This window comes from Schistocerca americana, unplaced genomic scaffold, assembly GCF_021461395.2.
Source record: "Schistocerca americana isolate TAMUIC-IGC-003095 unplaced genomic scaffold, iqSchAmer2.1 HiC_scaffold_13, whole genome shotgun sequence".
In the NCBI taxonomy this organism is placed as follows: domain Eukaryota; kingdom Metazoa; phylum Arthropoda; class Insecta; order Orthoptera; family Acrididae; genus Schistocerca; species Schistocerca americana.
Window position 1 is genome coordinate 30,437,195 of NW_025725371.1, and position 144,179 is coordinate 30,581,373.

Below are 144,179 nucleotides of genomic sequence, written 5' to 3' on the forward strand. Positions count from 1 at the left end.
AGAGGGATACAGTAAACCTGAAGTGTATCATCGGAATCTATAACTAGTGTCACAGGAATGGTTCAAAACATAGACAGTATGAAGAGTCAGTCTACTTGTACTTAAGTCGGCATTGTGCCTTTTGTATTTAATTCCGATGCAATTTCTGTGTTTCATCGTCAATAAGAAGGTCCAAGGGATATAGTACACCTGAAGTGAAGCAACGGAATCGATAACTAGTGTCACAGGAATGGTTCAAATCATAGACAGTAAGAAGAGACAGGCTTCTTGTACTTAAGTCAGCATTGTGCCTTTTCTATTTAATGCCGATGCAATTAATGTGTTTCATGGTCAATAAGAAGGACCAAGGGATGCAGTACACCTGAAGTGAAGCATCGGAATCTATAACTAGTGTCACAGGAATGGTTCAAAACATAGACAGTAAGAAGAGTCAGTCTTCTTGTACTTAAGTCGGCATTGTGCCTTTTCTATTTAATTCCGATGCAATTTCCTTGTTTCATCGTCAATAATAAGGTCAGAGGGATAAAGTAAACCTGAAGTGAGGAATCGGAATCTATAACTAGTGTCACAGGAATGGTTCAAACAAAGTCAGTAAGACGAGTCAGTCTTCTTGTACGTAAGTCGGCATTGTGCCTTTTCTATTTACTTGCGATGCAATTTCTGTGTTTCATCGTCAATAAGAAGGTCATAGGGATACAGTAAACCTGAAGTGAAGCATCGGAATCTATAAGTAGTGACACAGGAATGGTTAAAATCATAGACAGAAGGAAGAGTCAGTCTATATGTACTTAAGTCGGCATTGTGCCTTTTGTATTTAATTCCGATGCAATTTCTGTGTTTCATCGTCAATAAGAAGGTCCAAGGGATACAGTAAACCCGAAGTGAGGCATCGGAATCTATAACTAGTGTCACTGGATGTTTTCAAACATAGTCAGTAAGAAGGGTCAGTCTTCTTGTACTTAATTCGTCATTGTGCCTTTCGTATTTAATACCGATGCAATTTCGGTCTTTCATCGTCAATAAGAAGGTCCAAGGGATACAGTAAACCTGAAGTGAAGCATCGAAATCTCTAACTAGTATCACAGGATCGGTTTAAAATATAGACAGTAAGAAGAGTCAGTCTTCTTGTACTTAAGTCGGCATTGTATCTTTTGTATTTAATTCCGATGCAATTTCTGTGTTTCATCATCAATAAGAAGGTCCAAGGGATACCGTAAACCTGAAGTGAGAATTCGGAATCGATAACTAGTGTCACAGGAATGGTTCAAAGCATTGTCAGTAAGAAGACTCAGTCTTCTTGTACTTAAGTCGGCATTGTGCCTTTTGTATTTATTTCCGATGCAATTTCTGTGTTTTATCGTCAATATGAAGGTCAAAGGGATACAGTAAACCTGAAGTGAAGCACGGAATCAATAACTAGTGTAACAGGGATGGTTCAAAACATAGACAGTAGGAAGAGTCATTCATCTTGTACTTAAGTCGGCATTGTGCCTTTTGTATTTAATTCCGAAGCAATTTATGTGTTTCATCGTCAATAAAAAGGTCCAAGGGATGCAGTACACCTGAAGTGAAGCATCGGAATCTATAACTAGTGTCACAGGAATGGTTCAAAACATAGACCGTAAGAAGAGTCAGTCTTCTTGTACGTAAGTCGGCATCGTGCCTTTTCTATTTAATTCCGATGCAATTTCTGTGTTTCATCGTCAATAAGAAGGTCAGAGGGATATTGTAAACCTGAAGTGAAGCATCGGAATCTATAAGTGGTGTCTCAGGAATGGTTCAAAACATAGTCAGTAAGAAGGGTCAGTCTTCTTGTACTTAAATCGGCATTGTGCGTTTCGTATTTAATTCCGATGCAATTTCGGTGTTTCATCATCAATAAGAAGGTCCAACGGATATAGTACACCTGAAGTAAAGCATCGGAATCTATAACTAGTGTCACAGGAATGAATCAAATCATAGACAGTAAGAAGAGTCAGGCTTCTTGTACTTAAGTCAGCATTGTGCCTTTTCTCTTTAATTCTGATGCAATGTATGTGTTTCATCGTCAATAAGAAGGTCCAAGGGATGCAGTACACCTAAAGTGAAGCATCGGAATCTATAACTAGTGTCACAGGAATAGTCCAAAACATAGACAGTAAGAAGAGTCAGTCTTCTTGTACTTAAGTCGGCATTGTGCCTTTTCTATTTAATTCCGATGCAAATTCTGTGTTTCATCGTCAATAAAAAGGTCAGAGGGATACACTAAACCTGAAGTGAAGCATCGGAATCTATAACTAGTGTCACAGGAATGGTTCAAAACATAGACAGTTGGAAGAGTTAGTCTTCTTGTACTTAAGTCGGCATTGTGCCTTTTGTATTTAATTCCGATGCAATTTTTGTGTTTTCATCGTCAATAAGAAGGTCCAAGGGATACAGTAAACCTGAAGTGAGGCATCGGAATCTCTAACTAGTGTCACAGGATGGGTTCAAACATAGTCAGTAAGAAGAGTCAGTCTTCTTGTACTTAGGTCGGCATTGTGCCTTTTCTATTTCATTCCGAAGCAATTTATGTGTTTCATCGTCAATAAGAAGGTCCAAGGGATGCAGTACACCTGAAGAGAAGCGTCGGAATCTATAACTAGTTTCACAGGAATGGTTCAAAACATAGTCCGTAAGAAGAGTCAGTCTTCTTGTACTTAAGTCGACATTGTGCCTTTTCTATTTAATTCCGATGCAATTTCTGTGTTTCATTGTCAATAAGAAGGTCAGAGGGATACTGTAAACCTGAAGTGAAGCATCAGAATCTATAAGTGGTGTCACAGGATTGGTTAAAAACATAGTCAGTAAGAAGGGTCACTCTTCTTGTACTTAAGTCGGCATTGTGCCTTTCGTATTTAATTCCGATGAAATTTCGGTGTTTCATCGTCAATAAGAAGGTCCAAGGGATACAAAAAACCTGAAGTGAAGCATCGGAATCTCTAACTAGTGTCACAGGATCGGTTCAAAACATTGACAGTAAGAAGAGTCAGTCTTCTTGTACTTAAGTCGGCATTGTACCTTTTGTATTTAATTCCGCTGCATTTTCTGTGTTTCATCATCAATAAGAAAGTCTAAGGGATACAGTAAACCTGAAGTGAGTATTCAGAATCGGTAACTAGTGTCCCAGGAATGGTTCAAAGCATAGTCAGTAAGAAGAGTCAGTCTTCTTGTACTTAAGTCGGCATTGTGCCTTTTGTATTTAATTCCGATGCAATTTCTGTGTTTTATCGTCAATATGAAAGTCAGTGGGATACAGTAATCCTGAAGTGAAGCACGGAATCTATAACTAGTGTCACAGGGATGGTTCAAAACATAGACAGTAGGAAGAGTCATTCTTCTTGTACTGAAGTCGGCATTGTGCCTTTTGTATTTAATTCCGATGCAATATCTGTGTTTCATCGTCAATAAGAAGGTCCAAGGGATACAGCAAACCTGAAGTGAGGCATCAGAATCTATAACTAGTGTCACAGGAATGGTTCAAAACAGAGACAGTTAGAAGAGTCAGTCTCCTTGTACTTATGTCGGCATTGTGCCTTTGCTATTTAATTCCGACGCAATTTCTGTGTTTCATCGTCAATAAGAAGGTCAGAGGGATACAGTAAACCTGAAGTGAAGCATCGGAATCTATAACTAGTGTCACAGGAATGGTTCAAATCATAGACAGTAAGAAGGGTCAGTCTTCTTGTACTTAAGTCGGCATTGTGCCTTTTGTATCTCATTCCGATGAAATTTCTGTGTTTCATCGTCAATAAGAAGGTCAGAGGGATACAGTAAACCTGAAGTGAAGCATCAGAATCTATAACTAGTGTCACAGGAATGGTTCAAAACATAGACAGTAAGAAGAGTCAGTCTTCTTGTACTTAAGTCGGCATTGTGCCTTTTCTATTTAATTCCGATGCAATTTCTGTGTTTCATCATCAATAAGAAGGTCAGAGGGATACAGAAAACCTGAAGTGAAGCATCGGAATCAATAACTAGTGTCACAGGAATGGTTCAAATCATAGACAGTAAGAAGGGTCAGTCTTCTTGTACTTAAGTCGGCATTGTGCCTTTTGTATCTAATTCCGATGAAATTTCTGTGTTTCATCGTCAATAAGAAGGTCAGAGGGATACAGTAAACCTGAAGTGAAGCATCAGAATCTATAACTAGTGTCACAGGAATGGTTCAAAACATAGACAGTATGAAGAGTCAGTCTACTTGTACTTAAGTCGGCATTGTGCCTTTTGTATTTAATTCCGATGCAATTTCTATGTTTCATCGTCAATAAGAAGGTCCAAGGGATATAGTACACCTGAAGTGAAGCAACGGAATCGATAACTAGTGTCACAGGAATGGTTCAAATCATAGACAGTAAGAAGAGACAGGCTTCTTGTACTTAAGTCAGCATTGTGCCTTTTCTCTTTAATGCCGATGCAATTTATGTGTTTCATGGTCAATAAGAAGGACCAAGGGATGCAGTACACCTGAAGTGAAGCATCGGAATCTATAACTAGTGTCACAGGAATGGTTCAAAACATAGACAGTAAGAAGAGTCAGTCTTCTTGTACTTAAGTCGGCATTGTGAATTTTCTATTTAATTCCGATGCAATTTCTGTGTTTCATCGTCAATAAGAAGGTCAGAGGGATACAGTAAACCTGAAGTGAAGCATCGCAATCTATAACTAGTGTCACATGAATGGTTCAACGCATAGAGAGTTTAGAAGAGTCAGTTTTCTTGTACTTAAGTCGGCATTGTGCCTTTTGTATTTAATTCCGATTCAATATCTGTGTTTCATCGTCAATAAGAAGCTCAGAGGGATACAGTAAACCTGAAGTGTATCATCGGAATCTATAACTAGTGTCACAGGAATGGTTCAAAACATAGATAGTAAGAAGAATCAGTCTTCTTGTACTTAAGTCGGCATTGTGCCTTTTGTATTTAATTCCGATGCAATTTCTGTGTTTCATCGTCAATAAGAAGGTCCAAGGGATACAGTAAACCTGAAGTGAGGCATCGTAATCTATAACTAGTGTCACAGGAATGGTTCTAAACAGAGACAGTTAGAAGAGTCAGTCTTCTTGTACTTAAGTCGGCATTGTGCCTTTTCTCTTTAATTCCGATGCAATTTCTGTGTTTCATCGTCAATAAGAAGGTCCAAGGGATACAGTAAACCTGAAGTAAAGCACGGAATCTATATCTAGTGTCACAGGGATGGTTCAAAACATAGACAGTAGGAAGAGTCATTCTTCTTGTACTTAAGTCGGCATTGTGCCTTTTGTATTTAATTCCGATGCAATTTATGTGTTTCATCGTCAATAAGAAGGTCAGAGGGATACACTAAACCTGAAGTGAAGCATCGGAATCTATAACTAGTGTCACAGGAATGGTTCAAAACATAGACAGTTGGAAGAGTCAGTCTTCTTGTACTTAAGTCGGCATTGTGCCTTTTGTATTTAATTCCGATGCAATTTCTGTGTTTCATCGTCAATAAGAAGGTCAGAGGGATACTGTAAACCTGAAGTGAAGCATCGGAATCTTTAAGTGGTGTCACAGGAATGGTTCAAAACATAGTCAGTAAGAAGGGTCAGTCTTCTGGTACTTAAGTCGGCATTGTGCCTTTCGTATTTAATTCCGATGCAATTTCGGTGTTTTATCGTCAATAAGGAGGTCCAAGGGATACAGTAAACCTGAAGTGAAGCATCGGAATCTCTAACTAGTGTCACAGGATCGGTTCAAAACAATGACAGTAAGAAGAGTCAGTCTTCTTGTACATATGTCGGCATTGTGCCTTTTGTAGTTAATTCCGATGCAATTTTTGGGTTTCATCATCAATAAGAAGGTCCAAGGGATACAGTAAACCTGAAGTGAGAATTCGGAATCCATAACTAGTGTCACAGGAATGGTTCAAAGCATAGTCAGTAAGAAGAGTCAGTCTTCTTGTACTTAAGTCGGCATTGTGCCTTTTGTATTTAATTCCGATGCAATTTCTGTGTTATATCGTCAATATGAAGGTCAGAGGGATACAGTAAACCTGAAGTGAAGCATCAGAATCTATAACTAGTGTCACAGGAATGGTTCAAAACATAGACTATAAGAAGAGTCAGTCTACTTGTACTTAAGTCGTCATTGTGCCTTTTGTATCTAATTCCGATGCAATTTCTGTGTTTCATCGTCAATAAGACGGTCCAAGGGATACAGTACACCTGAAGTGAAGCATCGGAATCTATAACTAGTGTCACAGGAATGGTTCAAATCATAGACAGTAAGAAGAGTCAGGCTTCTTGTACTCAAGTCAGCATTGTGCCTTTTCCCTTTTAATGCCGATGCAATTTATGTGTTTCATCGTCAATAATAAGGTCCATGGGATGCAGTACACCTGAAGTGAAGCATCGGAATCTGTAACTAGTGTCACAGGAATGGTTCAAAGCATAGTCAGTAAGAAGAGTCAGTCTTCTTGTACTTAAGTCGGCATTGTGCCTTTTGTATTTAATTCCGATACAATTTCTGTGTTCCATCGTCAATAATAAGGTCCAAGGGATACAGTAAACCTGAAGTGAGGCATCGGATTCTATAACTAGTGTCACAGGTATGGTTCTAATCAGAGACAGTTAGAAGAGTCAGTCTTCTTGTACTTAAGTCGGCATTGTGCCTTTTCCATTTAATTCCGATGCAATTTCTGTGTTTCATCATCAATAACAAGGTCAGAGGGATACAGTAAACCTGAAGTGAAGCATCGGAATCTATAACTAGTGACACAGGAAAGGTTCAAATCGTAGACAGTAAGAAGAGTCAGTCTTCTTGTACTTAAGTCGGCATTGTGCCTTTTGTATTTAATTTCGATGAAATTCCTGTGTTTCATCGTCAATAAGAAGGTCAGAGGGATACAGTAAACCTGAAGTGAAGCATCAGAATCTATAACTAGTGTCACAGGAATGGTTCAAAACAAAGACTATAAGAAGAGTCAGTCTACCTGTACTTAAGTCGGCATTGTGCCTTTTGTATTCAATTCCGATGCAATTTCTGTGTTTCATCGTCAATAAGACGGTCCAAGGGATACAGTACACCTGAAGTGAAGCATCGGAATCAATAACTAGTGTCACAGGAATGGTTCAAATCATAGACAGTAAGAAGGGTCAGTCTTCTTGTACTTAAGTCGGCATTGTGCCTTTTCCATTTAATTCCGATGCAATTTCTGTGTTTCATCATCAATAACAAGGTCAGAGGGATACAGTAAACCTGAAGTGAAGCATCGCAATCTATAACTAGTGTCACATGAATGGTTCAACGCATAGACAGTTTAGAAGAGTCAGTTTTCTTGTACTTAAGTCGGCATTGTGCCTTTTGTATTTAATTCCGATTCAATATCTGTGTTTCATCGTCAATAAGAAGCTCAGAGGGATACAGTAAACCTGAAGTGTATCATCGGAATCTATAACTAGTGTCACAGGAATGGTTCAAAACATAGACAGTATGAAGAGTCAGTCTACTTGTACTTAAGTCGGCATTGTGCCTTTTGTATTTAATTCCGATGCAATTTCTATGTTTCATCGTCAATAAGAAGGTCCAAGGGATATAGTACACCTGAAGTGAAGTAACGGAATCGATAACTAGTGTCACAGGAATGGTTCAAATCATAGACAGTAAGAAGAGACAGGTTTCTTGTACTTAAGTCAGCATTGTGCCTTTTCTATTTAATGCCGATGCAATTAATGTGTTTCATGGTCAATAAGAAGGACCAAGGGATGCAGTACACCTGAAGTGAAGCATCGGAATCTATAACTAGTGTCACAGGAATGGTTCAAAACATAGACAGTAAGAAGAGTCAGTCTTCTTGTACTTAAGTCGGCATTGTGAATTTTCTATTTAATTCCGATGCAATTTCTGTGTTTCATCGTCAATAAGAAGGTCCAAGGGATACAGTAAACCTGAAGTGAGGCATCGTAATCTATAACTAGTGTCACAGGAATGGTTCTAAACAGAGACAGTTAGAAGAGTCAGTCTTCTTGTACTTAAGTCGGCATTGTGCCTTTTCTCTTTAATTCCGATGCAATTTCTGTGTTTCATCGTCAATAAGAAGGTCCAAGGGATACAGTAAACCTGAAGTAAAGCACGGAATCTATATCTAGTGTCACAGGGATGGTTCAAAACATAGACAGTAGGAAGAGTCATTCTTCTTGTACTTAAGTCGGCATTGTGCCTTTCGTATTTTTCCGATGCAATTTCTGTGTTTCATCGTCAATAAGAAGGTCCAAGGGATACAGTAAACCTGAAGTGAGGCATGGTAATCTATAACTAGTGTCACAGGAATGGTTCTAAACAGAGACAGTTAGAAGAGTCAGTCTTCTTGTATTTAAGTCGGCATTGTGCTTTTCTATTTAATTCCGATGCAATTTCTGTGTTTCATCGTCAATAAGAAGGTCAGAGGGAAACTGTAAACCTGAAGTGAAGCATCGGAATCTTTAAGTGGTGTCACAGGAATGGTTCAAAACATAGTCAGTAAGAAGGGTCAGTCTTCTGGTACTTAAGTCGGCATTGTGCCTTTCGTATTTAATTCCGATGCAATTTCGGTGTTTTATCGTCAATAAGGAGGTCCAAGGGATACAGTAAACCTGAAGTGAAGCATCGGAATCTCTAACTAGTGTCACAGGATCGGTTCAAAACAATGACAGTAAGAAGAGTCAGTCTTCTTGTACTTATGTCGGCATTGTGCCTTTTGTAGTTAATTCCGATGCAATTTTTGGGTTTCATCATCAATAAGAAGGTCCAAGGGATACAGTAAACCTGAAGTGAGAATTCGGAATCCATAACTAGTGTCACAGGAATGGTTCAAAGCATAGTCAGTAAGAAGAGTCAGTCTTCTTGTACTTAAGACGGCATTGTGCCTTTTGTATTTAATTCCGATGCAATTTCTGTGTTATATCGTCAATATGAAGGTCAGAGGGATACAGTAAACCTGAAGTGAAGCATCAGAATCTATAACTAGTGTCACAGGAATGGTTCAAAACATAGACTATAAGAAGAGTCAGTCTACTTGTACTTAAGTCGTCATTGTGCCTTTTGTATTTAATTCCGATGCAATTTCTGTGTTTCATCGTCAATAAGACGGTCCAAGGGATACAGTACACCTGAAGTGAAGCATCGGAATCTATAACTAGTGTCACAGGAATGGTTCAAATCATAGACAGTAAGAAGAGTCAGGCTTCTTGTACTCAAGTCAGCATTGTGCCTTTTCTCTTTTAATGCCGATGCAATTTATGTGTTTCATCGTCAATAATAAGGTCCATGGGATGCAGTACACCTGAAGTGAAGCATCGGAATCTGTAACTAGTGTCACAGGAATGGTTCAAAGCATAGTCAGTAAGAAGAGTCAGTCTCCTTGTACTTAAGTCGGCATTGTGCCTTTTGTATTTAATTCCGATACAATTTCTGTGTTCCATCGTCAATAATAAGGTCCAAGGGATACAGTAAACCTGAAGTGAGGCATCGGAATCTATAACTAGTGTCACAGGTATGGTTCCAATCAGAGACAGTTAGAAGAGTCAGTCTTCTTGTACTTAAGTCGGCATTGTGCCTTTTCCATTTAATTCCGATGCAATTTCTGTGTTTCATCATCAATAACAAGGTCAGAGGGATACAGTAAACCTGAAGTGAAGCATCGGAATCTATAACTAGTGACACAGGAAAGGTTCAAATCGTAGACGGTAAGAAGTGTCAGTCTTCTTGTACTTAAGTCGGCATTGTGCCGTTTGTATTTAATTTCGATGAAATTCCTGTGTTTCATCGTCAATAAGAAGGTCAGAGGGATACAGTAAACCTGAAGTGAAGCATCAGAATCTATAACTAGTGTCACAGGAAAGGTTCCAAACAAAGACTATAAGAAGAGTCAGTCTACCTGTACTTAAGTCGGCATTGTGCCTTTTGTATTCACTTCCGATGCAATTTCTGTGTTTCATCGTCAATAAGACGGTCCAAGGGATACAGTACACCTGAAGTGAAGCATCGGAATCAATAACTAGTGTCACAGGAATGGTTCAAATCATAGACAGTAAGAAGGGTCAGTCTTCTTGTACTTAAGTCGGCATTGTGCCTTTTCCATTTAATTCCGATGCAATTTCTGTGTTTCATCATCAATAACAAGGTCAGCGGGATACAGTAAACCTGAAGTGAAGCATCGCAATCTATAACTAGTGTCACATGAATGGTTCAACGCATAGACAGTTTAGAAGAGTCAGTTTTCTTGTACTTAAGTCGGCATTGTGCCTTTTGTATTTAATTCCGATTCAATATCTGTGTTTCATCGTCAATAAGAAGCTCAGAGGGATACAGTAAACCTGAAGTGTATCATCGGAATCTATAACTAGTGTCACAGGAATGGTTCAAAACATAGACAGTATGAAGAGTCAGTCTACTTGTACTTAAGTCGGCATTGTGCCTTTTGTATTTAATTCCGATGCAATTTCTATGTTTCATCGTCAATAAGAAGGTCCAAGGGATATAGTACACCTGAAGTGAAGCAACGGAATCGATAACTAGTGTCACAGGAATGGTTCAAATCATAGACAGTAAGAAGAGACAGGCTTCTTGTACTTCAGTCAGCATTGTGCCTTTTCTCTTTAATGCCGATGCAATTAATGTGTTTCATGGTCAATAAGAAGGACCAAGGGATGCAGTGCACCTGAAGTGAAGCATCGGAATCTATAACTAGTGTCACAGGAATGGTTCAAAACATAGACAGTAAGAAGAGTCAGTCTTCTTGTACTTAAGTCGGCATTGTGAATTTTCTATTTAATTCCGAAGCAATTTCTGTGTTTCATCGTCAATAAGAAGGTCAGAGGGATACAGTAAACCTGAAGTGAAGCATCGCAATCTATAACTAGTGTCACATGAATGGTTCAACGCATAGACAGTTTAGAAGAGTCAGTTTTCTTGTACTTAAGTCGGCATTGTGCCTTTTGTATTTAATTCCGATTCAATATCTGTGTTTCATCGTCAATAAGAAGCTCAGAGGGATACAGTAAACCTGAAGTGTATCATCGGAATCTATAACTAGTGTCACAGGAATGGTTCAAAACATAGATAGTAAGAAGAATCAGTCTTCTTGTACTTAAGTCGGCATTGTGCCTTTTGTATTTAATTCCGATGCAATTTCTGTGTTTCATCGTCAATAAGAAGGTCCAAGGGATACAGTAAACCTGAAGTGAGGCATCGTAATCTATAACTAGTGTCACAGGAATGGTTCTAAACAGAGACAGTTAGAAGAGTCAGTCTTCTTGTACTTAAGTCGGCATTGTGCCTTTTCTCTTTAATTCCGATGCAATTTCTGTGTTTCACCGTCAATAAGAAGGTCCAAGGGATACAGTAAACCTGAAGTAAAGCACGGAATCTATATCTAGTGTCACAGGGATGGTTCAAAACATAGACAGTAGGAAGAGTCATTCTTCTTGTACTTAAGTCGGCATTGTGCCTTTCGTATTTTTCCGATGCAATTTCTGTGTTTCATCGTCAATAAGAAGGTCCAAGGGATACAGTAAACCTGAAGTGAGGCATGGGAATCTATAACTAGTGTCACAGGAATGGTTCTAAACAGAGACAGTTAGAAGAGTCAGTCTTCTTGTATTTAAGTCGGCATTGTGCTTTTCTATTTAATTCCGATGCAATTTCTGTGTTTCATCGTCAATAAGAAGGTCAGAGGGATACTGTAAACCTGAAGTGAAGCATCGGAATCTTTAAGTGGTGTCACAGGAATGGTTCAAAACATAGTCAGTAAGAAGGGTCAGTTCTCTGGTACTTAAGTCGGCATTGTGCCTTTCGTATTTAATTCCGATGCAATTTCGGTGTTTTATCGTCAATAAGGAGGTCCAAGGGATACAGTAAACCAGAAGTGAAGCATCGGAATCTCTAACTAGTGTCACAGGATCGGTTCAAAACAATGACAGTAAGAAGAGTCAGTCTTCTTGTACTTATGTCGGCATTGTGCCTTTTGTAGTTAATTCCGATGTAATTTTTGGGTTTCATCATCAATAAGAAGGTCCAAGGGATACAGTAAACCTGAAGTGAGAATTCGGAATCCATAACTAGTGTCACAGGAATGGTTCAAAGCATAGTCAGTAAGAAGAGTCAGTCTTCTTGTACTTAAGTCGGCATTGTGCCTTTTGTATTTAATTCCGATGCAATTTCTGTGTTATATCGTCAATATGAAGGTCAGAGGGATACAGTAAACCTGAAGTGAAGCATCAGAATCTATAACTAGTGTCACAGGAATGGTTCAAAACATAGACTATAAGAAGAGTCAGTCAACTTGTACTTAAGTCGTCATTGTGCCTTTTGTATTTAATTCCGATGCAATTTCTGTGTTTCATCGTCAATAAGACGGTCCAAGGGATACAGTACACCTGAAGTGAAGCATCGGAATCTATAACTAGTGTCACAGGAATGGTTCAAATCATAGACAGTAAGAAGAGTCAGACTTCTTGTACTCAAGTCAGCATTGTGCCTTTTCTCTTTTAATGCCGATGCAATTTATGTGTTTCATCGTCAATAATAAGGTCCATGGGATGCAGTACACCTGAAGTGAAGCATCGGAATCTGTAACTAGTGTCACAGGAATGGTTCAAAGCATAGTCAGTAAGAAGAGTCAGTCTTCTTGTACTTAAGTCGGCATTGTGCCTTTTGTATTTAATTCCGATACAATTTCTGTGTTCCATCGTCAATAATAAGGTCCAAGGGATACAGTAAACCTGAAGTGAGGCATCGGAATCTATAACTAGTGTCACAGGTATGGTTCTAATCAGAGACAGTTAGAAGAGTCTGTCTTCTTGTACTTAAGTCGGCATTGTGCCTTTTCCATTTAATTCCGATGCATTTTCTGTGTTTCATCATCAATAACAAGGTCAGAGGGATACAGTAAACCTGAAGTGAAGCATCGGAATCTATAACTAGTGACACAGGAAAGGTTCAAATCGTAGACAGTAAGAAGAGTCAGTCTTCTTGTACTTAAGTCGGCATTGTGCCTTTTGTATTTAATTTCGATGAAATTCCTGTGTTTCATCGTCAATAAGAAGGTCAGAGGGATACAGTAAACCTGAAGTGAAGCATCAGAATCTATAACTAGTGTCACAGGAATGGTTCAAAACAAAGACTATAAAAAGAGTCAGTCTACCTGTACTTAAGTCGGCATTGTGCCTTTTGTATTCAATTCCGATGCAATTTCTGTGTTTCATCGTCAATAAGACGGTCCAAGGGATACAGTACACCTGAAGTGAAGCATCGGAATCAATAACTAGTGTCACAGGAATGGTTCAAATCATAGACAGTAAGAAGGGTCAGTCTACTTGTACTTAAGTCGGCATTGTGCCTTTTCCATTTAATTCCGATGCAATTTCTGTGTTTCATCATCAATAACAAGGTCAGAGGGATACAGTAATTCTGAAGTGAAGCATCGAAATCTATAACTAGTGACACAGGAAAGGTTCAAATCGTAGACAGTAAGAAGAGTCAGTCTTCTTGTACTTAAGTCAGCATTGTGCCTTTTGTATTTAATTTCGATGAAATTTCTGTGTTTCATCGTCAATAAGAAGGTCAGAGGGATACAGTAAACCTGAAGTGAAGCATCAGAATCTATAACTAGTGTCACAGGAATGGTTCAAAACATAGATTATAAGAAGAGTCAGTCTTCTTGTACTTAAGTCGGCATTGTGCCTTTTCTATTTAATTCCGATGCAATTTCTGTGTTTCATCATCAATAAGAAGGTCAGAGGGATACAGAAAACCTGAAGTGAAGCATCGGAATCAATAACTAGTGTCACAGGAATGGTTCAAATCATAGACAGTAAGAAGGGTCAGTCTTCTTGTACTTAAGTCGGCATTGTGCCATTTGTATCTAATTCCGATGAAATTTCTGTGTTTCATCGTCAATAAGAAGGTCAGAGGGATACAGTAAACCTGAAGTGAAGCATCAGAATCTATAACTAGTGTCACAGGAATGGTTCAAAACATAGACAGTAAGAAGAGTCAGTCTACTTGTACTTAAGTCGGCATTGTGACTTTTGTATTTAATTCCGATGCAATTTCTGTGTTTCATCGTCAATAAGGAGGTCCTAGGGATGCAGTACACCTGAAGTGAAGCATCGGAATCTATAACTAGTGTCACAGGAATTTTTCAAAACATAGACAGTAATTAGAGTCAGTCTTCTTGTACTTAAGTCGGCATTGTGCCTTTTCTATTTAATTCCGATGCAATATCTGTGTTTCATCGTTAATAAGAAGGTCAGAGGGATACAGTAAACCTGAAGTGAATCATCGGAATCTATAACTAGTGTCACAGGAATAGTTCAAAACATAGATAGTAAGAAGAATCAGTATTCATGTACTTAAGTCGGCATTGTGCTTTTCTATTTAATTCCGATGCAATTTCTGTGTTTCATCGTCAATAAGAAGGTCAGAGGGATACACTAAACCTGAAGTGAAGCATCGGAATCTACAACTAGTGTCACAGGAATGGTTCAAAACATAGACAGTAGGAAGAGTCAGACTTCTTGTACTTAAGTCGGCATTGTGCCTTTTGTATTTAATTCCGATGCAATATCTGTGTTTCATCGACAATAAGAAGGTCCAAGGGATACAGTAAACATATAGTGAAGCATCTGAATCAAAAACTTGTCTCACAGGAAATGTTCAAAACATAGTCTTTAAGAAGAGTCAGTCTTCTTGTACTTAAGTTGGCATTGTGCCTTTTCTATTTCATTCCGATGCAATTTCTGTGTATCGTTGTCAATAGGAAGGCACAAGTAATACAGTAAACCTGAAGTAAGAATTCGGAAACGATAACTAGTGTCACAGGAATTGTTCAAAGCATAGTCAGTATGAAGAGTCAGTCTTCTTGTACTTAAGTCGGCATTGTGCCTTTTGTATTTAATTCCAATGCAATTTCTGTGTTATATCGTCAATATGAAGGTCAGAGGGATACAGTAAACCTGAAGTGAAGCACGGAATCTCTATCCAGTGTCACAGGGATGGTTCAAAACATAGACAGTAGGAAGAGTCATTCTTCTTGTACTTAAGTCGGCATTGTGCCTTTCGTATTTTTCCGATGCAATGTGTTTCATCGTCAATAAGAAGGTCCAAGGGATACAGTAAACCTGAAGTGAGGCATGGGAATCTATAACTAGTGTCACGGGAATGGTTCTAAACAGAGACAGTTAGAAGAGTCAGTCTTCTTGTATTTAAGTCGGCATTGTGCTTTTCTATTTAATTCCGATGCAATTACTGTGTTTCATCGTCAATAAGAAGGTCAGAGGGATACTGTAAAGCTGAAGTGAAGCATCGGAATCTATAAGTGGTGTCACAGGAATGGTTCAAAACATAGTCAGTAAGAAGGGTCAGTCTTCTGGTACTTAAGTCGGCATTGTGCCTTTCGTATTTAATTCCGATGCAATTTCGGTGTTTTATCGTCAATAAGGAGGTCCAAGGGATACAGTAAACCTGAAGTGAAGCATCGGAATCTCTAACTAGTGTCACAGGAACGGTTCAAAACAATGACTGTAAGAAGAGTCAGTCTTCTTGTACTTATGTCGGCATTGTGCCTTTTGTAGTTAATTCCGATGCAATTTTTGGGTTTCATCATCAATAAGGAGGTCCAAGGGATACAGTAAACCTGAAGTGAGAATTCGGAATCCATAACTAGTGTCACAGGAATTGTTCAAAGCATAGTCAGTATGAAGAGTCAGTCTTCTTGTACTTAAGTCGGCATTGTGCCTTTTGTATTTAATTCCGATGCAATTTCTGTGTTATATCGTCAATATGAAGGTCAGAGGGATACAGTAAACCTGAAGTGAAGCATCAGAATCTATAACTAGTGTCACAGGAATGGTTCAAAACATAGACTGTAAGAAGAGTCAGTCTACTTGTACTTAAGTCGGCATTGTGCCTTTTGTATTTAATTCCGATGCAATTTCTGTGTTTCATCGTCAATAAGACGGTCCAAGGGATACAGTACACCTGAAGTAAAGCATCGGAATCTATAACTAGTGTCACAGGAATGGTTCAAATCATAGACAGTAAGAAGAGTCAGGCTTCTTGTACTCAAGGCAGCATTGTGCCTTTTCTCTTTTAATGCCGATGCAATTAATGTGTTTCATCGGCAATAATAAGGTCCAAGGGATGCAGTACACCTGAAGTGAAGCATCGGAATCTGTAACTAGTGTCACAGGAATGGTTTCTAAGCATAATCAGTAAGAAGAGTCAGTCTACTTGTACTTAAGTCGGCATTGTGCCTTTTGTATTTAATTCCGATACAATTTCTGTGTTCCATCGTCAATAAGAAGGTCCAAGGGATACAGTAAACCTGAAGTGAGGCATCGGAATCTATAACTAGTGTCACAGGTATGGTTCTAATCAGAGACAGTTAGAAGAGTCAGTCTTCTTGTACTTAAGTCGGCATTGTGCCTTTTCCATTTAATTCCGATGCAATTTCTGTGTTTCATCATCAATAACAAGGTCAGAGGGATACAGTAAACCTGAAGTGAAGCATCGGAATCTATAACTAGTGACACAGGAAAGGTTCAAATCGTAGACAGTAAGAAGAGTCAGTCTTCTTGTACTTAAGTCGGCATTGTGCCTTTTGTATTTAATTTCGATGAAATTTCTGTGTTTCATCGTCAATAAGAAGGTCAGAGGGATACAGTAAACCTGAAGTGAAGCATCAGAATCTATAACTAGTGTCACAGGAATGGTTCAAAACATAGACTATAAGAAGAGTCAGTCTACTTGTACTTAAGTCGGCATTGTGCCTTTTGTATTTAATTCCGATGCAATTTCTGTGTTTCATCGTCAATAAGACGGTCCAAGGGATACAGTACACCTGAAGTGAAGCATCGGAATCTATAACTAGTGTCACAGGAATGGTTCAAATCATAGACAGTAAGAAGAGTCAGGCTTCTTGCACTCAAGTCAGCATTGTGCCTTTTCTCTTTTAATGCCGATGCAATTTATGTGTTTCATCGTCAATAATAAGGTCCAAGGGATGCAGTACACCTGAAGTGAAGCATCGGAATCTGTAACTAGTGTCACAGGAATGGTTCAAAACATAGACAGTAAGATTAGTCACTCTTTTGTACTTAAGTTGGCATTGTGCATTTTCTATTCAATTCCGATTCAATTTCTGTGTTTCATCGTCAATAAGAAAGTCAGAGGTATACAGTAAACCTGAAGTGAAGCATCGGAATCTATAACTAGTGTCACAGGAATGGTTCAAATCATAGATAGTAAGAAGAATCAGTTTTCATGTACTTAAGTCGGCATTGGGCCTTTTATATTTAATTCCGATGCAATTTATGTGTTTCATCGTCAATAAGAAGGTCAGAGGGATACACTAAACCTGAAGTGAAGCATCGGAATCTATAACTAGTGTCACAGGAATGGTTCAAAACATAGACAGTTGGAAGAGTCAGTCTTCTTGTACTTAAGTCGGCATTGTGCCTTTTGTATTTAATTCCGATGCAATTTCTGTGTTTCATCGTCAGTTAGAAGGTTTAAGGGATACAGTAAACCTGATGTGAGGCTTCGGAATCTATAACTAGTGTCACAGGAACGATTCAAAGCATAGTCAGTAAGAGGAGTCAGTCTTCTTGTACTTAAGTCGGCATTGTGCCTTTTCTATTTAATTCCGAAGCAATTTATGTGTTTCATCGTCAATAAGGAGGTCCTAGGGATGCAGTACACCTGAAGTGAAGCATCGGAATCTATAACTAGTGTCACAGGAATTTTTCAAAACATAGACAGTAGTAAGAGTCAGTCTTCTTGTACTTAAGTCGGCATTGTGCCTTTTCTATTTAATTCCGATGCAATATCTGTGTTTCATCGTTAATACGAAGGTCAGAGGGATACAGTAAACCTGAAGTGAATCATCGGAATCTATAACTAGTGTCACAGGAATGGTTCAAAACATAGATAGTAAGAAGAATCAGTATTCATGTACTTAAGTCGGCATTGTGCTTTTCTATTTAATTCCGATGCAATTTCTGTGTTTCATCGTCAATAAGAAGGTCAGAGGGATACACTAAACCCGAAGTGAAGCATCGGAATCTACAACTAGTGTCACAGGAATGGTTCAAAACATAGACAGTAGGAAGAGTCAGACTTCTTGTACTTAAGTCGGCATTGTGCCTTTTGTATTTAATTCCGATGCAAAATCTGTGTTTCATCGACAATAAGAAGGTCCAAGGGATACAGTAAACATATAGTGAAGCATCTGAATCAAGAACTTGTCTCACAGGAAATGTTCAAAACATAGTCTTTAAGAAGATTTAGTCTTCTTGTACTTAAGTTGGCATTGTGCCTTTTCTATTTAATTCCGATGCAATTTCTGTGTTTCGTCGTCAATAGGAAGGCACAAGTAATACAGTAAACCTGAAGTGAGAATTCGGAAACGATAACTAGTGTCACAGGAATTGTTCAAAGCATAGTCAGTAAGAAGAGTCAGTCTTCTTGTACTTAAGTCGGCATTGTGCCTTTTGTATTTAATTCCGATGCAATTTCTGTGTTATATCGTCAATATGAAGGTCGGAGGGATACAGTAAACCTGAAGTGAAGCACGGAATCTCTATCCAGTGTCACAGGGATGGTTCAAAACATAGACAGTAGGAAGAGTCATTCTTCTTGTACTTAAGTTGGCATTGTGCCTTTTCTATTTAATTCCGATGCAATTTCTGTGTTTCATCGTCAATAAGAAGGTCAGAGGGATACAGTAAACCTGAAGTGAAGCATCGGAATCAATAAGTGGTGGCAAAGGAATGGTTCAAAACATAGACAGTAAGAAGAGTCAGTCTTCTTGTACTTAAGTCGGCATTGTGCCTTTTCTATTTAATTCCGATGCAATTTCTGTGTTTCATCGTCAATAAGACGGTCCAAGGGATACAGTACACCTGAACTGAAGCATCGGAATCTATAACTAGTGTCACAGGAATGGTTCAAATCATAGACAGTAAGAAGAGGCAGGCTTCTTGTACTCAAGTCAGCATTGTGCCTTTTCTCTTTAATGCCGATGCAATTTATGTGTTTCATCGTCAATAAGAAGGTCCAAGGATGCAGTACACCTGAAGTGAAGCATCGGAATCTATAACTAGTGTCACAGGAATGATTCAAAACATAGATAGTAAGAAGAATCAGTTTTCATGTACTTAAGTCGGCATTGGGCCTTTTCTATTTAATTCCGATGCAATTTCTGTGTTTCATCGTCAATAAGAAGGTCAGAGGGATACATTAAACCTGAAGTCATGCATCGGAATCTATAACTAGTGTCACAGGAATGGTTCAAAAGCATAGACAGTAGGAAGAGTCAGTCTTCTTGTACTTAAGTCCGCATTGTGCCTTTTGTATTTAATTCCGATGCAATTTCTGTGTTTCATCGTCAATAAGAAGGTCCAAGGGATACAGTAAACCTGAAGAGAGGCTTCGGAATCTAAAACTAGTGTCACAGGAACGGTTCAAAGCATAGTCAGTAAGAGGAGTCAGTCTTCTTGTACTTAAGTCGGCATTGTGCCTTTTCTATTTAATTCCGAAGCAATTTATGTGTTTCATCGTCAATAAGGAGGTCCAAGGGATGCAGTACACCTGAAGTGAAGCATTGGAATCTATAACTAGTGTCACAGGAATTTTTCAAAACATAGACAGTAATAAGTGTCAGTCTTCTTGTACTTAAGTCGGCATTGTGCCTTTTCTATTTAATTCCGATGCAATATCTGTGTTTCATCGTCAATAAGAAGGTCAGAGGGATACAGTAAACCTGAAGTGATTCATCGGAATCTATAACTAGTGTCACAGGAATGGTTCAAAACATAGATAGTAAGAAGAATCAGTTTTCATGTACTTAAGTCGGCATTGTGCCTTTTCTACTAATTCCGATGCAATTTCTGTGTTTCATCGTCAATAAGAAGGTCAGAGGGATACACTAAACCTGAAGTGAAGCATCGGAATCTACAACTAGTGTCACAGGAATGGTTCAAAACATAGACAGTAGGAAGAGTCAGACTTCTTGTACTTAAGTCGGCATTGTGCCTTTTGTATTTAATTCCGATGCAATATCTGTGTTTCATCGACAATAAGAAGGTCCAAGGGATACAGTAAACATATAGTGAAGCATCGAAATCTAAAACTTGTCTCACAGGAAATGTTGAAAACATAGTCTTTAAGAAGAGTCAGTCTTCTTGTACTTAAGTTGGCATTGTGCCTTTTCTATTTAATTCCGATGCAATTTCTGTGTTTCGTCGTCAATAGGAAGGCACAAGTAATACAGTAAACCTGAAGTGAAGCATCGGAATCTAAAACCGGTGTCACAGGATAGGTTCAAAACATAGAGAGTAACAAGAGCCAGTCATCTTGTATTTGAGTCGGCATAGTGCCTTTTGTATTTAATTCCGATGCAATTTATGTGTTTCATCGTCAATAAGAACGTCAGAGGGATACTGTAAACCTGAAGTGAAGCATCGGAATCTATAAGTGGTGTCACAGGAATGGTTCAAAACATAGTCAGTAAGAAGGGTCAGTCTTCTTGTACTTAAGTCGGCATTGTGCCTTTCGTATTTAATTCCGATGCAATTTCGGTGTTTTATCGTCAATAAGGAGGTCCAAGGGATGCACTAAACCTGAAGTGAAGCATTGGAATCTACAACTAGTGTCACAGGAATGGTTCAAAACATAGACAGTAGGAAGAGTCAGACTTCTTGTACTTAAGTCGGCTTTGTGTCTTTTGTATTTAATTCCGATGCAATATCTGTATTTCATCGACAATAAGAAGGTCCAAGGGATACAGTAAACATACAGTGAAGCATCGAAATCTAAAACTTGTCTCACAGGAAATGATCAAAGCATAGACTTTAAGAAGAGTCAGTCTTCTTGTACTTAAGTTGGCATTGTGCCTTTTCTATTTAATTCCGATGCAATTTCTGTGTTTCGTCGTCAATAGGAAGGCACAAGTAATGCAGTAAACCTGAAGTGAAGCATCGGAATCTAAAACCGGTCTCACAGGATAGGTTCAAAACATAGAGAGTAACAAGAGCCAGTCATCTTGTATTTGAGTCGGCATAGTGCCTTTTGTATTTAATTCCGATGCAATTTATGTGTTTCATCGTCAATAAGAAGGTCAGAGGGATACACTAAACCTGAAGTGAAGGATCGGAATCTATAACTAGTGTCACAGGAATGGTTCAAAACATAGACAGTTGGAAGAGTCAGTCTTCTTGTACTTAAGTCGGCATTGTGACTTTTGTATTTAATTCCGATGCAATTTCTGTGTTTCATCGTCAATAAGTAGATTTAAGGGATACAGTAAACCGGAAGTGAGGCTTCGGAATCTATAACTAGTGTCACAGGAACGGTTCAAAGCATAGTCAGTAAGAGGAGTCAGTCTTCTTGTACTTAAGTCGGCATTGTGCCTTTTCTATTTCATTCCGAAGCAATTTATGTGTTTCATCGTCAATAAGGAGGTCCTAGGGATGCAGTACACCTGAAGTGAAGCATCGGAATCTATAACTAGTGTCACAGGAATTTTTCAAAACATAGACAGTAATAAGAGTCAGTCTTTTTGTACTTAAGTCGGCATTGTGCCTTTTTTATTTAATTCCGATGCAATATCTGTGTTTCATCGTTAATAAGAAGGCCAGAGGGATACAGTAAACCTGACGGGAATCATCGGAATCTATAACTAGTGTCACAGGAATGGTTCAAAACATAGATAGTAAGAAGAATCAGTATTCATGTACTAAGTCGGCATTGTGCTTTTCTATTTAATTCCGATGCAATTTCTGTGTTTCATCGTCAATAAGAAGGTCAGAGGGATACAGTAAACCTGAAGTGAAGCATCGGAATCAATAAGTGGTGGCACAGGATTGGTTCAAAACATAGACAGTAAGAAGAGACAGTCTTCTTGTACTTAAGTCTGCATTGTGCCTTTTCTATTTAATTCCGATGCAATTTCTGTGTTTCATCATCAATAAGAAGGTCAGAGGGATACATTAAACTTGAAGTGAAGCATCGGAATCTATCACTAGTGTCACAGGAATGGTTCAAATCATAGACAGTAAGAAGAGTCAGTCTTCTTGTACTTAAGTCGGCATTGTGCCTTTTGTATTTAATTCCGATGAAATTTCGGTGTTTCATCGTCAATAAGAAGGTCAGAGGGATACAGTAAACCTGAAGTGAAGCATCAGAATCTATAACTAGTGTCACAGGAATGGTTCAAAACATAGACAGTAAGAAGAGTCAGTCTACTTGTACGTAAGTCGGCATTGTGCCTTTTGTATTTAATTCCGATACAATTTCTGTGTTTCATCGTCAATAAGACGGTCCAAGGGATACAGTACACCTGAACTGAAGCATCGGAATCTATAACTAGTGTCACAGGAATGGTTCAAATCATAGAGAGTAAGAAGAGTCAGGCTTCTTGTACTCAAGTCAGCATTGTGCCTTTTCTCTTTAATGCCGATGCAATTTATGTGTTTCATCGTCAATAAGAAGGTCCAAGGATGCAGTACACCTGAAGTGAAGCATCGGAATCTATAACTAGTGTCACAGGAATGGTTCAAAACATAGATAGTAAGAAGAATCAGTTTTCATGTACTTAAGTCGGCATTGGGCCTTTTCTATTTAATTCCGATGCAATTTCTGTGTTTCATCGTCAATAAGAAGGTCAGAGGGATACATTAAACCTGAAGTCATGCATCGGAATCTATAACTAGTGTCACAGGAATGGTTCAAAAGCATAGACAGTAGGAAGAGTCAGTCTTCTTGTACTTAAGTCCGCATTGTGCCTTTTGTATTTAATTCCGATGCAATTTCTGTGTTTCATCGTCAATAAGAAGGTCCAAGGGATACAGTAAACCTGAAGTGAGGCTTCGGAATCTAAAACTAGTGTCACAGGAACGGTTCAAAGCATAGTCAGTAAGAGGAGTCAGTCTTCTTGTACTTAAGTCGGCATTGTGCCTTTTCTATTTAATTCCGATGCAATTTATGTGTTTCATCGTCAATAAGGAGGTCCAAGGGATGCAGTACACCTGAAGTGAAGCATCGGAATCTATAACTAGTGTCACAGGAATTTTTCAAAACATAGACAGTAATAAGAGTCAGTCTTCTTGTACTTAAGTCGGCATTGTGCCTTTTCTATTTAATTCCGATGCAATATCTGTGTTTCATCGTCAATAAGAAGGTCAGAGGGATACAGTAAACCTGAAGTGATTCATTGGAATCTATAACTAGTGTCACAGGAATGGTTCAAAACATAGATAGTAAGAAGAATCAGTTTTCATGTACTTAAGTCGGCATTGTGCCTTTTCTATTTAATTCCGATGCAATTTCTGTGTTTCATCGTCAATAAGAAGGTCAGAGGGATACACAAAACCTGAAGTGAAGCATCGGAATCTACAACTAGTGTCACAGGAATGGTTCAAAACATAGACAGTAGGAAGAGTCAGACTTCTTGTACTTAAGTCGGCATTGTGCCTTTTGTATTTAATTCCGATGCAATATCTGTGTTTCATCGACAATAAGAAGGTCCAAGGGATACAGTAAACATATAGTGAAGCATCGAAATCTAAAACTTGTCTCACAGGAAATGTTAAAACATAGTCTTTAAGAAGAGTCAGTCTTCTTGTACTTAAGTTGGCATTGTGCCTTTTCTATTTAATTCCGATGCAATTTCTGTGTTTCGTCGTCAATAGGAAGGCACAAGTAATTCAGTAAACCTGAAGTGAAGCATCGGAATCTAAAACCGGTGTCACAGGATAGGTTCAAAACATAGAGAGTAACAAGAGCCAATCATCTTGTATTTGAGTCGGCATAGTGCCCTTTGTATTTAATTCCGATGCAATTTATGTGTTTCATCGTCAATAAGAAGGTCAGAGGGATACTGTAAACCTGAAGTGAAGCATCGGAATCTATAAGTGGTGTCACAGGAATGATTCAAAACATAGTCAGTAAGAAGGGTCAGTCTTCTTGTACTTAAGTCGGCATTGTGCCTTTCGTATTTAATTCCGATGCAATTTCGGTGTTTTATCGTCAATAAGGAGGTCCAAGGGATACACTAAACCTGAAGTGAAGCATTGGAATCTACAACTAGTGTCACAGGAATGGTTCAAAACATAGACAGTAGGAAGAGTCAGACTTCTTGTACTTAAGTCGGCATTGTGCCTTTTGTATTTAATTCCGATGCAATATCTGTATTTCATCGACAATAAGAAGGTCCAAGGGATACAGTAAACATACAGTGAAGCATCGAAATCTAAAACTTGTCTCACAGGAAATGATCAAAACATAGACTTTAAGAAGAGTCAGTCTTCTTGTACTTAAGTTGGCATTGTGCCTTTTCTATTTAATTCCGATGCAATTTCTGTGTTTCGTCGTCAATAGGAAGGCACAAGTAATACAGTAAACCTGAAGTGAAGCATCGGAATCTAAAACCGGTCTCACAGGATAGGTTCAAAACATAGAGAGTAACAAGAGCCAGTCATCTTGTATTTGAGTCGGCATAGTGCCTTTTGTATTTAATTCCGATGCAATTTATGTGTTTCATCGTCAATAAGAAGGTCAGAGGGATACACTAAACCTGAAGTGAAGCATCGGAATCTATAACTAGTGTCACAGGAATGGTTCAAAACATAGACAGTTGGAAGAGTCAGTCTTCTTGTACTTAAGTCGGCATTGTGCCTTTTGTATTTAATTCCGATGCAATTTCTGTGTTTCATCGTCAATAAGAAGATTTAAGGGATACAGTAAACCTGAAGTGAGGCTTCGGAATCTATAACTAGAGTCACAGGAAAGGTTCAAAGCATAGTCAGTAAGAGGAGTCAGTCTTCTTGTACTTAAGTCGGCATTGTGCCTTTTCTATTTAATTCCGAAGCAATTTATGTGTTTCATTGTCAATAAGGAGGTCCTAGGGATTCAGTACACCTGAAGTGAAGCATCGGAATCTATAACTAGTGTCACAGGAATTTTTCAAAACATAGACAGTAATAAGAGTCAGTCTTCTTGTACTTAAGTCGGCATTGTGCCTTTTCTATTTAATTCCGATGCAATATCTGTGTTTCATCGTTAATAAGAAGGTCAGAGGGATACAGTAAACCTGAAGTGAATCATCGGAATCTATAACTAGTGTCACAGGAATGGTTCAAAACATAGATAGTAAGAAGAATCAGTTTTCATGTACTTAAGTCGGCATTGTGCCTTTTCTATTTAATTCCGATGCAATTTGTGTGTTTCATCGTCAATAAGAATGTCAGAGGGATACACTAAACCTGAAGTGAAGCATCGGAATCAACAACTAGTGTCACAGGAATGGTTCAAAACATAGACAGTAGGAAGAGTCAGACTTCTTGTACTGAAGTCGGCATTGTGCCTTTTGTATTTAATTCCGATGCATTATCTGTGTTTCATCGACAATAAGAAGGTCCAAGGGATACACTAAACATATAGTGAAGCATCGGAATCAAAAACTTGTCTCACAGGAAATGTACAAAACGTAGTCTTCAAGAAGAGTCAGTCTTCTTGTACTTAAGTTGGCATTGTGCCTTTTCTATTCAATTCCGATGCAATTTCTGAGTTTCGTCGTCAATAGGAAGGCACAAGTAATACAGTAAACCTGAAGTAAAGCATCGGAATCTAAAACCGGTCTCACAGGAAAGGTTCAAAACATAGGGAGTAACAAGAGCCAGTCATCTTGTATTTGAGTCGGCATAGTGCCTTTTGTATTTAATTCCGATGCAATTTATGTGTTTCATCGTCAATAAGAAGGTCAGAGGGATACTGTAAACCTGAAGTGAAGCATCGGAATCTATAAGTGGTGTCACAGGAATGTTTCAAACATACTCAGTAAGAAGGGTCACTCTTCTTGTACTTTAGTCGGCATTGTGCCTTTCGCATTTAATTCCGATGCAATTTCAGTGTTTTATCGTCAATAAGGAGGTCCAAGGGATACAGTAAACCTGAAGTGAAGCATCGGAATCTCTAACTAGTGTCACAGGAACGGTTCAAACAATGACAGTAAGAAGAGTCAGCCTTCTTGTACTTATGTCGGCATTGTGCCTTTTGTATTTAATTCCGATGCAATTTCTGTGTTTCATCATCAATAAGAAGGTCCAAGGGATACAGTAAACCTGAAGTGAGAATTCGGTATCGATAACTAGTGTCACAGGAATGGTTCAAAGCATAGTCAGTAAGAAGAGTCAGTCTTCTTGTACTTAAGTCGGCATTGTGCCTTTTGTATTTAATTCCGATGCAATTTCTGTGTTATATTGTCAATATGAAGGTCAGAGGGATACAGTAAACCTGAAGTGAAGCACGGAATCTATATCTAGTGTCACAGGGATGGTTCAAAACATAGACAGTTAGAAGAGTCAGTCTTCTTGTACTTAAGTCGGCATTGTGCTTTTTCTATTTAATTCCGATGCAATTTCTGTGTTTCATCGTCAATAAGAAGGTCAGAGGGATACAGTAAACCTGAAGTGTAGCATCGGAATCAATAAGTGGTGGCACAGGAATGGTTCAAAGCATAGTCAGTAAGAAGAGTCAGTCTTCTTGTACTTAAGTCGGCATTGTGCATTTCGTATTCAATACCGATGCAATTTCTGTGTTATATTGGCAATATGAAGGTCAGAGGGATACAGTAAACCTGAAGTGAAGCACGGAATCTATATCTAGTGTCACAGGGATGGTTCAAATCATAGACAGTAAGAAGAGTCAGTCTTCTTGTACTTAAGTTGGCATTGTGCTTTTTCTATTCAATTCCGATGCAATTTCTGTGTTTCATCGTCAATAAGAAGGTCAGAGGGATACAGTAAACCTGAAGTGAAGCATCGGACACTATAACTAGTGTCACAGGAATGGTTCAAATCGTAGACAGTAAGAAGAGTCAGCCTTCTTGTACTTAAGTCGGCATTGTGCCTTTTGTATTTAATTCCGATGAAATTTCTGTGTTTCATCGTCAATAAGAAGTTCAGAGGGATACAGTAAACCTGAAGTGAAGCATCAGAATCTAAAACTAGTGTCACAGGAATGGTTCAAAACATAGACAGTAAGAAGAGTCAGTCTACTTGTACTTAAGTCGGCATTGTGCCTTTTGTATTTAATTCCGATGCAATTTCTGTGTTTCATCGTCAATAAGACAGTCCAAGGGATACAGTACACCTGAAGTGAAGCATCGGAATCTATAACTAGTGTCACAGGAATGGTTCAAATCATAGACAGTAAGAAGAGTCAGTCTTCTTGTACTTAAGTTGGCATTGTGCTTTTTCTATTCAATTCCGATGCAATTTCTGTGTTTCATCGTCAATAAGAAGGTCAGAGGGATACAGTAAACCTGAAGTGAAGCAATGGAATCTATAACTAGTGTCACAGGAATGGTTCAAAACATAGACAGTAGGAAGAGTCAGTCTTCTTGTACTTAAGTCGGCATTGTGCCTTTTGTATTTAATTCCGTTGCTATTTCTGTTTTTCATCGTCTATAAGAAGGTCCAAGGGATACAGTAAACCTGAAGTGAGGCATCGGAATCTATAACTAGTGTCACAGGAACGGTTCAAAGCATAGTCAGTAAGAAGAGTCAGTCTTCTTGTACTTAAGTCCGCATTGTGCCTTTTCTATTTAATTCCGAAGCAATTTATGTGTTTCGTCGTCAATAAGAAGGTCCTAGGGATGCAGTACACCTGAAGTGAAGCATCGGAATCTATAACTAGTGTCACAGGAATTTTTCTAAACATAGACAGTAACAAGAGTCAGTCTTCTTGTACTTAAGTCGGCATTGTGCCTTTTCTATTTAATTCCGATGCAATTTCTGTGTTTCATCGTCAATAAGAAGGTCAGAGGGATACACTAAACCTAAAGTGAAGCATCGGAATCTACAACTAGTGTCACAGGATTGGTTCAAAACATAGACAGTAGGAAGAGTCAGACTTCCTGTACTTAAGTCGGCATTGTGCCTTTTGTATTTAATTCCGATGCAATATCTGTGTTTCATCTACAATAAGATGGTCCAAGGGATACAGTAAACATATAGTGAAGCATCGGAATCTAAAACTTGTCTCACAGGAAATGTTCAAAACATAGTCTTTAAGAAGTGTCAGTCTTCTTGTACATAAGTTGGCATTGTGCCTTTTCTATTTAATTCCGATGCAATTTCTGTGTTTCGTCGTCAATAGGAAGGCACAAGTAATACAGGAAACCTGAAGTGAAGCATCGGAATCTAAAACCGGTCTCACAGGAAAGGTTCAAAACATAGAGAGTAACAAGAGCCAATCATCTTGTATTTGAGTCGGCATAGTGCCTTTTGTATTTAATTCCGATGCAATTTATGTGTTTCATCGTCAAAAAGAAGGTTAGAGGGATACAGTAAACCTGAAGTGAAGCATCGGAATCAATAACTAGTGTCACAGGAATGTTTCAAATCATAGAGAGTAGGAAGAGTCAGCCTTCTTGTACTTAATTCGGCATTGTGCCTTTTTATTTAATTCCGATGCAATTTCTGTGTTTCATCGTTCATAAGAAGGTCCAAGGGATACAGTAAACCTGAAGTAAAGCATCGGAGTCTATATCTAGTGTCACAGAAATGGTTCAAAACATAGTCAGTAAGAAGAGTCAGTGTTCTCGTACTTGAGTCGGCATTGTGCATTTTCTATTTAATTCCGATGCAATTTCTGTGTTTCATCGTCAATAAGAAAGTCCAAGGGATACATTAAACCTGAAGTGAAGCATCGGAATGTATAACTAGTGTCACAGGTATGGTTCAGATCATAGACAGTAGGAAGAGTCAGTCTCCTTGTAACTTGACTCGGCATTGTACCTTTTGTATTTATTTCCGATTCAATTTCTGCGTTTCATCGTCAATAAGAAGGTCAGAGGGATACAGAAAACCTGAAGTGAAGCATCGGAATCTATTACTAGCGTCACAGGAATGGTTCAAAGCATAGACATCAGGAAGAGTCATTCTTCTTGTACTAAAGTCGGCATTGTGCCTTTTCTATTTAATTCCGATGCAAATTCTGTGTTTCATCGTCAATAAGAAGATCAGAGGGATACAGTATACCTGAAGTGAAGCATCGGAATCTATAACTAGTGTCACAGGAATGGTTCAAAACATAGACAGTAAGGAGAGACAGTCTTCTTGTACTTAAGTCGGCATTGTGCCTTTCCTATTTAATTCCGATGCAGTTTCTGTGTTTCATCGTCAATAAGAAAGTCCGAGGGATACAGTAATTCTGAAGTGAAGCATCGGAATCTATTACTAGTGTCACAGGAATGGTTCAAAACATAGACAATAGGAAGGGTCAGTCTTCTTGAACTTAAGTCGGCATTGTGCCTTATCTATTTAATTCCGATGCGATTTCTGTGTTTCGTCGTCAATAAGAAGGTCCAAGCGATACAGTAAACCTGAAGTGAAGCATCGGAATCTATAGCTAGTGTCACAGGAATGTTTCAAACATAGACAGCAAGAAGAGTCACTCCTCTTGTACTTAAGTCGTCATTGTGCTTTTTGTATCTAATTCCGATGCAATATCTGTGTTCATCGTCAATACGAAGGTCAGAGGGATACAGTAAACCTGAAGTGAAGCAGCGGAATCTATAACTAGTGTAACAGGAATGGTTCAAAACATAGACAGTAGGAAGAGTCAGTCTTCTTGTACTTAAGTCGGCATTGTACCTTATCTATTTAATTCCGATGCAATTTCTATGTTTCGTCGTCAATAAGAAAGTCCAAGGGAGACAGTAAACCTGAAGTGAAGCATCGGAATCTATAACTAGTGTCACAGGAATGGTTCAAAACATAAACTGTAAGACGAGTCAGTCTTCTTGTACATAAGTCGGCATTGTGCCTTTTGTATTTATTTCCGATGCAATTTCTGTGTTTCATCGTCAATAAGAAGGTCCAAGGGATACAGTACACCTGAAGTGAAGCATCGGAATCTATAACAACTGTCACAGGAATGGTTCAAAACATAGACAGTAATAAGAGTCAGTCTTCTTGTACTTAAGTCGGCATTGTGCCTTTTGTATTTAATTCCGATGCAATTTCTGTGTTTCATCGTCAATAAGAATGTTAGGGGGATGCAGTAAACCTGAAGTGATGCATCGGAATCTATAACAAGTGTCACAGGAATGGTTCAAATCATAGAGAGTAGGAAGAGTCAGTCTTCTTGTACTTAAGTCTGCATTGTGCCTTTTGTGTTTAATTCCGATGCAGTTTCTGTGTTTCATAGTCAATAAGAAGGTCAGAGGGATACAGTAAACCTAAAGTGAAGTATCGGAATCTATAACTAGTGTCACAGGAATGGTTCAAAACATTGTCAGTAAGAATAGTCATTCTTCTTGTACTTAATTCGGCATTGTGCCTTTTTATTTAATTCCCATGCAATTACTGTGTTTCATCGTCCATAAGAAGGTCCAAGGGATACAGTAAACCAGAAGTGAAGCATCGGAATCTATATGTAGTGTCACAGAAATGGTTCAAAACATAGTCAGTAAGAAGAGTCAGTCTTCTTGTACTTAAGCCCGCATTGTGCCTTTTCTATTTAATTCCGATGCAATTTCTGTGTTTCATCGTCAATAAGAAGGTCCAAGAGATACAGTAAACCTGAAGTGAAGCATCGGAATGTATAACTAGTGGCACAGGAATGGTTTAAAAGATAGACAGTAGGAAGTGTCAGTCTCCTTGTACTTGAGTCGGCATTGTGCCTTTTGTATTTATTTCCGATGCAATTTCTGTGTCTCATCGTCAATAAGAAGGTCAGAGGGACACAGTAAACCTGAAGTGAAGCGTCGGAATCTATAACTAGTGTCACAGGAATGGTTCAAAACATAGACAGTAGGAAGAGTCAGTCTTCTTGTACTTAAGTCGGCATTGTGCCTTTTGTATTTAATTCCGTTGCTATTTCTGTTTTTCATCGTCTATAAGAAGGTCCAAGGGATACAGTAAACCTGAAGTGAGGCATCGGAATCTATAACTAGTGTCACAGGAACGGTTCAAAGCATAGTCAGTAAGAAGAGTCAGTCTTCTTGTACTTAAGTCCGCATTGTGCCTTTTCTATTTAATTCCGAAGCAATTTATGTGTTTCGTCGTCAATAAGAAGGTCCTAGGGATGCAGTACACCTGAAGTGAAGCATCGGAATCTATAACTAGTGTCACAGGAATTTTTCTAAACATAGACAGTAACAAGAGTCAGTCTTCTTGTACTTAAGTCGGCATTGTGCCTTTTCTATTTAATTCCGATGCAATTTCTGTGTTTCATCGTCAATAAGAAGGTCAGAGGGATACACTAAACCTAAAGTGAAGCATCGGAATCTACAACTAGTGTCACAGGATTGGTTCAAAACATAGACAGTAGGAAGAGTCAGACTTCCTGTACTTAAGTCGGCATTGTGCCTTTTGTATTTAATTCCGATGCAATATCTGTGTTTCATCTACAATAAGATGGTCCAAGGGATACAGTAAACATATAGTGAAGCATCGGAATCTAAAACTTGTCTCACAGGAAATGTTCAAAACATAGTCTTTAAGAAGTGTCAGTCTTCTTGTACATAAGTTGGCATTGTGCCTTTTCTATTTAATTCCGATGCAATTTCTGTGTTTCGTCGTCAATAGGAAGGCACAAGTAATACAGGAAACCTGAAGTGAAGCATCGGAATCTAAAACCGGTCTCACAGGAAAGGTTCAAAACATAGAGAGTAACAAGAGCCAATCATCTTGTATTTGAGTCGGCATAGTGCCTTTTGTATTTAATTCCGATGCAATTTATGTGTTTCATCGTCAAAAAGAAGGTTAGAGGGATACAGTAAACCTGAAGTGAAGCATCGGAATCAATAACTAGTGTCACAGGAATGTTTCAAATCATAGAGAGTAGGAAGAGTCAGCCTTCTTGTACTTAATTCGGCATTGTGCCTTTTTATTTAATTCCGATGCAATTTCTGTGTTTCATCGTTCATAAGAAGGTCCAAGGGATACAGTAAACCTGAAGTAAAGCATCGGAGTCTATATCTAGTGTCACAGAAATGGTTCAAAACATAGTCAGTAAGAAGAGTCAGTGTTCTCGTACTTGAGTCGGCATTGTGCATTTTCTATTTAATTCCGATGCAATTTCTGTGTTTCATCGTCAATAAGAAAGTCCAAGGGATACATTAAACCTGAAGTGAAGCATCGGAATGTATAACTAGTGTCACAGGTATGGTTCAGATCATAGACAGTAGGAAGAGTCAGTCTCCTTGTAACTTGACTCGGCATTGTACCTTTTGTATTTATTTCCGATTCAATTTCTGCGTTTCATCGTCAATAAGAAGGTCAGAGGGATACAGAAAACCTGAAGTGAAGCATCGGAATCTATTACTAGCGTCACAGGAATGGTTCAAAGCATAGACATCAGGAAGAGTCATTCTTCTTGTACTAAAGTCGGCATTGTGCCTTTTCTATTTAATTCCGATGCAAATTCTGTGTTTCATCGTCAATAAGAAGATCAGAGGGATACAGTATACCTGAAGTGAAGCATCGGAATCTATAACTAGTGTCACAGGAATGGTTCAAAACATAGACAGTAAGGAGAGACAGTCTTCTTGTACTTAAGTCGGCATTGTGCCTTTCCTATTTAATTCCGATGCAGTTTCTGTGTTTCATCGTCAATAAGAAAGTCCGAGGGATACAGTAATTCTGAAGTGAAGCATCGGAATCTATTACTAGTGTCACAGGAATGGTTCAAAACATAGACAATAGGAAGGGTCAGTCTTCTTGAACTTAAGTCGGCATTGTGCCTTATCTATTTAATTCCGATGCGATTTCTGTGTTTCGTCGTCAATAAGAAGGTCCAAGCGATACAGTAAACCTGAAGTGAAGCATCGGAATCTATAGCTAGTGTCACAGGAATGTTTCAAACATAGACAGCAAGAAGAGTCACTCCTCTTGTACTTAAGTCGTCATTGTGCTTTTTGTATCTAATTCCGATGCAATATCTGTGTTCATCGTCAATACGAAGGTCAGAGGGATACAGTAAACCTGAAGTGAAGCAGCGGAATCTATAACTAGTGTAACAGGAATGGTTCAAAACATAGACAGTAGGAAGAGTCAGTCTTCTTGTACTTAAGTCGGCATTGTACCTTATCTATTTAATTCCGATGCAATTTCTATGTTTCGTCGTCAATAAGAAAGTCCAAGGGAGACAGTAAACCTGAAGTGAAGCATCGGAATCTATAACTAGTGTCACAGGAATGGTTCAAAACATAAACTGTAAGACGAGTCAGTCTTCTTGTACATAAGTCGGCATTGTGCCTTTTGTATTTATTTCCGATGCAATTTCTGTGTTTCATCGTCAATAAGAAGGTCCAAGGGATACAGTACACCTGAAGTGAAGCATCGGAATCTATAACAACTGTCACAGGAATGGTTCAAAACATAGACAGTAATAAGAGTCAGTCTTCTTGTACTTAAGTCGGCATTGTGCCTTTTGTATTTAATTCCGATGCAATTTCTGTGTTTCATCGTCAATAAGAATGTTAGGGGGATGCAGTAAACCTGAAGTGATGCATCGGAATCTATAACAAGTGTCACAGGAATGGTTCAAATCATAGAGAGTAGGAAGAGTCAGTCTTCTTGTACTTAAGTCTGCATTGTGCCTTTTGTGTTTAATTCCGATGCAGTTTCTGTGTTTCATAGTCAATAAGAAGGTCAGAGGGATACAGTAAACCTAAAGTGAAGTATCGGAATCTATAACTAGTGTCACAGGAATGGTTCAAAACATAGTCAGTAAGAATAGTCATTCTTCTTGTACTTAATTCGGCATTGTGCCTTTTTATTTAATTCCCATGCAATTACTGTGTTTCATCGTCCATAAGAAGGTCCAAGGGATACAGTAAACCAGAAGTGAAGCATCGGAATCTATATGTAGTGTCACAGAAATGGTTCAAAACATAGTCAGTAAGAAGAGTCAGTCTTCTTGTACTTAAGCCCGCATTGTGCCTTTTCTATTTAATTCCGATGCAATTTCTGTGTTTCATCGTCAATAAGAAGGTCCAAGAGATACAGTAAACCTGAAGTGAAGCATCGGAATGTATAACTAGTGGCACAGGAATGGTTTAAAAGATAGACAGTAGGAAGTGTCAGTCTCCTTGTACTTGAGTCGGCATTGTGCCTTTTGTATTTATTTCCGATGCAATTTCTGTGTCTCATCGTCAATAAGAAGGTCAGAGGGACACAGTAAACCTGAAGTGAAGCGTCGGAATTTATAACTAGTGTCACAGGAATGGTTCCATACATAGACATTAGGAAGAGTCATTCATCTTGAACTTAAGTCGGCATTGTGCCTTTTCTATTTAATTTCGATGCAATTTCTGTGTTTCATCGTCAATAAGAAGGTCCAAGGGATACAGTACACCTGAAGTGAAGCATCGGAATCTATAACTAGTGTCACAGGAATGGTTCAAAACATAGACAGTAAGAAGAGTCATTCTTCTTGTACTTAAGTCGGCATTGTGCCTTTTGTATTTAATTCCGATGCAATATCTGTGTTTCATCGACAATAAGAAGGTCCAAGGGATGCAGTAAACATATAGTGAAGCACCGGAATCAAAAACTTGTCGCACAGGAAGTGTTCAAAACATAGTCTTTAAGAAGAGTCAGTCTTCTTGTACTTAAGTTGGCATTGTGCCTTTTCTATTTAATTCCGATGCAATTTCTGTGTTTCGTCGTCAATAGGAAGGCACAAGTAATACAGTAAACCTGAAGTGAAGCATCGGAATCTAAAACCGGTCTCACAGGAAAGGTTCAAAACATAGAGAGTAACAAGAGCCAGTCATCTTGTATTTGAGTCGGCATAGTGCCTTTTGTATTTAATTCCGATGCAATTTATGTGTTTCATCGTCAATAAGAAAGTCAGAGGGATACTGTAAACCTGAAGTGAAGCATCGGAATCTATAAGTGGTGTCACAGGAATGGTTCAAACATAGTCAGTAAGAAGGGTCAGTCTTCTTCTACTTTAGTCGGCATTGTGCCTTTCGTATTTAATTCCGATGCAATTTCGGTGTTTTATCGTCAATTAGGAGGTCCAAGGGATACAGTAAACCTGAAGTGAAGCATCGGAATCTCTAACTAGTGTCACAGGATCGGTTCAAAACAATGACAGTAAGAAGAGTCAGCCTTCTTGTACTTATGTCGGCATTGTGCCTTTTGTATTTAATTCCGATGCAATTTCTGTGTTTCATCATCAATAAGAAGGTCCAAAGGATACAGTAAACCTGAAGTGAGAATTCGGAATCGATAACTAGTGTCACAGGAATGATTCAAAGCATAGTCAGTAAGAAGAGTCAGTCTTCTTGTACTTAAGTCGGCATTGTGCCTTTTGTATTTAATTCCGATGCAATTTCTGTGTTATATCGTCTATATGAAGGTCAGAGGGATACAGTAAACCTGAAGTGAAGCACGGAATCTATATCTAGTGTCACAGTGATGGTTCAAAACATAGACAGTAGGAAGAGTCATTCATCTTGTATTTATGTCGGCATTGTGCCTTTTGTATTTAATTCCGATGCAATTTCTGTGTTCCATCGTCAATAAGAAGGTCCAAGGAATACAGTAAACCTGAAGTGAGGCATCGGAATCTATAACTAGTGTAACAGGAATGGTTCTAAACAGAGACAGTTAGAAGAGTCAGTCTTCTTGTACTTAAGTTGGCATTGTGCCTTTTGTATTTAATTCCGATGCAATTTCTGTGTTTCATCGTCAATAAGAAAGTCCAAGGGATACATTAAACCTGAAGTGAAGCATCGGAATGTATAACTGGTGTCACAGGTATGGTTCAGATCATAGACAGTAGTGTAACAACTGTAACGGCTTCTGACATCAAAATGTAACAGTTGTGATACTAAATGTGACACTTCTGTCACTCAATGTAACTGTGTTTTGTCTTTTGATGCTGTCAATTGTCAGGATGAGCATTCTAAAGCATTCTGTCAGGGTGAAAATATTAAATAAATTAACTTTTCTCTCTTACAACATGTGGGCAGGGTGGGTTCTCCCTTGGCTCGGGTATGAGGTCGAATGAAACATAATTTTTACATAAGATAGCTTTTATTGAAAGTTTCGTACAACTGTATCTTACTGGGACGTTCTGGTTCGGAGAGCGGCAGCCGTGTCGTTTGCGTAGCCTTCTGCTGCGACAGCGGCGGCGGCGGCGGCGGCGTCTGATTACGCGTAGCGGTGTGAATCTCGTGTCGCCGTCTCGCCCAGCTGACAGGAGACGCGCAGCACGAGGTGGCCCGTTTAATTATTGCGAGCGAAATCGTGCATCGGATGATACCTTGGGTGCGGCGTCCCAGTGTTTCTCGTCTCTAAGCGGCCGCGTGTGTTGTGCGTCGACCAGCGGAGCGGCGCGGCGGGGGAAGGCTAGTGTCCCGAACTCGAACCACGGACTCCCGCTTGCCAGTCTTCGGCTGTCAGGTCTTCATCCCAGCTCACAGGTAACTACTGATGTGAGGCCGTCTCCTTCCCGTCCTCACGAGTCACCCGGGTATGTAAAAACCAGACTTCCAATACCTTTTAACTTCTGTCTCCTGGCGCCGCGGCTGCTGCTTGCTATTCCATTACAGCGGCGGACTTGGTGCGTCTGTGCATGATGCAGTCTCTTCTTGCATGACGGTCTTCAGCACCGAAACTGACTGAAAACTACTGCTACTCTTCTTTTCTTCCTTCGTCTCTCGTCTTCGTCTCCGTCCCCGTCTCCGTCTTCGTCTTCGTCCCCGTCTTCATCTGTCTTCCTCTGTCTTCATCCGTCTTCGTCTGTCTTCAACTGTCTTCATCTGTCTTCCTCCGTCTTCAACCGTCGGGCCCACCGCGCCTCGCGTATTTATTCACTTCAGTTCACTGGAGGTGAACGACTTCACGGCCATTGCCTCTTCTGTCACGTTGAAAAGCTTCTCGAAGAATCTTCTTGACCTGGGTCATTGGCTCTTGGAATGTAGGCGGGGCCCTCTGATCGCATGTGACGACTGAGAAACACGTGAGCCGGTCATTGCCTCTTCCGTCACGTTGAAAAGCTTCTCGAAGAATCTTCTTAACGTCGGTCATTGGCTCTTGGAATGTAGGCGAGGGCCTTTGCTCACATGCGACAACTGAGAAACACGTGAGCCGGTCGGGCGATGCCCTGACGTCTGAATCGACAGCGCCCACTTATGTGGAACTCGCTGACTTCATGGTCATTGTTTCTTCTGTTCTGCCCGCTGAATGCCAGTATGTAACTCTCTAAACTAAACCAAGTTTTCCATTTATATTCTAATATCTAGTTCACTTTGATTTCACTAATTTATTTACTTAAGTAACACTCAACATTCCTCCACCCTTCGGAAAAATTCGCCCTCGAATTTACCACTCAACATTCCTCCACTCTTCACACGGAAAAAGCACAAACACTGAAAACTCTCGACTTAGAAGATTACACACGCTTCACATTAAGTATGTGGAAAATACTTTATCACTTTACAAAAGCACTGTACGGTCATGAATCACATAGTTCTTACATAAATGGTTGTAATAAGTATAACAAATCTTGATGACAATGAATAAACAAAAAACAGATTTTGCATTTCTAAAATTACATAGCAACAGCTGTTTAATCTACCCTATACTAATGCAAGAATATCTATTCTACAGTATTGTTTATTTTAACAAGAGACTGTTTAATAAAGAATGAAGTACAATAAACAAAATTAATACACTAATGCTCAAAAGTAACTGCTGAAGTACACCAGTTAAGAGTGTGGTATCCAGTTAACAGGGATTTGATGAAGTGGTATATTATTATTTGGCTTATTTTTTCGTCTTAAATAAAAGAAAACGGTACAAAGCAGAAACACCAACACAAAGGTTCCAGATATACCCGTTCCTAGCATTATAATTTTAGTTTTGTTCACCTTTTAATTGTAAGACATGTTGCATCATAACATTGGCATCAATTTTGCCTTGCTGTGAGTTTATGAACATATCTAATGAATTCAGAAGGGAACTGTCAAGGGAGTCATTGAGGTAGGACAGGTTTTGTGTAGGAAATGCTTGCATGGCGTTTTCTGAAAAAAGGAAACAACATGGTTATGAACCTACCAACCTAGTAAAAACAAAAACAAAGAACAGAAGGAATACATTGTTAACTACAAGATCTACTTGTTTCTACATTCTACTTTTCTTTCTTAAAAAATAAACCATTATAATTTATTAATTATTTACATTTGTATACCGTCCACAGTCTACTAAGATTCAACTAGGACATTCGCACCCTTGAACGAAGATTGTATGGTGCCATGTCTGTATGTTGTGCTGGCGTGGCCACTCTTTTTCTTTTACGGGAACTTCCTCCACCCTTCGGAAAAGCAGACACTATTGTTGAAGGAATTACATCTGGAGCGCCCTTAAAAGGTTTTAAACGACTTGCATGGACAATGGTAGTTCGGGTGGGCAGTTGCAATTTAACGTTGACTGGTGACGTGATCTCAATAATTTGATAAGGACCTCTGTAGTTTGTTACAAATTTCTTCGTTTTTCCTTTCGCTATGTAAGGAGCTGAAAGCATAACCCACTGACCGATTTTGTAATTTGGATATTTAGCTTGGGTATTACCTAATCTTTCCTGTCGTTCCAAAGCCTTTGTATTAGATTTTTGAACCTTTTTCCATACATCCTTCATCATTCGACTGAAATCTCTTACTGTTTCTCCGACTTTTCCGTTTTTCTGCCTGATTACATCAAAAGGGGACGGCATTTTTTTTCCATAGACCACTTCATAAGGTGACATGCCAGTTGCTTCATGCGTTTTGGCGTTGTATACCGACACGATTATTGGTAAATACGTATCCCAATTAGAATGTTGTTCGTTAATATAATAACTAAGCATCTTGCCAATTGTCCGATGAACTCTTTCTGTGCGCCCGTTGCACTGAGGGTGTAACGGAGTTATGCGTAATTTGCGTATTTTTAATAAGTGGCATAGCTGTTTCATTAATTCAGACATAAAATTAGATCCCTGATCTGTGATAATAGCTTCAGGTACTCCAAATTTAAGTATCCAGTTGTTAACTAAAGCTTGGGCAACTGTATTTGCTTGCTGATCTGGGAGACTCACCATAGCTAGATAGCGTGAAAAGTGATCGATAATTGTAAGAACATACTTATTACCAGCAGGTGTTTTATGAAATGGCCCGTAGAGATCCAATCCGCAGATTTGAAATGGACATGAAGCCTCGGGGAGCCTCTGTAAGGGTATTTTTGAACGAGAAAGTTCAGCTCGTTGTGCGCACGCAATGCAATTACGAACGTACTGCGCAACATCCTGCTTTCTGGTTTGCCACCAAAATCGCTCTGCTACTCGTCTTTCGGTTGTCCGCTGTCCACCGTGTCCTGCAAGGATATGATCGTGGGCCTCTGCCATTATTTCTTGTCTAAGGTGTTGGGGAACAACAATTCGCGGGCCAAGTTTTGTTTTACGGCATAATACACCATCTTCAAAGCAAAATTGTTTTTGAGTTGCGTATTTTTTACATTCTGTATCCTCATCTTGTGCCTTTCTCCAGTCCTCAGTATCTCGGCCTGTTGCTTCGAAAAGTGCTATTTTCCGACTTAGGCAATCTGCATTCGTGTGTTTTTTGCCTGGTTTATGGATAACTTCGAAATCCATTTCGGAAAGACATAGGGCCCAACGGGTAAGACGACTAGATGGATCCTTTAATCCAAGCAACCATTTTAAAGCTGCGTGGTCTGTAATGACCTTGAATTTTCTACCATACAGGTAGCATTTAAAGTATTTGATACCATAAATAACACTTAACAATTCTTTCTCCGTTGTGGAATAATTTCTTTCTGCCGTTGTTAGTTGTCTCGAAGCATAGGCTATGGGGTGTTCCGTGCCATTAATATTCTGACTCAAAACAACTCCTACTGAATGACCACTTGCGTCACAGGATAAAATAAATTCTTTATTGTACTCTGGGTAGGCTAATACAGGACTGTGTGTTAACTTATCTTTAAGGGTTTGAAATGCAGATTCACAATCTTCAGACCAATGAAATTTTGCACCCTTTTTCAATAATTGGGTTAAGGGTCGGGCAATTTCAGCAAAATTTTGAACATATTTTCGGTAATACGATGCGAGACCAATGAAACTTTGTACTTCCTTAACGCGTTGTGGTGTTGGGAAGTCCTTAACTGCCGAAATTAATCGAGGATCTGTTTTAATTCCTTTTTCACTAATGACATGCCCTAGGTATGTAACCTCTGTCAATGCAAAACTACATTTTTCCATATTTAATGTTAATTTAGCTTTTCTAAGTCTCTGAAAAACATTACGCAGACGCACAGCATGTTCATTAATGTCTCTGGAGAATACAATAATATCGTCTAGATATACACAACATTGCTGAGTTTTGAGTCCTCGCAATACTCCATCGAGCAGTCTTTGAAAAGTTGCTGGTGCATTTTTCAAACCGAAAGGCATTCTTTTAAATTGCCAGTGGCCTCCAGGGGTAGAAAATGCTGTTTTATGCCTATCTTCAGGTGCAACTTCCAATTGATGATATCCGCTACGTAAATCGATTGTTGAAAAGTATTTACTGTTACCCAAACTGTCAATGATATCTGTAATGTTTGGAAGAGGATAAACATCTGAGATAGTTTGTTTGTTAAGGTGTCTGTAGTCACAACAAAATCTATATCGTTTCGTACCGTCGGGAGACTTCTTTGGAATAATTACAATATTTGAATTATAAGGAGAATCAGAATATTCTATAATTCCATCCTTTAGATGCTGTTCTATAAATTCATCCAGTACTGGCTGTAAGTGATGCGCAGCTCTATAAGGCTTCCTATAAACTGGGGGGCTATTTCCTGTTGGGATCCTATGCTGTGTGATGTCTGTTGCTGGCAATGGACCTTCTGCATTAAATAAATCTTGGAACTCAACTAAAACTGCTTCTATCGTGTCTCTATCCTTTCCTTTCAAATGCTCAATCTTCTGGCGTAATGCGGTTTTATAGGCGTCTGGTTTCTGACCATCATTAATATCTGACCAAATGAAATCTTCTTCTTCAAAAGTACTGACTGTAGCCACTAATATTCCCTTATGCAACTCTTTGTCCTCCACTCCGAAATTGTCAATATGTACCGGTACTTTTCTTTCTCCCTCAACGTCTTGAGCCCGTACAACACTCCTACGTACAAAACAATGTGATACATCTAATTCCTCATTTTCCTCTAATGGCTCTATTAGACACACTGTATCTGTAGGTACTTCGTGGTCAACGGTCATCCAGAGAAGTTTTCCTGAGCCCGATGGTATCTGATCCCGCGAATCAACCTTCAAGGACGTTGCACGCAGTATAGTTGATTTCGCCTTCCGGTTAGGGAAATCTTGCGGCAGAGGGCCCTTTGCAGCGGTGTCACCTAGCTGAAACACTATTCCGCTAAGTTCTACAGTTTGCTGTCTGAGGTCGATTTTAGCGTGATGTTTATTCAGGAAATCCAACCCTAGGATCGCGTCGTACCCGTCAGTTACCTTTGTTACCACTTCTACATCTTCCTGAAATTGTACACCGTGAATATAGAAAATCAATGATGTACATCCTAATGACTTAACTGTACCTCCTCCTACTCCACTCAATCTATACCTTGGAGGGTCATATTTCTTTTCTCCAATACATTCATTACTTACTATTGATACGTTTGCGCCTGTATCCACCAGTATCCTTGCCTCTTTATCCTGTATGGTAGCAGATAACCAGCATTCCGCCTTCACATTCGCCTTAATGGCATGAAATTTTATTGGGAACGCCTGGCGGCGGTTCCGACATTCCCGTTTGAGTTTAACTGATTTCTATTTCCAAAAACTTTCTTAGACCTGCATTCCTTGAATGTGTGACCTATTCTTTGACAATTAGTGCATTGAGGTTGTGTGCAGTTTTTTGCTATATGTCCCTGTCGATCGCACCTAAAACATCGTACTCCTGCTGAAAATATATTTCGCTTCTCCTTGTATCTGGTGGCAATGTCAATTTCTTCAAAAGCTGTCGCCACAGATACAGCTTCTGCTAAATTTTTAGGAAACTCTGCCCTGACACGACGGGACGTTTCAGGAGGTAACCCACGTAAAAATGTATCCAGAGCTCTATCTTCTGCCTCCTGTAAAATAACTTTATTTGCTTCATCACTAGTTGTCAACTGATAGGTGTTAATATTAACTTTTCTAATCCTATCTACAAAGCTTTCTAACGACTCGTTTTTCCTCTGAGTGATAGTGTTTAATTTTTCCCTATAAAATCTACAGCTGTTCTGTTTTTGAAAACGTTTAAGCAATCCTTTCTTCAATTCCTCAAATGTTGGAGCATTCCGTAATTCTTCATGGTATAAGACGTGTGCTTTAGCCTCTCCTGTCAATCTTAACTTTGTCATTTGTAAGAGCTGTTCATCTGACCATGATCCTAACTTTGCAGCTGCTACTAAATCATCAAAAAAGGCTGTTATGTCCTCGCCAGGTTTACCTGAAAAAGGAGTTACTAAGGCTGCTGCTGAGGAATCTAGGGTGGGAGGGATTGAACTGGTTTGCCTAACCTCACTCAACTGTTTAAATAATGCATTGTTATCGTTTTTAAGCTGTGCTATTTGATTAACTAAGCTCTGAATAGCTTCATCAGTAGAAACCGCTTGTGGTGCTGACTCTGACTTTGTACGATTTCGTGTCATCATTTTACAAACTGTTAGTTACACAATCTTACCACACTAAATTTAAAAGATGTTTCAATATTTTCGACAAATCCTTAAAATCATGAGAGAAAATACACTTCTAAATAAAGAAAATATTACGACTGCTATGCAAACCTCTATCCCTTCACACATTAAAAAATACTAACTGTGGACCTTTAGTGACTGTCATTCACACCTCATATTGAGCCAAGAGTTTTTTCTCTGACACCAATTATAACAACTGTAACGGCTTCTGACATCAAAATGTAACAGTTGTGTTACTAAATGTGACACTTCTGTCACTCAACGAAGACGGATGAAGACAGAGGAAGACAGATGAAGACGGGGACGAAGACGAAGACGGAGACGGGGACGGAGACGAAGACGAGAGACGAAGGAAGAAAAGAAGAGTAGCAGTAGTTTTCAGTCAGTTTCGGTGCTGAAGACCGTCATGCAAGAAGAGACTGCATCATGCACAGACGCACCAAGTCCGCCGCTGTAATGGAATAGCAAGCAGCAGCCGCGGCGCCAGAAGACAGAAGTTAAAAGGTATTGGAAGTCTGGTTTTTACATACCCGGGTGACTCGTGAGGACGGGAAGGAGACGGCCTCACATCAGTAGTTACCTGTGAGCTGGGATGAAGACCTGACAGCCGAAGACTGGCAAGCGGGAGTCCGTGGTTCGAGTTCGGGACACTGGCCTTCCCCGCCGCGCCGCTCCGCTGGTCGACGCACAACACACGCGGCCGCTTTGAGACGAGAAACACTGGGACGCCGCACCCAAGGTATCATCCGATGCACGATTTCGCTCGCAATAATTAAACGGGCCACCTCGTGCTGCGCGTCTCCTGTCAGCTGGGCGAGACGGCGACACGAGATTCACACCGCTACGCGTAATCAGACGCCGCCGCCGCCGCCGCCGCCGCCGCTGTCGCAGCAGAAGGCTACGCAAACGACACGGCTGCCGCTCTCCGAACCAGAACGTCCCAGTAAGATACAGTTGTACGAAACTTTCAATAAAAGCTATCTTATGTAAAAATGATGTTTCATTCGACCTCATACCCGAGCCAAGGGAGAACCCACCCTGCCCACATGTTGTAAGAGAGAAAAGTTAATTTATTTAATATTTTCACCCTGACAGAATGCTTTAGAATGCTCATCCTGACAATTGACGGCATCAAAAGAGAAAACACAGTTACATTGAGTGACAGAAGTGTCACATTTAGTAACACAACTGTTACATTTTGATGTCAGAAGCCGTTACAGTTGTTTCTTCTGTAACAACTGTAACGGCTTCTGACATCAAAATGTAACAGTTGTGTTACTAAATGTGACACTTCTGTCACTCAATGTAACTGTGTTTTCTCTTTTGATGCTGTCAATTGTCAGGATGAGCATTCTAAAGCATTCTGTCAGGGTGAAAATATTAAATAAATTAACTTTTCTCTCTTACAACATGTGGGCAGGGTGGGTTCTCCCTTGGCTCGGGTATGAGGTCGAATGAAACATCATTTTTACATAAGATAGCTTTTATTGAAAGTTTCGTACAACTGTATCTTACTGGGACGTTCTGGTTCGGAGAGCGGCAGCCGTGTCGTTTGCGTAGCCTTCTGCTGCGACAGCGGCGGCGGCGGCGGCGGCGTCTGATTACGCGTAGCGGTGTGAATCTCGTGTCGCCGTCTCGCCCAGCTGACAGGAGACGCGCAGCACGAGGTGGCCCGTTTAATTATTGCGAGCGAAATCGTGCATCGGATGATACCTTGGGTGCGGCGTCCCAGTGTTTCTCGTCTCTAAGCGGCCGCGTGTGTTGTGCGTCGACCAGCGGAGCGGCGCGGCGGGGGAAGGCTAGTGTCCCGAACTCGAACCACGGACTCCCGCTTGCCAGTCTTCGGCTGTCAGGTCTTCATCCCAGCTCACAGGTAACTACTGATGTGAGGCCGTCTCCTTCCCGTCCTCACGAGTCACCCGGGTATGTAAAAACCAGACTTCCAATACCTTTTAACTTCTGTCTTCTGGCGCCGCGGCTGCTGCTTGCTATTCCATTACAGCGGCGGACTTGGTGCGTCTGTGCATGATGCAGTCTCTTCTTGCATGACGGTCTTCAGCACCGAAACTGACTGAAAACTACTGCTACTCTTCTTTTCTTCCTTCGTCTCTCGTCTTCGTCTCCGTCCCCGTCTCCGTCTTCGTCTTCGTCCCCGTCTTCATCTGTCTTCCTCTGTCTTCATCCGTCTTCGTCTGTCTTCAACTGTCTTCATCTGTCTTCCTCCGTCTTCAACCGTCGGGCCCACCGCGCCTCGCGTATTTATTCACTTCAGTTCACTGGAGGTGAACGACTTCACGGCCATTGCCTCTTCTGTCACGTTGAAAAGCTTCTCGAAGAATCTTCTTGACCTGGGTCATTGGCTCTTGGAATGTAGGCGGGGCCCTCTGATCGCATGTGACGACTGAGAAACACGTGAGCCGGTCATTGCCTCTTCCGTCACGTTGAAAAGCTTCTCGAAGAATCTTCTTAACGTCGGTCATTGGCTCTTGCAATGTAGGCGAGGGCCTTTGCTCACATGCGACAACTGAGAAACACGTGAGCCGGTCGGGATGTGCCCTGACGGCTGAATCGACAGCGCCCACTTATGTGGAACTCGCTGACTTCATGGTCATTGTTTCTTCTGTTCTGTCCGCTGAATGCCAGTATGTAACTCTCTAAACTAAACCAAGTTTTCCATTTATATTCTAATTTCTAGTTCACTTTGATTTCACTAATTTATTTACTTAAGTAACACTCAACAGTAGGAAGAGTCAGTCTCCTTGTACTTGACTCGGCATTGTACCTTTTGTATTTATTTCCGATTCAATTTCTGTGTTTCATCGTCAATAAGAAGGTCAGAGGGATACAGAAAACCTGAAGTGAAGCATCGGAATCTATTACTAGTGTCACAGGAATGGTTCAAAGCATAGACATCAGGAAGAGTCATTCTTCTTGTACTAAAGTCGGCATTGTGCCTTTTCTATTTAATTCCGATGCAAATTCTGTGTTTCATCGTCAATAAGAAGATCAGAGGGATACAGTATACCTGAAGTGAAGCATAGGAATCTATAACTAGTGTCACAGGAATGGTTCAAAACATAGACAGTAAGGAGAGACAGTCTTCTTGTACTTAAGTCGGCATTGTGCCTTTCCTACTTAATTCCGATGCAATTTCTGTGTTTCATCGTCAATAAGATAGTCCGAGGGATACAGTAAACCTGAAGTGAAGCATCGGAATCTATAACTAGTGTCACAGGAATGGTTCAAAACATAGACAATAGGAAGGGTCAGTCTTCTTGAACTTAAGTCGGCATTGTGCCTTATCTATTTAATTCCGATGCGATTTCTGTGATTCGTCGTCAATAAGAAGGTCCAAGCGATACAGTAAACCTGAAGTGAAGCATCGGAATCTATAGCTAGTGTCACAGGAATGTTTCAAACATAGACAGCAAGAAGAGTCACTCCTCTTGTACTTAAGTCGTCATTGTGCTTTTTGTATCTAATTCCGATGCAATATCTGTGTTTCATCGTCAATACGAATGTCCGAGGGATACAGTAAACCTGAAGTGAAGCAGCGGAATCTATAACTAGTGTAACAGGAATGGTTCAAAACATAGACAGTAGGAAGAGTCAGTCTTCTTGTACTTAAGTCGGCATTGTACCTTATCTATTTAATTCCGATGCAATTTCTATGTTTCGTCGTCAATAAGAAAGTCCAAGGGAGACAGTAAACCTGAAGTGAAGCATCGGAATCTATAACTAGTGTCACAGGAATGGTTCAAAACATAAACTGTAAGATGAGTCAGTCTTCTTGTACATAAGTCGGCATTGTGCCTTTTGTATTTATTTCCGATGCAATTTCTGTGTTTCATCGTCAATAAGAAGGTCCAAGGGATACAGTAAACCTGAAATGAAGCATCGGAATCTGTAACTAGTGTCACAGGAATGGTTCAAAACATAGACAGTAATAAGAGTCAGTCTTCTTGTACTTAAGTCGGCATTGTGCCTTTTGTATTTAATTCCGATGCAATTTCTGTGTTTCATCGTCAATAAGAATGTTAGGGGGATACAGTAAACCTGAAGTGATGCATCGGAATCTATAACTAGTGACACAGGAATGGTTCAAATCATAGAGAGTAGGAAGAGTCAGTTTTCTTGTACTTAAGTCTGCATTGTGCCTTTTGTGTTTAATTCCGATGCAGTTTCTGTGTTTCATCGTCAATAAGAAGGTCAGAGGGATACAGTAAACCTAAAGTGAAGTATCGGAATCTATAACTAGTGTCACAGGAATGGTTCAAAACATAGTCAGTAAGAATAGTCAGTCTTCTTGTACTTAATTCGGCATTGTGCCTTTTTATTTAATTCCCATGCAATTACTGTGTTTCATCGTCCATAAGAAGGTCCAAGGGATACAGTAAACCTGAAGTGAAGCATCGGAATCTATATCTAGTGTCACAGAAATGGTTCAAAACATAGTCAGTAAGAAGAGTCAGTCTTCTTGTACTTAAGCCCGCATTGTGCCTTTTCTATTTAATTCCGATGCAATTTCTGTGTTTCATCGTCAATAAGAAGGTCCAAGAGATACAGTAAACCTGAAGTGAAGCATCGGAATGTATAACTAGTGGCACAGGAATGGTTCAAAAGATAGACAGTAGGAAGTGTCAGTCTCCTTGTACTTGAGTCGGCATTGTGCCTTTTGTATTTATTTCCGATGCAATTTCTGTGTCTCATCGTCAATAAGAAGGTCAGAGGGACACAGTAAACCTGAAGTGAAGCGTCGGAATTTATAACTAGTGTCACAGGAATGGTTCAAAACATAGACATTAGGAAGAGACATTCTTCTTGTACTTAAGTCGGCATTGTGCCTTTTCTATTTAATTCCGATGCAATTTCTGTGTTTCATCGTCAATAAGAAGGTCCAAGGGATACAGTACACCTGAAGTGAAGCATCGGAATCTATAACTAGTGTCACAGGAATGGTTCAAAACATAGACAGTAAGAAGAGTCATTGTTCTTGTACTTAAGTCGGCATTGTGCCTTTTGTATTTAATTCCGATGCAATATCAGTGTTTCATCGACAATGAGAAGGTCCAAGGGATACAGTAAACATATAGTGAAGCATCGGAATCAAAAACTTGTCGCACAGGAAATGTTCAAAACATAGTCTTTAAGAAGAGTCAGTCTTCTTGTACTTAAGTTGGCATTGTGCCTTTTCTATTTAATTCCGATGCAATTTCTGTGTTTCGTCGTCAATAGGAAGGCACAAGTAATACAGTAAACCTGAAGTGAAGCTTCGGAATCTAAAACCAGTCTCACAGGAAAGGTTCAAAACATAGAGAGTAACAAGAGCCAGTCATCTTGTATTTGAGTCGGCATAGTGCCTTTTGTATTTAATTCCGATGCAATTTATGTGTTTCATCGTCAATAAGAATGTCAGAGGGATACTGTAAACCTGAAGTGAAGCATCGGAATCTATAAGTGGTGTCACAGGAATGGTTCAAACATAGTCAGTAAGAAGGGTCAGTCTTCTTGTACTTTAGTCGGCATTGTGCCTTTCGTATTTAATTCCGATGCAATTTCGGTGTTTTATCGTCAATAAGGAGGTCCAAGGGATACAGTAAACCTGAAGTGAAGCATCGGAATCTCTAACTAGTGTCACAGGATCGGTTCAAAACAATGACAGTAAGAAGAGTCAGCCTTCTTGTACTTATGTCGGCATTGTGCCTTTTGTATTTAATTCCGATGCAATTTCTGTGTTTCATCATCAATAAGAAGGTCCAAGGGATACAGTAAACCTGAAGTGAGAATTCGGAATCGATAACTAGTGTCACAGGAATCATTCAAAGCATAGTCAGTGAGAAGAGTCAGTCTTCTTGTACTTAAGTCGGCATTGTGCCTTTTGTATTTAATTCCGATGCAATTTCTCTGTTATATCGTCAATATGAAGGTCAGAGGGATACAGTAAACCTGAAGTGAAGCACGGAATCTATATCTAGTGTCACAGTGATGGTTCAAAACATAGACAGTAGGAAGAGTCATTCTTCTTGTATTTATGTCGGCATTGTGCCTTTTGTATTTAATTCCGATGCAATTTCTGTGTTCCATCGTCAATAAGAAGGTCCAAAGAATACAGTAAACCTGAAGTGAGGCATCAGAATCTATAACTAGTGTAACAGGAATGGTTCTAAACAGAGACAGTTAGAAGAGTCAGTCTTCTTGTACTTAAGTTGGCATTGTGCCTTTTCTATTTAATTCCGATGCAATTTCTGTGTTTCATCGTCAATAAGAAGGTCAGAGGGATACAGTAAACCTGAAGTGAAGCATCGGAATCAATAAGTGGTGGCACAGGAATGGTTCAAAGCATAGTCAGTAAGAAGAGTCAGTCTTCTTGTACTTAAGTCGGCATTGTGCATTTCGTATTCAATTCCGATGCAATTTCTGTGTTATATCGTCAATATGAAGGTCAGAGGGATACAGTAAACCTGAAGTGAAGCACGGAGTCTATATCTACTGTCACAGGGATGGTTCAAAACATAGACAGTTGGAAGAGTCATTCTTCTTGTACTTAAGTCGGCATTGTGCCTATTGTATTTAATTCCGATGCAATTTCTGTGTTTCATCGTCAATAAGAAGGTCCAAGGGATACAGTAAACCTGAAGTGAGGCATCGGAATCTATAACTAGTGTCACAGGAATGGTTCTAAACAGAGACAGTTAGAAGAGTCAGTCTTCTTGTACTTAAGTCGGCGTTGTGCCTTTTCTCTTTAATTCCGATGAAATTTCTGTGTTTCATCGTCAATAAGAAGGTCGAAGGGATACAGTAAAGCTGAAGTAAAGCACGGAATCTATATCTAGTGTCACAGGGATGGTTCAAAACATAGACAGTAGGAAGAGTCATCCTTCTTGTACTTAAGTCGGCATTGTGCCTTTTGTATTTATCCGATGCAATTTCTGTGTTTCATCGTCAATAAGAAGGTCCAAGGGATACAGTAAACCTGAAGTGAGGCATCGGAATCTATAACTAGTGTCACAGGAATGGTTCTAAACAGAGACAGTTAGAAGAGTCAGTCTTCTTGTACTTAAGTCGGCATTGTGCCTTTTCTATTTAATTCCGATGCAATTTCTGTGTTTCATCGTCAATATGAAGGTCAGAGGGATACAGTAAACCTGAAGTAAAGAATCGGAATCAATAAGTGGTGGCACAGGAATGGTTCAAAACATAGTCAGCAAGAAGAGTTAGTCTTCTTGTACTTAAGTCGGCATTGTGCATTTCGTATTCAATTCCGATGCAATTTCTGTGTTTCATCGTCAATAAGAAGGTCCAAGGGATATAGTAAACCTGAAATGAAGTATCGGAATCTATAACTAGTGTCACAGGAATGGTTCAAAACATAGACAGTAAGAAGAGCCAGTCTTCTTGTACTTAAGTCGGCGTTGTGCCTTTTCTATTTAATTCCGATGCAATTTCTGTGTTTCATCATCAATAAGAAGGTCAGAGGGACACAGTAAACCTGAAGTGAAGCATCGGAATCTATAACTAGTGTCACAGGAATGGTTCAAATCATAGACAGTAAGAAGAGTCAGTCTTCTTGTACTTAAGTCGGCATTGTGCCTTTTGTATTTAATTCCGATGAAATTTCTGTGTTTCATCGTCAATAAGATGCTCAGAGGGATACAGTAAACCTGAAGTGAAGCATCTGAATCTAAAACTAGTGTCACAGGAATGGTTCAAAACATAGACAGTAAGAAGAGTCAGTCTACTTGTACTTAAGTCGGCGTTGTGCCTTTTCTATTTAATTCCGATGCAATTTCTGTGTTTCATCGTCAATAAGACGGTCCAAGGGATACAGTAGACCTGAAGTGAAGCATCGGAATCTATAACTAGTGTCACAGGAATGGTTCAAATCATAGACAGTAAGAAGAGTCAGTCTTCTTGTACTTAAGTCGGCATTGTGCCTTTTGTATTTAATTCCGATGAAATTTCTGTGTTTCATCGTCAATAAGAAGGTCAGAGGGATACAGTAAACCTGAAGTGAAGCATCGGAATCTATAACTAGTGTCACAGGAATGGTTCAAAACATAGACAGTAGGAAGAGTCAGACTTCTTGTACTTAAGTCGGCATTGTGCCTTTTGTATTTAATTCCGATGCAATATCTGTGTTTCATCGCCAATAAGATGCTCCAAGGGATACAGTAAACATATAGTGAAACATCGGAATCTAAAACTTGTCTCACAGGAAATGTTCAAAACATAGTCTTTAAGAAGAGTCAGTCTTCTTGTACTTAAGGTGGCATTGTGCCTTTTCTATTTAATTCCGATGCAATATCTGTGTTTCGTCGTCAATAGGAAGGCACAAGTAATACAGGAAACCTGAAGTGAAGCATCGGAATCTAAAACCGGTCTCACAGGAAAGGTTCAAAACATAGAGAGTAACAAGAGCCAGTCATCTTGTATTTGAGTCGGCATAGTGCCTTTTGTGTTTAATTCCGATGCAATTTATGTGTTTCATTGTCAATAAGAAGGTCAGAGGGATACAGTAAACCTCAAGTGAAGCATCGGAATCAATAACTAGTGTCACAGGAATGTTTCAAATCATAGAGAGTAGGAAGAGTCTGTCTTCTTGTACTTAAGTCTGCATTGTGCCTTTTGTGTTCAATTCCGATGCAATTTCTGTGTTTCATCATCAATAAGAAGGTCAGAGGGATACAGTAAACCTGAAGTGAAGCATCGGAATCTATAACTAGTGTCACAGGAATGGTTCAAATCATTGACAGTAATAAGAGTCAGTCTTCTTGTACTTAATTCGGCATTGTACCTTTTGTATTTATTTCCGATTCAATTTCTGTGTTTCATCGTCAATAAGAAGGTCAGAGGGATACAGAAAACCTAAAGTGAAGCATCGGAAACTATTACTAGTGTCACAGGAATGGTTCAAAGCATAGACATCAGGAAGAGTCATTCTTCTTGTACTAAAGTCGGCATTGTGCCTTTTCTATTTAATTCCGATGCAAATTCTGTGTTTCATTGTCAATAAGAAGATCAGAGGGATACAGTATACCTGAAGTGAAGCATCGGAATCTATAACTAGTGTCACAGGAATGGTTCAAAACATAGACAGTAAGGAGAGACAATCTTCTTGTACTTAAGTCGGCATTGTGCCTTTTCTATTTAATTCCGATGCAATTTCTGTGTTCCATCGTCAATAAGAAGGTCCAAGGGATACAGTACACCTGAAGTGAAGCATCGGAATCTATAACTAGTGTCACAGGAATGGTTCAAAACATAGACAGTAAGAAGAGTCATTCTTCTTGTACTTAAGTCGGCATTGTGCCTTTTCTATTTAATTCCGATGCAATTTCTGTGTTTCATCGTCAATTTGAAGGTACGAGGGATACAGTGAACCTGAAGTGAAGCATCGGAATCTATAACTAGTGTCACAGGAATGGTTCAAAACATAGACAGTAAGAAGAGTCAGTCTTCTTGTACTTAAGTCGGCATTGTGCCTTTTCTATTTAATTCCGATGCAATTTCTGTGTTTCATCGTCAATAAGAACGTCAGAGGGATACAGTAAACCTGAAGTGAAGCATCGGAATCTATAACTAGTGTCACAGGAATGGTTCAAAACATAGACAATAGGAAGGGTAAGTCTTCTTGAACTTAAATCGGCATTGTGCCTTTTATATTTAATTCCGATGCAATTTCTGTGTTTCGTCATCAAAAATAATGTCCAAGGGTACAGTAATCCTGAAGTGAAGCATCGGAATCTATAATTAGTGTCACAGGAATGTTTCAAAACATAGACAGCAAGAAGAGTCAGTCGTCTTGTACTCAAGTCGGCATTGTGCTTTTTGTATCTAATTCCGATGCAATTTCTGTGTTTCATCGTCTATAAGAAGGTCCAAGGGATACAGTAAAGATGAAGTGAAGCATCGGAATCTATAACTAGTGTCACAGGAATGGTTCAAAACATAGACAATAGAAAGGGTAAGTCTTCTTGAACTTAAGTCGGCATTGTGCCTTTTATATTTAATTCCGATGCAATTTCTGTGTTTCGTCATCAATAATAAGGTCCAAGGGTACAGTAATCATGAAGTGAAGCATCGGAATCTATAACTAGTGTAACAGGAATGGTTCAAAACATAGACAGTAAGATGAGTCAGTCTTCTTGTACATAAGTCGGCATTGTGCCATTTTGTATTTAATTCCGATGCAATTTCTGTGTTTCATCGGCAATAAGAAGGTCCAAGGGATACAGTAAAGCTGAAGTGAAGCATCGGAATCTATAACTAGTGTCACAGGAATGGATCAAACATAGACAGTAATAAGAGTCAGTCTTCTTGTACTTAAGTCGGCATTGTGCCTTTTGTATTTAATTCCGATGCAATTTCTGTGTTTCATCGTCAATAAGAAGGGTAGAGGGATACAGTAAACCTGAAGTGAAGCATCGGAATCTATAACTAGTGTCACAGGAATGGTTCATATCATAGAGAGAAGGAAGAGTCAGTCTTCTTGTACTTAAGTCTGCATTGTGCCTTTTGTATTTAATTCCGATGCAATTTCTGTGTTTCATCGTCAATAAGAATGTCCAAGGGATACAGTAAACCTGAAGTGAAGCATCGGAATCTATAACTAGCGTCACAGGAATGGTTCAAAACATAGACAATAGGAAGGGTCAGTCTTCTTGAACTTAAGTCGACATTGTGCCCTTTCTATTTAATTCCGATGCAATATCTGTGTTTCGTCGTCAATAAGAAGGGTCAAAGGGATACAGTAAACCTGAAGTGAAGCATCGTAATCTATATCTCGTGTCACAGAAATGGTTCAAATCATAGTCAGTAACAAGAATCAGTCTTCTTGTACATAAGTCGGCATTGTGCCTTTTCTATTTAGTTCCGATGCAATTTCTGTGTTTCCTCGTCAATAAGAAGGTTAGAGGGATACAGTAACCCTGAAGTGAAGCATCGGAATCTATAACTAGTGTCACAGGAATGGTTCAAAACATAGTCAGTAAAAAGAGTCAGTCTTCTTGTACTTAATTCGGCATTGTGCGTTTTTATTTAATTCCGATGCAATTTCTGTGTTTCATCGTCCATACGATGCTCCAAGGTATACAGTAAACCTGAAGTGAAGCATCGGAATCTATATCTAGTGTCACAGAAATGGTTCAAAACATAGTCAGTAAGAATAGTCAGTCTTCTCGTACTTAAGTCGGCATTGTGCATTTTCTATTTAATTCCGATGCAATTTCTGTGTTTCATCGTCATTAAGAAAGTCCAAGGGATACAGTAAACCTGAAGTGAAGCATCGGAATGTATAAATAGTGTCACAGGAATGGTTCAAATCATAGAGAGTAGGAAGAGTCAGTCTCCTTGTACTTGAGTCGGCATTGTGCCTTTTCTATTTCATTCCGATGCAATTTCTGTGTTTCATCGTTAATAAGAAAGTCAGGGGGATACAGTAAACCTGAAATGAAGCAACGGTATCTATAACTAGTGTCACAGGAATGGTTCAAAACATAGACAATAGGAAGGGTCCGTCTTCTTGAACTTAAGTCGGCACTGTGCCTTTTCTATTTAATTCCGATGCAATTTCTGTGTTTCGTCGTCAATAAGAAGGTCCAAGGGATACAGTAAACCTGAAGTGAAGCATCGGAATCTATAACTAGTGTCACAGGAATGTTTCAAAACATAGACTGCAAGAAGAGTCAGTCCTCTTGTACTTAAGTCGGCATTGTGCTTTTTGTATCTAATTCCGATGCAATATCTGTGTTTCATCGTCAATAAGAAGGTCAGAGGGATACAGTAAACCTGAAGTGAAGCATCGGAATCTATAACTAGTGTCACAGGAATGGTTCAAAACATAGACAGTAATAAGTGTCAGTCTTCTTGTACCTAAGTCGGCATTGTGCCTTTCCTATTTAATTTCGATGCAATTTCTGTGTTTCATCGTCAATAAGAAAGTCAGAGGGATACAGTAAACCTGAAGTGAAGCATCGGAATCTATAACTAGTGTCACAGGAATGGTTCAAAGCATAGACAATAGGAATGGTCAGTCTTCTTGAACTTAAGTCGGCATTGTGCCTTATCTATTTAATTCCGATGCGATTTCTGTGTTTCGTCGTCAATAAGAAGGTCCAAGCGATACAGTAAACCTGAAGTGAAGCATCGGAATCTATAACTAGTGTCACAGGAATGTTTCAAACATAGACAGCAAGAAGAGTCAGTCCTCTTGTACTTAAGTTGTCATTGTGCTTTTTGTATCTAATTCCGATGTAATATCTGTGTTTCATCGTCAATAAGAAGGTCAGAGGGATACAGTAAACCTGAAGTGAAGCAGCGGAATCTATAACTAGTGTCACAGGAATGGTTCAAAACATAGACAGTAATAAGAGTCAGTCTTCTTGTACTTAAATCGGCATTGTGCCTTTTGTATTTAATTCCGATGCAATTTCTGTGTTTCATCGTCAATAAGAAGGTTAGGGGGATACAGTAAACCTGAAGTGATGCATCGGAATCTATAACTAGTGTCACAGGAATGGTTCAAATCATAGAGAGTGGGAAGAGTCATTCTTCTTGTACTTAAGTCTGCATTGTGCCTTTTGTGTTTTATTCCGATGCAGTTTCTGTGTTTCATCGTCAATAAGAAGGTCAGAGGGATACAGTAAACCTGAAGTGAAGCATCGGAATGTATAACTAGTGGCACAGGAATGGTTCAAAAGATAGACAGTAGGAAGAGTCAGTCTCCTCGTACTTGAGTCGGCATTGTGCCTTTTGTATTTATTTCCGATGCAATTTCTGTGTTTCGTCATCAACAATAAGGTCCAAGGGTACAGTAAACCTGAAGTGAAGCATCGGAATCTATATCTAGTGTCACAGAAATGTTTCAAAACATAGTCAGTAAGAAGAGTCAGTCTTCTTGTACTTAAGTCCGCATTATGCCTTTTCTATTTAATTCCGATGCAATTTCTGTGTTTCATCGTCAATAAGAAGGTCCAAGGGATACAGTAAACCTGAAGTGAAGCATCGGAATGTATAACTAGTGGCACAGGAATGGTTCAAAAGATAGACAGTAGGAAGAGTCAGTCTCCTTGTACTTGAGTCGGCATTGTGCCTTTTGTATTTATTTCCGATGCAATTTCTGTGTTTCATCGTCAATAAGAAGGTCAGAGGGACACAGTAAACCTGAAGTGAAGCATCGGAATTTATAACTAGTGTCACAGGAATGGTTCAAAACATGGACATTAGGAAGAGTCATTCTTCTTATACTTAAGTCGGCATTGTGCCTTTTCTATTTAATTCCGATGCAATTCTGTGTTTCATCGTCAATAAGAAGGTCCAAGGGATACAGTACACCTGTAGTGAAGCATCGGAATCTATAACTAGTGTCACAGGATGGGTTCAAATCATAGACAGTAAGAAGAGTCATTCTTCTTGTACTTAAGTCGGCATTGTCCCATTTCTATTTAACTCCGATGCAATTTCTGTGTTTCATCGTCACTATGAAGGTAAGAGGGATACAGTAAACCTGAAGTGAAGCATCGGAATCTATAACTAGTGTCATAGGAATGGTTCAAAACATAGACAGTAAGAGGAGTCAGTCTTCTTGTACTTAAGTCGGCATCGTGCCTTTTCTATTTAATTCCGATTCAATTTCTGTGTTTCATCGTCAATAAGAACGTCAGAGGGATACAGTAAGCCTGAAGTGAAGCATCGGAATCTATAACTAGTGTCACAGGAATGGTTCAAAACATAGACAATAGGAAGGGTAAGTCTTCTTGAACTTAAGTCTGCATTGTGCCTTTTCTATTTAATTCCGATGCAATTTCTGTGTTTCGTCATCAATAATAAGATCCAAGGGTACAGTAAACCTGAAGTGAAGCATCGGAATCTATAATTAGTGTCACAGGAATGTTTCATAACATAGACAGCAAGAAGAGTCAGTCCTCTTGTACTTAAGTCGGCATTGTGCTTTTTGTATCTAATTCCGATGCAATATCTGTGTATCATCGTCAATAAGAAGGGTAGAGGGATATAGTAAACCTGAAGTAAAGCATCGGACTCTATAACTAGTGTCACAGGAATGTTTCAAAGCATAGACAGCAAGAAGAGTCAGTCCTCTTGTACTTAAGTCGGCATTGTGCTTTTGTATTTAATTCCGATGCAATTTCGGTCTTTCATCGTCAATAAGAAAGTCAGTGGAATACAGTAAATCTGAAGTGAAGCAGCGGAATGTATAACTAGTGTCACAGGAATGGTTCAAAACATAGACAGTAGGAAGAGTCAGACTTCTTGTACTTAAGTAGGCATTGTGCCTTTTCTATTTAATTCCGATGCAATTTCTGTGTTTCTTCGTCAATAAGAAGGTCAGAGGGATACAGTAAACCTGAAGTGAAGCATCGAAATCTATAACTAGTGTCGCAGGAATGGTTCAAAACATAGACAGTAATAAGAGTCAGTGTTCTTGTACCTAAGTCGGCATTGTGCTTTTTGTATTTAATTCCGATGCAATTTCTGTGTTTCATCGTCAACAAGAAGGTCCAAGGGATACAGTAAACCTGAAGTGAAGCATCGGAATCTATAACTAGTGTCACAGGAATGGTTCAAATCATAGAGAGTAGGAAGAGTCTGTCTTCTTGTACTTAAGTCTGCATGTGCCTTTTGTGTTTAATTCCGATGCAATTTCTGTGTTTCATCGTCAATAAGAAGGTCAGAGGGATACAGTAAACCTGAAGTGAAGCATCGGAATCTATAACCAGTGTCACAGGAATGGTTCAAAACATAGTCAGTAAGAAGAGTCAGTCATCTTGTACTTAATTCGGCATTGTGCCTTTTTATTTAATTCCGATGCAATTTCTGTGTTTCATCGTCCATACGAAAGTCCAAGGGATACAGTAAACCTGAAGTGAAGCATCGGAATCTATATCTAGTGTCACAGAAATGGTTTAAAACATAGTCAGTAAGAATAGTCAGTCTTCTCGTACTTAAGTCGGCATTGTGCATTTTCTATTTAATTCCGATGCCATTTCTGTGTTTCATCGTCAATAAGAGAGTCCAAGGGATACAGTAAACCTGAAGTGAAGCATCGGAATGTATAACTAGTGTCACAGGAATGGTTCAAAACATAGACAATTGGAAGGGTCAGTCTTCTTGAACTTAAGTCGGCACTGTGCCTTTTCTATTTAATTCCGATGCAATTTCTGTGTTTCGTAGTCAAAAAGAAGGTCCAAGGGATACAGTAAACCAGACGTGAAGCATCGGAATCTATAACTAGTGTCACAGGAATGTTTCAAAACATAGACAGCAAGAAGAGTCAGTCCTCTTGTACTTAAGTCGGCATTGTGCTTTTTGTATCTAATTCCGATGCAATATCTGTGTTTCATCGTCAATAAGAAGGTCAGAGGGATACAGTAAACCTGAAGTGAAGCATCGGAATCAATAACTAGTGTCACAGGAATGGTTCAAAACATAGACAGTAGGAAGTGTCAGTCTACTTGTACTTAAGTCGGCATTGTGCCTTTTCTATTTAATTCCGATGCAATTTTTGTGTTTCGTCGTCAATAAGAGAGTCCAAGGGATACAGTAAACCTGAAGTGAAGCATTGGAATCTATAACTAGTGTCACAGGAATGGTTCAAAACATAGACAGTAATATGAGTCAGTCTTCTTGTACATAAGTCGGCATTGTGCCTTTTGTATTTAATTCCGATGCAAATTCTGTGTTTCATCGTCAATAAGAAGGTCCAAGGGATACAGTAAAGCTGAAGTGAAGCATCGGAATCTATAACTAGTGTCACAGGAATGGTTCAAAACATAGACAGTAATAAGTGTCAGTCTTCTTGTACTTAAGTCGGCATTGTGCCTTTTCCATTTAATTCCGATGCAATTTCTGTGTTTCATTGTCAATAAGATGGTTAGAGGGATACAGTAAACCTCAAGTGAAGCATCGGAATCTATAACTAGTGTCACAGGAATGGTTCAAATCATAGAGAGTAGGAACAGTCAGTCTTCTTGTACTTAAGTCCGCATTGTGCCTTTTGTATATAATTCAGATGCAATTTCTGTGTTTCATCGTCAATAAGAAGGTCCAAGGGATACAGTAAAGCTGAAGTGAAGCATCGTTATCTATATCTAGTGTCACGGAAATGGTTCAAAACATAGTCAGTAAGAAGAGTCAGTCTTGTTGTACGGAAGTCGGCATTCTGCCTTTTCTATTTAATTCCGATGCAATATCTGTGTTTCATCGTCAATTAGAAGGTCCAAGGGATACAGTAAACCTTAAGTGAAGCATCGGAATGTATAACTAGTGTCACAGGAATGGTTCAAAACATAGACAGTAGGAAGAGTCAGTCTTCTTGTACTTGAATCGGCATTGTGCCTTTTGTATTTATTTCCGATGCAATTTCAGAGTTTCATCGTCAATAAGAAGGTCAGAGGGATACAGTAAACCTGAAGTGTAGCATCGGAATGTATAACTAGTGTCACAGGAATGGTTCAAAACATAGACATTAGGAAGAGTCATTCTTATTGTACTTAAGTCGGCATTGTGCCTTTTGTATTTAATTCCGATGCAATTACTGTATTTCACCGTCATTGTGAATGTCAGAGGGATACAGTACCGGAAGTGAAGCATCAGAATCTATAACTAGTGTCACAGGAATGGTTCAAAACATAGACAGTAAGAAGAGTCAGTCTACTTGTACTTAAGTTGGCATTGTGCCTTTTGTATTTAATTCCGATGCAATTTCTGTGTTTCATCGTCAATAAAAAATTCCAAGGGATACAGCACACCTGAAGTAAAGCATCGGAATGAATAACTAGTGTCACAGGAATGGTTCAAATCATAGACAGTAAGAAGAGTCAGTCTTCTTGTACTTAAGTCAGCATTGTGCCTTTTCTATTTAATTCCGATGCAATTTCTGTGTTTTATCGTCAATAAGAAGGTCAGAGGGATACAGTAAACCTGAAGTGAAGCATCGGAATCTATAACCAGTGTCACAGGACTGGTTAAAAAATGGACAGTAAGAATTGTCAGTCTTCTTGTACTGAAGTCGGCATTGTGCCTTTTGTATTCAATTCCGATGCAATTTCTGTGTTACTTCGTCAATAAGGAGGTCCAAGGGATACAGGTAACATATAGTGAAGCATCGGAATCTAAAAATGGTCTCACAGGAAATGTTCACATTATAATCGTCAATAAGGAGGTACAAGGGATACAGGTAACATATAGTGAAGCATCGGAATCTAAAACTGGCCTCACAGGAAATGTTCACAACATAGGTCCTGTAACAAGAGTCAGTCTTCTTGTACTTATGTCGGCATTGTGCCTTTTTCTATTTAATTCTGATGCAATTTCTGTGTATCATCCTCAATAAGAAGGTCAGACGGATATAGTAAACCGGAAGTGAAGGATCGGAATCTATAACTAGTGTCACAGGAATGGTTCAAAGCATAGACAATACGAAGGGTCAGTCCTCTTGTACTTAAGTCGGCATTGTGCCTCTTGTATTTAATTCCGATGCAATTTCTTTGTTTCGTCGTCAATAAGAAGGTCCAAGGGATACAGTAAATCTGAAGTGAAGCATCGGAATCTATAACTAGTGTCACAGGAATGGTTCAAAGCATAGACAGTAAGAAGAGTCAATCTTCTTGTACTTAAGTCGGCATTATGCATTTTTTATTTAATTCTGATGCAATTTCTGTGTTTCATCGTCGATAAGAAGGTCCAAGGGATACAGTACAACTGAAGTGAAGCATCGGAATCAATAACTAGTGTCACAGGAATGGTTCAAATCATAGAGAGTAGGAAGAGTCTGTCTTCTTGTACTTAAGTCTGCATGTGCCTTTTGTGTTTAATTCCGATGCAATTTCTGTGTTTCATCGTCAATAAGAAGGTCAGAGGGATACAGTAAACCTGAAGTGAAGCATCGGAGTCTATAACTAGTGTCACAGGAATGGTTCAAAACATAGTCAGTAAGAAGAGTCAGTCATCTTGTACTTAATTCGGCATTGTGCCTTTTTATTTAATTCCGATGCAATTTCTGTGTTTCATCGTCCATACGAAGGTCCAAGGGATACAGTAAACCTGAAGTGAAGCATCGGAATCTATATCTAGTGTCACAGGAATGGTTCAAAACATAGACAATTGGAAGGGTCAGTCTTCTTGAACTTAAGGCGGCACTGTGCCTTTTCTATTTAATTCCGATGCAATTTCTGTGTTTCGTCGTCAAAAAGAAGGTCCAAGGGATACAGTAAACCAGAAGTGAAGCATCGGAATCTATAACTAGTGTCACAGGAATGTTTCAAAACATAGACAGCAAGAAGAGTCAGTCCTCTTGTACTTAAGTCGGCATTGTGCTTTTTGTATCTAATTCCGATGCGATATCTGTGTTTCATCGTCAATAAGAAGGTCAGAGGTATACAGTAAACCTGAAGTGAAGCATCGGAATCAATAACTAGTGTCACAGGAATGGTTCAAAACATAGACAGTAGGAAGTGTCAGTCTACTTGTACTTAAGTCAGCATTGTGCCTTTTCTCTTTAATTCCGATGCAATTTTTGTGTTTCGTCGTCAATAAGAAAGTCCAAGGGATACAGTAAACCTGAAGTGAAGCATTGGAATCTATAACTAGTGTCACAGGAATGGTTCAAAACATAGACAGTAATATGAGTCAGTCTTCTTGTACATAAGTCGGCATTGTGCCTTTTGTATTTAATTCCGATGCAAATTCTGTGTTTCATCGTCAATAAGAAGGTCCAAGGGATACAGTAAAGCTGAAGTGAAACATCGGAATCTATAACTAGTGTAACAGGAATGGTTCAAAACATAGACAGTAATAAGTGTCAGTCTTCTTGTACTTAAGTCGGCATTGTGCCTTTTCCATTTAATTCCGATGCAATTTCTGTGTTTCATTGTGAATAAGATGGTTAGAGGGATACAGTAAACCTCAAGTGAAGCATCGGAATCTATAACTAGTGTCACAGGAATGGTTCATATCATAGAGAGTAGGAACAGTCAGTCCTCTTGTACTTAAGTCCGCATTGTGCCTTTTGTATATAATTCCGATGCAATTTCTGTGTTTCATCGTCAATAACAAGGTCCAAGGGATACAGTAAAGCTGAAGTGAAGCATCGTTATCTATATCTAGTGTCACGGAAATGGTTCAAAACATAGTCAGTAAGAAGAGTCAGTCTTTTTGTACGGAAGTCGGCATTCTGCCTTTTCTATTTAATTCCGATGCAATATCTGTGTTTCATCGTCAATAAGAAGGTCCAAGGGATACAGTAAACCTTAAGTGAAGCATCGGAATGTATAACTAGTGTCACAGGAATGGTTCAAAACATAGACAGTAGGAAGAGTCAGTCTTCTTGTACTTGAATCGGCATTGTGCCTTTTGTATTTATTTCCGATGCAATTTCAGAGTTTCATCGTCAATAAGAAGGTCAGAGGGATACAGTAAACCTGAAGTGTAGCATCGGAATGTATAACTAGTGTCACAGGAATGGTTCAAAACATAGACATTAGGAAGAGTCATTCTTCTTGTACTTAAGTCGGCATTGTGCCTTTTCTATTTAATTCCGATGCAATTTCTGTGTTTCATCGTCAATAAGAAGGTCAGAGGGATACAGTAAACCTGAAGTGAAGCATCGGAATCTATAACCAGTGTCACAGGACTGGTTAAAAAATGGACAGTAAGAATAGTCAGACTTCTTGTACTGAAGTCGGCATTGTGCATTTTGTATTTAATTCCGATGCAATTTCTGTGTTTCATCGTCAATAAGAAGGTCAGAGGGATACAGTAAACCTGAAGTGAAGTATCGGAATCTGTAACTAGTGTCACAGGAATGTTTCAAAACATAGACAGCAAGAAGATTCAGTCCTCTTGTACTTAAGTCGGCATTGTGCTTTTTGTATCTAATTCCGATGCAATATCTGTGTTTCATCGTCAATAAGAAGGTCAGAGGGATACAGTAAACCTGAAGTGAAGCATCGGAATATATAACTAGAGTCACAGGAATGGTTTAAAACACAGACAGTAGGAAGTGTCAGTCTTCTTGTACTTAAGTCGGCATTGTGCATTTTCTATTTAATTCCGATGCAATTTTTGTGTTTCGTCGTCAATAAGGAAATCCAAGGGATTCAGTAAACCTGAAGTGAAGCATCGGAATATATAACTAGAGTCACAGGAATGGTTCAAAACATAGAAAGTAATAAGAGTCAGTCTACTTGTACTTAAGTCGGCATTGTGCCTTTTGTTTTTAATTCCGATGCAATTTCTGTGTTTCATCGTCAATAAGAAGGTTAGAGGGATACAGTAAACCTGAGGTGAAGCATCGTTATCTATATCTAGTGTCACAGAAATGATTCAAAACATAGTCAGTAAGAAGAGTCAGTCTTTTTGTACGTAAGTCGGCATTCTGCCTTTTCTATTTGATTCCGATGCAATATCTGTGTTTCATCGTCAATAAGAAGGTCCAAAGGATAAAGTAAACCTGAAGTGAAGCATCGGAATGTATAACTAGTGTCACAGGAATGGTTCAAAACATAGACAGTAGGAAGAATCAGTCTTCTTGTACTTGAGTAGGCATTGTGCCTTTTGTATTTATTTCCGATGCAATTTCTGTGTTTCATCGTCAATAAGAAGGTCAGAGTGATACAGTAAACCTGAAGTGAAGCATCGGGATCTATAACTAGTGTCACAGGAATAATTCAAAACATAGACATTAGAAAGTGTCATTCGTCTTGTACTGAAATCGGCATTGTGCCTTTTGTATTTAATTCCGATGGAATTTCTGTGTTTCATCGTCAATAAGAAGGTTAGAGGGATACAGTAAACCTGAAGTGAAGCATCGGAATCTATAACTAGTGTCACAGGAATGGTTCAAATCATAGAGAGTAGGAAGAGTCAGTCCTCTTGTACTTAAATCGGCATTGTGCTTTTTGTATCTAATTCCGATGCGATATCTGTGTTTCATCGTCAATAAGAAGGTCAGAGGTATACAGTAAACCTGAAGTGAAGCATCAGAATCAATAACTAGTGTTACAGGAATGGTTCAAAACATAGACAGTAGGAAGTGTCAGTCTACTTGTACTTAAGTCGGCATTGTGCCTTTTCTCTTTAATTCCGATGCAATTTCTGTGTTTCATCGTCAATAAGAAGGTCAGAGGGATACAGTAATCCTAAAGTGAAGCATCGGAATCTGTAACTAGTGTCACAGGAATGGTTCAAATCATAGAGAGTAGGAAGAGTCTGTCTTCTTGTACTTAAGTCTGCATGTGCCTTCTGTGTTTAATTCCGATGCAATTTCTGTGTTTCATCGTCCATACGAAGGTCCAAGGGATACAGTAAACCTGAAGTGAAGCATCGGAATCTATATCTAGTGTCACAGGAATGGTTCAAAACATAGACAATTGGAAGGGTCAGTCTTCTTGAACTTAAGGCGGCACTGTGCCTTTTCTATTTAATTCCGATGCAATTTCTGTGTTTCGTCGTCAAAAAGAAGGTCCAAGGGATACAGTAAACCAGAAGTGAAGCATCGGAATCTATAACTAGTGTCACAGGAATGTTTCAAAACATAGACAGCAAGAAGAGTCAGTCCTCTTGTACTTAAATCGGCATTGTGCTTTTTGTATCTAATTCCGATGCGATATCTGTGTTTCATCGTCAATAAGAAGGTCAGAGGTATACAGTAAACCTGAAGTGAAGCATCAGAATCAATAACTAGTGTTACAGGAATGGTTCAAAACATAGACAGTAGGAAGTGTCAGTCTACTTGTACTTAAGTCGGCATTGTGCCTTTTCTCTTTAATTCCGATGCAATTTTTGTGTTTCGTCGTCAATAAGAAAGTCCAAGGGATACAGTAAACCTGAAGTGAAGCATTGGAATCTATAACTAGTGTCACAGGAATGGTTCAAAACATAGACAGTAATATGAGTCAGTCTTCTTGTACATAAGTCGGCATTGTGCCTTTTGTATTTAATTCCGATGCAAATTCTGTGTTTCATCGTCAATAAGAAGGTCCAAGGGATACAGTAAAGCTGAAGTGAAACATCGGAATCTATAACTAGTGTAACAGGAATGGTTCAAAACATAGACAGTAATAAGTGTCAGTCTTCTTGTACTTAAGTCGGCATTGTGCCTTTTCCATTTAATTCCGATGCAATTTCTGTGTTTCATTGTGAATAAGATGGTTAGAGGGATACAGTAAACCTCAAGTGAAGCATCGGAATCTATAACTAGTGTCACAGGAATGGTTCATATCATAGAGAGTAGGAACAGTCAGTCTTCTTGTACTTAAGTCCGCATTGTGCCTTTTGTATATAATTCCGATGCAATTTCTGTGTTTCATCGTCAATAACAAGGTCCAAGGGATACAGTAAAGCTGAAGTGAAGCATCGTTATCTATATCTAGTGTCACGGAAATGGTTCAAAACATAGTCAGTAAGAAGAGTCAGTCTTTTTGTACGGAAGTCGGCATTCTGCCTTTTCTATTTAATTCCGATGCAATATCTGTGTTTCATCGTCAATAAGAAGGTCCAAGGGATACAGTAAACCTTAAGTGAAGCATCGGAATGTATAACTAGTGTCACAGGAATGGTTCAAAACATAGACAGTAGGAAGAGTCAGTCTTCTTGTACTTGAATCGGCATTGCGCCTTTTGTATTTATTTCCGATGCAATTTCAGAGTTTCATCGTCAATATGATGGTCAGAGGGATACAGTAAACCTGAAGTGTAGCATCGGAATGTATAACTAGTGTCACAGGAATGGTTCAAAACATAGACATTAGGAAGAGTCATTCTTCTTGTACTTAAGTCGGCATTGTGCCTTTTCTATTTAATTCCGATGCAATTTCTGTGTTTCATCGTCAATAAGAAGGTCAGAGGGATACAGTAAACCTGAAGTGAATCATCGGAATCTATAACTAGTGTCACAGGAATGGTTCAAAACATAGACAGTAGGAAGAGTCAGTCTACATGTACTTAAGTCGGCATTGTGCCTTTTGTATTTAATTCCGATGCAATTGCTGTATTTCACCGTCATTATGAATGTCAGAGGGATACAGTACCTGAAGTGAAGCATCAGAATCTATAACTAGTGTCACAGGAATGGTTCAAAACATAGACAGTAAGAAGAGCAGTCTACTTGTACTTAAGTTGGCATTGTGCCTTTTGTATTTAATTCCGATGCAATTTCTGTGTTTCATCGTCAATAAAAAGGTCCAAGGGATACAGTACACCTGAAGTAAAGCATCGGAATGAATAACTAGTGTCACAGGAATGGTTCAAATCATAGACAGTAAGAAGAGTCAGTCTTCTTGTACTTAAGTCAGCATTGTGCCTTTTCTATTTAATTCCGATGCAATTTCTGTGTGTTATCGTCAATAAGAAGGTCAGAGGGATACAGTAAACCTGAAGTGAAGCATCGGAATCTATAACCAGTGTCACAGGACTGGTAAAAAAATGGACAGTAAGAATAGTCAGACTTCTTGTACTGAAGTCGGCATTGTGCATTTTGTATTTAATTCCGATGCAATTTCTGTGTTTCATCGTCAATAAGAAGGTCAGAGGGATACATTAAACCTGAAGTGAAGTATCGGAATCTGTAACTAGTGTCACAGGAATGTTTCAAAACATAGACAGCAAGAAGAGTCAGTCCTCTTGTACTTAAGTCGGCATTGTGCTTTTTGTATCTAATTCCGATGCAATATCTGTGTTTCATCGTCAATAAGGTCAGAGGGATACAGTAAACCTGAAGTGAAGCATCGGAATATATAACTAGAGTCACAGGAATGGTTCAAAACACAGACAGTAGGAAGTGTCAGTCTTCTTGTACTTAAGTCGGCATTGTGCATTTTCTATTTAATTCCGATGCAATTTTTGTGTTTCGTCGTCAATAAGGAAATCCAAGGGATTCAGTAAACCTGAAGTGAAGCATCGGAATATATAACTAGAGTCACAGGAATGGTTCAAAACATAGAAAGTAATAAGAGTCAGTCTACTTGTACTTAAGTCGGCATTGTGCCTTTTGTTTTTAATTCCGATGCAATTTCTGTGTTTCATCGTCAATAAGAAGGTTAGAGGGATACAGTAAACCTGAGGTGAAGCATCGTTATCTATATCTAGTGTCACAGAAATGATTCAAAACATAGTCAGTAAGAAGAGTCAGTCTTTTTGTACGTAAGTCGGCATTCTGCCTTTTCTATTTGATTCCGATGCAATATCTGTGTTTCATCGTCAATAAGAAGGTCCAAAGGATAAAGTAAACCTGAAGTGAAGCATCGGAATGTATAACTAGTGTCACAGGAATGGTTCAAAACATAGACAGTAGGAAGAATCAGTCTTCTTGTACTTGAGTAGGCATTGTGCCTTTTGTATTTATTTCCGATGCAATTTCTGTGTTTCATCGTCAATAAGAAGGTCAGAGGGATACAGTAAACCTGAAGTGAAGCATCGGGATCTACAACTAGTGTCACAGGAATAATTCAAAACATAGACATTAGAAAGAGTCATTCGTCTTGTACTGAAATCGGCATTGTGCCTTTTGTATTTAATTCCGATGGAATTTCTGTGTTTCATCGTCAATAAGAAGGTTAGAGGGATACAGTAAACCTGAAGTGAAGCATCGGAATCTATAACTAGTGTCACAGGAATGGTTCAAATCATAGAGAGTAGGAAGAGTCTGTCTTCTTGTACTTAAGTCTGCATGTGCCATTTGTGTTTAATTCCGATGCAATTTCTGTGTTTCATCGTCAAAAGAAGGTCAGAGGGATACAGTAATCCTAAAGTGAAGCATCGGAATCTATAACTAGTGTCACAGGAATGGTTCAAATCATAGAGAGTAGGAAGAGTCTGTCTTCTTGTACTTAAGTCTGCATGTGCCTTCTGTGTTTAATTCCGATGCAATTTCTGTGTTTCATCGTCCATACGAAGGTCCAAGGGATACAGTAAACCTAAAGTGAAGCATCGGAATCTATATCTAGTGTCACAGATATGGTTCAAAATATAGTCAATCTTCTCGTACTTAAGTCGGCATTGTGCATTTTCTTTTTAATTCCGAAGCAACTTCTGTGTTTGATCGTCAATAAGAAAGTCCAAGGGATACAGTAAACCAGAAGTGAAGCATCGGTATGTATAACTAGTGTCACAGGAATGGTACAAATCATAGAGAGTAGGAAGAGTCAGTCTCCTTGTACTTGAGTCGGCATTGTGCCTTTTGTATTTATTTCTGATTCAATTTCTGTGTTTCTTCGTCAATAAGAAGGTCAGAGGGATACAGAAAACCTGAAATGAAGCATCGGAATCTATTGCTAGTGTCACAGGAATGGTTCAAAACATTGACATTAGGAAGAGTCATTCTTCTTGTACTAAATTCGGCATTGTGCCTTTTCTATTTCATTCCGATGCAATTTCTGTGTTTCATAGTCAATAAGAAAGTCAGAGGGATACAGTAAAACCTGATGTGAAGCATCGGTATCTATAACTAGTGTCACAGGAATGGTTCAAAACATAGACAATAGGAAGGGTCAGTCTTCTTGAACTTAAGTCGGCACTGTGCCTTTTCTATTTAATTCCGATGCAATTTTTGTGTTTCATCGTCAATAAGAAGGTCCAAGGGATACAGTAAACCTGAAGTGAAGCATCGGAATCTATAACTAGTGTCACAGGAATGGTTCAAAACATAGACAGTAAGATGAGTCAGTCTTGTTAAACTTAAGTCGCCATTGTGCCTAATCCATTTAATTCCGATGCCATTTCTGTGTTTCATCGTCAATAAGATGGTTAGAGGGATACAGTAAACCTCAAGTGAAGCATCGGAATCTATAAGTAGTGTCACAGGAATGGTTCAAATCGTAGAGAGTAGGAAGAGTCAGAATTCTTGTACTTAAGTCCGCATTGTGCCTTTTGTATTTAATTCCGATGCAATTTCTGTGTTTCTTCATCAATAAGAAGGTCCAAGGGATACAGTAAACCTGAAGTGAAGCATCGTTATCTATATCTAGTGTCACAGAAATGGTTCAAAACATAGTCAGAAAGAAGAGTCAGTCTTTTTGTACAGAAGTCGGCATTCTGCCTTTTCTATTTAATTCCGATTCAATATCTGTGTTTCATCGTCAATAAGAAGGTCCAAGGGATACAGTAAACCTGAAGTGAAGCATCGGAATGTATAACTAGTGTCACAGGAATGGTTCAAAACATAGACAGTAGGAAGAGTCAGTCTTCTTGTACTTGAGGCGGCATTGTGCCTTTTGTATTTATTTCCGATGCAATTTCTGTGTTTCATCGTCAATAAGAAGGTCAGAGGGATACAGTAAACCTGAAGTGTAGCATCGGAATGTATAACAAGAATCACAGGAATGGTTCAAAACATAGACATTAGGAAGAGTCATTCTTCTTGTACTTAAGTCGGCATTGTGCCTTTTCTACTTAATTCCGATGCAATTTCTGTGTTTCATCGTCAATAAGAAGGTCAGAGGTATACAGTAAACCTGAAGTGAAATATCGGAATGTATAACTAGTGTCACAGGTATGTTTCAAAACATAGGCAGTAAGAAGAGTAAGTCTTCTTGTACTTAAGTCGGCATTGTGCCTTTTGTATTTGATTCCGATGCAATTTCTGTGTTTCATCGTCAATAAGAAGGTCCAAGGGATACAGTAAACCCGAAGTGAAGCATCGGAATCTATAACTAGTGTCACAGGAATGGTTCAAACATAGACAGTAAGATGAGTCAGTCTTCTTGTACATAAGTCGGCATTGTGCCCTTTGTATTTAATTCCGATGCAAATTCTGTGTTTCATCGTCAATAAGAAGGTCCAAGGGATACAGTAAAGCTGAAGTGAAGCATCCGAATCTATAACTAGTGTCACACGAATGGTTCAAATCATAGAAAGTAACAAGAGTCAGTCTTCTTGTACTTCAGTCGGCATTGTGCCTTTTCTATTTAATTCTGATGCAATTTCTGTGTTTCATGGTCAGTAAGAAGGTTAGAGGGATATAGTGAACCTGAAGTGAAGCATCGGAATCTATAACTAGTTTCACAGGAATGGTTCAAAACATAGACAGTAAGAAAAGTCAGTATACTTGTACCTAAGTCGGCATTGTGCCTTTTGTATTTAATTCCGATGCAATTTCTGTGTTTCATCGTCAATAAAAAGGTCCAAGGGATACAGTACACCTGAAGTGAAGCATCGGAATGAATAACTAGTGTCACAGGAATGGTTCAAATCATAGTCAGTAAGAAGAGTCAGTCTTCTTGTACTTAAGTCAGCATTGTGCCTTTTCTATTTAATTCCGATGCAATTTCTGTGTTTTAGCGTCAATAAGAAAGTCAGAGGGATACAGTAAACCTGAAGTGAAGCATCGGAATCTATAACTAGTGTCACAGGAATGGTTCAAATCATAGAGAGTAGGAAGTGTCAGTCTTCTTGTACTTAAGTCCGCATTGTGCCTTTTGTATTTAATTCCGATGCAATTTCTGTGTTTCATCGTCAATAAGAAGGTCCAAGGGATACAGTAAACCTGAGGTGAAGCATCGTTATCTATATCTAGTTTCACAGAAATGGTTCAAAACATAGTCAGTAAGAAGAGTCAGTCTTTTGTACGTAAGTCGGCATTCTGCCTTTTCTATTTGATTCGGATGCAATATCTGTGTTTCATCGTCAATAAGAAGGTCTAAGGGATACAGTAAACCTGAAGTGAAGCATCGGAATGTATAACTAGTGTCACAAGAATGGTTCAAAACATAGACAGTAGGAAGAATCAGTCTTCTTGTACTTGAGTAGGAATTGTGCCTTTTGTATTTATTTCCGATGCAATTTCTGTGTTTCATCGTCAATAAGAAGGTCAGAGGGATACAGTAAACCTGAAGTGAAGCATCGGAATCTATAACTAGTGTCACAGGAATAATTCAAAACATAGACATTAGGAAGAGTCATTCGTCTTGTACTTAAATCGGCATTGTGCCTTTTGTATTTAATTCCGATGCAATTTCTGAATTTCATCGTCAATAAGAAGGTTACAGGGATACAGTAAACCTGAAGTGAAGCATCGGAATCTATAACTAGTGTCACAGGAATGGTTCAAATCATAGAGAGTAGGAAGAGTCTGTCTTCTTGTACTTAAGTCTGCATGTGCCTTTTGTGTTTAATTCCGATGCAATTTCTGTGTTTCATCGTCAATAAGAAGGTCAGAGGGATACAGTAAACCTGAAGTGAAGCATCGGAATCTATAACTAGTGTCACAGGAATGGTTCCAAACATAGTCAGTAAGAAGAGTCAGTTTACTTGTACTTAATTCGGCATTGTGCATTTTTATTTAATTCCGATGCCATTTCTGTGTTTCATCTTCCATACGAAGGTCCAAGGGATACAGTAAACCTGAAGTGAAGCATCGGAATCTATATCTAGTGTCACAGAAATGGTTCAAAACATAGTCAGTAAGAATAGTCAGTCTTCTCGTACTTAAGTCGGCATTGTGCATTTTCTATTTAATTCCGATGCAATTTCTGTGTTTCATCGTCAATAAGAAAGTCCAAGGGATACAGTAAACCTGAAGTGAAGCATCGGAATGTAAAACTAGTGTCACAGGAATGGTTCAAATCATAGAGAGTAGGAAGAGTCAGTCTCCTTGTACTTGAGTCGGCATTGTGCCTTTTCTATTTATTTCTGATTCAATTTCTGTGTTTCATCGTCAATAAGAAGGTCAGAGGGATACAGAAAACCTGAAGTGAAGCATCGGAATCTATAACTAGTGTCACAGGAATGTTTCAAAACATAGACAGCAAGAAGAGTCAGTCCTCTTGTACTTAAGTCGGCACTGTGCTTTTTGTATCTAATTCCGATGAAATATCTGTGTTTCATCGTCAATAAGAAGGTCAGAGGGATACAGTAAACCTGAATAGAAGCATCGGAATCTATAACTAGTGTCACAGGAATGGTTCAAAACATAGACAGTATTAAGAGTCAGTCTACTTGTACTTAAGTCGGCATTGTGCCTTTTCTATTTAATTCCAATGCAATTTTTGTGTTCCATCGTCAATAAGAAAGTCCAAGTGATACAGTAAACCTGAAGTGAAGCATCGGAATCTATAACTAGTGTCACAGGAATGGTTCAAAACATAGACAGTAAGATGAGTCAGTCTTCTTGTACATAAGTCGGCATTGTGCCTTTTGTATTTAATTCCGATGCAATTTCTGTGTTTCATCGTCAATAAGAAGGTCCAAGGGATACAGTAAACCTGAAGTGAAGCATCGTTATCTATAAGTAGTGTCACAGAAATGGTTCAAAACATAGTCAGTAAGAAGAGTCAGTCTTTTTGTACGTAAGGCGGCATTCTGCCTTTTCTATGTAATTCCGATGCAATATCTGTGTTTCATCGTCAATAAGAAGGTCCAAGGGATACAGTAAAGCTGAAGTGAAGCATCGGAATCTATAACTAGTGTCACACGAATGGTTCAAAACATAGAAAGTAATAAGAGTCAGTCTTCTTGTACTTAAGTCGGCATTGTGCCTTTTCTATTTAATTCCGATGCAATTTCTGTGTTTCATGGTCAGTAAGAAGGTTAGAGGGATATAGTGAACCTGAAGTGAAGCATCGGAATCTATAACAAGTGTCACAGGAATGGTTCAAAACATAGACAGTAAGAAAAGTCAGTATACTTGTACTTAAGTCGGCATTGTGCCTTTTGTATTTAATTCCGATGCAATTTCTGTGTTTCATCGTCAATAAAAAGGTCCAAGGGATACAGTACACCTGAAGTGAAGCATCGGAATGAATAACTAGTGTCACAGGAATGGTTCAAATCACAGTCAGTAAGAAGAGTCAGTCTTCTTGTACTTAAGTCAGCATTGTGCCTTTTCTATTTAATTCCGATGCAATATCTGTGTTTTATCGTCAATAAGAAGGTCAGAGGGGTACAGTAAACCTGAAGTGAAGCATCGGAATCTTTAACTAGTGTCACAGGAATGGTTCAAATCATAGAGAGTAGGAAGTGTCAGTCTTCTTGTACTTAAGTCCGCATTGTGCCTTTTGTATTTAATTCCGATGCAATTTCTATGTTTCATCGTCAATAAGAAGGTCCAAGGGATACAGTAAACCTGAGGTGAAGCATCGTTATCTATATCTAGTGTCACAGAAAGGGTTCAAAACATAGTCAGTAAGAAGAGTCAGTCTTTTGTACGTAAGTCGGCATTCTGCCTTTTCTATTTGATTCGGATGCAATTTCTGTGTTTTATCGTCAATAAGAAGGTCAGAGGGATACAGTAAACCTGAAGTGAAGCATCGGAATCTATAACTAGTGTCACAGGAATTGTTCAAAACATAGACAGTAGGAAAAGTCAGACTACATGTACTTAAATCGGCATTGTGCCTTTTGTATTTAATTGAGATGCAATTGCCGTATTTCACCGTCATTAGGAAGGTCAGAGGGATACAGTAAACCTGAAGTGAAGCATCAGAATCTATAACTAGTGTCACAGGAATGGTTCAAAACATAGACAGTAAGAAGAGTCAGTCTACTTGTACTTAAGTCGGCATTGTGCCTTTTGAATTTAATTCCGATGCAATTTCTGTGTTACATCGTCAAGAAGGAGGTCCAAGGGATACAGGTAACATATAGTGAAGCATCGGAATCTAAAACTGGTCTCACAGGAAATGTTCACATTATAATCGTCAATAAGGAGGTCCAAGGGATACAGGTAACATATAGTGAAGCATCGGAATCTAAAACTGGTCTCACAGGAAATGTTCACAACATAGTCTGTAACAAGAGTCAATCTTCTTGTACTTAAGTCGGCATTGTGCCATTTTCTATTTAATTCCGATGCAATTTCTGTGTATCATCCTCAATAAGAAGGTCAGACGGATACAGTAAACCAGAAGTGATGGATCGGAATCTATAACTAGTGTCACTGGAATGGTTCAAAGCATAGACAATACGAAGGGTCAGTCCTCTTTTACTTAAGTCGGCATTGTGCCTCTTGTATTTAATTCCGATGCAATTTCTGTGTTTCATCGTCAATAAGAAGGTTAGAGGGATACAGTAAACCTGAAGTGAAGCATCGGAATCTATAACTAGTGTCCCAGGAATGGTTCAAATCATAGAGGGTAGGAAGAGTCTGTCTTCTTGTACTTAAGTCCGCATTGTGCCTTTTGTATTTAATTCCGATGCAATTTCTGTGTTTCATCGTCAATAAGAAGGTCCAAGGGATACAGTTAACCTGAGGTCGAGCATCGTTATCTATATCTAGTGTCACAGAAATGGTTCAAAACATAGTCAGTAAGAAGAGTCAGTCTTTTTGTACGTAAGTCAGCATTCTGCCTTTTCTATTTAATTCCGAAGCAATATCTGTGTTTCATCGTCAATAAGAAGGTCCAAGGGATACAGTAAACCTGAAGTAAAGCATCGGAATGTATAACTAGTGTCACAGGAAAGGTTCAAAACATAGACAGTAAGAAGAGTCAGTCTTCAAGTACTTAAGTCGGCATTGTGCCTTTTGTATTTAATTCCGATGCAATTGCTGTATTTCATCGTCATTAGCAAGGTCAGAGGGATACAGTAAACCTGAAGTGAAGCATCAGAATCTATAATTAGTGTCACAGGAATGGTTCAAAACATAGACAGTAAGAAGGGTCAGTCTACTTGTAGTTAAGTCGGGATTGTGCCTTTTGTATTTTATTCCGATGCAATTTCTGTGTTTCACCGTCAATAAAAAGGTCCAAGGGATACAGTACACCTGAAGTGAAGCATCGGAATGAATAACTAGTGTCACAGGAATGGTTCAAATCATAGACAGTAAGAAGAATCAGTCTTCTTGTACTTAAGTCAGCATTGTGCCTTTTCTATTTAATTCCGATGCAATTTCTGTGTTTTATCGTCAATAAGAAGGTCAGAGGGATACAGTAAACCTGAAGTGAAGCATCGGAATCTATAACTAGTGGCACAGGAATGGTTCAAATCATAGACAGTAGGAAGAGTCAGTCTTCTTGTACTTAATTCGGCATTGTGCCTTTTTATTTAATTCCGATGCAATTTCTGTGTTTCATCGTCAATAAGAAGGTCCAAGGGATACAGTAAACCTGAAGTGAAGCATCGTTATCTATATCTAGTGTCATAGAAATGGTTCAAATCATAGTCAGTAAGAAGAGTCAGTCTTCTCGTACTTATGTCGTCATTGTGCAATTTCTATTTAATTCCGATGCAATTCCTGTGTTTCATCGTCAATAAGAAAGTCCAAGGGATACAGTAAACCTGAACTGAAGCATCGGAATGTATAACTAGTGTCACAGGAATGGTTCAATACATAGAAAGTAATAAGAGTCAGTCTTCTTGTACTTAAGTCGGCACTGTGCCTTTTGTATTTAATTCCGATGCAATTTCTGTGTTTCATCGTCAATAAGAATTTCCAAGGGATACAGTAAACCTGAAGTGAAGCATCGTTATCTATATCTAGTGTCACAGAAATGGTTCAAAACATAGTCAGTAAGAAGAGCCAGTCTTTTTGTACGTAAGTCGGCATTCTGCCTTTTCTATTTAATTCCGATGCAATATCTGTGTTTCATCGTCAATAAGAAGGTCCAAGGGATACAGTAAAGCTGAAGTGAAGCATCGGAATGTATAACTAGTGTCTCAGGAATGGTTCAAAACATAGACAGTAGGAAGGGTTTCTTCTTGTACTTAAGTAGGCATTGTGCCTATTGTATTTATTTCCGATGCGATTTCTGTGTTTCATCGTCAATAAGAAGGTCACAGGGATACAGTAAACCTGAAGTGAAGCATCGGAATCTATAACTAGTGTCACAGGAATAATTCAAAACATAGACATTAGGAAGAGTCATTCTTCTTGTACTTAAGTCGGCTTTGTGCCTTTTCCATTTTAATTCCGATGCAATTTCTGTGTTTCATCATCAATACGAAGGTCAGAGGGATACAGTAAACCTGAAGTGTTTCATCGGAATCTATAACTAGTGTCACAGGAATGTTTCAAACATAGACAGCAAGAATAGTCAGTCCTCTTGTACTTAAGTCGGCAATTTGCTTTTTGTATCTAATTCCGATGCAATATCTGTGTTTCATCGTCAACAAGAAGGTCAGAGGGATACAGTAAACCTGAAGTGAAGCAGCGGAATCTATAACTAGTGTCACAGGAATGGTTCAAAACATAGACAGTAGGAAAAGTCAGTCTTCTTGTACTTAAGTCGACATTGTGCCTTCTCTATTTAATTCCGATGCAATTTCTATGTTTCGTCGTCAATAAGAAAGTCCAAGGGATACAGTAAACCTGAAGTGAAGCATCGGAATCTATAACTAGTGTCACAGGAATGGTTCAAAACATAGACAGTAGGATGAGTCAGTATTCTTGTACATAAGTCGGCATTGTGCCTTTTGTATTTAATTCCGATGCAATTTCTGTGTTTCATCGTCAATAAGAAGGTCCAAGGGATACAGTAAAGCTGTAGTGAAGCATCGGAATCTATTACTAGTGTCACAGGAATGGTTCAAAACATAGATAGTAATAAGAGTCAGTCTTCTTGTACTTAAGTCTTCATTGTGCCTTTTGTATTTAATTCCGATGCAATTTCGGTGTTTCATCGTCAATAAGAATGTTAGAGGGATACAGTAAACCTGAAGTGATGCATCGGAATCTATAACTAGTGTCACAGGAATGGTTCAAATCATAGAGAGTAGGAAGAGTCAGTCTTCTTGTACTTAAGTATGCATTGTGCATTTTATACTTAATTCCGATGCAATTTCTGTGTTTCATCAACAATAAGAAGGTCCAAGGGATACAGTAAACCTGAAGTGAAGCATCGGAATCTATAACTAGTGTCACAGGAGTGGTTCAAAACATAGACAATAGGAAGGGTCAGTCTTCTTGAACTTAAGTCGGCATTGTGCGTTTTCTATTTAATTCCGATGCAATTTCTGTGTTTCGTCGTCAATAAGAAGGTCCAAGGGATACAGTAAACCTGAAGTGAAGCATCGGAATCTATAACTAGTGTCACAGGAATGTTTCCAAACATCGACAGCTAGAAGAGTCAGTCATCTTGTACTTAAGTCGGCATTGTGTTTTTTGTATCTAATTCCGATGCAATATTTGTGTTTCATCGTCAATACGAAGGTCAGAGGGATACAGTAAACCTGAAGTGAAGCATCGGAATCTATAACTAGTGTCACAGGAATGGTTCAAAACATAGACAGTAGGAAGAGTCAGTCTTCTTGTACTTAAGTCGGCATTGTGCCTTTTCTATTTAAGTCCGATGCAATTTCTGTGTTTCGTTGTCAATACGAAAGTCCAAGGGATTCAGATAACCTGAAGTGAAGCATCGGAATCTATAACTAGTGTCACAGGAATGGCCCAAAACATAGACAGTAAGATGAGTCAGTCTTCTTGTACATTAGTCGGCATTGTGACTTTTGTATTTAATTCCGATGGAATTTCTGTGTTTCATCGTCAATAAGAAGGTCCAAGGGATACAGTAAACCTGAAGTGAAGCATCGGAAGCAATAACTAGTGTCACAGGAATGGTTCAAAACATAGACAGTAATAAGAGTCAGTCTTCATGTACTTAAGTCTTCATTGTGCCATTTCTAGTTAATTCCGATACAATTTCTGTGTTTCCTCGTCAATAAGAAGGTCCAAGGGATACAGTAAACCTGAAGTGAAGCATCGGAATCTATAACTAGTGTCACAGGAATGTATCAAAACATAGACAGCAAGAAGAGTCAGTCCTCTTGTACTTAAGTCGGCATTGTGCCTTTTGTATCAAATTCCGATGCAATTTCTGTGATTCATCGTCAATAAGAAGGTCAGAGGGATACAGTAAACCTAAAGTGAAGCATAGGAATCTATAACTAGTGTCACAGGAATGGTTCAAAACATAGACAGTAATAAGAGTCAGTCTTCTTGTACTTAAGTCGGCATTTTGCCTTTTGTATTTAATTCCGATGCAATTTCTGTGTTTCATCGTCAATAAGAAGGTTAGAGGGATACAGTAAACCTGAAGTGAAGCATCGGAATCTATAACTAGTGTCTCAGGAATAGTTCAAATCATAGAGAGTAGGAAGAGTCTGTCTTCTTGTACTTAAGTCTGCATTGTGCCTTTTGTGTTTAATTCCGATGCAATTTCTGTGTTTCATCGTCAATAAGAAGGTCAGTGGGATACAGTAAACCTGAAGTGAAGCATCGGAATCTATAACTAGTGTCACAGGAATGGTTCAAAACATAGTCAGTAAGAAGAGTCAGTCTTCTTGTACTTAATTCGGCATTGTGCCTTTTTATTTAATTCCGATGCAATTTCTGTGTTTCATCGTCCATAAGAAGGTCCAAGGGATACAGTAAACCTGAAGTGACGCATCGGAATCTATATCTAGTGTCACAGAAATGGTTCAAAACATAGTCAGTAAGAAGAGTCAGTCTTCTCGTACTTAAGTCGGCATTGTGCAATTTCTATTTAATTCCGATGCAATTTCTGTGTTTCATCGTCAACAAGAAAGTCCAAGGGATACAGTAAACCTGAAGTGAAGCATCGGAATGTATAACTAGTGTCACAGGAATGGTTCAATACATAGAAAGTAATAAAAGTCAGTCTTCTTGTACTTAAGTCGGCATTGTGCCTTTTGTATTTAATTCCGATGCAATTTCTCTGTCTCATCGTCAATAAGAAGGGTAGAGTGATACAGTAAACCTTAAGTGAAGCATCGTTATCTATATCTAGTGTCACAGAAATGGTTCAAAACATAGTCAGTAAGAAGAGTCAGTCTTTTTGTACGTAAGTCGGCATTCTGTCTTTTCTATTTAATTCCGATGCAATATCTGTGTTTCATCGTCAATAAGAAGCCCCAAGGGATACAGTAAACCTGAAGTGAAGCATCGAAATGTATAACTAGTGTCACAGGAATGGTTCAAAACATAGACAGTAGGAAGAGTCAGTCTTCTTGTACTTGAGTGGGCATTGTGCCTTTTGTATTTATTTCCGATGCAATTTCTGTGTTTCATCGTCAATAAGAAGGTCACAGGGATACAGTAAACCTGAAGTGAAGCATCGGAATCTATAACTAGTGTCACAGGAATAATTCAAAACATAGACATTAGGAAGAGTCATTCTTCTTGTACTTAAGTCGGCATTGTGCCTTTTCTATTTAATTCCGATGCAATTTCCGTGTTTCTTTGTCAATACGAAGGTCAGAGGGATACAGTAAACCTGAAGTGAATCATCGGAATCTATAACTAGTGTCACAGGAATGGTTCAAAACATAGATAGTTGGAACAGTCAGTCTACATGTACTTAAGTCGGCATTGTGCATTTTGTATTTAATTCCAATGCAATTGCTGTATTTCATCGTCATTAGGAAGGTCAGAGGGATACAGTAAACCTGAAGTGAAGCATCAGAATCTATAACTAGTGTCAGAGGAATGGTTCAAAACATAGACAGTAAGAAGAGTCAGTCTACTTGTATTTAAGTCGGCAATGTGCCTTTTGTATTTAATTCCGAAGCAATTTCTGTGTTTCATCGTCAATAAAACGGTCCAAGGGATACAGTAAACCTGAAGTGAAGAATCGGAATCTATAACTAGTGTCACAGGAATGGTTCAAAACATAGACAGTAAGATGAGTCAGTCTTCATGTACATAAGTCGGCATTGTGCCTTTTGTATTTAATTCCGATGCAATTTCTGTGTTTCATCGTCAATAAGAAGGTCCAAGGGATACAGTAAAGCTGAAGTGAGGCATCGGAATCTATAACTAGTGTCACAGGAATGGTTCAAAACATAGACACTAATAAGAGTCAGTGTTCTTGTACTTAAGTCGGCATTGTGCCTTTTGTATTTAATTCCGATGCAATTTCGGTGTTTCATCGTCAATAAGAAGGTTAGAGGGATACAGTAAACCTGAAGTGAAGAATCGGAATCTATAACTAGTGTCACAGGAATGGTTCAAATCATAGAGACTAGGAAGAGTCAGTCTTCTTGTACTTAATTCGGAATTGTGCCTTTTTATTTAATTCCGATGCAATTTCTGTGTTTCATCGTCCATAAGACGGTCCAAGGGATACAGTAAACCTGAAGTGACGCATCGGAATCTATATCTAGTGTCACAGAAATGGTTCAAAACATAGTCAGTAAGAAGAGTCAGTCTTTTTGTACGTAAGTCGGCATTCTGCCTTTTCTATTTAATTCCGATGCAATATCTGTGTTTCATCGTCAATAAGACGGTCCAAGGGATACAGTAAACCTGAAGTGAAGCATCGGAATGTATAACTAGTGTCACAGGAATGGTTCAAAACATAGACAGTAAGAAGAGTCAGTCTACTTGTACTTAAGTCGGCATTGAGCCTTTTGTATTTAATTCCGATGCAATTTCTGTGTTTCATCGTCAATAAGAAGGTCAGAGGGATACAGTAAACCTGAAGTGAAGCATCGGAATCTATAACTAGTGTCACAGGAATGGTTCAAAACATAGACAGTAAGAATAGTCAGTCTTCTTGTACTGAAGTCGGCATTGTGCCTTTTGTATTTAATTCCGATGCAATTTCTGTGTTACATCGTCAATAAGGAGGTCCAAGGGATACAGGTAACATATAGTGAAGCATCGGAATCTAAAACTGGTCTCACAGGAAATGTTCACATTATAATCGTCAATAAGGAGGTACAAGGGATACAGGTAACATATAGTGAAGCATCGGAATCTAAAACTGGCCTCACAGGAAGTGTTCACAACATAGTCTGTAACAAGAGTCAGTCTTCTTGTACTTATGTCGGCATTGTGCCTTTTTCTAATTAATTCCGATGCAATTTCTGTGTATCATCCTCAATAACAAGGTCAGACGGATATAGTAAACCAGAAGTGAAGGATCGGAATCTATAACTAGTGTCACAGGAATGGTTCAAAGCATAGACGATACGAAGGGTCAGTCCTCTTGTACTTAAGTCGGCATTGTTGCTCTTGTATTTAATTCCGATGCAAATTCTTTGTTTCGTCGTCAATAAGAAGGTCCAAGGGATACAGTAAATCTGAAGTGAAGCATCGGAATCTATAACTAGTGTCACAGGAATGGTTCAAAGCATAGACAGTAAGAAGAGTCAATCTTCTTGTACTTAAGCCGGCATTATGCATTTTGTATTTAATTCCGATGCAATTTCTGTGTTTCATCGTCGATAAGAAGGTCAGAGGGATACAGTACAACTGAAGTGAATCATCGGAATCTATAACTAGTGTCACAGGAATAGTTCAAACATAGACAGTAAGAAGAGTCAGTCTACTTGTAATTATGTCGGCATTGTGCCATTTGTATTTAATTCCGATGAAATTTCTCTTTTTCATCGTCAATAAGAAGGTCCAAGGGATACAGTAAACCGGAAGTGAAGCATCGGAATCTATAACTAGTGTCACAGGAATGGTTCAAAACATAGACAGTAAGAAGAGTAAGTCTTCTTGTACTTATGTCGGCATTGTGCCTTTTGTATTTAATTCCGATGCAATTTCTGTGTTTCATCGTCAATAAGAAGGTCAGAGGGATACAGTAAACCTGAAGTGAAGCATCGGAATCTATAACTAGTGTCACAGGAATGGTTCAAAACATAGACAGTAAGAAGAGTCAGTCTTCTTGTACTTAAGTCGGCATTGTGCCTTTCCAATTTAATTCCGATGCAATTTCTGTGTTTCATCGTCAGTAAGAAAGTCAGAGGGATACAGTGAACCTGAAGTGAAGCATCGGAATCTATAACTAGTGTCGCCGGAATGGTTCAAAACATAGACAATAGGAAGGGTCAGTCTTCTTGAACTTAAGTTGGCATTGTGCCTTTTCTATTTAATTCCGATGCAATTTCTGTGTTTCGTCGACAATAAGAAGGTCCAAGGGATACAGTAAACCTGAAGTGAAGCATCGGAATCTGTAACTAGTGTCACAGGAATGTTTCAAAACATAGACAGCAAGAAGAGTCAGTCTTCTTGTACTTAAGTCGGCATTGTGCGTTTTGTATCTAATTCCGATGCAATATCTGTGTTTCATCGTCAATAAGAAGGTCAGAGGGATACAGTAAACCTGAAGTGAAGCATCGGAATATATAACTAGAGTCACAGGAATGGTTCAAAACACAGACAGTAGGAAGTGTCAGTCTTCTTGTACTTAAGTCGGCATTGTGCATTTTCTATTTAATTCCGATGCAATTTTTGTGTTTCGTCGTCAATAAGAAGGTCCAAGGGATACAGTAAACCTGAAGTGAAGCATCGGAATCTATAACTAGTGTCACAGGAATGGTTCAAAACATAGACAGTAAGATGAGTCAGTCTTCTTGTACATAAGTCGGCATTGTGCCTTTTGTATTTAATTCCGATGCAAATTCTGTGTTTCATCGTCAATAAGAAGGTCCAAGGGATACAGTAAAGCTGAAGTGAAGCATCGGAATCTATAACTAGTGTCACAGGAATGGTTCAAAATATAGACAGTAATAAGAGTCAGTCTTCTTAAACTTAAGTCGGCATTGTGCCTAATCCATTTAATTCCGATGCCATTTCTGTGTTTCATCGTCAATAAGATGGTTAGAGGGATACAGTAAACCTCGAGTGAAGCATCGGAATATATAAGTAGTGTCACTGGAATGGTTCAAATCATAGAGAGTAGGAAGAGTCAGAATTCTTGTACTTAAGTCCGCCTTGTGCCTTTTGTATTTAATTCCGATGCAATTTCTGTGTTTCATCGTCAATAAGAAGGTCCAAGGGATACAGTAAACCTGAAGTGAAGCATCGTTATCTATATCTAGTGTCACAGAAATGGTTCAAAACATAGTCAGTAAGAAGAGTCAGTCTTTTTGTACAGAAGTCGGCATTCTGCCTTTTCTATTTAATTCCGATGCAATATCTGTGTTTCATCGTCAATAAGAAGGTCCAAGGGATACAGTAAACCTGAAGTGAAGCATCGGAATGTATAACTAGTGTCACAGGAATGGTTCAAAACATAGACAGTAGGAAGAGTCAGTCTTCTTGTACTTGAGTCGGCATTGTGCCTTTTGTATTTATTTCCGATGCAATTTCTGTGTTTCATCGTCAATAAGAAGGTCAGAGGGATACAGTAAACCTGAAGTGTAGCATCGGAATGTATAACTAGAATCACAGGAATGGTTCAAAACATAGACATTAGGAAGAGTAATTCTTCTTGTACTTAAGTCGGCATTGTGCCTTTTCTACTTAATTCCGATGCAATTTCTGTGTTTCATCGTCAATAAGAAGGTCAGAGGTATACAGTAAACCTGAAGTGAAATATCGGAATGTATAACTAGTGTCACAGGTATGTTTCAAAACATAGGCAGTAAGAAGAGTAAGTCTTCTTGTACTTAAGTCGGCATTGTGCCTTTTGTATTTAATTCCGATGCAATTTCTGTGTTTCATCGACAATAAGAAGGTCAGAGGGATACAGTAAACCTGAAGTGAAGCATCGGAATCTATAACTAGTGTCACAGGAATGGTTCAAAACATAGACAGTAAGAAGAGTCAGTCTTCTTGTACTTAAGTCGGCATTGTGCCTTTCCTATTTAATTCCGATGCAATTTTTGTGTTTCGTCGTCAATAAGAAGGTCCAAGGGATACAGTAAACCTGAAGTGAAGCATCGGAATCTATAACTAGTGTCACAGGAATGGTTCAAAACAAAGACAGTAAGATGAGTCTGTCTTCTTGTACATAGGTCGGCATTGTGCCTTTTGTATTTAATTCCGATGCAAATTCTGTGTTTCATCGTCAATAAGAAGGTCCAAGGGATACAGTAAAGCTGAAGTGAAGCATCGGAATCTATAACTAGTGTCACAGGAATGGTTCAAAATATAGACAGTAATAAGAGTCAGTCTTCTTAAACTTAAGTCGGCATGTGCCTAATCCATTTAATTCCGATGCCATTTCTGAGTTTCATCGTCAATAAGATGGTTAGAGGGATACAGTAAACCTCGAGTGAAGCATCGGAATCTATAAGTAGTGTCACAGGAATGGTTCAAATCATAGAGAGTAGGAAGAGTCAGAATTCTTGTACTTAAGTCCGCATTGTGCCTTTTGTATTTAATTCCGATGCAATTTCTGTGTTTCATCGTCAATAAGAAGGTCCAAGGGATACAGTAAACCTAAAGTGAAGCATCGTTATCTATATCTAGTGTCACAGAAATGGTTCAAATCATAGTCAGTAAGAAGAGTCAGTCTTCTTGTACTTAAGTCGGCATTGTGCCTTTCCAATTTAATTCCGATGCAATTTCTGTGTTTCATCGTCAGTAAGAAAGTCAGAGGGATACAGTAAACCTGAAGTGAAGCATCGGAATCTATAACTAGTGTCGCAGGAATAGTTCAAAACATAGACAATAGGAAGGGTCAGTCTTCTTGAACTTAAGTCGGCATTGTGCCTTTTCTATTTAATTCCGATGCAATTTCTGTGTTTCGTCGTCAATAAGAAGGTCCAAGGGATACAGTAAACCTGAAGTGAAGCATCGGAATCTGTAACTAGTGTCACAGGAATGTTTCAAAACATAGACAGCAAGAAGAGTCAGTCCTCTTGTACTTAAGTCGGCATTGTGCTTTTTGTATCTAATTCCGATGCAATATCTGTGTTTCATCGTTAATAAGAAGGTCAGAGGGATACAGTAAACCTGAAGTGAAGCATCGGAATATATAACTAGAGTCACAGGAATGGTTCAAAACACAGACAGTAGGAAGTGTCAGTCTTCTTGTACTTAAGTCGGCATTGTGCATTTTCTATTTAATTCCGATGCAATTTTTGTGTTTCGTCGTCAATAAGGAAGTCCAAGGGATTCAGTAAACCTGAAGTGAAGCATCGGAATATATAACTAGAGTCACAGGAATGGTTCAAAACATAGAAAGTAATAAGAGTCAGTCTTCTTGTACTAAAGTCGGCATTGTGCCTTTTGTTTTTAATTCCGATGCAATTTCTGTGTTTCATCGTCAATAAGAAGGTTAGAGGGATACAGTACACCTGAAGTGAAGCATCGGAATGAATAACTAGTGTCACAGGAATGGTTCAAATCATAGAGAGTAGGAAGAGTCAGTCTTCTTGTACTTAAGTCCGCATTGTGCCTTTTGTATTTAATTCCGTTGCAATTTCTGTGTTTCATCGTCAATAAGAAGGTCCAAGGGATACAGTAAACCTGAGGTGAAGCATCGTTATCTATATCTAGTGTCACAGAAATGGTTCAAAACATAGTCAGTAAGAAGAGTCAGTCTTTTTGTACGTAAGTCGGCATTCTGCCATTTCTATTTGATTCCGATGCAATATCTGTGTTTCATCGTCAATAAGAAGGTCCAAGGGATACAGTAAACCTGAAGTGAAGCATCGGAATGTATAACTAGTGTCACAGGAATGGTTCAAAACATAGACAGTTGGAAGAATCAGTCTTCTTGTACTTGAGTAGGCATTGTGCCTTTGGTATTTATTTCCGATGCAATTTCTGTGTTTCATCGTCAATAAGAAGGTCAGAGGGATACAGTAAACCTGAAGTGAAGCATCGGGATCTATAACTAGTGTCACAGGAATAATTCAAAACATAGACATTAGATAGAGTCATTCGTCTTGTACTTAAATCGGCATTGTGCCTTTTGTATTTAATTCCGATGGAATTTCTGTGTTTCATCGTCAATAAGAAGGTTAGAGGGATACAGTAAACCTGAAGTGAAGCATCGGAATCTATAACTAGTGTCACAGGAATGGTTCAAATCATAGAGAGTAGGAAGAGTCTGTCTTCTTGTACTTAAGTCTGCATGTGCAATTTGTGTTTAATTCCGATGCAATTTCTGTGTTTCATCGTCAATAAGAAGGTCAGAGGGATACAGTAATCCTGAAGTGAAGCATCGGAATCTGTAACTAGTGTCACAGGAATGGTTCAAATCATAGAGAGTAGGAAGAGTCTGTCTTCTTGTACTTAAGTCTGCATGTGCCTTTTGTGTTTAATTCCGATGCAATTTCTGTGTTTCATCGTCCATACGAAGGTCCAAGGGATACAGTAAACCTGAAGTGAAGCATCGGAATCTATATCTAGTGTCACAGATATGGTTCAAAATATAGTCAATCTTCTCGTACTTAAGTCGGCATTGTGCATTTTCTTTTTAATTCCGAAGCAACTTCTGTGTTTGATCGTCAATAAGAAAGTCCAAGGGATACAGTAAACCTGAAGTGAAGCATCGGAATGTATAACTAGCGTCACAGGAATGGTTCAAATCATAGAGAGTAGGAAGAGTCAGTCTCCTTGTACTTGAGTCGGCATTGTGCCTTGTGTATTTTTTCTGATTCAATTTCTGTGTTTCTTCGTCAATAAGAAGGTCAGAGGGATACAGAAAACCTGAAATGAAGCATCGGAATCTATTGCTAGTGTCACAGGAATGGTTCAAAACATAGACATTAGGAAGAGTCATTTTTCTTGTACTAAATTCGGCATTGTGCCTTTTCTATTTCATTCCGATGCAATTTCTGTGTTTCATCGTCAATAAGAAAGTCAGAGGGATACAGTAAACGTGAAGTGAAGCATCGGTATCTATAACTAGTGTCACAGGAATGGTTCAAAACATAGACAATAGGAAGGGTCAGTCTTCTTGAACTTAAGTCGGCACTGTGCCTTTTCTATTTAATTCCGATGCAATTTTTGTGTTTCGTCGTCAATAAGAAGGTCCAAGGGATACAGTAAACCTGAAGTGAAGCATCGGAATCTATAACTAGTGTCACAGGAATGGTTCAAAACATAGACAGTAAGATGAGTCAGTCTTCTTGTACATAAGTCGGCATTGTGCCTTTTGTATTTAATTCCGATGCAAATTCTGTGTTTCATCGTCAATAAGAAGGTCCAAGGGATACAGTAAAGCTGAAGTGAAGCATCGGAATCTATAACTAGTGTCACAGGAATGGTTCAAAATATAGACAGTAATAAGAGTCAGTCTTCTTAAACTTAAGTCGGCATTGTGCCTAATCCATTTAATTCCGATGCCATTTCTGTGTTTCATCGTCAATAAGATGGTTAGAGGGATACAGTAAACCTCGAGTGAAGCATCGGAATATATAAGTAGTGTCACAGGAATGGTTCAAATCATAGAGAGTAGGAAGAGTCAGAATTCTTGTACTTAAGTCCGCCTTGTGCCTTTTGTATTTAATTCCGATGCAATTTCTGTGTTTCATCGTCAATAAGAAGGTCCAAGGGATACAGTAAACCTGAAGTGAAGCATCGTTATCTATATCTAGTGTCACAGAAATGGTTCAAAACATAGTCAGTAAGAAGAGTCAGTCTTTTTGTACAGAAGTCGGCATTCTGCCTTTTCTATTTAATTCCGATGCAATATCTGTGTTTCATCGTCAATAAGAAGGTCCAAGGGATACAGTAAACCTGAAGTGAAGCATCGGAATGTATAACTAGAATCACAGGAATGGTTCAAAACATAGACATTAGGAAGAGTAATTCTTCTTGTACTTAAGTCGGCATTGTGCCTTTTCTACTTAATTCCGATGCAATTTCTGTGTTTCATCGTCATTAAGAAGGTCAGAGGTATACAGTAAACCTGAAGTGAAATATCGGAATGTATAACTAGTGTCACAGGTATGTTTCAAAACATAGGCAGTAAGAAGAGTAAGTCTTCTTGTACTTAAGTCGGCATTGTGCCTTTTGTATTTAATTCCGATGCAATTTCTGTGTTTCATCGACAATAAGAAGGTCAGAGGGATACAGTAAACCTGAAGTGAAGCATCGGAATCTATAACTAGTGTCACAGGAATGGTTCAAAACATAGACAGTAAGATGAGTCAGTCTTCTTGTACTTAAGTCGGCATTGTGCCTTTCCTATTTAATTCCGATGCAATTTCGGTGTTTCATCGTCAATAAGAAAGTCAGAGGGATACAGTGAACCTGAAGTGAAGCATCGGAATCTATAACTAGTGTCGCAGGAATGGTTCAAAACATAGACAATAGGAAGGGTCAGTCTTCTTGAACTTAAGTCGGCACTGTGCCTTTTCTATTTAATTCCGATGCAATTTTTGTGTTTCGTCGTCAATAAGAAGGTCCAAGGGATACAGTAAACCTGAAGTGAAGCATCGGAATCTATAACTAGTGTCACAGGAATGGTTCAAAACATAGACAGTAAGATGAGTCTGTCTTCTTGTACATAGGTCGGCATTGTGCCTTTTGTATTTAATTCCGATGCAAATTCTGTGTTTCATCGTCAATAAGAAGGTCCAAGGGATACAGTAAAGCTGAAGTGAAGCATCGGAATCTATAACTAGTGTCACAGGAATGGTTCAAAATATAGACAGTAATAAGAGTCAGTCTTCTTAAACTTAAGTCGGCATTGTGCCTAATCCATTTAATTCCGATGCCATTTCTGAGTTTCATCGTCAATAAGATGGTTAGAGGGATACAGTAAACCTCGAGTGAAGCATCGGAATCTATAAGTAGTGTCACAGGAATGGTTCAAATCATAGAGAGTAGGAAGAGTCAGAATTCTTGTACTTAAGTCCGCATTGTGCCTTTTGTATTTAATTCCGATGCAATTTCTGTGTTTCATCGTCAATAAGAAGGTCCAAGGGATACAGTAAACCTAAAGTGAAGCATCGTTATCTATATCTAGTGTCACAGAAATGGTTCAAAACATAGTCAGTAAGAAGAGTCAGTCTTCTTGTACTTAAGTCGGCATTGTGCCTTTCCAATTTAATTCCGATGCAATTTCTGTGTTTCATCGTCAGTAAGAAAGTCAGAGGGATACAGTAAACCTGAAGTGAAGCATCGGAATCTATAACTAGTGTCGCAGGAATGGTTCAAAACATAGACAATAGGAAGGGTCAGTCTTCTTGAACTTAAGTCGGCATTGTGCCTTTTCTATTTAATTCCGATGCAATTTCTGTGTTTCGTCGTCAATAAGAAGGTCCAAGGGATACAGTAAACCTGAAGTGAAGCATCGGAATCTGTAACTAGTGTCACAGGAATGTTTCAAAACATAGACAGCAAGAAGAGTCAGTCCTCTTGTACTTAAGTCGGCATTGTGCTTTTTGTATCTAATTCCGATGCAATATCTGTGTTTCATCGTTAATAAGAAGGTCAGAGGGATACAGTAAACCTGAAGTGAAGCATCGGAATATATAACTAGAGTCACAGGAATGGTTCAAAACACAGACAGTAGGAAGTGTCAGTCTTCTTGTACTTAAGTCGGCATTGTGCATTTTCTATTTAATTCCGATGCAATTTTTGTGTTTCGTCGTCAATAAGGAAGTCCAAGGGATTCAGTAAACCTGAAGTGAAGCATCGGAATATATAACTAGAGTCACAGGAATGGTTCAAAACATAGAAAGTAATAAGAGTCAGTCTTCTTGTACTTAAGTCGGCATTGTGCCTTTTGTTTTTAATTCCGATGCAATTTCTGTGTTTCATCGTCAATAAGAAGGTTAGAGGGATACAGTACACCTGAAGTGAAGCATCGGAATGAATAACTAGTGTCACAGGAATGGTTCAAATCATAGAGAGTAGGAAGAGTCAGTCTGCTTGTACTTAAGTCCGCATTGTGCCTTTTGTATTTAATTCCGTTGCAATTTCTGTGTTTCATCGTCAATAAGAAGGTCCAAGGGATACAGTAAACCTGAGGTGAAGCATCGTTATCTATATCTAGTGTCACAGAAATGGTTCAAAACATAGTCAGTAAGAAGAGTCAGTCTTTTTGTACGTAAGTCGGCATTCTGCCATTTCTATTTGATTCCGATGCAATATCTGTGTTTCATCGTCAATAAGAAGGTCCAAGGGATACAGTAAACCTGAAGTGAAGCATCGGAATGTATAACTAGTGTCACAGGAATGGTTCAAACCATAGACAGTTGGAAGAATCAGTCTTCTTGTACTTGAGTAGGCATTGTGCCTTTGGTATTTATTTCCGATGCAATTTCTGTGTTTCATCGTCAATAAGAAGGTCAGAGGGATACAGTAAACCTGAAGTGAAGCATCGGGATCTATAACTAGTGTCACAGGAATAATTCAAAACATAGACATTAGATAGAGTCATTCGTCTTGTACTTAAATCGGCATTGTGCCTTTTGTATTTAATTCCGATGGAATTTCTGTGTTTCATCGTCAATAAGAAGGTTAGAGGGATACAGTAAACCTGAAGTGAAGCATCGGAATCTATAACTAGTGTCACAGGAATGGTTCAAATCATAGAGAGTAGGAAGAGTCTGTCTTCTTGTACTTAAGTCTGCATGTGCAATTTGTGTTTAATTCCGATGCAATTTCTGTGTTTCATCGTCAATAAGAAGGTCAGAGGGATACAGTAATCCTGAAGTGAAGCATCGGAATCTGTAACTAGTGTCACAGGAATGGTTCAAATCATAGAGAGTAGGAAGAGTCTGTCTTCTTGTACTTAAGTCTGCATGTGCCTTTTGTGTTTAATTCCGATGCAATTTCTGTGTTTCATCGTCCATACGAAGGTCCAAGGGATACAGTAAACCTGAAGTGAAGCATCGGAATCTATATCTAGTGTCACAGATATGGTTCAAAATATAGTCAATCTTCTCGTACTTAAGTCGGCATTGTGCATTTTCTTTTTAATTCCGAAGCAACTTCTGTGTTTGATCGTCAATAAGAAAGTCCAAGGGATACAGTAAACCTGAAGTGAAGCATCGGAATGTATAACTAGCGTCACAGGAATGGTTCAAATCATAGAGAGTAGGAAGAGTCAGTCTCCTTGTACTTGAGTCGGCATTGTGCCTTGTGTATTTATTTCTGATTCAATTTCTGTGTTTCTTCGTCAATAAGAAGGTCAGAGGGATACAGAAAACCTGAAATGAAGCATCGGAATCTATTGCTAGTGTCACAGGAATGGTTCAAAACATAGACATTAGGAAGAGTCATTTTTCTTGTACTAAATTCGGCATTGTGCCTTTTCTATTTCATTCCGATGCAATTTCTGTGTTTCATCGTCAATAAGAAAGTCAGAGGGATACAGTAAACGTGAAGTGAAGCATCGGTATCTATAACTAGTGTCACAGGAATGGTTCAAAACATAGACAACAGGAAGGGTCAGTCTTCTTGAACTTAAGTCGGCACTGTGCCTTTTCTATTTAATTCCGATGCAATTTTTGTGTTTCGTCGTCAATAAGAAGGTCCAATGGATACAGTAAACCTGAAGTGAAGCATCGGAATCTATAACTAGTGTCACAGGAATGGTTCAAAACATAGACAGTAAGATGAGTCAGTCCCCTTGTACATAAGTCGGCATTGTGCCTTTTGTATTTAATTCCGATGCAAATTCTGTGTTTCATCGTCAATAAGAAGGTCCAAGGGATACAGTAAAGCTGAAGTGAAGCATCGGAATCTATAACTAGTGTCACAGGAATGGTTCAAAATATAGACAGTAATAAGAGTCAGTCTTCTTAAACTTAAGTCGGCATTGTGCCTAATCCATTTAATTCCGATGCCATTTCTGTGTTTCATCGTCAATAAGATGGTTAGAGGGATACAGTAAACCTCGAGTGAAGCATCGGAATATATAAGTAGTGTCACAGGAATGGTTCAAATCATAGAGAGTAGGAAGAGTCAGAATTATTGTACTTAAGTCCGCCTTGTGCCTTTTGTATTTAATTCCGATGCAATTTCTGTGTTTCATCGTCAATAAGAAGGTCCAAGGGATACAGTAAACCTGAAGTGAAGCATCGTTATCTATATCTAGTGTCACAGAAATGGTTCAAAACATAGTCAGTAAGAAGAGTCAGTCTTTTTGTACAGAAGTCGGCATTCTGCCTTTTCTATTTAATTCCGATGCAATATCTGTGTTTCGTCGTCAATAAGAAGGTCCAAGGGATACAGTAAACCTGAAGTGAAACATCGGAATGTATAACTAGTGTCGCAGGAATGGTTCAAAACATAGACAGTAGGAAGAGTCAGTCTTCTTGTACTTGAGTCTGCATTGTGCCTTTTGTATTTATTTCCGATGCAATTTCTGTGTTTCATCGTCAATAAGAAGGTCAGAGGGATACAGTAAACCTGAAGTGTAGCATCGGAATGTATAACTAGAATCACAGGAATGGTTCAAAACATAGACATTAGGAAGAGTAATTCTTCTTGTACTTAAGTCGGCATTGTGCGTTTTCTACTTAATTCCGATGCAATTTCTGTGTTTCATCGTCAATAAGAAGGTCAGAGGTATACAGTAAACCTGAAGTGAAATATCGGAATGTATAACTAGTGTCACAGGTATGTTTCAAAACATAGGCAGTAAGAAGAGTAAGTCTTCTTGTACTTAAGTCAGCATTGTGCCTTTTGTATTTAATTCCGATGCAATTTCTGTGTTTCATCGACAATAAGAAGGTCAGAGGGATACAGTAAACCTGAAGTGAAGCATCGGAATCTATAACTAGTGTCACAGGAATGGTTCAAAACATAGACAGTAAGAAGAGTCAGTCTTCTTGTACTTAAGTCGGCATTGTGCCTTTCCTATTTAATTCCGATGCAATTTCGGTGTTTCATCGTCAATAAGAAAGTCAGAGGGTTACAGTAAACCTGAAGTGAAGCATCGGAATCTATAACTAGTGTCGCAGGAATGGTTCAAAACATAGACAATAGGAAGGGTCAGTCTTCTTGAACTTAAGTCGGCACTGTGCCTTTTCTATTTAATTCCGATGCAATTTTTGTGTTTCGTCGTCAATAAGAAGGTCCAAGGGATACAGTAAACCTGAAGTGAAGCATCGGAATCTATAACTAGTGTCACAGGAATGGTTCAAAACATAGACAGTAAGATGAGTCTGTCTTCTTGTACATAGGTCGGCATTGTGCCTTTTGTATTTAATTCCGATGCAAATTCTGTGTTTCATCGTCAATAAGAAGGTCCAAGGGATACAGTAAAGCTGAAGTGAAGCATCGGAATCTATAACTAGTGTCACAGGAATGGTTCAAAATATAGACAGTAATAAGAGTCAGTCTTCTTAAACTTAAGTCGGCATTGTGCCTAATCCATTTAATTCCGATGCCATTTCTGAGTTTCATCGTCAATAAGATGGTTAGAGGGATACAGTAAACCTCGAGTGAAGCATCGGAATCTATAAGTAGTGTCACAGGAATGGTTCAAATCATAGAGAGTAGGAAGAGTCAGAATTCTTGTACTTAAGTCCGCATTGTGCCTTTTTATTTAATTCCGATGCAATTTCTGTGTTTCATCGTCAATAAGAAGGTCCAAGGGATACAGTAAACCTAAAGTGAAGCATCGTTATCTATATCTAGTGTCACAGAAATGGTTCAAAACATAGTCAGTAAGAAGAGTCAGTCTTCTTGTACTTAAGTCGGCATTGTGCCTTTCCAATTTAATTCCGATGCAATTTCTGTGTTTCATCGTCAGTAAGAAAGTCAGAGGGATACAGTAAACCTGAAGTGAAGCATCGGAATCTATAACTAGTGTCGCAGGAATGGTTCAAAACATAGACAATAGGAAGGGTCAGTCTTCTTGAACTTAAGTCGGCATTGTGCCTTTTCTATTTAATTCCGATGCAATTTCTGTGTTTCGTCGTCAATAAGAAGGTCCAAGGGATACAGTAAACCTGAAGTGAAGCATCGGAATCTGTAACTAGTGTCACAGGAATGTTTCAAAACATAGACAGCAAGAAGAGTCAGTCCTCTTGTACTTAAGTCGGCATTGTGCTTTTTGTATCTAATTCCGATGCAATATCTGTGTTTCATCGTTAATAAGAAGGTCAGAGGGATACAGTAAACCTGAAGTGAAGCATCGGAATATATAACTAGAGTCACAGGAATGGTTCAAAACACAGACAGTAGGAAGTGTCAGTCTTCTTGTACTTAAGTCGGCATTGTGCATTTTCTATTTAATTCCGATGCAATTTTTGTGTTTCGTCATCAATAAGGAAGTCCAAGGGATTCAGTAAACCTGAAGTGAAGCATCGGAATATATAACTAGAGTCACAGGAATGGTTCAAAACATAGAAAGTAATAAGAGTCAGTCTTCTTGTACTTAAGTCGGCATTGTGCCTTTTGTTTTTAATTCCGATGCAATTTCTGTGTTTCATCGTCAATAAGAAGGTTAGAGGGATACAGTACACCTGAAGTGAAGCATCGGAATGAATAACTAGTGTCACAGGAATGGTTCAAATCATAGAGAGTAGGAAGAGTCAGTCTTCTTGTACTTAAGTCCGCATTGTGCCTTTTGTATTTAATTCCGTTGCAATTTCTGTGTTTCATCGTCAATAAGAAGGTCCAAGGGATACAGTAAACCTGAGGTGAAGCATCGTTATCTATATCTAGTGTCACAGAAATGGTTCAAAACATAGTCAGTAAGAAGAGTCAGTCTTTTTGTACGTAAGTCGGCATTCTGCCATTTCTATTTGATTCCGATGCAATATCTGTGTTTCATCGTCAATAAGAAGGTCCAAGGGATACAGTAAACCTGAAGTGAAGCATCGGAATGTATAACTAGTGTCACAGGAATGGTTCAAAACATAGACAGTTGGAAGAATCAGTCTTCTTGTACTTGAGTAGGCATTGTGCCTTTGGTATTTATTTCCGATGCAATTTCTGTGTTTCATCGTCAATAAGAAGGTCAGAGGGATACAGTAAACCTGAAGTGAAGCATCGGGATCTATAACTAGTGTCACAGGAATAATTCAAAACATAGACATTAGATAGAGTCATTCGTCTTGTACTTAAATCGGCATTGTGCCTTTTGTATTTAATTCCGATGGAATTTCTGTGTTTCATCGTCAATAAGAAGGTTAGAGGGATACAGTAAACCTGAAGTGAAGCATCGGAATCTATAACTAGTGTCACAGGAATGGTTCAAATCATAGAGAGTAGGAAGTGTCTGTCTTCTTGTACTTAAGTCTGCATGTGCAATTTGTGTTTAATTCCGATGCAATTTCTGTGTTTCGTCGTCAATAAGAAGGTCAGAGGGATACAGTAATCCTGAAGTGAAGCATCGGAATCTGTGACTAGTGTCACAGGAATGGTTCAAATCATAGAGAGTAGGAAGAGTCTGTCTTCTTGTACTTAAGTCTGCATGTGCCTTTTGTGTTTAATTCCGATGCAATTTCTGTGTTTCATCGTCCATACGAAGGTCCAAGGGGTACAGTAAACCTGAAGTGAAGCATCGGAATCTATATCTAGTGTCACAGATATGGTTCAAAATATAGTCAATCTTCTCGTACTTAAGTCGGCATTGTGCATTTTCTTTTTAATTCCGAAGCAACTTCTGTGTTTGATCGTCAATAAGAAAGTCCAAGGGATACAGTAAACCTGAAGTGAAGCATCGGAATGTATAACTAGTGTCACAGGAATGGTTCAAATCATAGAGAGTAGGAAGAGTCAGTCTCCTTGTACTTGAGTCGGCATTGTGCCTTGTGTATTTATTTCTGATTCAATTTCTGTGTTTCTTCGTCAATAAGAAGGTCAGAGGGATACAGAAAACCTGAAATGAAGCATCGGAATCTATTGCTAGTGTCACAGGAATGGTTCAAAACATAGACATTAGGAAGAGTCATTTTTCTTGTACTAAATTCGGCATTGTGCCTTTTCTATTTCATTCCGATGCAATTTCTGTGTTTCATCGTCAATAAGAAAGTCAGAGGGATACAGTAAACGTGAAGTGAAGCATCGGTATCTATAACTAGTGTCACAGGAATGGTTCAAAACGTAGACAATAGGAAGGGTCAGTCTTCTTGAACTTAAGTCGGCACTGTGCCTTTTCTATTTAATTCCGATGCAATTTTTGTGTTTCGTCGTCAATAAGAAGGTCCAAGGGATACAGTAAACCTGAAGTGAAGCATCGGAATCTATAACTAGTGTCACAGGAATGGTTCAAAACATAGACAGTAAGATGAGTCAGTCTTCTTGTACATAAGTCGGCATTGTGCCTTTTGTATTTAATTCCGATGCAAATTCTGTGTTTCATCGTCAATAAGAAGGTCCAAGGGATACAGTAAAGCTGAAGTGAAGCATCGGAATCTATAACTAGTGTCACAGGAATGGTTCAAAATATAGACAGTAATAAGAGTCAGTCTTCTTAAACTTAAGTCGGCATTGTGCCTAATCCATTTAATTCCGATGCCATTTCTGTGTTTCATCGTCAATAAGATGGTTAGAGGGATACAGTAAACCTCGAGTGAAGCATCGGAATATATAAGTAGTGTCACAGGAATGGTTCAAATCATAGAGAGTAGGAAGAGTCAGAATTCTTGTACTTAAGTCCGCATTGTGCCTTTTGTATTTAATTCCGATGCAATTTCTGTGTTTCATCGTCAATAAGAAGGTCCAAGGGATACAGTAAACCTGAAGTGAAGCATCGTTATCTATATCTAGTGTCACAGAAATGGTTCAAAACATAGTCAGTAAGAAGAGTCAGTCTTTTTGTACAGAAGTCGGCATTCTGCCTTTTCTATTTAATTCCGATGCAATATCTGTGTTTCATCGTCAATAAGAAGGTCCAAGGGATACAGTAAACCTGAAGTGAAGCATCGGAATGTATAACTAGTGTCACAGGAATGGTTCAAAACATAGACAGTAGGAAGAGTCAGTCTTCTTGTACTTGAGTCGGCATTGTGCCTTTTGTATTTATTTCCGATGCAATTTCTGTGTTTCATCGTCAATAAGAAGGTCAGAGGGATACAGTAAACCTGAAGTGTAGCATCGGAATGTATAACTAGAATCACAGGAATGGTTCAAAACATAGACATTAGGAAGAGTAATTCTTCTTGTACTTAAGTCGGCATTGTGCCTTTTCTACTTAATTCCGATGCAATTTCTGTGTTTCATCGTCAATAAGAAGGTCAGAGGTATACAGTAAACCTGAAGTGAAATATCGGAATGTATAACTAGTGTCACAGGTATGTTTCAAAACATAGGCAGTAAGAAGAGTAAGTCTTCTTGTACTTAAGTCGGCATTGTGCCTTTTGTATTTAATTCCGATGCAATTTCTGTGTTTCATCGACAATAAGAAGGTCAGAGGGATACAGTAAACCTGAAGTGAAGCATCGGAATCTATAACTAGTGTCACAGGAATGGTTCAAAACATAGACAGTAAGAAGAGTCAGTCTTCTTGTACTTAAGTCGGCATTGAGCCTTTCCAATTTAATTCCGATGCAATTTCGGTGTTTCATCGTCAATAAGAAAGTCAGAGGGATACAGTAAACCTGAAGTGAAGCATCGGAATCTATAACTAGTGTCGCAGGAATGGTTCAAAACATAGACAATAGGAAGGGTCAGTCTTCTTGAACTTAAGTCGGCATTGTGTCTTTTCTATTTAATTCCGATGCAATTTCTGTGTTTCGTCGTCAATAAGAAGGTCCAAGGGATACAGTAAACCTGAAGTGAAGCATCGGAATCTATAACTAGTGTCACAGGAATGGTTCAAACATAGACAGTAAGATGAGTCAGTCTTCTTGTACATAAGTCGGCATTGTGCCCTTTGTATTTAATTCCGATGCAAATTTTGTGTTTCATCGTCAATAAGAAGGTCCAAGGGATACAGTAAAGCTGAAGTGAAGCATCCGAATCTATAACTAGTGTCACACGAATGGTTCAAAACATAGAAAGTAATAAGAGTCAGTCTCCTTGTACTTCAGTCGGCATTGTGCCTTCTCTATTTAATTCCGATGCAATTTCTGTGTTTCATGGTCAGTAAGAAGGTTAGAGGGACATAGTGAACCTGAAGTGTAGCATCGGAATCTATAACTAGTGTCACAGGAATGGTTCAAAACTTAGACAGTAAGAAAAGTCAGTATACTTGTACTTAAGTCGGCATTGTGCCTTTTGTATTTAATTCCGATGCAATTTCTGTGTTTCATCGTCAATAAAAACGTCCAAGGGATACAGTACACTTGAAGTGAAGCATCGGAATGAATAACTAGTGTCACAGGAATGGTTCAAATCATAGTCAGTAAGATGAGTCAGTCTTCTTGTACTTAAGTCAGCATTGTGCCTTTTCTATTTAATTCCGATGCAATTTCTGTGTTTTATCGTCAATAAGATGGTCAGAGGGATACAGTAAACCTGAAGTGAATCATCGGAATCTATAACTAGTGTCACAGGAATGGTTCAAAGCATAGAGAGTAGGAAGTGTCAGTCTTCTTGTACTTAAGTCCGCATTGTGCCTTTTGTATTTAATTCCGATGCAATTTCTGTGTATCATCGTCAATAAGAAGGTCCAAGGGATACAGTAAACCTGAGGTGAAGCATCGTTATCTATATCTAGTTTCACAGAAATGGTTCAAAACATAGTCAGTAAGAAGAGTCAGTCTTTTGTACGTAAGTCGGCATTCTGCCTTTTCTATTTGATTCGGATGCAATATCTATCGGTCGGCAAACAATGGCACGGACAGTGAAACAATTAGTGAAGAGGGAAGCATTATCGACCGATCGGTCGGCAATAGCTCGCCTCAGGAAGCCGAAATGACACGACACGATCTCGCAAATACTGTAGATTCAGGTTTTGGATTCTCACCGTTTTCTCAAATGAGTCAAGACACATTTTCCGCTTTTCAAAATGTGAATGTTGCCGGTGCAACTTCACTGCCGAAAAGCACTGAGGAACATGTTTCAGACACCAGTGCATTGTTATTACAATTAATGCAACAAGTGGAACAAAATGTCAAAACGTTAGACACAATGGAACAAAACCAGAGACAAACACAGCAAAAGCTTCAAAAGTTAGACACAATGGAACAAAATCTTAAAAAGTTAGACTCATTGGAGCAAACTCTTGAACGAAAACGTGAGGATTTAACTGCTGAGTTACATCACATTGAATCGAAATGTCAAAAAGTCTGTAATGACGTAAAAACACAAATTTGTGAGCATGTCCAACCTATTTTTTCGCGTCATGAAAATGCACTACAGAATCACGAAGCAGCCATAAAAGAACTGCAAACTATTGTTAATGAAAATCATGAGACCTTGCAAGCAAAATTTGACTCAGTTGCATCTACCGATACGGTTATGCAACTTGCAAAAACTCAGGAAAACTTAAAGGTCACAGTAGACACGATTGCAACACAAATGGACACTCTGAAACTTGGTTCAGAAAAACATAGAGAGGAAATGATTTCACTATCGGATAAAGTAGCCGAACTTTCAGATCACTTCACTAACTTATCTACAAAGGTAGATGATGATCTGAATGACACAACACCTGTAGCCTTCATGGACACCGAAGAGTATGAACAAATTAGAAAATTCAAACAAAATCAAAATCAAATCAATACACAGTACAAAAGAGAAATCCGGGAAGTGCAAGATCAGTTGGCACAAGTAGTACAAGAATTACGTATTTCAGAGGACACTCGCGCCCCAATACGGGAAGAGGGACATACAAATACGGAACAGACACAAAATAACAACACAGGACACTTCGGAAATTGTGAAAGAAGTTGGCAAGGTACGCCGAATTTTGAGATGGAACCGCCGAAACGACGTAACAATGACCGACATGCGACTTGCCGACATGATGATTTTGACTATAAGCTGTTCATTACTACACGTAAATTCAAAACATTTAAGAATTCTGGCAACGACATTCATCCACAAGCATGGCTCCATCAATTCTCTCATTGTTTTCCTCCCAACTGGTCGTTAGAACACAGATTAGAATTCATGTGTGGCTATTTAGAGAATGAACCAGCTGTAAGAATGCGATCGGTCATTCACGATTGCCACAGTGAAGGAGAATTTTACCATGCCTTCCACTCAGCATATTGGTCTCAAGCTACACAAGACCGTGTAAAACATAACATCATAATGATGAAACACTTCGAACAATCTGAATTTTCCAGTCTTGTGAAATATTTTGAAGACATGTTGCACAAGAATCAATACCTGTCAAACCCATACAGCCCCTCAGAACTCATCCGCATTTGCTTAATCAAACTGCCTAAACATTTACGACATATTATTTTAGCAGGACGTTGCAAAGACGACATTGAAGCTTTTCAGGGACTGTTACAAGAATTAGAAATTGACACTGACAATCGCGGAACGCGAAACCAGGAACACAACAATTACAGGTCACATCCGTCGCAAATCCGCGATGAAAGAAGTAATAACTGGACACGACAAGGCTATTCCCACAACACAAATCGTGACCAAAATAGACACCACCCGTATGACAACCGTTGGCAGAGTAGTAATAACTACAGGGAAAGATCACCTCTCCGTGGTAATGACTATCACAGAGACAATCAGAGAAACAGACAATATGGGAACCAAAATAAATATTATCAGGGGAGACAGAATAACTTTAGACGCAACGGTCCAGCGCGCAGTTTCGATTCAGGGAGAAATTCTCCACCACGTGACCGACAAGAAAGAAACTATGGCATCTACCGACATGACGACAGACGATATGATCGTAACGATAGACCTGAACTGCATCAGAACTGGCGGGATTCAAACAGAGCAGGGCCCTCTCGTCATGGTGAATTTGTAGAAGTTAGGTCTCCAAATCCCAATAACGACGTGCGCCAACAAAGAGACAATAGGCAATGACTCACACAGATGGCAGCCACAAAACGTTCTTATGACACTAACGACGCAGCTGCCGTAGCTAGTAATTACGCAAAAATGGAAGACATTAGGGACATCTTACTCCAGGAACACGACATAAAACATAACAATATTGCATATCCTGTGATTCACATTACAGTAAATGACGTAAAATTTACGGCAGTACTTGACTCTGGCAGTCCCATCTCAGTAATTAGTGAAACAGCCTTTAGCAAATGTAACAAATCGAACGATTGCCCTACACTTCCGTTACGTAAGATTAAATTACAAGGTGCAATCTTTGGAAAAAGTGTAGATGTACGCCAGCAAACCAATTTAGAATTCTTTTGTCAAAGCCACAGCTTCTCTATAAACTTTCTTATTGTTTCATTATTGTCGACGGAAATGATATTGGGAGTAGACTTTTTGAATGCATACAAAGCAATCTTAAGCATTCACGATGGTGAAATAAGTTTAGAGAAAGAAGGTAAGTCAATAGCTTTGAAATTTGAAGACTGGCTCTCAAACCATGACGAGGAAATTAATCGGCTTTACCTTCTGTTAGACAACAGTTCGGACTTTTCTACGGAACTAGACACTAACAATCACTCTGCAAGCACTGACAGGGATGATATCGACGGCGCATTTGGCATTAATAAGTTAATTCAGAATAGAATTCAAACAATTGAGAATTGTAATGACACTGATAGGCAGGACCTTTTTGAGATTTTACAAGCACATTCCACAGTTTTTACTCATAAAACAGGAACAATCAAGGGATTTCAATACCAATTTCGTGTTCGTGAGCATACTAAATTTTGTGTTAGACCATTTGTAATTCCAGCACATTATAGGGACCGTGTTAGAACAGAAATACAATCTATGCTTGACGAGGGCATTATTGAGCCTGCAGTAAGCTCATACAACAATCCATTACATGTTGTTGAAAAGAAAAATGGATCGATCAGACTTGTCTTAGATTCGAGACAAATCAATACTATCATTATTCCTGAAACAGACAGGCCGCAGACGATGGAAGAACTTCTTCAAAATTTTAATGGTGTAAAAGTGTTGTCTTCCATTGATCTCAGATCCAGCTTTTATCAGATCGAACTTCATCCAGAATGCAGAAAATACACAGCTTTCCTTTGTTTCGGCGTTTGTTATCAGTTTCAGAAACTTCCCTTTGGTTTGAACATTTCTTCAGCAGCATTTATTCGCGGGCTAAATTCCATATTACCTGAGTTCTTAAAACGTCACATCACCTTATATGTGGACGATATTCTAATAGCGGAAGCTTCATGGGAACAACATAATCGCATCCTCAACAGTCTGTTACGTATTTTTGCAGAATCTGGAATTACAGTTAACTTGGAAAAATCTGAATTCGGTAGGTCAAAGGTGAGGTTTTTGGGACATATTATTTCTTCTGAAGGCATTCAGCCGGATGCTGAAAAGTTAGAAGCAATCAGAGCCATTCCAGTTCCATCCACAAAAAGACAAGTCCGCAGTTTTCTAGGTCTCGTAAATTTTTACCGTCGTTTTCTGAATATGCAAATTCTAGTTACACCAAAACTTTGTTCTCTCACTGGAAAAAATACTATTTGGAACTGGGACGAACAAGCACAGTTGGAATTCAATTCTTTGAAAGAAGCGTTACTTCACGCGCCAATACTAGCCATCCTGATCTGTCACAAGATTTCTGCCTTAGCACGGATTCTTCTAAAGTCGGTCTTGGTGCCCATTTATTTCAAGAAGCCATAGAAAATGACACTACCGTTCAGAAAACCATTGCTTTTGCTAGCCGAGTGCTAACAAAATCTGAAAAAAATTATTCCCTTACTGAATTAGAAGCTTTAGCTATCGTTTGGGCATTTAACAACTTCCGTTTCTTTCTTTCTGGTAAGCACGTAAAAGTATACAGTGATTATCGTGCATTACAATTTCTTATGTCTTCAAAATTAAATCATGACAGGTTAAAACGTTGGGCATTGTTTCTGCAAGAGTTCCGCTTCACAATAGTCTACATTCCCGGCAAGGAGAACATTGTTGCGGACGCACTGTCACGCGCACCGGCTGGGCTTGAGAAAAGTAACACAGAAGGCAACCTCGAGAAAAATTTCAGTATTCTTTACATTCAGAAAGTCGCCTTTGAAAACTTCATCACCACATCTTTAAAGGACATTGCTCATGAACAAGATAAAGATCCGATTTGGAAAGACATCAAGAGCAAATGGCATGAAAAGACACACACACAGATTCGGCATTATTACCTGGTTAGAAACAACATACTCTTCAAACGCTGCACTGTTGATGACAAGCTATGGGTACTTTGCATTCCAGACGATTTGCTAAATTAAAAGAATTTGCTGCTGTTGATCTCTTGGGACCGCTTGTCAGAACATCCAATGGATTTTCGTACGTTCTAGTCGCTGTTGAACTTACTTCAAAATTTGTTTCTTTCACTCCGTTACGTAAAGCCACTGGACGGTCTGTATCCAACGCCTTTGTTAAAAATTTCTTACGTGAAGTTGGACACGTTAGTAAAGTCATTTCAGATAACGGACCGCAATTCAGATCTGCTGTTTGGTCACGCATGCTTCGCGACCATAAAATCAAACCTGTTTTTATTTCATTGTACTCACCACATTGCAACCCGTCTGAACGGATTATGAAAGAAATCAATAAGCTTTGCAGACTTTATTGTCACAGAGAGCATCAGCATTGGGACAGATATTTACACTTATTTCAAAACGTGCTGAATGAAATGCCTCACGACTCCACTGCTTTACCACCTACTCTTGTACTGAAGAATGAAGAACCACCGAACAGAATCAGAGAGCTTGTACCTTTCCCGAATACACGTAAACTTCGACACAAAGACATAATTGATTTGGCTCTTAAAAATATAAAATCTGCAGCAGACAAAAGGAGAAAACTACACGGTAAAGCAAATGCAAAGAAATTGTATATTGGTCAGAAAGTTCTCATTAAAGCTCATTCATTGTCACATAAGAAGAAACACTTGAGTCACAAATTCATTCTAGTTTACAATGGACCTTACAGAATCCGACGTATACCACATGATAATTGCGTTGAAGTTGAAACTCTGCGTACTAGGAAGAGTAAAGGTTTACACCACATTTCTCATGTAAAACCATTTATTGACAGATAATCTGCCTTTTAACTTTGTCTTTGCCATAAAACGTTTCACTTCATTGTTGTAATACTCGCCATTGTAGTGTTAGGCAGCTGGCTGTGAACAGCGCGTAGCGTTGCGCAGTTGGAGGTGAGCCGCCAGCAGTGGTGGATGTGGGGAGAGAGATGGCGGAGATTTGTAATTTGTCATGAACTGCTATATTTATATATGATGATATCAAGATAAATACATTTTTTGTTCTCTATTAATATCTTTCATTTGCTAACTATCCCTATCAGTAGTTAGTGCCTTCCATAGTTTGAATCTTTTATTTAGCTGGCAGTAGTGGCGCTCGCTGTATTGCAGTAGCTTGAGCAGCGAAGATTTTTGTGAGGTAAGTGATTTGTGAAAGGTATAGTTTAATGTTAGTCAGGGCCATTCTTTTGTAGGGAATTTTGAAAGTCAGATTGCGTTGCGCTAAAAATATTGTATGTCAGTTTAAGGACAGTCTTGTAAGAATTGTTCAAAGGGGACGTTTCAAAGGGATACAGTAAACCTGAAGTGAAGCATCGGAATCTATAACTAGTGTCACAGGAATGGTTCAAAAGATAGTCAGTAAGGAGAGTCAGTCTTCTTGTGCTTAAGTCGGCATTGTGCCTTTTGTTTTTAATTTCGATGCAATTTCTGTGTTTCATCGTCAATAAGAAGGTCAGAGGGATACAGTAAACCTGAAGTGAGGCATCGGAATCTATAACTAGTGTCACAGGAATGTTTCCAAACATAATCAGAAAGAAGAGTCAGTCTTCTTGTACTTAAGTCGGCATTGTGCCTTTCCTATTTAATTCCGATGGAATTTCAGTGTTTCATCGTCAATAAGGAGGTCCAAGGGATACAGTAAACCTGAAGTAAATCATCGTAATCTATAACTAGTGTCACAAGAATGGTTCTAAACATAGTCAGTACGAAGAGTCAGTCTTCTTGTACTTAAGTCGGCATTGTACCTTTTGTATTTCATTCCGATGCAATTTCTGTGTTTCGTCGTCAATAAGAAGGTCTGAGGGATACAGTGAACCTGTAGGGAAGCATCGGAATCTATAAATAGTGTCACAGGAATGGTTCAAAACATAGACAGTAAGAAGGGTCGGTCTTCTTGTACCTAAGACGGCATTGTGCCTTTTGTATTTAATTCGGATGCAATATCTGTGTTTCGTCGTCAATAAGATTGTCAGAGGGATACAGTAACCCTGAAGTGAAGCATCGGAATCTGTAACTAGCGTCACAGGAATGGTTCAAATCATAGACTGAAAGAAGAATCAGTCTTCTTGTACTTAAGTCGGCATTGTGCCTTTTCTATTTAATTCCGATTAAATTTCTGTGTCTCATCGTGAATAAGAAGGTCCAAGGGATACAGTAAACCTGAAGTGAAGCATCGGAATCTATAACTAGTGTCACTGGAATGGTTCAAAACATAGACAGTAAGAAAAGTCAGTCTTCGTGTACTTAAGTCGGCATTGTGCCTTTTCTATTTAATTTCGATGCAATTTTATGTGTTTCATCGTCAATAAGAAGGTCAGAGGGATAAACTAAACCTGAAGTGAAGCATCGGAATCTATAACTAGTGTCACAGGAATGGTTCAAAACATAGTCAGTAAGAAGAGTCAGTCTTCTTGTACTTAAGTCGGCATTGTGCCATTTGTATTTAATTCCGATGCAATATCTGTGTTTCATCGCCAATAAGAAGGTCAGAGGGATACAGTAAACCTGAAGTGAGGCATCGGAATTTGTAACTAGTGTAACAGGAATGGTTCCAAACACAGTCAGTAAGAAGAGTCAGTCTTCTTGTACTTAAGTCGGCATTGTGCCTTTTGTATTTAATTCCGATGCAATTTCTGTGTTTCATCGTCAATAAGAAGGTCCAAGGGATACAGGATACCTGAAGTGAATCATCGTAATTTATAACTAGTGTCACAGGAATGGTTCAAAACATAGTCAGTACGAAGAGTCAGTCTTCTTATACTTAAGTCCGCAATGTGCCTTTTGTATTCAATTCCGATGCTATTTGTGTGTTTCATGGTCAATAAGAAGGTCAGAGGGATACAGTAAACCTGAAGTGAAGCATCGGAATATATAACTAGTGTCACAGGAATGGTTCAAAACATAGTCAGTAAGAAGGGTCAGTCTTCTTGTACTTAATTGGCATTGTGCCTTTCGTATTTAATTCCGATGCAATATCTGTGTTTCATCGTCAATAAGAAGGTGCAAGGGATACAGTAAACCAGGGCTATACAGTAAATCTGAAGTGAAGCATCGGAATCTATAACTAGTGTCACAGGATTGGTTCAAAACTTAGTCAGTAGGAAGAGTCAGTCTTCTTGTACTGAAGTCGGCATTGTGCCTTTTCTATTTAATTCCGATGCAATTTCTGTGTTTCATCGTCAAAAAGAAGGTCAGAGGGATACAGTAAACCTGAAGTGAAGCATCGGAATCTATAACTGGTGTCACAGGAATGGTTCAAAACAGTCAGTAAGAAGAGTCAGTCTTCTTATACTTAAGTCGCCATTCTGCCTTTTGTATTTAATTCCGATGCAATTTCTGTGTTTCGTCGTCAATAAGAAGGTCAGAGGGATACAGTAAACCTGAAGTGAAGCATCGGAATATATAACTAGTGTCACAGGAATGGTTCAAAACAGTCAGTAAGAAGAGTCAATCTTCCTGTACTTAAGTCGGCATTGTGCCTTTTGTATTTAATTCCGATGCATTTTCTGTGTTTCATCGTCAATAAGAAGGTCCAAGGGATACAGAAAACCTGAAGTTAAGCATCGGAATATATAACTAGTGTCACTGGAATGATTCAAACATAGACAGTAAGAAGAGTCAATCTTCTTGTACTTAAGTCGGTATTGTGCCTTTTGTATTTAATTCCGATGCATTTTCTGTGTTTCATCGTCAATAAGAAGGTCTGAGGGATACAGTGAACCTGAAGTGAAGCATCGGAATCTATAAATAGTGTCACAGGAATGGTTCAAAACATAGACAGTAAGAAGGGTCAGTCATCTTGTACCTAAGACGGCATTGCGCCTTTTGTATTTAATTCCGATGCAATATCTGTGTTTCATCGTCAATAAGATTGTCAGAGGGATACAGTAACCCTGAAGTGAAGCATCGGAATCTGTAACTAGCGTCACAGGAATGGTTCAAAACATAGACAGAAAGAAGAATCAGTCTTCTTGTACTTAAGTCGGCATTGTGCCTTGTCTTTTTAATTCCGATTAAATTTCTGTGTCTCATCGTGAATAAGAAGGTCCAAGGGATACAGTAAACCTGAAGTGAAGCATCGGAATCTATAACTAGTGTCACTGGAATGGTTCAAAACATAGACAGTAAGAAGAGTCAGTCTTCTTGTACTTAAGTCGGCATTCTGCCTTTTCTATTTAATTTCGATGCAATTTTATGTGTTTCATCGTCAATAAGAAGGTCAGAGGGATAAACTAAACCTGAAGTGAAGCATCGGAATCTATAACTAGTGTCACAGGAATGGTTCAAAACATAGTCAGTAAGAAGAGTCAGTCTTCTTGTACTTAAGTCGGCATTGTGCCTTTTGTATTTAATTCCGATGCAATTTCTGTGTTTCATCGTCAATAAGAAGGTCCATGGGATACAGGATACCTGAAGTGAATCATCGTAATTTATAACTAGTGTCACAGGAATGGTTCAAAACATAGTCAGTACGAAGAGTCAGTCTTCTTTTACTTAAGTCCGCAATGTGCCTTTTGTATTTAATTCCGATGCTATTTGTGTGTTTCATGGTCAATAAGAAGGTCAGAGGGATACAGTAAACCTGAAGTGAAGCATCGGAATATATAACTAGTGTCACAGGAATGGTTCAAAACATAGACAGTAAGAAGGGTCAGTCTTCTTGTACTTAATTGGCATTGTGCCTTTCGTATTTAATTCCGATGCAATATCTGTGTTTCATCGTCAATAAGAAGGTGCAAGGGATACAGTAAACCAGGGCTATACAGTAAATCTGAAGTGAAGCATCGGAATCTATAACTTGTGTCACAGGATTGGTTCAAAACTTATACAGTAGGAAGAGTCAGTCTTCTTGTACTGAAGTCGGCATTGTGCCTTTTCTATTTAATTCCGATGCAATTTCCGTGTTTCATCGTCAAAAAGAAGGTCAGAGGGATACAGTAAACCTGAAGTGAAGCATCGGAATCTATAACTGGTGTCACAGGAATGGTTCAAAACAATCTGTAAGAAGAGTCAGTCTTCTTATACTTAAGTCGCGGTTCTGCCTTTTGTATTTAATTCCGATGCAATTTCTGTGTTTCATCGTCAATAAGAAGGTCAGAGGGATACAGTAAACCTGATGTGAAGCATCGGAATATATAAGTAGTGTCACAGAAATGGTTCAAAACAGTCAGTAAGAAGAGTCAATCTTCTTGTACTTAAGTCGGCATTGTGCCTTTTGTATTTAATTCCGATGCATTTTCTGTGTTTCATCGTCAATAAGAAGGTCCAAGGGATACAGCAAACCTGAAGTTAAGCATCGGAATATATAACTAGTGTCACAGGAATGGTTCAAACATAGACAGTAAGAAGAGTCAATCTTCTTGTACTTAAGTCGGCATTGTGCCTTTTGTATTTAATTCCGATGCATTTTCTGTGTTTCATCGTCAATAAGAAGGGCCAAGGGATACAGTAAACATGAAGTGAAGCATCTGAATCTATAACTAGTGTCACAGGTATGGTTCAAATCATAGACAGTAAGAAGAGTCAGTCTTCTTGTACTTAACTCAGCAATGTGCATTTTGTATTTAATTCCAATGCAATTTCTGTATTTCGTCGCCAATAAGAAGGTCCAAAGGATACAGTAAACCTGAAGTGAAGCAATGGAATCTATAACTAGTGACACACGAATGGTTCAAAACAGTCAGTAAGAAGAGTCAGTCTTCTTGTACATAAGTCGGCATTGTTCCTTTTGTATTTAATTCCGATGCAAATTCTGTACTTCGTCGCCAATAAGAAGGTCCGAAGGATACAGTAAACCTGAAGTGAAGCGTCGGTATCTATAACTAATGTCACAGGAATCGTTCAAAACATAGACAGTAGGAAGTGTCAGTCTTCTTGTACTTAAGTCGGCATTGTGCCTTTCGTATTTAAGTCCGATGCAATTTCTGTGTTTCATCGTCAAAAAGAAGGTCAGAGGGATACAGTAAACCTGAAGTGAAGCATCGGAATCTGTAACTAGTGTCACAGGAATGATTCAAACATAGACAGTAGGAAGAGTCAGTCTTTTTGTACTTAAGTCGGCATTGTGCCTTTTGTATTTAATTCCGATGCAATTTCTATGTTTCATCGTCAATTAGAATGTCAGAGGGATACAGTAACCCTGAAGTGAAGCATCGGAATCTGTAACTAGCGTCACAGGAATGGTTCAAAACATAGACAGAAAGAAGAGTCAGTCTTCTTGTACTTTAGTCGGCATTGTGCCTTTTCTATTGATTTCCGATGCAATTTCTGTGTTTCATCGTCAATTAGATGGTCCCAGGGATACAGTAAACATGAAGTGAAGCATTGGAATCTATAACTAGTGTCACAGGAATGGTTCAAAACATAGACAGTAAGAAGAGTCAGTCTTCTTGTACTTAAGTCGGCATTGTGCCTTTTCTATTTAATTCCGATGCTATTTCTGTGTTCCATCGTCAATACGAAGGTCACAGGGATACAGTAAACCTGAAGTGAAGCATCGGAATCTATAACTAGTGTCACAGGAATGGTTCAAAACATAGTCAGTAAGAAGATTCAGTCTTCTTGTACTTAAGTCGGCATTGTGCCTTATCTATTTAATTCCGATGCAATATCTGTGTTTCATCGTCAATAAGAAGGTCAGAGGGATACAGAAAACCTGAAGTGAGGCATCGGAATCTATAACTAGCGTCACAGGAATGGTTCAAAATATAGACAGAAAGAAGAGTCAGTCGTCTTGTACTTAAGACGGCATTGTGCCTTTTGTATTTAATTTCGAAGCTATTTCTGCATTTCGTCGTCAATTAGAAGGTCCAAAGGATACAGTAAACCTGAAGTGAAGCATCGGAATCAATAACTAATGTCACAGGAATCGTTCAAAGCATAGACAGTAGGAAGAGTCAGTCTTCTTGTACTTAAGTCGGCATTGTGCCTTTTGTATTTAATTCCGATGCAATTTCTGTGTTTCATCGTCAATAAGAAGGTCAGAGGGATACAGTAAACCTGAAGTGAAGCATCGGAATCTATAACTAGTGTCACAGGAATGGTTCAAAACAGTCAGTAAGAAGAGTCAATCTTCTTGTACTTAAGTCGGCATTGTGCCTTTTGTATTTAATTCCGGTGCATTTTCTGTGTTTCATCGTCAATAAGAAGGGCCAAGAGTTACAGTAAACCTGAAGTGAAGCATCGGAATATTTAACTAGTGTCACAGGAATGGTTCAAACATAGACAGTAAGAAGAGTCAGTCCTCTTGTACTTAGGCCGGCAATGTGCCTTTTCTATTCAATTCCAATGCAATTTCTGTATTTCTTCGCCAATAAGAAGGTCCAGAGTATACAGTAAACCTGAAGTGAGGCATCGGAATCTATAAGTAATGTCACAGGAATCGTTCAAAACATAGACAGTAGGAAGAGTCAGTCTTCTTGTACTTAAGTCGGCATTGTGCCTTATCTATTTAATTCCGATGCAATACCTGTGTTTCATCGTCAATAAGAAGGTCAGAGGGATACAGAAAACCTGACGTGAGGCATCGGAATCTATAACTAGTGTCACAGGAATGGTTCAAAACATAGTCAGTACGAAGAGTCAGTCTTCTTGTACTTAAGTCGGCATTGTGCCTTTTGTACTTAATTCCGATGCTATTTCTGTGTTTCATGGTCAATAAGAAGGTCAGAGGGATACAGTAAACCTGAAGTGAACCATCGGAATCTATAACTAGTGTCACAGGAATGGTTCAAAACATAGACATTAAGAAGGGTCAGTCTTCTTGTACTTAAGTCGGCATTGTGCCTTTTGTACTTAATTCCGGTGCAATATCTCTGTTTCATCGTCGATAAGAAGGTGCACGGTTATACAGTAAATCTGAAGTGAAGCATCGGAATCTATAACTAGTGTCACAGGATTGGTTCAAACCTTAGACAGTAGGAAGAGTCAGTCTTCTTGTACAGAAGTCGGCATTGTGCCTTTTCTATTTAATTCCGATGCAATTTCTGTGATTCATCGTCAAAAAGAAGGTCAGAATGATACAGTAAACCTGAAGTGAAGCATCGGAATCTATAACTGGTGTCACAGGAATGGTTCAAAACAGTCAGTAAGAAGAGTCAGTCTTCTTACACTTAAGTCGCCAAACTGCCTTTCGCTTTAATTCCGATGCAATTTCTGTGTTTCATCGTCAATAAGAAGGTCAGAGGGATACAGTAAACCTGAAGTGAAGCATCGGAATATATAACTAGTGTCACAGGAATGGGTCAAAGCAGTCAGTATGAAGAGTCAATCTTCTTGTACTTAAGTCGGCATTGTGCCTTTTGTATTTAATTCCGATGCATTTTCTGTGTTTCATCGTCAATAAGAAGGTCCAAGGGATACAGCAAACCTGAAGTTAAGCATCGGAATATATAACTAGTGTCACAGGAATGGTTCAAACATAGACAGTAAGAAGAGTCAATCTTCTTGTACTTAAGTCGGCATTGTGCTTTTTGTATTTAATTCCGATGCATTTTCTGTGTTTCATCGTCAATAAGAAGGTCCAAGGGATACAGTAAACCTGAAGTGAAGCATCGGAATCTATAACTAGTGTCACAGGAATGGTTCAAATCATAGACAGTAAGAAGAGTCAGTCTTCTTGTACTTAAGTCAGCAATGTGCATTTTGTATTTAATTCCAATGCAATATCTGTATTTCGTCGCCAATAAGAAGGTCCAAAGGATACAGTAAACCTGAAGTGAAGCATTGGAATCTATAACTAGTGACACAGGAATGGTTCAAAACAGTCAGTAAGAAGAGTCAGTCTTCTTGTACATAAGTCGGCATTGTGCCTTTTGTATTTAATTCCGATGCAAATTCTGTACTTCGTCGGCAATAAGAAGGTCCGAAGGATACAGTAAACCTGAAGTGAAGCGTCGGTATCAATAACTAATGTCACAGGAATCGTTCAAAACATAGACAGTAGGAAGTGTCAGTCTTCTTGTACTTAAGTCGGCATTGTGCCTTTTGTATTTAAGTCCGATGCAATTTCTGTGTTTCATCGTCAAAAAGAAGGTCAGAGGGATACAGTAAATCTGAAGTGAAGCATCGGAAACTGTAACTAGTGTCACAGGAATGATTCAAAACATAGACAGTAGGAAGAGTCAGTCTTTTTGTACTTAAGTCGGCATTGTGCCTTTTGTATTTAATTCCGATGCAATTTCTATGTTTCATCGTCAATAAGAATGTCAGAGGGATACAGTAACCCTGAAGTGAAGCATCGGAATCTGTAACTAGCGTCACAGGAATGGTTCAAAACATAGACAGAAAGATGAGTCAGTCTTCTTGTACTTAAGTCGGCATTGTGCCTTTTCTATTTATTTCCGATGCAATTTCTGTGTTTCATCGACAATTAGAAGGTCCCAGGGATACAGTAAACATGAAGTGAAGCATCGGAATATATAACTAGTGTCACAGGAATGGTTCAAAACACAGACAGTAAGAAGAGTCAGTCTTCTTATACTTAAGTCGGCATTGTGCCTTTTCTATTTAATTCCGACGCTATTTCTGTGTTCCATCGTCAATACGAAGGTCACAGGGATACAGTAAACCTGAAGTGAAGCATCGGAATCTATAACTAGTGTCACAGGAATGGTTCAAAACATAGTCAGTAAGAAGAGTCAGTCTTCTTGTACTTAAGTCGGCATTGTGCCTTATCTATTTAATTCCGATGCAATATCTGTGTTTCATCGTCAATAAGAAGGTCAGAGGGATACAGAAAACCTGACGTGAGGCATCGGAATCTATAACTAGTGTCACAGGATTGGTTCAAAACTTAGACAGTAGGAAGAGTCAGTCTTCTTGTACTGAAGTCGGCATTGTGCCTTTTCTATTTAATTCCGATGCAATTTCTGTGATTCATCGTCAAAAAGAAGGTCAGAATGATACAGTAAACCTGAAGTGAAGCATCGGAATCTAAAACTGGTGTCACAGGAATGGTTCAAAACAGTCAGTAAGAAGAGTCAGTCTTCTTACACTTAAGACGCCATACTGCCTTTTGTATTTAATTCCGATGCCATTTCTGTGTTTCATCGTCAATAAGAAGGTCAGAGGGATACAGTAAACCTGAAGTGAAGCATCGGAATATATAACTAGTGTCACAGGAATGGTTCAAACATAGACAGTAAGAAGAGTCAATCTTCTTGTACTTAAGTCGGCATTGTGCCTTTTGTATTTAATTCCGATGCATTTTCTGTGTTTCATCGTCAATAAGAAGGTCCAAGGGATACAGTAAACCTGAAGTGAAGCATCGGAATCTATAACTAGTGTCACAGGAATGATTCAAATCATAGACAGTAAGAAGAGTCAGTCTTCTTGTACTTATGTCAGCAATGTGCATTTTGTATTTAATTCCAATGCAATTTCTGTATTTCGTCGCCAATAAGAAGGTCCAAAGGATACAGTAAACCTGAAGTGAAGCATTGGAATCTATAACTAGTGACACAGGAATGGTTCAAAACAGTCAGTAAGAAGAGTCAGTCTTCTTGTACATAAGTCGGCATTGTGCCTTTTGTATTTAATTCCGATGCAAATTCTGTACTACGTCGGCAATAAGAAGGTCCGAAGGATACAGTAAACCTGAAGTGAAGCGTCGGTATCTATAACTAATGTCACAGGAATCGTTCAAAACATAGACAGTAGGAAGTGTCAGTCTTCTTGTACTTTAGTCGGCATTTTGCCTTTTGTATTTAATTCCGATGCAATATCTGTGTTTCATCGTCAATAAGAAGGTGCAAGGGATACAGTAAACCTGAAGTGAAGCATCGGAATCTATAACTAGTGACACAGGAATGGTTCAAATCATAGACAGTAAGAAGAGTCAGTCTTCTTCTACTTAAGTCGGCATTGTGCCTTTTGTATTTAAGTCCGATGCAATTTCTGTGTTTCATCGTCAATAAGAAGGTCAGAGGGATACAGTAACCCTGAAGTGAAGCATCGGAATCTGTAACTAGCGTCACAGGAATGGTTCAAAACATAGACAGAAAGAAGAGTCAGTCTTCTTGTACTTAAGTCGGCATTGTGCCTTTTCTATTTATTTCCGATGCAATGTCTGTGTTTCATCGTCAATTAGAAGGTCCCAGGGATTCAGTAAACATGAAGTGAAGCAACGGAATCTATAACTAGTGTCACAGGAATGGTTCAAAACATAGACAGTAAGAAGAGTCAGTCCTTATATACTTAAGTCGGCATTGTGCCTTTTCTATTTAATTCCGATGCAATATCTGTGTTTCATCGTCAATAAGAAGGTCAGAGGGATACAGTAACCCTGAAGTGAAGCATCGGAATCTGTAACTAGCGTCACAGGAATGGTTCAAAACATAGACAGTTGGAAGAGTCAGTCTTCTTGTACTTTAGTCGGCATTGTGCCTTTTGTATTTAATTCCGATGCAATATCTGTGTTTCATCGTCAATAAGAAGGTGCAAGGGATACAGTAAACCTGAAGTGAAGCATCGGAATCTATAACTAGTGTCACAGGAATGGTTCAAATCATAGACAGTAAGAAGAGTCAGTCTTCTTCTACTTAAGTCGGCATTGTGCCTTTTGTATTTAATTCCGATGCAATTTCTGTGTTTCATCGTCAATAAGAAGGTCAGAGGGATACAGTAAACCTGAAGTGAAGCATCGGAATCTATAACTAGTGTCACAGGAATGGTTCAAAACAGTCAGTAAGAAGAGTCAATCTTCTTGTACTTAAGTCGGCATTGTGCCTTTTGTATTTAATGCCGGTGCATTTTCTGTGTTTCATCGTCAATAAGAAGGTCCAAGGGATACAGTAAACCTGAAGTGAAGCATCGGAATATTTAACTAGCGTCACAGGAATGGTTCAAACATAGACAGTAAGAAGAGTCAGTCCTCTTGTACTTAAGCCGGCAATGTGCCTTTTCTATTTAATTCCAATGCAATTTCTGTATTTCGTCGCCAATAAGAAGGTATAAAGGATACAGTAAACCTGAAGTGAAGCATCGGAATCTATAAGTAATGTCACAGGAATCGTTCAAAACATAGACAGTAGGGAGAGTCAGTCTTCTTGTACTTAAGTCGGCATTGTGCCTTCTCTATTTAATTCCGATGCAATTTCTGTGTTTCATCGTCAATAAGAATGTCAGAGGGATACAGTAACCCTGAAGTGAGGCATCGGAATATATAACTAGTATCACAGTAATGGTTTAAACATAGACAGTAAGAAGAGTCAGTCCTCTTGTACTTAAGCCGGCAATGTGCCTTTTCTATTTAATTCCAATGCAATTTCTGTATTTCGTCGCCAATACGTAGGTCCAAAGCATACAGTAAACCTGAAGTGAAGCATCGGAATCTATAAGTAATGTCACAGGAATCGTTCAAAACATAGACTGTTGGAAGAGTCAGTCTTCTTGTACTTAAGTCGGCATTGTGCCCTTTGTATTTAATTCCGAAGCATTTCTGTGTTTCATCGTCAAAAAGAAGGTCAGAGGGATACAGTAAACCTGAAGTGAAGCATCGGAATCTATAACTGGTGTCACAGGAATGGTTCAAAACAGTCAGTAAGAAGAGTCAGTCTTCTTACACTTAAGTCGGCACTCTGCCTTTTGTATTTAATTCCGATGCAATTTCTGTCTTTCATCGTCAATAAGAAGGTCAGAGGGATACAGTAAACCTGAAGTGAAGCATCGGAATCTATAACTAGTGTCACAGGAATGGTTCAAAACAGTCAGTAAGAAGAGTCGGTCTTCTTGTACATAAGTCGGCATTGTGCCTTTTGTATATAATTCCGATGCAATTTCTGTACTTCGTCGCCAATAAGAAGGTCCAAAGGATACAGTAAACCTGAAGTGAAGCGTCGGAATCTATAACTAATGTCACAGGAATCGTTCAAAACATAGACAGTAGGAAGTGTCAGTCTTCTTGTACTTAAGTCGGCATTGTGCCTTTTGTATTTAAGTCCGATGCAATTTCTGTGTTTCATCGTCAAAAAGAAGGTCAGAGGGATACAGTAAACCTGAAGTGAAGCATCGGAATCTGTAACTAGTGTCACAGGAATGATTCAAAACATAGACAGTAGGAAGAGTCAGTCTTCTTGTACATAAGTCGGCATTGTGCCTTTTGTATTTAATTCCGATGCTATTTCTGTGTTTAATCGTCAATAAGAATGTCAGAGGGATACAGTAACCATGAAGTGAAGCATCGGAATCTGTAACTAGCGTCACAGGAATGGTTCAAAGCATAGTCAGTATGAAGAGTCAGTCTTCTTGTACTTAAGTCGGCATTGTGCCTTATCTATTTAATTCCGATGCAATATCTGTGTTTCATCGTCAATAAGAAGGTCAGAGGGATACAGAAAACCTGACGTGAGGCATCGGAATCTATAACTAGTGTCACAGGAATGGTTCAAAACATAGTTAGTACGAAGAGTCAGTCTTCTTGTACTTAAGTCGGCATTGTGCCTTTTGTACTTAATACCGATGCTATTTCTGTGTTTCATGGTCAATAAGAAGGTCAGAGGGATACAGTAAACCTGAAGTGAACCATCGGAATCCATAACTAGTGTCACAGGAATGGTTCAAAACATAGACATTAAGAAGGGTCAGTCTTCTTGTACTTAAGTCGGCATTGTGCCTTTTGTACTTAATTCCGGTGAAATATCTCTGTTTCATCGTCAATAAGAAGGTGCAGGGTTATACAGTAAATCTGAAGTGAAGCATCGGAATCTATAACTAGTGTCACAGGATTGGTTCAAGACATAGACAGTAGGAAGAGTCAGTCTTCTTGTACTGAAGTCGGCATTGTGCCTTTTCTATTTAATTCCGATGCAATTTCTGTGATTCATCGTCAAAAAGAAGGTCAGAGGGATACAGTAAAGCATCGGAATCTATAACTGGTGTCACAGGAATGGTTCAAAACAGTCAGTCAGAAGAGTCAGTCTTCTTATACTTAAGTCGCCATACTGCCTTTTGTATTTAATTCCGATGCAATTTCTGTGTTTCATCGTCAATAAGAAGGTCAGAGGGATACAGTAAACCTGAAGTGAAGCATCGGAATATATAACTAGTGTCACAGGAATGGTTCAAAACAGTCAGTAAGAAGAGTCAATCTTCTTGTACTTAAGTCGGCATTGTGCCTTTTGTATTTAATTCCGATGAATTTTCTGTGTTTCATCGTCAATAAGAAGGTCCAAGGGATACAGCAAACCTGAAGTTTAGCATCGGAATATATAACTAGTGTCACAGGAATGGTTCAAACATAGACAGTAAGCAGAGTCAATCTTCTTGTACTTATGTCGGCATTGTGCCTTTTGTATTTAATTCCGATGCATTTTCTGTCTTTCATCGTCAATAAGAAGGTCCAAGGGATACAGTAAACCTGAAGTGAAGCATCGGAATCTATAACTAGTGTCACAGGAATGGTTCAAATCATAGACAGTAAGAAGAGTCAGTCTTCTTGTACTTAAGTCAGCAATGTGCATTTTGTATTTAATTCCAATGCAATTTCTGTATTTCGTCGCCAATAAGAAGGTCCAAAGGATACAGTAAACCTGAAGTGAAGCATTGGAATCTATAACTAGTGACACAGGAATGGTTCAAAACAGTCAGTAAGAAGAGTCGGTCTTCTTGTACATAAGTCGGCATTGTGCCTTTTGTATTTAATTCCGATGCAAATTATGTACTTCGTCGGCAATAAGAAGGTCCGAAGGATACAGTAAACCTGAAGTGAAGCGTCGGTATCTATAACTAATGTCACAGGAATCGTTCAAAACATAGGCAGTAGGAAGTGTCAGTCTTCTTGTACTTAAGTCGGCATTGTACCTTTTGTATTTAAGTCCGATGGTATTTCTGTGTTTCATCGTCAAAAAGAAGGTCAGAGGGATACAGTAAACCTGAAGTGAAGCATCGGAAACTGTAACTAGTGTCACAGGAATGATTCAAAACATAGACAGTAGGAAGAGTCAGTCTTTTTGTACTTAAGTCGGCATTGTGCCTTTTGTATTTAATTCTGATGCAATTTCTATGTTTCATCGTCAATAAGAATGTCAGAGGGATACAGTAACCCTGAAGTGAAGCATCGGAATCTATAACTAGTGTCACCGGAATGGTTCAAAACATAGTCAGTAAGAAGAGTCAGTCTTCTTGTACTTAAGTCGACATTGTGCCTTTTCTATTTAATTCCGATGCAATATCTGTGTTTCAACGTCAATAAGAAGGTCAGAGGGATACAGTAAACCTGAAGTGAGGCATCGGAATCTATAACTAGTGTCACAGGATTGGATCCAAACATAGTCAGTAAGAAGAGTCAGTCTTCTTGTACTTAAGTCGGCATTGTGCTTTTGTATTTCATTCCGATGCAATTTCTGTGTTTCTTCGTCAATAAGAAGCTCCAAGGGATACAGTAAACCTAAAGTGAAGCATCGGAATCTATAACTAGTGTCACAGGAAAGGTTCAAAACATAGACAGTAAGAAGGGTCAGTCTTCTTGTACTTAAGTCGGCATTGTGCTTTTTGTATTTAATTCCGATGCAATTTCTGTGTTTCATCGTCAAAAAGAAGTTCAGAGGGATACAGTAAACCTGAAGTGAATCATCGTAATCTATAACTAGTGTCACAGGAATGGTTCAAATCATAGTCGGTACGAGGAGTCAGTCTTCTTGTACTTAAGTCGGCATTGTGCCTTTTGTTTTTAATTCCGATGCAATTTCTGTGTTTCATCGTCAATAAGAAGGTCAGTGGGATACAGTAAACCTGTAGTGAAGCATGGGAATCTATAACTAGGTTCACAGGAATGGTTCTAAACATAGACAGTAAGAAGGGTCAGTCTTCTTGTACTTAAGTCGGCATTGTGCCTTTTGTATTTAATTCCGATGCAATATCTGTATTTCATCGTCAATAAGAAGGTGCAAGGGATACAGTAAACCTGAAGTGAAGCATCGGAATCTATAACTAGTGTCACAGGAATGGTTCTAAACATAGACAGTAAGAAGGGTCAGTCTTCTTGTACTTAAGTCGGCATTGTGCTTTTGTATTTAATTCCGATGCAATTTCTGTGTTTCTTCGTCAATAAGAAGGTCCAGGGATAAAGTAAACCTAAAGTGAAGCATCGGAATCTATAACTAGTGTCACAGGAAAGGTTCAAAACATAGACAGTAAGAAGATTCAGTCTTCTTGTACTTACGTCGGCAATGTGCCTTATCTATTTAATTCCAATGCAATTTCTGTATTTCGTCGCCAATAAGAAAGTCCAAAGGATATAGTAAACCTGAAGTGAAGCATCGGAATCTATAACTAATGTCACAGGAATCGTTCAAACATAGACAGTAGGAGGAGTCAGTCTTCTTGTACTTAAGTCGGCATTGGGGCTTTTGTATTTAGTTCCGATGCAATTTCTGTGTTTCATCGTCAATAAGAAGGTCCTAGGGATTGAGTAAACCTGAAGTGAAGCATCGGAAACTATAACTAGTGTCACAGGAATGGTTCAATACGTAGACAGTAAGAAGGGTCAGTCTTCTTGTACTTAAGTCGGCATTGTGCCTTTTGTATTTAATTCCGACGCAATATCTGTGTTTCACCGTCAATAAGAAGGTGCAAGGGATACAGTAAACCTGAAGTGAAGCATCGGAATCTATAACTAGTGTCACAGGAATGGTTCAAAACATAGACAGTAAGAAGAGTCAGTCTTTATATACTTAAGTCGGCATTGTGCCTTTTCTATTTAATTCCGATGCAATATCTGTGTATCATCGTCAATAAGAAGGTCAGAGGGATACAGAAAACCTGAAGTGAGGCATCGGAATCTATAACTAGCGTCACATTAATGGTTCAAAACATAGACAGAAAGAAGAGTCAGTCTTCTTGTACTTAAGTCGGCATTGTGCCTTTTGTATTTAATTTCGAAGGTATTTCTGCATTTCGTCGCCAATTAGAAGGTCCAAAGGATACAGTAAACCTGAAGTGAAGCATCGGAATCAATAACTAATGTCACAGGAATCGTTCAAAACATAGACAGTAGGAAGAGTCAGTCTTCTTGTACTTAAGTCGGCATTGTGCCTTTTGTATTTAATTCCGATGCAATTTCTGTGTTTCATCGTCAAAAAGAAGGTCAGAGGGATACAGTAAACCTGAAGTGAGGCATCGGAATCTGTATCTAGTGTCACAGGAATGGTTGAAAGCATAGACAGTTGGAAGAGTCAGTCTTCTTGTACTTTAGTCGGCATTGTGCCTCTTGTATTTAATTCCGATGCAATATCAGTGTTTCATCGTCAATAAGAAGGTCCAAGGGATACAGTAACCCTGAAGTGAAGCATCGGAATCTGTAACTAGCGTCGCAGGAATGGTTTAAAACATAGACAGAAAGAAAAGTCAGTCTTCTTGTACTTAAGTCGGCATTGTGCCTTTTCTTTTTAATTCCGATGCAATTTCTGTGTTTCATCGTAGATAAGAAGGTCCAAGGGATGCAGAAAACCTGAAGTGAAGCATCGGAATCTATAACTAGTGTCACAGGAATGGTTCAAAACATAGTCAGTAAGAAGAGTCAGTCTTCTTGTACTTAAGTCGACATTGTGCCTTTTCTATTTAATTCCGATGCAATATCTGTGTTTCAACGTCAATAAGAAGGTCAGAGGGATACAGTAAACCTGAAGTGAGGCATCGGAATCTATAACTAGTGTCACAGGAATGGATCCAAACATAGTCAGTAAGAAGAGTCAGTCTTCTTGTACTTAAGTCGGCATTGTGCTTTTGTATTTAATTCCGATGCAATTTCTGTGTTTCTTCGTCAATAAGAAGGTCCAAGGGATACAGTATACCTAAAGTGAAGAATCGGAATCTATAACTAGTGTCACAGGAAAGGTTCAAAACATAGACAGTAAGAAGAGTCAGTCTTCTTGTACTTAAGTCGGCATTGTGCTTTTTGTATTTAATTCCGATGCAATTTCTGTGTTTCATCGTCAAAAAGAAGTTCAGAGGGATACAGTAAACCTGAAGTGAATCATCGTAATCTATAACTAGTGTCACAGGAATGGTTCAAAACATAGTCAGTACGAAGAGTCAGTCTTCTTGTACTTAAGTCGAAATTGTGCCTTTTGTTTTTAATTCCGATGCTATTTCTGTGTTTCATCGTCAATAAGAAAGTCAGTGGGATACAGTAAACCTGTAGTGAAGCATGGGAATCTATAACTAGTGTCACAGGAATGGTTCTAAACATAGACAGTAAGAAGGGTCAGTCTTCTTGTACTTAAGTCGGCATTGTGCCTTTTGTATTTAATTCCGATGCAATATCTGTATTTCATCGTCAATAAGAAGGTGCAAGGGATACAGTAAACCTGAAGTGAAGCATCGGAATCTATAACTAGTGTCACAGGAATGGTTCTAAACATAGACAGTAAGAAGGGTCAGTCTTCTTGTACTGAAGTCGGCATTGTGCTTTTGTATTTATTTCCGATGCAATTTCTGTGTTTCTCCGTCAATAAGAAGGTCCAGGGATACAGTAAACTTAAAGTTAAGCATCGGAATCTATAACTAGTGTCACAGGAAAGGTTCAAAACATAGACAGTAGGAAGAGTCAGTCTTCATGTACTTACGTCGGCAATGTGCCTTATCTATTTAATTCCAATGCAATTTCTGTATTTCGTCGCCAATAAGAAAGTCCAAAGGATATAGTAAACCTGAAGTGAAGCATCGGAATCTATAACTAATGTCACAGGAATCGTTCAAACATAGACAGTAGGAGGAGTCAGTCTTCTTGTACTTAAGTCGGCATTGGGGCTTTTGTATTTAGTTCCGATGCAATTTCTGTGTTTCATCGTCAATAAGAAGGTCCTAGGGATAGAGTAAACCTGAAGTGAAGCATCGGAAACTATAACTAGTGTCACAGGAATGGTTCAATACGTAGACAGTAAGAAGGGTCAGTCTTCTTGTACTTAAGTCGGCATTGTGCCTTTTGTATTTAATTCCGATGCAATATCTGTGTTTCACCGTCAATAAGAAGGTGCAAGGGATACAGTAAACCTGAAGTGAAGCATCGGAATCTATAACTAGTGTCACAGGAATGGTTCAAAACATAGTCAGTAAGAAGAGACAGTCTTTTTGTGCTTAAGTCGGCATTGTGCCTTTTCTATTTAATTCCAATGCAATATCTGTGTTTCATCGTCAATAAGAAGGTCAGACGGATACAGTAAACCTGAAGTGAAGCCTCGGAATCTATAACAAGTGTCACAGGAATGGTTCAAAACAGTCAGTAAGAAGAGTCAGTCTTCTAGTACTTAAGTCGGCATTGTGCCTTCAGTATTTAATTCCGAAGCAATTTCTGCATTTCGTCGCCAATTAGAAGGTCCAAAGGATACAGTAAACCTGAAGTGAAGCATCGGAATCAATCAGTATTGTCACAGGAATCGATCAAAACATAGACAGTAGGAAGAGTCAGTCTTCTTGTACTTAAGTCGGCATTGTGCTTTTTGTATTTAAATCCGATGCAATTTTTGTGTTTCATCGTCAAAAAGAAGTTCAGAGGGATACAGTAAACCTGAAGTGAAGCATCGGAATCTGTAACTAGTGTCACAGGAATGGTTCAACACATAGCCAGTAGGAAGAGTCAGTCTTCTTGTACTTAAGTCGGCATTGTGCCTTTTGTATTTAATTCCGATGCAATATCTGTGTTTCATCGTCAATAAGAAGGTCCAAGGGATACAGTAACCCTGAAGTGAAGCATCGGAATCTGTAACTAGCGTCACAGGAATGGTACAAAACATGGACAGAAAGAAGAGTCAGTCTTCTTGTACTTAAGTCGGCATTGTGGCTTTTCTATTTAATTCCGATGCAATATCTGTGTTTCAACGTCAATAACAAGGTCAGAGGGATACAGTAAACCTGAAGTGAGGCATCGGAATCTATAACTAGTGTCACAGGAATGGATCCAAACATAGTCAGTAAGAGGAGTCAGTCTTCTTGTACTTAAATAGGCATTGTGCCTTATCTAATTAATTCCGATGCAATTTCTGTGTTTCTTCGTCAATAAGAAGGTCCAAGGGAAACTGTAAACCTAAAGTGAAGTATCGGAATCTATAACTAGTGTCACAGGAAAGGTTCAAAACATAGACAGTAAGAAGAGTCAGTCTTCTTGTACTTAAGTCGGCATTGTGCTTTTTGTATTTAATTCCGATGCAATTTCTGTGTTTCATCGTCAAAAAGAAGTTCAGAGTAATACAGTAAACCTGAAGTGAATCATCGTAATCTATAACTAGTGTCACAGGAATGGTTCAAAACATAGTCAGTACGAAGAGTCAGTCTTCTTGTACTTAAGTCGGCATTGTGCCTTTTGTTTTTAATTCCGATGCAATTTCTGTGTTTCATCGTCAATAAGAAGGTCAGTGGGATACAGTAAACCTGAAGTGAATCATGGTAATCTATAACTAGTGTCACAGGAAAGGTTCAAAACATAGACAGTAAGAAGAGTCAGTCTTCTTGTACTTACGTCGGCAATGTGCCTTATCTATTTAATTCCAATGCAATTTCTGTATTTCGTCGCCAATAAGAAAGTCCAAAGGATATAGTACACTTGAAGTGAAGCATCGGAATCTAAAACTAATGTCACAGGAATCGTTCAAACATAGACAGTAGGAAGAGTCAGTCTTCTTGTACTTAAGTCGGCATTGTGCCTTTTGTATTTAGTTCCGATGCAATTTCTGTGTTTCATCATCAATAAGAAGGTCCTAGGGATAGAGTTAACCTGAAGTGAAGCATCGGAATCTATAACTAGTGTCACAGGAATGGTTCAAAACATAGTCAGTAAGAAGAGACAGTCTTTTTGTGCTTAAGTCGGCATTGTGCCTTTTCTATTTAATTCCAAAGCAATATCTGTGTTTCATCGTCAATAAGAAGGTCAGACGGGTACAGTAAACCTGAAGTGAAGCCTCGGAATCTATAACAAGTGTCACAGGAATGGTTCAAAACAGTCAGTAAGAAGAGTCAGTCTTCTAGTACTTAAGTCGGCATTGTGCCTTTAGTATTTAATTCCGAAGCAATTTCTGCATTTCGTCGCCAATTAGAAGGTCCAAAGGATACAGTAAATCTGAAGTTAAGCATCGGAATCAATAACTATTGTCACAGGAATCGATCAAAACATAGACAGTAGGAAGAGTCAGTCTTCTTGTACTTAAGTCGGCATTGTGCTTTTTGTATTTAAATCCGATGCAATTTCTGTGTTTCATCGTCAAAAAGAAGTTCAGAGGGATACAGTAAACCTGAAGTGAAGCATCGGAATCTGTAACTAGTGTCACAGGAATGGTTCAACACATAGACAGTAGGAAGAGTCAGTCTTCTTGTACTTAAGTCGGCATTGTGCCTTTTGTATTTAATTCCGATGCAATATCTGTGTTTCATCGTCAATAAGAAGGTCCAAGGGATACAGTAACCCTGAAGTGAAGCATCGGAATCTGTAACTAGCGTCACAGGAATGGTTCAAAACATAGACAGAAAGAAGAGTCAGTCTTCTTGTAATTAAGTCGGCATTGTGCCTTATCTAATTAATTCCGATGCAATATCTGTATTTCATCGTCAATAAGAAGGTCAGAGGGATACAGAAAACCTGAAGTGAGGCATCGGAATCTATAACTAGCGTCACAGGAATGGTTCAAAACATAGACAGAAAGAAGAGTCAGTCTTCTTGTACTTAAGTCGGCATTGTGGCTTTTCTATTTAATTCCGATGCAATATCTGTGTTTCAACGTCAATAACAAGGTCAGAGGGATACAGTAAACCTGAAGTGAGGCATCGGAATCTATAACTAGTGTCACAGGAATGGATCCAAGCATAGTCAGTAAGAGGAGTCAGTCTTCTTGTACTTAAATAGGCATTGTGCCTTATCTAATTAATTCCGATGCAATTTCTGTGTTTCTTCGTCAATAAGAAGGTCCAAGGGAAACTGTAAACCTAAAGTGAAGTATCGGAATCTATAACTAGTGTCACAGGAAAGGTTCAAAACATAGACAGTAAGAAGAGTCAGTCTTCTTGTACTTAAGTCGGCATTGTGCTTTTTGTATTTAATTCCGATGCAATTTCTGTGTTTCATCGTCAAAAAGAAGTTCAGAGGGATACAGTAAACCTGAAGTGAATCATCGTAATCTATAACTAGTGTCACAGGAATGGTTCAAAACCAAGTTAGTACGAAGAGTCAGTCTTCTTGTACTTAAGTCGGCATTGTGCCTTTTGTTTTTAATTCCGATGCAATTTCTGTGTTTCATCGTCAATAAGAAGGTCAGTGGGATACAGTAAACATGAAGTGAAGCATCGGAATCTATAACTAGTGTCACAGGAATGGTTCTAAACATAGACAGTAAGAAGGGTCAGTCTTCTTGTACTTAAGTCGGCATTGTGCCTTTTGTATTTAATTCCGATGCAATATCTGTGTTTCATCGTCAATAAGAAGGTGCAAGGGATACAGTAAACCTGAAGTGAAGCATCGGAATCTATAACTAGTGTCACAGGAATGGTTCAAAACATAGAAAGTAAGAAGGGTCAGTCTTCTTGTACTTAAGTCGGCATTGTGCTTTTGTATTTAATTCCGATGCAATTTCTGTGTTTCTTCGTCAATAAGAGGGTCCAAGGGATACAGTAAACCTAAAGTGAAGCATCGGAATCTATAACTAGTGTCACAGGAAAGGTTCAAATCATAGACAGTAAGAAGAGTCAGTCTTCTTGTACTTACGTCGGCAATGTGCCTTATCTATTTAATTCCAATGCAATTTCTGTATTTCGTCGCCAATAAGAAAGTCCAAAGGATATAGTACACCTGAAGTGAAGCATCGGAATCTATAACTAACGTCACAGGAATCGTTCAAACATAGACAGTAGGAAGAGTCAGTCTTCTTGTACTTAAGTCGGCATTGTGCCTTTTGTATTTAGTTCCGATGCAATTTCTGTGTTTCATCGTCAATAAGAAGGTCCTAGGGATAGAGTTAACCTGAAGTGCAGCATCGGAAACTATAACTAGTGTCACAGGAATGGTTAAATACGTAGACAGTTAGAAGGGTCAATCTTCTTGTACTTAAGTCGGCATTGTGCTTTTGTATTTAATTCCGATGCAATTTCTGTGTTTCTTCGTCAATAAGAGGGTCCAAGGGATACAGTAGACCTAAAGTGAAACATCGGAATCTATAACTAGTGTCACAGGAAAGGTTCAAAACATAGACAGTAAGAAGAGTCAGTCTTCTTGTACTTACGTCGGCAATGTGCCTTATCTATTTAATTCCAATGCAATTTCTGTATTTCGTCGCCAATAAGAAAGTCCAAAGAATATAGTACACCTGAAGTGAAGCATCGGAATCTACAACTAATGTCACAGGAATCGTTCAAACATAGACAGTAGGAAGAGTCAGTCTTCTTGTACTTAAGTCGGCATTGTGCCTTTTGTATTTAGTTCCGATGCAATTTCTGTGTTTCATCGTCAATAAGAAGGTCCTAGGGATAGATTTAACCTGAAGTGAAGCATCGGAAACTATAACTAGAGTCACAGGAATGGTTCAATACGTAGACAGTTAGAAGGGTCAGTCTTCTTGTACTTAAGTCGGCATTGTGCCTTTTGTATTTAATTCCGATGCAATATCTGTGCTTCACCGTCAATAAGAAGGTGAAAGGGATACAGTAAACCTGAAGTGAAGCATCGGAATCTATAACTAGTGTCACAGGAATGGTTCAAACATAGTCAGTAAGAAGAGTCAGTCTTCTTGTGCTTAAGTCGGCATTGTGCCTTTTCTATTTAATTCCAAAGCAATATCTGTGTTTCATCGTCAATAAGAAGGTCAGAGGGATACAGTAAACCTGAAGTGAAGCCTCGGAATCTTCAACAAGTGTCACAGGAATGGTTCAAAACAGTCAGTAAGAAGAGTCAGTCTTCTTGTGCTTAAGTCGGCATTGTGCCTTTAGTATTTAATTCCGAAGCCATTTCAGCATTTCGTCGCCAATTAGATGGTCCAAAGGATACAGTAAACCTGAAGTGAAGCATCGAAATCAATAACTATTGTCACAGGAGTCGATCAAAACATAGACAGTAGGAAGAGTCAGTCTTCTTGTACTTACGTCGGCATTGTGTTTTTGAATTTAATTCCGATGCAATTTCTGTGTTTCATCGTCAAAAAGAAGTTCAGAGTGATACAGTAAACCTGAAGTGAAGCATCGGAATCTGTAACTAGTGTCACAGGAATGGTTCAACACATAGACAGTAGGAAGAGTCAGTCTTCTTGTACTTAAGTCGGCATTGTGCCTTTTGTATTTAATTCCGATGCAATATCTGTGTTTCATCGTCAATGAGAAGGTCCAAGGGATACAGTAACCCTGAAGTGAAGCATCGGAATCTGTAACTAGCGTCACAGGAATGGTTCAAAACATAGACAGAAAGAAGAGGCAGTCTTCTTGTAATTAAGTCGGCATTGTGCCTTTTCTATTTAATTCCGATGCAATTTCTGTGTTTCATCGTCAATAAGAAGGTCCAAGGGATACAGTAAACCTGAAGTGAAGCATCGGAATCTATAACTAGTGTCACAGGAATGGTTCAAAGCATAGACATTAAGCAGAGTCAGTCTTCTTGTACTTAAGTCCGCATTGTGCCTTTTCTATTTAATTCCGATGCAATTTCTGTGTTTCATCGTCAAGAAGAAGGTCAGAGGGATACAGTAAACCTGAAGTGAAGCATCGGAATCTATAACTAGTGTCACAGGAATGGTTTAAATCATAGTCAGTGAGAAGAGTCAGACTTCTTGTACTTAAGTCGGCATTGTGCCTTTTCTATTTAATTCCGATGAATTATTTGTGTTTCATCGTCAATAAGAGGGTCAGAGGGATACAGTAAACCTGAAGTGAGGCATCGGAATCTATAACTAGTGTCACAGGAATGGTTCCAAACTTAGTCAGTAAGAAGAATCAGTCTTCTTGTACTTAAGTCGGCATTGTGCCTTTTCTATTTAATTCCGATGCAATTTCTGTGTTTCATCGTCAATAAGAAGGTACAAGGGATACGGTAAACCTGAAGTGAATCATCGTAATCCATAACTAGTGTCACAGGAATGGTTCAAAACATAGTCAGTACGAAGAGTCAGTCTTCTTGTACTTAAGTCGGCATTGTGCCTTTTGTATTTAATTCCGATGCAATTTCTGTGTTTCATCGTCAATAAGAAGGTCAGAGGGATACAGTAAACCTGAAGTGAAGCATCGGAATCTATAACTAGACTCACAGGAATGGTTCTAAACATAGACAGTAAGAAGGGTCAGTCTTCTTGTACTTAAGCCGGCATTGTGCCTTTGTATTTAATTAAGATGCAATATCTGTGTTTCATCGTCAATAAGAAGGTGCAAGGGATACAGTAAACGTGAAGTGAAGCATCGGAATCTATAACTAGTGTCACAGGAATGGTTCTAAACATAGACAGTAAGAAGGGTCAGTCTTCTTGTACTTAAGTCGGCATTGTGCCTTTTGTATTTAATTCCGATGCAATTTCTGTATTTCATCGTCAAAGAGGTCAGAGGGATACAGTAAACCTGAAGTGAAGCATCGGAATCTATAACTAGTGTCACAGGAATGGTTCAAAACAGTCAGTAAGAAGAGTCAATCTTCTTGTACTTAAGTCGGCATTGTGCCTTTTGTATTTAATTCCGATGCATTTTCTGTGTTTCATCGTCAATAAGAAGGTCCAAGGATTACAGTAAACCTGAAGTGAGGCATCGGAATCCATAACTAGTGTCACAGGAAAGGTTCAAAACATAGACAGTAAGAAGAGTCAGTCTTCTTGTACTTACGTCGGCAATGTGCCTTATCTATTTAATTCCAATGCAATTTCTGTATTTCGTCGCCAATAAGAAAGTCCAAAGGGTTTAGTAAACCTGAAGTGAAGCATCGGAATTTACAACTAATGTCACAGGAATCGTTCAAACATAACTGTAGGAAGAGTCAGTCTTCTTGTACTTAAGTCGGCATTGTGTATTTTGTATTTAATTCCGATGCAATTTCTGTGTTTCATCGTCAGTAAGAAGGTCAGAGGGATTCAGTAAACCTGAAGTGAAGCATCGGAATATATCACTAGAGTCACAGGAATGGTTCGAAACATAGACAGTAAGAAGGGTCAGTCTTCTTGTCCTTAAGCCGGCATTGTGCCTTTTGTATTTAATTCCGATGCAATATCTGTGTTTCATCGTCAATAAGAAGGTGCAAGGGATACAGTAAACCTGAAGTGAAGCATCGGAATCAATAACTAGTGTCACAGGAATGGTTCTAAACATAGACAGTAAGAAGGGTCAGTCTTCTTTTACTTAAGTCAGCCTTGTGCCTTTTGTATTTAATTCCGAAGCTATTTCTGCATTTCGTCGCCAATTAGATGGCCCAAAGGATACAGTAAACCTGAAGTGAAGCATCGGAATCAAAAACTAATGTCACAGGAATCGTTCAAAACATAGACAGTAGGAAGAGTCAGTCTTCTTGTACTTAAGTCGGCATTGTGCCTTTTGTATTTAATTCCGATGCAATGTCAGTGTTTCATCGTCAAAAGGAAGTTCAGAGGGATACAGTAAACCTGAAGTGAAGCATCGGAATCTGTAACTACTGTCGCAGGAATGGTTCAAAACATAGACAGTAGGAAGAGTCAGTCTTCTTGTACTTTAGTCGGCATTGTGACTTTTGTATTTAATTCCGATGTAATATCTGAGTTTCATCGTCAATTAGAAGGTCCAAGGGAGACAGTAACCCTGAAGTGAAGCATCGGAATCTGTAACTAGCGTCACAGGAATGGTTCAAACATAGACAGAAAGAAGAGTCAGTCCTCTTGTACTTCAGTCGGCATTGTGCCTTTTCTATTTAATTCCGATGCAATTTCTGTGTTTCATCGTCAATAAGAAGGTCCAAGGGATACAGTAAACCTGAAGTGACGCATCGGAATCTATAATTAGTGTCACAGGAAAGGTTCAAAATATAGACAGTAAGAAGAGTCAGTCTTCTTGTACTTAAGTCGGCATTGTGCCTTTGCTATTTAATTCCGATGCAATTTCTGTGTTTCATAGTCAATAAGAAGGTCAGAGGGATACAGTAAACCTGAAGTGAAGCATCGGAATCTATAACTAGTGTCACAGGAATGGTTCAAAACATAGTCAGTTAGAAGAGTCAGTCTTATTGTACTTATATCGGCATTGTGCCTTTTCTATTTAATTCCGATGCAATATCTGTGTTTCATCGTCAATAAGAAGGTCAGAGGGATACAGTAAACCTGAAGTGAGACATCGGAATCTATAACTAGTGTCACAGGAATGGTTCCAATCATAGTCAGTGAGAAGAATCGGTCTTCTTGTCCATAAGTCGGCATTGTGCCTTTTCTATTTAATTCAGATGCAATTCCTGTGTTTCATCGTCAATAAGAAGGTCCAAGGGATACAGTAAACCTGAAGTGAATCATCGTAATCTATAACTAGTGTCACAAGAATGGTTCAAAACATAGTCACTACGAAGAGTCAGTCTTCTTGTACTTAAGTCGGCATTGTGCCTTTTGTATTTAATTGCGATGCAATTTCTGTGTTTCATCGTCAATAAGAATGGCAGAGGAATACAGTAAACCTGAAGTGAAGCATCGGAATCTATAACTAGTGTCACAGGTATGGTTCTAAACATAGACAGTAAGAAGGGTCAGTCTTCTTGTACATAAGTCGGCATTGTGCTTTTTGTATTTAATTCCGATGCAATATCTGTGTTTCATCGCCATTAAGAAGGTGCAAGGGATACAGTAAACCTGAAGTGAAGCATCGGAATCTATAACTAGTGTCACAGGAATGGTTCTAAACATAGACAGTAAGAAGGGTCAGTCTTCTTGTACTTAAGTCGGCATTGTGCCTTTTGTATTTAATTCCGATGCAATTTCTGTGTTTCATCGTTAATAAAAATTTCAGAGGGATACAGTAAACCTGAAGTTAAGCATCGGAATCTATAACTAGTGTCACAGGAATGATTCAAACAGTCAGTAAGAAGAGTCAATCTTCTTGCACTTAAGTCGGCATTGTGCCTTTTGTATTTAATTCCGATACATTTTCTGTGTTTCACCGTCAATAAGAAGGTCCTAGGGATAGAGTTAACCTGAAGTGAAGCATCGGAATCCATAACTAGTGCCACTGGAATGGTTCAAAACATAGACAGTAGGAAGAGTCAGTCTTCTTGTACTTCAGTCGGCATTGTGCTATTTGCATTTAATTCCGATGCAGTATCTGTGTTTCATCGTGAATAAGAAGGTCCAAGGGATACAGTAACCCTGAAGTGAAGCATCGGAATCTGTAACTAGCGTCACAGGAATGGTTCAAAACATAGACAGAAAGAAGAGTCAGTCTTCTTGTACTTAAGTCGGATTGTGCCTTTTCTAATTAATTCCGATGAAATTTCTGTGTTTCATCGTCAATAAGAAGGTCAGAGGGATACAGTAAACCTGAAGTGAAGCATCAGAATCTATAACTAGTGTAACAGGAATGGTTCAAAACATAGTCAAAAGAAGAGTCAGTCTTCTTATCCTTAAGTCGGCATTGTGCCTTTTCTATTTAATTCAGATGCAATATCTGTGTTTCATCGTCAATACGAATGTCACAGGGATACAGTAAACCTGAAGTGAGGCATCGGAATCTATAACTAGTGTCACAGGAATGGTTCGAAACATAGTCAGTAAGAAGAGTCAGTCTTCTTGTACTTAAGTCAGCTCTGTGCCTTTTCTATTTAATTCCGATGCAATTTCTGTGTTTCATCGTCAATAAGAAGGTCCAAGGGATACAGTAAACCTGAAGTGAAGCATCGGAATCTGTAACTAGTGTCACAGGAATGGTTTAAAACATAGACAGTAAGAAGGGTCAGTCTTCCTGTACTTATGTCGGCATTGTGCCTTTTGTAAATAATTCCGATGCAATATCTGTGTTTCATCGTCAATAAGAAGGTGCAAGGGATACAGTAAACCTGAAGTGAAGCATCGGAATCTATAACTAGTGTCACAGGAATAGTTCAAATCATATTCAGTAAGAACAGTCAGTCTTCTTGTACTTCAGTCGACATTGTGCCTTTTGTATTTAGTTCCGATGCAATTTCTGTGTTTCATCGTCGAATAGAAGGTCAGAGGAATACAGTAACCCTGAAGTGAAGCATCTGAATCTATAACTAGTGTCACAGGAATGGTTCAAAACGTAGACAGTAAGAAGGGCCAGTCTTCTTGTCCTTAAGTCGGCATTGTGCCATTTGTATTTAATTCCGCTGCAATATCTGTGTTTCACCGTCAATAAGAAGGTGCAAGGGATACAGTAAACCTGAAGTGAAGCATCGGAATCTATAACTAGTGTCACAGGAATGGTTCAAACATAGTCAGTAAGAAGAGTCAGTCTTCTTGCGCTTATGTCGGCATTGTTCCTTTTCCATTTAATTCCAATGCAATATCTGTGTTTCATCGTCAATAAGAAGGTCAGAGGGATACAGTAAACTTGAAGTGAAGCCTCGGAATCTATAACACGTGTCACAGGAATGGTTCAAAATAGTCAGTAAGAAGATTCAGTCATCTTGTACTTAAGTCGACAGTGTGCCTTTTGTATTTACTTCCGACGCAATTTCTGTGTTTCATCGTCAATAAGAAGGTCAGAGGGATACAGTAAACATGAAGTGAAGCATCGGAATCTCTAACTAGTGACACAGGAATGGTTCAAAACATAGACAGTAGGAAGAGTGAGTCTTCTTGTACTTAAGTCGGCATTGTGCCTTTTGTATTTAATTCCGATGCAATATCTGTGTTTCATCGTCAATAAGAAGGTCCAAGGGAAACAGTAACCCTGAAATGAAGCATATGAATCTGTAACTAGCGTCACAGGAATGGTTCAAAACATAGACAGAAAGAAGAGTCAGTCTTCTTGTACTTAAGTCGGCATTGTGCCTTTTCTATTAAATTCCGATGCAATTTCTGTGTTTCATCGTCAATAAGAAGGTCCAAGGGATACAGTAAACCTGAAGTGAAGCATGGGAATCTATTACTAGTGTCACAGGAATGGTTCAAACATAAACAGTAAGAAGAGTCAGTCTTCTTGTACTTAAGTCGGCATTGTGCCTTTTCTATTTAATTCCGATGCAATTTCTGTGTTTCATCGTCAATAAGAAGGCCAGAGGGATACAGTACACCAGAAGTGAAGCATCGGAATCTATAACTAGTGTCACAGGAATGGTTCAAAGCATAGTCAGTAAGAAGAGTGAGTCTTCTTGTACTTAAGTCGGCATTGTGCCTTTTCTATTTACTTCCGACGCAATTTCTGTGTTTCATCGTCAATAAGAAGGTCAGAGGGATACAGTAAACCTGAAGTGAGGCATCGGAATCTATAACTAGTGTCACAGGAATGGTTCCAAACATAGTCAGTAAGGAGAATTAGTCTTCTTGTACTTAAGTCGGCATTGTGATTTTTCTATTTAATTCCGATGCAATTACTGTGTTTCATCGTCAATACGACGGTCCAAGGGATACTGTAAACCTGAAGTGAATCATCGTAATCTATAACTAGTGTCACAGGAATGGTTCAAAACATAGTCAGTACGAAGAGTCAGTCTTCTTGTACTTAAGTCGGCATTGTGCCTTTTGTATTTAATTGCGATACAATTTCTCTGTTTCATCGTCAATAAGAAGGTCAGAGGGATACAGAAAACCTGAAGTGAAGCATCGGAATCTATAAGTAGTGGCACAGGAATGGTTCCAAACGTAGACAGTAAGAAGGCTCAGTCTTCTTGTACTTAAGTCGGCATTTTGCCTTTTGTATTTAATTCCGATGCAATATCTGTGTTTCATCGTCAATAAGAAGGCGCAAGGGATACAGTAAACCTGAAGTGAAGCATAGGAATCTATAACTAGTGTCACAGGAATGATTCTAAACATAGACAGTACGAAGGGTCAGTCTTCTTGTACTTCAGTCGGCATTGTGCCTTTTCTATTTAATTCCAATGCATTTTCTGTATTTCGTCGCCAATAAGAAAGACCAAAGGATATAGTAAACCTGAAGTGAAGCATCGGAATCAATAACTAATGTCACAGGAATCGTTCAAACATAGACAGTAGGAAGAGTCAGTCTTCTTGTACTTAAGTCGGCATTGTGCCTTTTGTATTTAGTTCCGATGCAATTTCTGTGTTTCATCGTCAATAAGAAGGTCCTAGGGATAGAGTAAACCTGAAGTGAAGCATCGGAATCTATAACGAGTGTCACTGGAATGGTTCAAAACATAGTCAGTAAGAAGAGTAAGTCTTCTTGAACTTAAGTCGGCATTGTACCTTTTGTATTTAATTCCGATGCAATTTCTGTGTTTCATCGTCAAAAAGAAGGTCAGATGGATACAGTGAACCTGAACTGAAGCATCGGAATCTATAACTAGTGTCACAGGAATGGTTGAGAACATAGACAGTAGGAAGAGTCAGTCTTCTTGTACTTAAGTCGGCATTGTGCCTTTTCCATTTAATTCAGATGCTATTTCTGTGTTTCATCGTCAATAAGAAGGTCCTAGGGATAGAGTAAACCTGAAGTGAAGCATCGGAATCTATAACTAATGTCACAGGAATCGTTCAAACATAGACAGTAGGAAGAGTCAGTCCTCTTGTACTTAAGTCGGCATTGTGCCTTTTGTATTTAGTTCCGATGCAATTTCTGTGTTTCATCGTCAATAAGAAGGTCCAAAGGATACTGTAAACCTTTACTGAAGCATCGGAATCTATAACTAATGTCACAGGAATCGTTCAAAACATAGACAGTAGGAAGAGTCAGTCTTCTACTACTTAAGTCGGCATTGTGCATTTTGTTTTCAATTCCGATGCAATTTCTGTGTTTCATCGTCAAAAAGAATGTCAGAGGGATACAGTAATCCTGAAGTGAAGCCTCGGAATCTATAACAAGTGTCACAGGAATGGTTCAAAACAGTCAGTAAGATGAGTCAGTCTTCTTGTACTTAAGTCGGCATTGTGCCTTTTGTATTTAATTCCGAAGCTATTTCTGCATTTCGTCGCCAATTAGAAGGTCCAAAGGATACAGTAAACCTGAAGTGAAGCATCGGAATTAATAACTAATGTCACAGGAATCGTTCAAAACATAGACAGTAGGAAGAGTCAGTCTTCTTGTACTTAAGTCGGCATTGTGCCTTTTGTATTTAATTCCGATGCAATTTCTGTGTTTCATCGTCAAAAAGAAGGTTAGAGGGATACAGTAAACCTGAAGTGAAGCATCGGAATATGTATCTAGCGTCACAGGAATGGTTCAAAACATAGTCAGTAAGAAGAGCCAGTCTTCTTGTACTTAAGTCGGCATTGAGCCATTACTATTTAATTCCGATGCAATTTCTGGTTTTCATCGTCAATAAGAGCGTTTAAGGGATACAGTAAACCTGAAGTGAGGCATCGGAATCTATAACTAGTGTCAGAGGAAAGGTTCAAAACATAGACAGTAAGAAGAGTCAGTGTTCCTGTACTTAAGTCCGCATTGTGCCTTTTCTATTTAATTCCCATGCAATTTCAGTATTTCATCGTCAATAAGAATGTCAGAGGGATACAGTAACCCTGAAGTGATGCATCGGAATCTGTAACTAGCGTCACAGGAATGGTTCAAACATAGACAGAAAGAGGAGTCAGTCTTCTAGTACTTAAGTCGGCATTGTGCCTTTTCCATTTAATTCCGATGCAATTTCTGTGTTTCATCGTCAATAAGAAGGTCAGAGGGATACAGTAATCCTGAAGTGAAGCATCGGAATCTATAACTAGTGTCACAGGAAAGGTTCAAACAGTCAGTAAAAAGAGTCAATCTTCTTGTACTTAAGTCGGCATTGTGCCTTTTGTATTTAATTCCGAAGCATTTTCTGTGTTTCATCGTCAATAAGAAGGTCCAAGGGATACAGTAAACCTGAATTGAAGCATCGGAATCCATAACTAGTGTCACAGGAATGGTTCAAAACATAGACAGTAAGAAGAGTCAGTCTTCCTGTACTTACGTCGGCAATGTGCCTTTTCTATTTACTTCCAATGCAATTTCTGTATTTCGTCGCCAATAAGAAAGTCCAAAGGAGATAGTAAACCTGAAGTGAAGCATCGGAATCTATAACTAATGTCACAGGAGTCGTTCAAACATAGACAGTAGGAAGAGTCAGTCTTCTTGTACTTAAGTCGGCATTGTGCCTTTTGTATTTAGTTCCGATGTAATTTCTGTGTTTCATCGTCAATAAAAAGGTCTTAGGGATACAGTAAACCTGAAGTGAAGCATCGGAATCTATAACTAGTGTCACAGGAATGGTTCAAAACATATTCAGTTAGAACAGTCAGTCTTCTTGTACTTAAGTCGGCATTGTGCATTTTGTACTTAATTCCGATGCAATTTCTGTGTTTCATCGTCGAATAGAAGGTCAGAGGGATACAGTAAACCTGAAGTGAAGCATCGGAATCTATAACTAGTGTCACAGGAATGGTTCAAAACATATACAGTAAGAAGGGTCAGTCTTCTTGTACTTAAGTCGGCATTGTGCCTTTTGTATTTAATTCCGATGCAATATCTGTGTTTCACCGTCAATACGAAGGTGCAAGGGATACAGTAAACCTGAAGAGAAGCATCGGAATCTATAACTAGTGTCACAGGAATGGTTCAAAACATAATCAGTAAGAACAGTGAGTCTTATTGTACTTAAGTCGGCATTGTGCCTTTCTATTTAATTCCGATGCAATTTCTGTGTTTCATCGTCAATAAGAAGGTCAGAGGGATACAGTAAACTTGAAGTGAGGCATCGGAATCTATAACGAGTGTCACAGGAATAGTTCCAAACATAGTCAGTAAGAAGAATGAGTCTTCTTGTACTTAAGTCGGCATTGTGCCTTTTCTATTTAATTCCGATGCAATTTCTGTGTTTTATCGTCAATACGACGGTCCAAGAGATACTGTAAACCTGAAGTGAAACTTCGTAATCTATAACTAGTGTCACAGGAATGGTTCAAAACATAGTCAGTACGAAGAGTCAGTCTTCTTGCACTTAATTCGGCATTGTGCCTTTTGTATTTAATTCCGATGCAATTTCTGTGTTTCATCGTCAATAAGAAGGTCAGAGGGATACAGTAAACCTGAAGTGAAGAATCGGAATATATAACTAGTGTCACAGGAATGGTTCTAAACATAGACAGTAAGAAGGGTCAGTCTTCTTGTACTTAAGTCTGCATTGTGCCTTTGTATTTAATTCCGATGCAATATCTGTGTTTCATCGTCAATAAGAAGGTGCAAGGGATACAGTAAACCTGAAGTGAAGCATCGGAATCTATAGCTAGTGTCACAGGAATGGTTCTAAACATAGACAGTAAGAAGGGACAGTCTTCTTGTACTTAAGTCGGCATTGTGCCTTTTCTATTTAATTCCGATGCAATATCTGTGATTCATCGACAATACGAAGGTGCAAGTGATACAGTAAACCTGAAGTGAAGCATCGGAATCTATAACTAGTGTCACAGGAATGGTTCAAAACATAGACAGTAGGAAGAGTCAATCTTCTTGTACTTAAGTCGGCATTGTGCCTTTTCTATTTAATTCCGATGCAATTTCTGTGTTTCATCGTCATTAAGAAGGTCCTAGAAATAGAGTAAACCTGAAGTGAAGCATCGGAATCTATAACTAATATCACAGGAATCGTTCAAACATAGACAGTACGAAGAAACAGTCCTCTTGTACTTAAGTCGGCATTGTGCATTTTGTATTTCGTTCCGATGCAATTTCTGTGTTTCATAGTCAATCAGAATGTCCAAAGGATACAGTAAACCTGAAGTGAAGCATCGGAATCTGTAACTAATGTCACAGGAATCGTTCAAATCATAGAGAGTAGGAAGAGTCAGTCTTCTAGTACTTAAGTCGGCATTGTGCCTTTTGTATTTAATTCCATTGCAATATCTGTGTTTCATCGTCAAAAAGAAGGTCAGAGGGATACAGTAAACCTGAAGTGAAGCCTCGGAATCTATAACTAGTGTCACAGGAATGGTTCAAAACATAGACACCAGGAAGAGTCAATCTTCTTGTACTTAAGTCGGCATTGTGCCATTTCTATTTAATTCCGATGCAATTTCAGTGTTTCATCGTCAATAAGAATGTCAGAGTGATACAGTAACCCTGAAGTGAAGCATCGGAATCTGTAACTAGCGTCACAGGAATGGTTCAAAACATAGACAGAAAGAGGAGTCAGTCTTCTTGTACTTAAGTCGGCATTGTGCCTTTTGTATTTAATTTCGATGCTATTTCTGTGTTTCATCGTCAATAAGAAGGTCCAAGGGATACAGTAAACCTGAAGTGAATCATCGTGTTCTGTAACTAGTGTCACAGGAATGGTTCAAAACATAGTCAGTACGAAGAGTCAGTCTTCTTGTACTTAAGTCGGCATTGTGCATTTTGTATTTAATTCCGATGCAATATCTGTATTTCATCGTTAAAAAGAAGGTCAGAAGGATACAGTAAACCTGAAGTGAAGCATCGGAATCTATAACAAGTGTCACAGGAATGGTTCAAAACAGTCAGTAAGAAGAGTCAGTCTTCTTGTACTTAAGTCGGCATTGTTCCTTTTGTATTTAATTCCGAAGGTATTTCTGCATTTTGTCGCCAATTAGAAGGTCCAAAGGATAAAGTAAACCTGAAGTGAAGCATCGGAATCAATAACTAATGTCACAGGAATGGTTCAAAACATAGACAGTAAGAAGGGACAGTCTTCTTGTACTTAAGTCGGCTTTGTTCCTTTTCTATTTAATTCCAATGCAATATCTGTGTTTCATCGTCAATAAGAAGTTCAGAGGGATACAGTAAACCTAAAGTGAAGCATCGGAATCTATAACTAGTGTCACAGGAATGGTTCAAAACATAGTCAGTAAGAAGAGTGAGTCTTCTTGTACTTAAGTCGGCATTGTGCCTTTTCTATTTAATTCCGATGCAATTTCTGTGTTTCATCGTCAAAAAGAGGGTCAGAGGGATACAGTAAACCTGAAGTTTAGCATCGGAATCTGTAACTAGTGTCACAGGAATGGTTCAAATCATAGACAGTAGGAAGAGTCAGTCATCTTGAACTTAAGTCGGCATTGTGCCGTTTGTATTTAATTCCGATGCAATATATGTGTTTCATCGTCAATAAGAAGATCCAAAGGATACAGTAACCCTGAAGTGAAGCATCGGAATCCGTAACTAGCGTCACAGCAATGGTTCAAAACATAGACAGAAAGAAAAGTCAGTCTTCTTGTACTTAAGTCGGCATTGTGCCTTTTCTATTTAATTCCGATGCAATTTCTGTGTTTCATCGTCAATAAGAAGGTCCTAGGGATAGAGTAAACCTGACGTGAAGCATCAGAATCTATAACTAATGTCACAGGAATCGTTCAAACATATACAGTTGGAAGAAACAATCCTCTTGTACTTAAGTCGGCATTGTGCCTTTTGTATTTAATTCCGATGCAATTACTGTGTTTCATCGTCAAAAAGAAGGTCAGAGGGATACAGTAACTCTGAAGTGAAGCATCGGAATCTGTAACTAGCGTCACAGGAATGGTTCAAAACATAGACAGAAAGGGGAGTCAGTCTTCTTGTACTTAAGTCGGCATTGTGCCTTTTCCATTTAATTCCGATGCAATTTCTATGTTACATCGTCAATAAGAAGGTCCAAGGGATACAGTTAACCTGAGTGAAGCATCGGATTCTATAACTAGTGTCACAGGAATGGTTCCAAACATAGACAGTAATAAGAGTTAGTTTTCTTGTACTTAAGTCGGCATTGTGCCTTTTGTATTTAATTCCGATGCAATTTCCCGGTTTCATCGGCAATAAGAAGGTCAGAGGGATACAGTAAACCTGAAGTGAAGCATCGGAATCTATAACTAGTGTCACAGGAATGGTTCAAAACATAGTCAGTAAGAAGAGTCAGTCTTCTTGTACTTAAGTCGGCATTGTGCCTTTTCTCTTTAATTTAGATGCAATATCGGTGTTTCATCGTCAATAAGAAGGTCAGAGGAATACAGTAAACCTGAAGTGAGGCATCGGAAACTATAACTAGTGTCACAGGAATGGTTCCAAACATAGTCAGTAAGAAGAGTCAGTCTTCTTGTACTTAAGTCGGCATTGTGCCTTTTCTATTTAATTCCGATGCAATTTCTGTGTTTCATCGTCAATAAGAAGGTCCAACGGATACCGTAAACCTGAAGTGAATCATCGTAATCTATAACTAGTGTCACAGGAATGGTTCAAAACATAGTCAGTACGAAGAGTCAGTCTTCTTGTACTTAAGTCGGCATTGTGCATTTTGTATTTAATTCCGATGCAATTTCTGTATTTCATCGTCAAAAAGAAGGTCAGAGGGATACAGTAAACCTGAAGTGAATCATCGGAATCTATAACAAGTGTCACAGGAATGGTTCAAAACAGTCAGTAAGAAGAGTCAGTCTTCTTGTACTTAAGTCGGCATTGTGCCTTTTGTATTTAATTCCGAAGCTATTTCTGCATTTCGTCGCCAATTAGAAGGTCCAAAGGATGAAGTAAACCTGAAGTGAAGCATCGGAATCAATAACTAATGTCACAGGAATCGTTCAAATCATAGATAGTAGGCAGAGTCAGTCTTCTTGTACTTAAGTCGGTATTGTGCCTTTTGTATTTAATTCCGATGCAATTTCTGTGTTTCATCGTCAAAACGAGTGTCAGAGGGATACAGTAAACCTGAAGTGAAGCATCGGAATCTGTAACTAGTGTCACAGGAATGGTTCAAAACATAGTCAGTAAGAAGAGTCAGTCTTCTTGTACTTAAGTCGGCATTGTGCCTTTTCTATTTAATTCCGATGCAATATCGGTGTTTCATCGTCAATAAGAAGGTCAGAGGGATACAGTAAACCTGAAGTGAGGCATCGGAAACTATAACTAGTGTCACAGGAATGGTTCCAAACATAGTCAGTAAGAAGAGTCAGTCTTCTTGTACTTAAGTCGGCATTGTGCCTTTTCTATTTAATTCCGATGCAATTTCTGTGTTTCATCGTCAATAAGAAGGTCCAACGGATACAGTAATCCTGAAGTGATTCATCGGAATCTATAACAAGTGTCACAGGAATGGTTCAAAACATAGTCAGTACGAAGAGTCAGTCTTCTTGTACTTAAGTCGGCATTCTGCATTTTTTATTTAATTCCCATGCAATTTCTGTATTTCATCGTCAAAAAGAAGGTCAGAGGGATACAGTAAACCTGAAGTGAATCATAGGAATCTGTAACAAGTGTCACAGGAATGGTTCAAAACAGTCAGTAAGAAGAGTCAGTCTTCTTGTACTTAAGTCGGCATTGTGCCTTTTGTATTTAATTCCGAAACTATTTCTGCATTTCGTCGCCAATTAGAAGGTCCAAAGGATAAAGTAAACCTGAAGTGAAGCATCGGAATCAATAACTAATGTCACAGGAATCGTTCAAAACATAGACAGTAGGCAGAGTCAGTCTTCTTGTACTTAAGTCGGCATTGTGCCTTTTGTATTTAATTCCGATGCAATTTCTGTGTTTCATCGTCAAAAAGAGGGTCAGAGGGATACAGTAAACCTGAAGTGAAGCATCGGAATCTGTAACTAGTGTCACAGGAATGGTTCAAAACATAGTCAGTAAGAAGAGTCAGTCTTCTTGTACTTAAGTCGTCATTGTGCCTTTTCTATTTAATTCCGAAGCAATATCGGTGTTTCATCGTCAATAAGAAGGTCGGAGGGATACAGTAAACCTGAAATGAGGCATCGGAAACTATACCTAGTGTCACAGGAATGGTCCCAAACATAGTCAGTAAGAAGAGTCAGTCTTCTTGTACTTAAGTCGGCATTGTGCCTTTCCTATTTAATTCCGATGCAATATATGTGTTTCATCGTCAATAAGAAGATCCAAAGGATACAGTAACCCTGAAGTGAAGCATCGGAATCCGTAACTAGCGTCACAGCAATGGTTCAAAACATAGACAGAAAGAAAAGTCAGTCTTCTTGTACTTAAGTCGGCATTGTGCCTTTTCTATTTAATTCCGATTCAATTTCTGTGTTTCATCGTCAATAAGAAGGTCCTAGGGATAGAGTAAACCTGACGTGAAGCATCAGAATCTATAACTAATGTCACAGGAATCGTTCAAACATATACAGTTGGAAGAAACAATCCTCTTGTACTTAAGTCGGCATTGTGAATTTTTTATTTAATTCCGATGCAATTACTGTGTTTCATCGTCAAAAAGAAGGTCAGAGGGATACAGTAACTCTGAAGTGAAGCATCGGAATCTGTAACTAGCGTCACAGGAATGGTTCAAAACATAGACAGAAAGGGGAGTCAGTCTTCTTGTACTTAAGTCGGCATTGTGCCTTTTCCATTTAATTCCGATGCAATTTCTATGTTACATCGTCAATAAGAAGGTCCAAGGGATACAGTTAACCTGAGTGAAGCATCGGATTCTATAACTAGTGTCACAGGAATGGTTCCAAACATAGACAGTAATAAGAGTTAGTTTTCTTGTACTTAAGTCGGCATTGTGCCTTTTGTATTTAATTCCGATGCAATTTCCCGGTTTCATCGGCAATAAGAAGGTCAGAGGGATACAGTAAACCTGAAGTGAAGCATCGGAATCTATAACTAGTGTCACAGGAATGGTTCAAAACATAGTCAGTAAGAAGAGTCAGTCTTCTTGTACTTAAGTCGGCATTGTGCCTTTTCTCTTTAATTCCGATGCAATATCGGTGTTTCATCGTCAATAAGAAGGTCAGAGGAATACAGTAAACCTGAAGTGAGGCATCGGAAACTATAACTAGTGTCACAGGAATGGTTCCAAACATAGTCAGTAAGAAGAGTCAGTCTTCTTGTACTTAAGTCGGCATTGTGCCTTTTCTATTTAATTCCGATGCAATTTCTGTGTTTCATCGTCAATAAGAAGGTCCAACGGATACCGTAAACCTGAAGTGAATCATCGTAATCTATAACTAGTGTCATAGGAATGGTTCAAAACATAGTCAGTACGAAGAGTCAGTCTTCTTGTACTTAAGTCGGCATTGTGCATTTTGTATTTAATTCCGATGCAATTTCTGTATTTCATCGTCAAAAAGAAGGTCAGAGGGATACAGTAAACCTGAAGTGAATCATCGGAATCTATAACAAGTGTCACAGGAATGGTTCAAAACAGTCAGTAAGAAGAGTCAGTCTTCTTGTACTTAAGTCGGCATTGTGCCTTTTGTATTTAATTCCGAAGCTATTTCTGCATTTCGTCGCCAATTAGAAGGTCCAAAGGATAAAGTAAACCTGAAGTGAAGCATCGGAATCAATAACTAATGTCACAGGAATCGTTCAAATCATAGACAGTAGGCAGAGTCAGTCTTCTTGTACTTAAGTCGGCATTGTGCCTTTTGTATTTAATTCCGATGCAATTTCTGTGTTTCATCGTCAAAACGAGTGTCAGAGGGATACAGTAAACCTGAAGTGAAGCATCGGAATCTGTAACTAGTGTCACAGGAATGGTTCAAAACATAGTCAGTAAGAAGAGTCAGTCTTCTTGTACTTAAGTCGGCATTGTGCCTTTTCTATTTAATTCCGATGCAATATCGGTGTTTCATCGTCAATAAGAAGGTCAGAGGGATACAGTAAACCTGAAGTGAGGCATCGGAAACTATAACTAGTGTCACAGGAATGGTTCCAAACATAGTCAGTAAGAAGAGTCAGTCTTCTTGTACTTAAGTCGGCATTGTGCCTTTTCTATTTAATTCCGATGCAATTTCTGTGTTTCATCGTCAATAAGAAGGTCCAACGGATACAGTAATCCTGAAGTGATTCATCGGAATCTATAACAAGTGTCACAGGAATGGTTCAAAACATAGTCAGTACGAAGAGTCAGTCTTCTTGTACTTAAGTCGGCATTCTGCATTTTTTATTTAATTCCCATGCAATTTCTGTATTTCATCGTCAAAAAGAAGGTCAGAGGGATACAGTAAACCTGAAGTGAATCATAGGAATCTGTAACAAGTGTCACAGGAATGGTTCAAAACAGTCAGTAAGAAGAGTCAGTCTTCTTGTACTTAAGTCGGCATTGTGCCTTTTGTATTTAATTCCGAAACTATTTCTGCATTTCGTCGCCAATTAGAAGGTCCAAAGGATAAAGTAAACCTGAAGTGAAGCATCGGAATCAATAACTAATGTCACAGGAATCGTTCAAAACATAGACAGTAGGCAGAGTCAGTCTTCTTGTACTTAAGTCGGCATTGTGCCTTTTGTATTTAATTCCGATGCAATTTCTGTGTTTCATCGTCAAAAAGAGGGTCAGAGGGATACAGTAAACCTGAAGTGAAGCATCGGAATCTGTAACTAGTGTCACAGGAATGGTTCAAAACATAGTCAGTAAGAAGAGTCAGTCTTCTCGTACTTAAGTCGTCATTGTGCCTTTTCTATTTAATTCCGAAGCAATATCGGTGTTTCATCGTCAATAAGAAGGTCAGAGGGATACAGTAAACCTGAAATGAGGCATCGGAAACTATACCTAGTGTCACAGGAATGGTCCCAAACATAGTCAGTAAGAAGAGTCAGTCTTCTTGTACTTAAGTCGGC